Source organism: Tiliqua scincoides, chromosome 11 (assembly GCF_035046505.1).
Source record: "Tiliqua scincoides isolate rTilSci1 chromosome 11, rTilSci1.hap2, whole genome shotgun sequence".
Taxonomy (NCBI): Eukaryota; Metazoa; Chordata; class Lepidosauria; order Squamata; family Scincidae; genus Tiliqua; species Tiliqua scincoides.
In genome coordinates, this window is record NC_089831.1 from 14,623,570 (window position 1) to 14,766,808 (window position 143,239).

The 143,239-nt window shown below is 46.3% G+C and overlaps 4 protein-coding genes and 4 pseudogenes across 4 annotated transcripts in view; 4 read left to right on the forward strand and 4 right to left on the reverse strand.

Moving 5' to 3' along the window:
* Positions 1–8,099, forward strand: part of MSANTD2 (Myb/SANT DNA binding domain containing 2) — a 17,604-nt gene extending 9,505 nt beyond the window's left edge. The window contains exons 2-4 of the mRNA XM_066639532.1: positions 3,641–3,899; positions 4,145–4,205; positions 6,164–8,099. Coding sequence (XP_066495629.1) covers positions 3,641–3,899; positions 4,145–4,205; positions 6,164–7,016 — 1,173 coding nt within the window. The 3' untranslated portion in view covers positions 7,017–8,099. The remainder of the gene's footprint in view (positions 1–3,640; positions 3,900–4,144; positions 4,206–6,163) is intronic.
* A 9,421-nt stretch (positions 8,100–17,520) lies between these two features.
* Positions 17,521–82,245, forward strand: ESAM (endothelial cell adhesion molecule). Its single transcript, XM_066639737.1, has 7 exons — positions 17,521–17,639; positions 66,353–66,513; positions 76,655–76,868; positions 78,344–78,499; positions 79,419–79,541; positions 81,048–81,186; positions 81,404–82,245. Exons 1-7 carry the CDS (start codon positions 17,567–17,569, stop codon positions 81,864–81,866), a joined length of 1,329 nt encoding a protein of 442 aa, XP_066495834.1. The 5' UTR covers positions 17,521–17,566; the 3' UTR covers positions 81,867–82,245.
* LOC136662879 (5S ribosomal RNA) lies at positions 23,870–23,991 on the reverse strand (annotated as a pseudogene).
* Positions 77,563–77,676, forward strand: LOC136662913 (5S ribosomal RNA; annotated as a pseudogene).
* Positions 82,246–87,632: 5,387 nt separating the features above from the next.
* VSIG2 (V-set and immunoglobulin domain containing 2) lies at positions 87,633–101,934 on the forward strand. The gene is made up of 7 exons (XM_066639687.1): positions 87,633–87,663; positions 88,769–88,932; positions 89,223–89,430; positions 89,580–89,738; positions 92,509–92,637; positions 100,216–100,354; positions 101,790–101,934. Exons 1-7 carry the CDS (start codon positions 87,633–87,635, stop codon positions 101,932–101,934), a joined length of 975 nt encoding a protein of 324 aa, XP_066495784.1.
* LOC136662621 (5S ribosomal RNA) lies at positions 97,030–97,149 on the reverse strand (annotated as a pseudogene).
* A 4,421-nt stretch (positions 101,935–106,355) lies between the features above and the next one.
* NRGN (neurogranin) lies at positions 106,356–142,996 on the reverse strand. Its single transcript, XM_066639760.1, has 3 exons — positions 142,965–142,996; positions 128,738–128,952; positions 106,356–106,722 (listed from the first exon to the last, which is right to left on the reverse strand). The coding sequence occupies exons 1-2, from the start codon at positions 142,977–142,979 to the stop codon at positions 128,746–128,748; spliced, it is 222 nt and encodes a 73-aa protein (XP_066495857.1). The 5' UTR covers positions 142,980–142,996; the 3' UTR covers positions 106,356–106,722; positions 128,738–128,745.
* On the reverse strand, positions 128,034–128,156 carry LOC136662748 (5S ribosomal RNA; annotated as a pseudogene).
* Positions 142,997–143,239: the final 243 nt, after the last annotated feature.

Sequence of the window (143,239 nt, forward strand, 5' to 3'; positions counted from 1 at the left end):
GTGTATTAATGGCATATAATCTAGGCCGGAAGGTCTGCCTCTCTCTTTACCATAGGTATGTCCACTGGCAACATGGAGAGAGAGCTATGATGTACCCATCTCTAGTGGTTTCCCCGCCCTGGCACTCTGCAGGCAGCTTGCAGGCTTTTGTCTTTTTATAGAGTCTGTACTTGAGTTGAAATAGTTTTTGGAGACTCCATAGAATTGCTGCTAGTCAATATTGCAAAAAGCTGCAAGAAAAACCGCTTTCAAATGCTTAGCTGAACCCCCAGTGTTGAAGGATGCTGGGACTCCCAAAAGACCTCATCAGAACAGATTAAGATTTCCAGGCTAATTGTGCTACAGACATTGTTTGTTTAAGCTTGGCTGTTAATAAAAGCCTTTATCATCTCTAATGAACCTGCATTCAGGGTTGCTTTATTCTGTTCCTTTGCTAGATAATCAACTCTTTGCAACAGAGCAAAGCAGAAGTATTTGGGTTTGGGTAGATTTGCATCTGTTGTCGCCCCAGTGGAACCTGGTCTTGAAATAACTTTCTTTAGTGTAAGTGGGTTGTGTAGCTTGCTGGAGAACATCAAAAAGCATGCATAGGCATGAAACCTGTGCTTTGCTGAGGATTAGCAACATGTCAAATAGCACTGTTCTCCCCCCCCCCCCAAGTGCTAGGATGGTATTATCTGGTATAACAAGTTGGGGGGGGGGGTTTAGTGTGAGAAAATGAACCAAATAACACCTCTAGTTTTACTCAGAACATTCTGAAGTGTGTTTGATTCTTATCTTTGGGACGGTGTTGGACTTACCAATGAGGCTTCTATTTCATAGGGCTGTGTGTTAAGTAACGTTAATCATGACTAGGCACCATTGAAATCAGTGGGATTATAACTTAGTTATAACTAAAAATTTTCAGATATAACTCATAGGCAATTTGATGATTGGGGAACAGAGAAAGCTGATTTATTTCTTTGTCTTCTGAGCTTTTGCAAAATATTACCTTTCAGTAGCACGAAATAGAAAGCTGAAATTATTATGGTATATGGGGGGGGGGTAGATTTCAGGGGTTAAATGAAAAACTGCCTGTACCTTATAACCGAATTGTGCTGTCTACAAAATGGAGGTAAATTTGATACCTCTTTTAAAAACAGACTGAGAAACGGTAAAGCTAGAGACAACTGGTGTCTCCCAGACCACAGAGAATACCATCTGCTCTCCCCCTTCACCAACTTGAGAGCAAGAGGTTGTTACCAGTAGCTTTCGTAGGGGAGTTGTAGTGGAGTCTGGCCTGCCACCTTCTACCCCTGCCTCAGAATATCCTCCAATAAAATTGTTTGCTGACCAGGATCCTGGACAGACCTCCTTCTATCATGTATTTCAAGTGCTGTCCCTGGCATTGGTATTTGTATAGCCCTTCTGTCATGCGTTCCAATATGTGTTGCTTCAGCTATAATGGATTTAGGAAGAGGACATGTGATGTGCACTTCCCGAATTTTGGACTGGTGAAACAGTCTGTTTTCATCACCTGATGGTTCTTGTTTCTCCACTCTGTGTGTGTACATGCACTGTCTCTGCATCACGAAGCTGACCATTCTTGTTACCTTCATTCCAACTTTTGGGATCCTGACTATTAGCAAGGGCACTAATTGATTCTCCTTGAGCAGCTGTGTGGTGAAGATTTAAGCGGCACCAGGATCGCTGTAGGAGCTGGCACAAGGGAACATGGAGAGATTTGTTGTAAGAGTATAATCCAAACTGTTGAAGAGGCTGGGGGATAGCATAGGTCCTGTGACACTTGGGTAACTGGATTGCTTGTAGTTCTTACTATGTCTTCTAAAAAGAGAGGCTCATTTTGTGTCTTCCTCACCCTTAAATCTGCCAAGCACTTCCAAGGCTTTACCATGGAGCTATAGCTCAGTGGTGGAGCACCTGTTTTGCATGCAGAAGACCCCCATTTCAATCCCTGGCACGTCCTTGTGGGACTGGGAAAGACCCCAGTCTAAAACCCTAGAGAGCCACTGCCACTCAGCGTAGACAATGTTGAGCTCGCTTGATCAGTGATCCGACTGCCATAAGGCGACTCTGTGTAGTATTCATTTTTTGTAATGGAACAAGAGCAAATAGGGTGCTGCTCTGTGACACTGTAAACTTTTTTTTGGGTCAGTGAAGTCTATGACCTACTCTTAACGTCAAAGATTACATTAAGAGAGTTTGTTTTGTCATTGTTCTTCTCCCCGCCCGCCAGTACAGGTATTGCATGCAGTTGGAAAATTGGGAAGCAGAGGCTCAGAAGGATTTTACGCTTGCTGCTGTGTGATGCATGCTGCCTGCAGCCAAGTGAGCCACCAGAGTAAAGAATGAGAAGGTGAAATCCCAAGTGGAGTCAGTCATGACTAAAGGAGTTAAGATTGGGTCGCATTGGAACCAGTGGGATTTAGTCATGACTGACTCAGCTTAGGATACAACCCAAGGGCCCCAAATCTGATGGAGGCTTGGGGTTTAAGATGCTTCAGACTCTAGGCTGGACTGTTGGGTTTAATGTTGAATTATTAGACCTGACCATCTTAGTACTGTGTGTTTTGATATTTGAGCATGGGAATTCAGAGCATTATTGATTTCACTTCTTTTAAATTTTCAGCAGCTTCCCAAGAGACAGAGTGAGTTAGTAAGGATGCAAAATATGTAAGTAATATATTTTACTAGCTAAAGAGTTTAGGCAAACATACATTTTAAAAATTCTTAATATTTTCCTTATTGGAGTTAAGGGATGATCCCTACTATCTGCTTTTGGTGACTCCTGTTCCTTTCTTTCTCCTGCTCCTTCACCTTCTTCTCCAAACTATGGGAACAACAGTAGCTGTTCTTTCTCCTCTTTTTGTCAAGGTGTACGTTTTATGGGCCTGTTGGTATCTTGACTGGGACTTAGTTCTGTGTAATAGACCAGGTGTGGGGACTGTGAAGGGGAAAGGCTTTAGCAGTAGAGAAGACCAACTAACATTTAAGTCTTAAACCAGTGGTTCTCAAACTTCTTAGCACCGGGACCCACTTTTAGAATGACAGTCTGTTGGGACCCATCGAAGGTCATTAAGGGCACTTGTGCTGCTATTTTGCATAGCTCGGAATTCAAACATTCCCAGCTGGGAAGTCAAAGCAGAATGCAGATTTGGATCCTTCTCCAACCACACAGCCCTCCCCCCTTTCCAGCATCCCATCTTCCCACTTAATTCAGGGCAAAGCACCATGCCTGTCTCCCACCAGGAGCCTGTCCTGCCCAGCAGCTCTCTACCCTGTATTTTCAGCTCTGTATTTTCACTGGCGGCTGAGCTAGGTGCTATGGGACCCACCTGAAATTGGCTTGCGACCCACCTAGTGGGTCCTGACTCACAGTTTGAGAAACGTTGTCTTAAACTGTTGATCAAACCGATGCATTATTCTTTGGGTAAATATGCAAGTGAAAGCTCTATCTTGGTGAACTTTAAATAGCTGTGAAAGTTCAGTGTGGCTTTAAGGCTACGTGGAAGCACTCTGTTTTGATTAACATGTGTGGCATATGCTGTGCAGCCAATGTTAAGAGCCAGACAAAAAGAGCGTGTGGATTTAGAAGTCTCAGTAAGTCAGCATGGACTAACGCACTCCTTTTGTGTCTTAGACCCTTCGCAGGTGTTACAGTCGGGTGAAAGAGCATGGAGTTGGGAAAAGGAAAAGCAGTTACACATTTGAGCAGTTGGAACAGGTGTTTGGTCAAGGAGGATGGGACTCTCAACCCTGCCAACCTGTGCTTATCAACAGTAGCGGCTTGTACCAAGAGCTGGAGTCGGACGGCAGCACAATGGAGGAGTACTCACAGGATGAATGGGGGAACCACAGCCAGGACCTTCACTGCTACCAGGCAGGAGATCAGGAGTTGGGTAAGAAGTGTTGGCCTTCCTCATTCTCTGGCATGTTGCTTGGTTTTGAGTTGCTGTATACGAGAGGAAAATATCCTTCTCATCTTTAGCTATGTACCTCTTAAAAATGCTGAAGAAATCTAGCTTTTTGTATGTGCATTTTTGGTACTCCTGCAGTGTGTTGTATTTGACAACAGGTTGAATTATTGGAATATTCTCATGTCTTGTAGTCTTCTTAAACACTTACTCGTGACCTTACCTTTTAGATGAAATGCCAGCCACGAAGAAATCGTTGAAGATAAAGCAGGAATCGTCTGAAGAATCACAGTAAGCTGTGAGATACAGGAAGCTGGACTAGATGGGCCTATGGCCTGATCCAGTGGGGCTGTTCTTATGTTCTTATTCTTATGTCTTGCCTAATTTCTTTAGGTGTTTAATTGGCCATCCTCCTTTAGGAGGGTAGGCATTTGTATCTTTCCTCGAATAATTACAAAGTCCTTCATCTAATTCCTAATTGGAACATAGCTAGCTCTCATAAAATTAAAGCTTCAATCAACTATAGCATGTGCTGTTCATCAGCTATGTGTTGTAACCTGAAATTCATTCACTGGTTGGTGTGTAATGTTCTTATTTTACATTTGTAAAATCTTATATCTATATCCTATTTGTCCCTTTCCCCTTTACACTTCTTAGCTTCACAAGGCTGGAAAGTCAGGTCTGCCCTCACCATATTAGCAACCCAAGCTGTTCTAGTATCTTTCTTCGGAGGAATGGTTTTTAGGGTGAAGTTCAAAGAGAGGATTGCAAAAGCAGGACTTGGATCCAGTGCTTACTGGGCTCTCCCCACCACCCTTGTTCCTTTCTGATGCTTGCCAGGATGAAGCAGCAAGGATAGCTTCTTGGAAACTGCATTAGAAATGTTTCGGTTAGCAGTTGGGCCCAATGCCTAGATGGGGCTGGCCCCATTGTTAAGTGGGTTGGGGTGTGATAGTGGGGGGACCTGTAAAGTTTGATGTTGGACCATGTTATGCATTTTCAGACCCTCCCATACCACTTATACTAACTCAACTGATTATGGTTGTTGCATCCCAGGTGTGTTTTATGAGTGGTATGTCCAATCAACCTTAATAAGACCAGTGTTTAGCGTTCTAACAGTTTAGCGAACACCTATACATACGCCCATCTGGCTAAGCAAACTCAAATCTCTGTCTGGCACATCCAATGTCTAAATTAGCAGTATTCATCATTTCCAGAACCCGGACTCATTTCTAAACCCAGCCTTCATTGTGGGTTCTGCTTGTCCCCATCATGCAGTCTGGCCAGAACACTTGCTCTGACTGCCAGTGAAATGAGCCCAGAAGCAGTCATTTAAAATTTGTCCACATGCACATGGATGCTGTGCAAGGGCTTTTTTTTACCCCTGTACTTGGGCTCCTACCCAGAAGACCAGAGATAGGGGAAAGATTACCTTAGCAAATGGTGTCAGTGTTGCTGATGGGGCCATCTGAGGCCAGATCGAAACCACTCCACAATCATTGTCCCCCAGCTGAAGACCAGTGGTCTAAATGCCCTCTCTTTCATTGTTCTGTCATTACTAGAACCACCCAAGAGTTTAAAATGTTCTTGTTTTCATTCTGTTCTATGTTGGTGGGGGCGAGAGGTAAGATGTTGTTGTCTTGGTAATTGGAAAAGATACTACAACCAGTTTCCATAACAGCCACGAAACAGGCAGGATTCTTTGCACCCATCAGCAAGAGTGAATTTAATTGAGCAACATCTTGGTAGCTAGTTTCTGTTGGAATCAACTAATATTTGGAAATATAATGCACCTGCTTTTAAGCGACACCTTTCCAGGCTGAGTATTCACAAAAAGAAAATAATGGGGATAGGAACAAGAGAGATTTCAGAGCCTGAACATATCCAGTTTATTTTTTGTGGTAATCCTTGCCCAAGGAGTCTACTGTGCAGCCTCTTGTTGCAGAAAATGCTTTCAATGCTTAATAGAATCTGTGATATTTTGTGATATTTTGATGCAAGGATTTTGTGGCAATGGATTATCTGCTACATTCATGACTTTTGAGGTGCCGTTACTATTTTGTGTGCTGCGCAACGGACTCTGGCTGGGACGGTGTCCAGGATTAAGTTTGTGCGGATTAGTTCTCTCTGAGTTTACTAAAGTCCCATGGCACCATGATTAGTTTCTGTTCCTGCTGTCTGCCTTGTTCTTCCTTGGTGTCAGATTGTGAAAGTTGGTTGCTTATTGTGTGTGTGTTCTTTTTTTTAAGGAAACGCGACATGATGCAGAATATTGTACAGATCTTGGAATCCGTCCAGTTAAAATGGGAGCTGTTTCAGAGCTGGACAGACTTCTCTAGGCTCCACCTTTCAAACAAACTGGCTATTTTTGGCATTGGCTATAACACGCGGTGGAAGGAGGACATCCGTTATCACTACGCTGAGATCAGTTCCCAAGTCCCCCTTGGCAAGCGGCTCCGGGAGTACTTCAACTCTGAGAAGCCAGAGGGCCGGATTATCATGACTCGGGTACAGAAAATGAACTGGAAGAATGTGTACTACAAATTTTTGGAGATCACGATCAGTGAAGCCCGGTGCTTGGAGTTGCACATGGAGATAGACTGGATACCAATTGCCCACTCCAAGCCCACCGGTGGCAACATTGTCCAGTATTTATTGCCAGGAGGCATTCCTAAAAGTCCTGGGCTGTATGCCATTGGTTATGAAGATTGTCACAGGAAGCCACAGTCTCCTGACCATGAGGTCATCAGCCACGATCCTGACAACGAGACTCTGGTGGAAGCAGAGATGCCCTTATCGCAAGCCTCTCTCAAAGTGGAGATGGAGTCGTCCCGAATCAACTATTGTTACCTTGGCATTGCTGAGGTCAGAACTCTTCAGCAGTGTTTGTTCTTACATTTTCAGGCAAACACCAAAACCTTCAGCAAAGAGTGGGTTGGAATCAATGGGTTTTTATCTCAGAACTGCATTGTAGAGCCAGGGGTTTCTCCAAAGTCCATCTACATCAAATTTGTGGAAGTAGAGAGGGACTTCCTTTCTGCTGGCTCTTTGGTTGAGTGCCTGGAAAAAGCCATTGGGTACCCATTGAAATTCAACAACTGAATTTTTCATCCTTCATAAGGATTGGGGGGCTTTGTCTCCTCTGTAGTGTTTGGACATTTTCTGGAACCTTGCAGTATATGACTGGGCAAAGCAAACCTTTCTGAATGACATTTGAACTTGGAAGGAATTGAAACAACCACAAAGGCTTGCAAGTGACTTTACAAAAAAGCTTATCCCAAGTCAATAAAATATACAGCTCACTTGCTTGGGCCGGCCAGCGGGCTTTGTAAAGAGAAGACTCTGCCAGGGGCCCCCTTGTAAATACAGTGACTATTGGTACATTCCACGTTGGACAAACTTACACTTGTTTCATATGAAAAAGCTGTTTTCCACAATGTCTCATTTTTACACATCTGTCTCTCTAAGTGTTATTACAGTTATGTAATAAATAAGCAATACATAATGGCAAGTTTAAACTTGGAGTCACATGAGACTATTTTTCAGTGCCACCCTTAGCTGCTCTTGTACATAATTAAGCATTTCACTTTTTTTTTACTCATCCAGTGTTTTTACGATTTCCAACCAGTGTTGCCTACAAAAAAACTTACGTTCCTGTGATGTATCCCACTTTACTAGTAGTGTTGCCATATCCGTTTTTTGTTTTGTTTTGTGTTTTTTTTTTTTACATTAAAGTAATCCCTGGCCTTTTTAAAAGTTTAGTTAGCCTCTTTGTGTAGCAGTGGAAGTAACTCAACTGCTGGGAAGCATTTTGTCAAACCATGCTTTTTATCAATACAATCAAAGCTGTGAGGAGGGGTGGGGGTAGGATGGGGAGAGGGGACGTTACAGACCAGGGGAGTAAATATTTTTAATGCCTCATTAAAATGTTATTATATAAGCCCCATTATGCTGCCAACAAGTGCTGGCATTTTTTAAAATTTCTTTTTTTAAAACCTCATTGATCAGTGGAAGTTGTGACATACAATGAATGTGTCAGTCCAAATAAAAAGAAACATGTGGATTTTCAGAAATATGTTTCTTACTCAGTGGTATCTTTCTCGATGTAGAAATGATCTTCGCCATCGTCTCTCTAAAGAGACACTTCTGTTGTGTTGAAATGTGTATGCTGTCAACGAGGCTTGGAAAAGACATAGAGAGGGATTCTAGATCAGTGGTAGAGTGCATATTTTGCAGTCTGTCCCAGGTTAGGTGCTTGGCATCTTCAGGTAGGGTGAGGTAAGTGTCCCCATCTGAAACCATAGAGAACTGCTTCTAGGTTGAGCTTAAGTGGTCAGTCTCATTCTGTGGTACCTCCCTGTGTTTCTAACCCTGGAGGGTGGCTTTCAAGACAAAAATCAAACAATAAAATGTTTGTTGCCATAAAACATCCCAATAAAACAAATGCTTGGTGAAATGGCCTTTGCTAATTTCCTAGAAGACTGTAACTGAACAAGCTCATCAAACTTCCCTGGAGAATAAATTCCGTAAAGCAGAAGCCATTACCATAAAGGCTCTGCTTTTGTGCCTTAAACCGGCGGTTCCCAAATGTACCTGGGTCAAGACGTCCCCACAATCTCTTCTTCCAGGCTCCATCATCTTGGATCTCATGAAAACCAAGGTGGTGGTGCCAAAATCTTGCAAGATTTTATAAGGTTTGAAATGGCAGCGCCTAGGAGAACATGCAGGAGGGGCCACAGGGGACATCCCACGGCACCCCTGTGAGTGTGCTGCAGTGTCCTAAGGTGTCACAATGCACATTTTAGAAAAACTGCCATACGCTCTTAACTTCAAGGCAGTACTGGTGCATTGGGCGGAAGCAGTCTCTGAGATACTCTGGACTGACATCATTGGCTTGTTGTTGTTTTTTGTGAGTATTTGATTGCTCATGTCTGAAGAACCCATATTCATTCTTGATACCACAAGGTAGAGAATGTTTTTGTTTGTGCAATTCTGGTGTGACTTGATAGCCAAAAGAAGAATATGCAATCTAGCAGATTGTCAGAGGGGTTGAAAACACACATGCCGCATTTCAATATGTAAAATGAAATTGTAAAAGTTGCCTAGTTCAGAATTACCGTTTGTTCTTGAAACGGTCACTGGGAGACAATTAAGTGTTGAGGCTGACAGATGAACTCTGGGAAAGCTGCTACTTGTATGTCGATATTATGAAACGCTGCTAAAAACAGCTATGTGTGGGCAGTTCATCTAGAACGTTCTTATAGTAATTTTAAGAGACGGCAAAGTCTGAAAATGGACTGACATTTCTGGGGTAGCAGACAGTTGGAGGGTCTCATCTGGGCTGGGCATTTGCATTGTGCCCACATATAGGAAGTGGGATATGGCAGGGTTACGTTAGATCTCTGCTAAGAGAAAGATGAAGAGCTGTGCTTAATACGCCTTTGCTTTTAAGTGCCACGTGGAAAAAATCCATTGCATCATCTCTATCCCACTACCATTATTCCCAGCATGTGAGACTTCCATTGGGTTTAATCTGTTGCCTTGAGGTTGATTACTTGGTTGCAGATCTAGCTTTTTAGTTGAGAATTAAAATGGTATACAAGGCCAAACTTGACTAACGTAAAAACCACATGATATTAGATCTTTGAGAGCTGCGATATTTTTTAAAAAATTTAAATACTTAAATATATTTACTCACCGTGGACATTAAACCTGTTTTAATCCAGTGGATTGAGGAATCTACCTTGGGGATCTCTACAGAGTCTTCCCTACTTAACTAAATTTAGAGCAGTTGTGAAGACAAGACAAAGAATGTTCTTAGGGTAGAAGCTCTAAGTATTTTTGAAGTTCTGCCTTGCACCATCTTAAGATTTGGACAATAACAAAGGAAAATTATCTTTTTTTCCTTGCTACCTTCCCTTTATAATTTATATTTTATTGGACTCTTGCTACCACTCTGCTCTCCCTCCCCACTTTCTAAAAATTGCTAGAAATCAGACTTTTATTCTTTCTGTCTGCCATGAAAGATACCTACTCTACCCTGGCATCTTCTCTGTTCCTTTGCCAACCCTGTTTAAATTTCTGTCACAGTCGGGGGGGGGGGGGAAGGATTCTCTGCCAACCCCACTGCAGTTCCAGCCACAGCCACTAAGGGGTGAACTTCTCGGTTCTCTTTGCCTAAATCTGGGGTCGGCAACCTGCCATTCTGGAGCCGCAAGCGGCTCTTTGAGCCTTCGGCTGCGGCTCTGTGCAGGGCCAACCCGTCCTGGGGGAGGGGCTTGCCCCTCCCGCAACGCAGCCGCCGCTCACCAGCCCGAGCATACGGGCTACGGCTGCGCCCCATAGGAGAGGGCGCGAACGGCTGGCGGAGCAGCTCCTCTGCCGAGAGCGAGCCCCCGCCACCGCACGTTCCGAGCCACAGCCCGAGCACACGGGCTGCAGCTGCGCCCCATTGGAGAGGGCGCAAACGACTGGCGGAGCGAGCCCCCGCCACCGCACGTTCCCTCCTGCCAGAGCCGCAGCCCGAGCCTGTGTGCGTCTCCTCTGAAGTAAGTCCCATTGAACACCCTGATGATCCCCCCTTCCCACAAGCAGCCCTGACCCCAGGGAGCCAAGGCAAAAGCAAGCAATTGAGTACAGCTGCTCTCCCCTCCTCCCAAGCTCAGAGCACAATCCTGTGCGTGTCTCCTCAGAAGTAAGTCCCATTGTGCTTGCTCCCAGGAAAGTGTGCACAGGTTTACAGCCTTCAAACTCCCCACTCAGCACTCCCCCGTCACTCACTCACACTCTCACTGCTCCATTTCCTTCACTTGGAAACTTGAAAGGGGTTTGGAGACCCCTGCACCAGATGGTAGTCTGTATATGTTTGTATACTGTATGTGTAACATACTGTATATGTAGCACCAAAGCATATTTCATGGTTGTGAAGTAATCACTGTTAGTATGCCTTTTATTTTATGCAGTTTTGAACTCTTAGCTTGTTTGTTCAGGAGCACTTTTGTGAACAGTGTTAAGTAGTACTAAATGGTCTTGTTCAGAGGTAGTATTGTGTGGAAAGGCATTTACAGAAGTACAGAAGTAAATGACAGTAAAGAATGACAGTATCCTCCACAAGCAGTTCACCTGTGCACAATCTAAAACTGTTGTTCTCCAACTGTGGGTCTGGACCTGATTTTTAGTAGGACCTCTAAGAGGGGAGTGTATTATATAACTGGGACCTATAAGAGGGGAACGCAAACTATATATGCAGTGTTATCTTCATTTTAGATGTCAAAAGGGTTTTGTGGCTCCCAAGGTTTTCTTTTTTCCGGAAAACGGGTCCAAATGCCTCTTTGCCTGTCTCAGGTTGCCGACCCCTGGCCTAGATTAAAACAGGGGTGGCCAACATTTCAAATTTAGGGCTCCTGAACCTTTAACAATTGTGTAGAGGAGGGCAATTCGGCAGGTGCAGTTTGTCATATCACATATTAACAGTTTGTGTTGTGACATGGCAAGTGGGGCAAGACTCAAATTGTCAAGAAGTAGAGAAGTCATGGTCTTTATTTTGTGCAAGATGTTCAAATATTTGGGAATTTAGCAGAAGTTTAAGACTTGGATAGTTAAATCTCTTTCCTCCTGAAAGCATCGCTAGGCACTCTGAGCATAGGTCCTTGAAAGTCTGCATTCCATTTGCTGATAATGCTTATGGAAATTATGATGGAAATCATAGGTCCTTTTGGAATGGGCTGTGTTCTTGGAGAACCTTCGAAGTGTATGCTTGCCTTCAAATTTATTCCTGCAGCCACCAGCAGAGGGGGTTGTATGATAAGAAATGGAGAATTTCTTCCCCACTCTTAATGAATTTAGGCCAACTATTAAGTCTGTTGTACTTAACTTTATCTTATTATAGCAAATGTGCAATTTTAAAATATTGAGCAGGAAGTAGTTTTCTGCCTCAACTTGCTCCACTGACTCTCAACCATGGGAGAGGGGGATAATACAGGAACAGACCTGAGAGTAGATGTAGCTGGATTCCGTTATTACTGCTTACAATCCAAATACTATGTAGATATGACCTTTTGTTAGGCCAAATCTTTCTCTGTTCTGGAGTTCCCTGGAGAGAGAGGAGATGTACATACTCTGTAACTATGCAGGATGGAGATTTGTCGATTTTTAAAGACTGAGTGACAGGGATGCTTTTCCACTGCTGTTCCCTCAGTGGGATTGCACCAGGCAGATTTTGCCCTGGGCTTCATGTCTCATTTAGGAATACAGAGGGGGCAAATCTGGGGTACGGCAAGTTCCGAGTAATGAAATTCCTGACATGATCTTATTAGTTTCCCTATTTTTGTCTTGAGTCCTCTCTAGCCTGGAGGACTCTGACACTGATGATTCAAAACATTGGAAAATAGATAAACACACAGCTGGGCTGCATAAATCTAATCTGTTCATATTTAGAGATTTGGTTTAAATCCTGATTTGATTTAAGAACATGTTAAAATTGTTACTCTTCCACCCTAATCTGATTAAACACCCACCCAACATTTGTTCATGTTTGTTCATTTGGATGTTAATTTCCCCTGCTAGTAATTGTGTGTGTGTGTGTGAGAGAGAGAGAGGGGGGGGGGGGAATGGGATAAATCTATTGCTTTTCTTGGTACTAGCAAATTGCTAAATTGTTGGGTAATCTTCCCCAGGGTTCACATCAAGGGAAGTCTAGGATAAGAAAGTTTCCCTTCTTTCTTGCCTCAACTAATGTTATATTGTCAATTTTGGAATTTATTATTATTATTATTATTATTATTATTATTAACAGTATTTATATACCGCTTTTCAACTAAAAGTTCACAAAGTGGTTTACAGAGAAAAATCAAATGACTAAATGGCTCCCTGTCCCAAAAGGGCTCACAATCTAAAAAGATGCAAAAGAACACCAGCAGACAGCCACTAGAACAGACAGTGCTGGGGTGAGGTGGGCCAGTTACTCTCCCCCTGCTAAAAAAAGGAGCACCCACTTGAAAAAGTGCCTCTTACCCAATTAGCAGGGGTATATATATACTGATGAATACAACGTTGGCAACCTTCAGTCTCGAAAGACTATGGTATCGCGCTCTGAAAGGTGGTTCTGGTACAGCGCTAGTGTGGCTGAAAAGGCCGATTCGGGAGTGAATCCTTTCCACACTGGGAGCAAGTGCAGTCTGTCCCTGGTCTGTCTCCCTGGCTATGGGCCTTCCTTCTTTGCCTCTTAGCCTCAGACTGTTGGCAAAGTGTCTCTTCAAACTGGGAAAGGCCATGCTGCACAGCCTGCCTCCAAGCGGGCCGCACAGAGGCCAGGGTTTCCCACTTGTTGAGGTCCACTCCTAAGGCCTTCAGATCCCTCTTGCAGATGTCCTTGTAGCGCAGCTGTGGTCTACCTGTAGGGCGCTTTCCTTGCACGAGTTCTCCATAGAGGAGATCCTTTGGGATCCGGCCATCATCCACTCTCACGACATGACCGAGCCAACGCAGGCGTCTCTGTTTCAGTAGTGCATACATGCTAGGGATTCCAGCACTGATGAATAGATCAGGTATTATCTATGAAGCGTTTTCTGCAGCTCAGTTTGTTGTTGTGGGGGATGTGTGTGTGTTAAGAAAATACAATGATATGCTCCATATTTCCCCAGGTGTTGAAAAGTTCCAAAAGGCACAGGCAGACCAAACCTATCCCCCAGCGGCACCCAGCAGTACAGCAGCATTGAAATGACCGCTGCTGTATCCTGTGGGGCCGGGGTAATGTTCCCTTACCCTGTGTCCAGTTCCATAGTTGGCAATGGGTTTCTTTGAATCTGCATCCACTATTTAGTAGACACAGAACCAAGGAATCCTGTGTAGGACTTCTAGTGTGGGAAGGGGCATAGGAATTGGCAGCAGACTCTGCCATACCTGCCCCCCTCCCAGGTCTGATCCTCCCCTCCATATACAGTAGTTTTTGTCATTTAAAGTTTTAAATTCTTGCATTATCAGATATGGATCAGTGGTTGATCAGTGAATTGAATAATTTCATTTTGTATCCATTTGAAATAACAGCACATATTAAATCAGAAGCATCATGCTAAGATGAAGGATACAATTTATGAAAGTGGGCTGCCAAGTGACTTGTACACCAGTGGGAAAAAAGGTTGGGAACCTCTGTCCTAGAGGAAATGGTCGTGGTGTGGACCTGAATCCAGAACAGGACTGTAGTGATAGTGGGGAGAAAAGAGTTAAGAGTCTTCCCCCCCCCCCAAGTCATGACCCATATTCCCCTCTACCCAAGTTTGGTAAGCTGGCAAGTGCTCTGCTAACAGGCACTTTAAGTATGTGTGTGGGGGAGGGGGCAAAGAACAACCAGGTCTGTTCAAACCAACATAGCACCTTTTCCAGTGGTCTTTGGCCTTATCTGAATACCTGTTGCAGGGAATAGGTCTGCCTTCAGATTTGGGGCTTGCCAGAAACTGCTGGTTGTCCATTGTGGCCTCCACAGTGTTGCCCTAGCTAGGCCTTGGGCTTGATCCACCTGGGCTCCTTTAGGTATTGAGAACATTACATGTTGGCAACCTTCAGTCTCGAAAGACTATGGTATCACGCTCTGAAAGGTGGTTCTGGAACAGCGTCTAGTGTGGCTGAAAAGGCCAATTCGGGAGTGACAATCCCTTCCACACTGGGAGCAAGTGCAGTCTGTCCCTGGTCTGTCCCCCTGGCTATGGGCCTTCCTTCTTTGCCTCAGTCTGTTGGCCAAGTGTCTCTTCAAACTGGGAAAGGCCATGCTGCACAGCCTGCCTCCAAGCGGGCTGCTCAGAGGCCAGGGTTTCCCACCTGTTGAGGTCCACTAATATTATAATGCCGTTGTACAAATCTATGGTAAAGCCACACCTGGAGTATTGTGTCCAGTTCTGGTCGCCGCATCTCAAAAAAGACATAGTGGAAATTGAAAAGGTGCAAAAGAGAGCGACTAAGATGATTACGGGGCTGGGACACCTTCCTTATGAGGAAAGGCTACGGCGTTTGGGCCTCTTCAGCCTAGAAAAGAGACGCCTGAGGGGGGACATGATTGAGACATACAAAATTATGCAGGGGATGGACAGAGTGGATAGAGAGATGCTCTTTACACTCTCGCATAACACCAGAACCAGGGGACATCCACTAAAATTGAGTGTTGGGAGAGTTAGAACAGACAAAAGAAAATATTTCTTTACTCAGCGTGTGGTTGGTCTGTGGAACTCTTTGCCACAGGATGTGGTGATGGCGACTGGCCTGGACGCCTTTAAAAGGGGATTGGACAAGTTTCTGGAGGAAAAATCCATTATGGGGTACAAGCCATGATGTGTATGCGCAACCTCCTGATTTTAGAAATGGGCTATGTCAGAATGTCAGATGCAAGGGAGGGCACCAGGATGAGGTCTCTTATTATCTGGTGTGCTCCCTAGGGCATTTGGTGGGCCGCTGTGAGATACAGGAAGCTGGACTAGATGGGCCTATGGCCTGATCCAGTGGGGATGTTCTTATGTTCTTAAGTCTTTATGTGTTTTGTGTGTGTGATCATTCCTAAGCCTGGAGCAATGTTTCTGCCAGCTTCACTCCCTCTGTATTTTAGACTGAGGTGCCAGACTGAGAACACAGTTTGGGGGGGGGGGGAGAGCTGTGTGCCAGCAGAGGTGGCTTTCACTTTTTTCTGCTTACTATATAGTGTCAACACCTGGAATAACATGCAGGTCACACAGTAAAAGACCCAGTTGAAGAGTTAATGGGAAAAGGAGGGAATGTTGCATTGGTGCTAATTCTTGTTAGCCTTCATTGCTAGTCTTTTCTTCTTTTGCTTGGAAGAAGAGATCTTCCTCCCAAAGGCAGCCCATCCATGAGTCCGACTGGTAGCTGTGGCAGCCCGCCAGTGGCAGGGAGCTGATTGGGGGACGGGACACCACCTCTACCTGTTCTTCCCTTCCCCTGCAGTGCAAAAGTGAACTGAGCAGAGGAGGGTGACAGAGAAGGGTGGTGGGCTAGAGCGCACAGGAGGGCATGCCTCTTCAAGTGACACTAGCTGTGATGCAAGCACAAAGGTGACCAGGAGCCATAACCACAAGAGGATAAGGCACCCCAAAACGGAAGACATTCGAGAAAATGTAGGACTTGACAAAATTAAAAGCTAACCTGTTGGCAACCTTCAGTCTCGAAAGACTATGGTATCGCGCTCTGAATGGTGCTTCTGGAATAGTGTCTAGTGTGGCTGAAAAGGCCGATTCAGGAGTGACAATCCCTTCCACACTGGGAGCAAGTGCAGTCTGTCCCTGGTCTGTCTCCCTGGCTATGGGCCTTCCTTCTTTGCCTCTTAGCCTCAGACTGTTGGCCAAGTGTCTCTTCAAACTGGGAAAGGCCATGCTGCACAGCCTGCCTCCAAGCAGGCCGCTCAGAGGCCAGGGTTTCCCACTTGTTGAGGTCCACTCCTAAGGCCTTCAGATCCCTCTTGCAGATGTCCTTGTATCGCAGCTGTGGTCTACCTGTAGGGCGCTTTCCTTGCACGAGTTCTCCATAGAGGAGACTTGTATTGATTTAATATGGCTAATTTAAATGCTATATTAAATTTAAATGCTATATTAGATATAATTTATTGATTACAAGAAGGCTTTGTGCTGCCTGCTCACAGGGAAAAGGAGGACATTTAAGTTCTTCTCCAGGACATGAGGCTAAAAAGAGGACATGTCCTAGAAAAAGAGGACATCTGGTCACCCTGTACAAGCAAGCACCTGCTCTGCCCCTGCGCAGGGCACATGGAATAGGAAGGCACCTGTGGTTGCCTCTGGTTGCTGCAGGCTTCTCTGTTTCTTGGTGCTTCGGGGATAATGGGTATTCCTAGTTCCGCAGCTGTGCTTTGAAGCTGGAAAAAAGTGGCACGGATTTGTTTTTAAACCCATTTCTGCCCAGCCCACAGCTGTACACATTTGGTCCCTGTGGTGTAGGCCTGTAGTCTGGAAGTGGGTGGGTGACAGTATTTTCAGGGTGGACCACACCTTTGGGTTGTAAGTCAGGTATATATCGTGGTGTGCAAAATGAAAGGTTAAGTATGGAGAAACATCAAAGACCCATAAATGGAAGGGTGGGCAAACTGCTGACTGGGGGGGGGAGATGCCCCCCTTTAGCTACACCCCTGATGTTGCGTATATGCAACGTTGGGCAGAAATGGCTTCACACTGGAGCAAATGCTCCGGTTCTCAGTGGAAAGACCCTGTGTGCTTGAGGAGAACTGGTTCCAGGAGGCTTGGTGCTGGCCAGCCCCAGGAGCTCCTGTGGGGGGGGGGGGCTTTTGGAGCAACGAGGGTCCTGATCCTGCTTGACTTGAAAGTGAGCCTTGCAGAAAGACGGCTTGGGCTGCCATGCTCACCCCACTTACCTGGGAGTAAGCCCCCGCGACCATAATGGGCTTACTCCTGAGTAGACGTGCCTGGGATCGGGCTGTCGCTCCGGAGTCCGCCCGCTGCCCGCCGAAACCTGCGGAGCGTCTCCATGCGGAGTGCGCCCCGCCCCCCACCTGCGCGCCCCGCCCCCGCCAGCGGATAGGTCCCTGGCCCCGCAGGGGGGCGCGCCCCGGGCTCTCCCCCACCTGGCTGGCTCCTCCCCGCCCTCCGCCGGCCGGGCTCTGCACCTGCCGCGGCCGGACTGGGATGCGCGCAGCGCGTCGGGCGCCTCCGCGGGGACTCGGCGCGATGGAGGCGCTGGCGCTGGCCGCGCTGCTGGGTGAGTGGGGCGGGCAGCCTCTGGGAAGAGGGGGCTGCGGGCGGGGCAGATCCTGGGGGGGCCCCGATCCTTCGCCCCCCAACCTTCCTCTCCTTGAGACTTAAAGGAGATCACCCCCCCCCCCCGAAAGCTAGGGAGCCCAGTCCTCTGCGGGTCTACTCGGAAGTAAGTGCCATTAGAGTCAGTGGGGTTTACTCCCCAAGCAACTGTGGCTAGGATGGCCACCTCAGCGCAGGACTTACAGCCCAATCATATGCATATCTACTCGGAAGTAAGTGCCATTGGAGTCAATGGTGCTTACTCCCAAGCAAGTCTGGCTAGGGTGACAGGACTTGCAGCCCAGTCCTCCGCATGTCTGCTCAGAAGTAAGTCCCATTAGAGTCAACGGGGCTTACTCCCAAGCAAGTGTGGATAGGATGGCAGCCTTAGTGTGGGACTTGCCGCCCAATCCTCTGCATGTCTACTCAGAAGTAAGTCGCATTAGGGTCCGTGGGGCTTACTTACTCCCAGGTCAGTGTGGAGGGGGTTGCAACCCCGGCTAGCAGCACCTCCTTGACCCAAGCAAGAACTTCAGGCGAGCTCTGTGCAGGAGTTCTGGGGAGGCGAGCCACCCTTTGGGTTTAATGCGGATTAATTACCCCGTTTAACCTTCCTCTCAGCAGCTGCGCGCCCAGCAATCCGGGGTGTTGGACAGAAGGTTCAGTTCCCTGTTTTCTCCTCCCCCCCCCCCCCAGGCTGATAATAGATGATGTGGAGGAGTCTAATCCTTGTTAGTGCTGGTGGCCAGCGCTGCAAGAACCAGGGGGTGTCAGTTATTCCAGATTAAATTCCCTGCCCTGAGGCTTTAATCCTGGTTGTGTGTAAATGGAGAAGCGGCTGTGGGGAGGCTCTGAATCTTCCATGCGGGTCTTGCCTCCTGGACAAGGAGGTTGACTTGGACAGAAGTCTCCCTAACCAGTAGGCTGTGCTCCCCTCCTTGGTGTGCATAGGACAGGTTGCAGGCTTGCCCTGTGGAGATGGGGTCCAAAGTACCCCTGATCCCATAGGTCTTCCAGTGGGGTGGCCCAGCAATCACCGCCTGCTTTGTCAGAGGCAGAGAAGTGAAATTCTCACTGCCTTCATTGAGGACAGAGAAGTGAAGTCCTCGGTGGAGAAGTGGGATATCCCCAAACGTATAACCAACCTGACCACTTCCCTGCCTCTGATAAAGAGAGCTGCAGCCAGCTCCTGCCAAAATAAATGGCTTGGCCTCAAAGGTGCCACAGGTCTCTTTAGCGCTCCGGTTCCCAACCTGTGGTCCACCTGTGAACCACAGGTGATCTGTGAGACCCTGAGAAGTGGTCCATGAGGTGGGGGGGAAGAGATCACTTTTGATCACTTTCAGTGTCTTGCTGTGCAAGCAATCTCCCACGGACCACTAAAGAGGGCAGAGAATGGACTGCCCACAGCCACAACCATTGAAGTGTTAGCTGTGAAGGGCCAGACATTCTCTGTCCTCTCTGATAGTCTGTGGGGGATCACGTTGGAGATGGACTACCAGAGAGAGAAAAGACTAGACTCTCCACAGCCACATGTGGTCCAGGACAATTCCAAATTCGGCCTCAGAGCTCTGTGGGCCCCTAAAGCTTGGGAACCACTGCTTTAGTGTGACCGAGTTTATTGTAGCTCTCTGGGGTGTTGCAAGTTGATCAGTGGACAAAGTGAAATGTGTCATTTCTGGAAATGTCAAGAGCTCCCAGTTCTCCCAGTTGATTAGCTCTGTGGTGTGTAAAAACTATCGATGACCATGCTGGCCTGTTGCAAGAATATCTGCAGTCCAAACTAGGGCAAGGTATTTGATAGAACCAACCAAACAGTATTGATTACAGTAATTCTTTTTTTAGTCCTATAGGATTTTTCATCAGGCTTGATCTATTTCCAGTCCACGTTTGGTCTGCTTCTTTAAAAGCAGGCTTGAGATGGTCTGCTTGGCAGGGCTGTTGTGAAAGGAGAGGAAATTAAGAATTCAAACCCATGCATCCTTCGAAATAAGCTCTGTTGAATATAGCAGCACTTAACTTGTGAGCAAACCTAGGACAGGATCATGTTGTGACTTGTCAAGTGGTTTGATCCCTGCTGAACTGGGCAAAGAGGCACTTTTTCAGGTGGTGCTCCTCTTATGTTTAGCAAGGGGGAGCTTAACTGTCCCTTCTCACCCCAGCGCAGTGTCTTGTTGTAGGGGCTGTTTGGTGGTGTGTCTCCTACATCTTTTTTAGATTGTGAGCCCTTTTGGGACAAGGAACCATTTGGTTATTTGATTTCCTCTGTAAACAACTTAGTGAGGTTTTGTGGTTGTTTAAAAGCAGTATATAAATTCTTAATAAAAATATGTAGTAATGAAAGGTCACTCTGGTATGTGTAAAGGGCTGGTTTTGACTCTTGAGTGGAAGGTGCTTTAGAGACCTGGGCAAACTTGTCCACTCCCTTTCATTCTTTGCTGCCTGGTTACCGAAAGCCACTGCGGTTAATCTCTCCAGTTAAATTCTACTCCCCATGGTTTTCCTAATCCATCCCGAAGGAAGGGAACACTTTTAATCCCTCTGCTGCGTTAACCAGCATCTACTCATATGATTGGCATTTGTAGTCCAAGGCTGTTGAAACTTTCCCAAATCCTGTTGTTGAAAACTGTTAAATACTGTTTCAAAAACTGTTTCAAAAACTGTAGAAAACTGTTGTTTTGATTTTCTCTGTAAACTGCTTTGTGAACTTTTTGTTGAAAAGCGCTATATAAATACTGTTAATAATAATAATGTTAATAATTAAATAATGTGCACTCTTAAAGCTCCTCAAAACTATACCATCAAGTTTATGCCCAATGAAAACAATCTTGGATTGATATAGCAGTTTGTCACCAGATACCGAGGAGGGGGGAACCATGGCTTACTGACAGAGCACCCATTTTGCTTGTGGAAGGCCCCTGATTCCCTGGTATCTATTGGTAGGGCTGGGGGGAGGGCGGACCTTTGTCTGAAACCTACATTGATAGTCAGTGTCTACCAATGCTAAGCTAGAGAGATAGATGGCCAGACTTGATATACAACATATTTCAGTATAAAATATTAGTTTATACTCCTGTGGGATCCACAGGTCCCAGGCAAAATTGACAAGGGGTCCCTCAGATCCCACATAAAATTGACAAGGTCCCAGTTTGCGGTTCAAACACTGTATCTTCAGGAGTTAATGACTGGGCAATGAGTATTCTGTTCTGCTCTGAGATGGGGGCAGCTTGTGGTCTCTGTTGTGCGTATGCGTAATAAGCAGATCAGTGGAAACTGTACAAAACCTGTGATTACAAGCAACCTATTGACCTGCCCTGATTCTTTAGCACTTGATTATCCATTCGTCAGACCATCTATTAATTGGTTATGGATCCACCCTGAATGTGATACGGAGGGGACGTCTCGGGACATTGGTCTTCAGAAGGCCCTTCCTGTCTCATAGAAGAAATTTAAGACCCTCTTACAAGCTTATGAGTAATTGCTTCTGACAACCCCAGAAATGGTGACTGGCTTCTTTCTAAGGATCTGGTCCTGGACGCAGTTGTCCAATACCAAATTCAGACGTGGGCAGAAATGTTGAGATTTGGACCTTCCCGTCCGCCTTTGCTTAGAAAAGTTGTGCGTTCAAGTGTCTGTCTAATGGTAGCCAAGCCGTATGCGGGAAACTGTGTCTTTAATGTCCAATTGACAAGTTAAGGCTGCAGTCAGGATGTGCCACTGAATTTGCCGGAGCTGGCGTAAGATTGGGCTGCAAGAGTGTTTCAGTTGCATGGTGCTCTGAAACGGGTGGAAAATTGTTATATTTGGTGTTTGAATTTCCTAGGCAATTCTGTTGGAAAATGCAACAGCACATTGTAAAAGAGCGCATAATTGGAGCCTGTGTGCACCAATGGGTGAATGGTGTTGGGGCTTGGACTGGAAAGCAGGGCTGTGATCTTTCTACCCTATCCCAAGCGTATATCAGAATGTCTGCCCGGGACTCTGATTTTGAATAAAAGTCGGGAAAGGGCATGGACTTTGTCAGTGTTGATTTTTCTGTTGTTGTTACCCTGCGCCCTTTGTGGAAGCTCTTGCTTGTTTGTTGATCTTGGTCTTACTTAAACTGCAAACTCTTCATCGGGGGGAGAGCTGATAATCTGTCTGCGGAATACGTACTATGTAAATGTCAGAGGCCTTTAGCAAATATTGCCACAAATGGTGTATATCGAATCAGTGAGAGTACTAATCCATTGCAATGTATACCTCTGGTTAGTTCATGGCCACCAAAACTGGGAATTGGGGGGGGGGGGGAGAAGAAAAGTCGTAGTGGCTGAAAAAGAGAGCAGAGTGCATTTTATGCACATGCACACTTGAAACATGCCCAGGAAACAAAAGACTTTGTAGTTGGACTACATTACAAGGATGGTGGAAGTTTTACACAGTTGTCCATTGGATCTATAATTTCCCAGCACAAAATTATTTATTTATTTTTCTACTGCCCTTCCTCCAAGCAGCTCAGGGTGGTGTACATAGTTCCTTCCCTCCTTATGTCCTCACAAAAACCCTGTGAATGTCGGTGAGGCTGAGAGAGAATGACTAGCCTGAGGTCACCCAGGTAGCTTCATAGCTTGAGCCGGGATTCAAACCTGGATCTTCCAGGTCTTAACTCCCAAACCACTGCACCATCCTGGCTCCACATCACCCTGCCAAGTTAGTGGCTTTGCCAAGTTGTAGTATTTGGTAAGGACGAAAAAGGCAGTAGATGTGTCTTGCCGTGATGGTTTGAGCATTGGGTGTTTCATTGCAAAAATGAAACACAGCCTATGTGTTAAAAAAAAAAAATCTAGTGTGGACTACACTTTGAAGAGTCTGATCTCTGGAGTCCTCCAAGGCAGGTTTTTGCTCTCTTTTTTTTAACTCTTTGTTGTCCTTTCCACCATCTTGCCCAGCCTTTAGTGTTACGTGACGCAGGGCAGCTGCAGCAGTAGCAATGCAAGTCTGTGGCATTGTTTCTGTACAGGAAGCATCCCTTGCCTGATAGCTTTAAAAGGAGATGGAAATGATGACTCTAAAGCATACTGTTGGGAACAACGTGTTTTCCTTTCTTTTTCCATTTTTGCCTTCTTCCCAAGGGAACGGGGCTGGTGGGCCCTGGTTTTATTTTTGGCTCTGATTTCCAGGATCCCATTGGAACTTTCTGAGCTGGGCCCAGTGAGAAAAGCATGCAGGGGGAAAATACAGTCTGGATAAGACTGAAATACTCCAGCTGAAAGACTCCAGCTTTTTTCCCTAGTGAACAGCTCGACATGGCAGGCATCCTGACAAGGCATTCCTTTCTACCCTGAGGTTATGGAACTGAAGAGTGTCTTCTGCAAGCACTCAGTGCAGTTTCTGTTGCTTAGGAGACACTGTTGGGCTAGTGGTGTCAAAAAGGAGAGGCGTCCTGGCCTTTCGGTGGAGTCACTTTGGCAAACAGCAGGGACCGCGTTTGGTTTCTACCACAGCATCAATGCCCTGAAGCCGAGTCCCAGTGCTTGAGATGTTGCTCATCCATGTACATCTTCGGTCCACAAAAATTGAGTGTTGGGAGAGTTAGAGCAGACCAAAGAAAAAATTTATTTACCCAGCGCCTAATTAGCCTGTGGAACTACTTGCCACAGGATGTCGTGATGGCACCTGGCTGGGTGCTTTTAAAAGGGGTGTGGACAAGTTTGTGGAGGAAAACTCTATCACAGTTTGCAAGCCGTGATGGGTACGTGTAAGCAAATCGTTTTAGAAGCAGGCTACTTCTGAGCACTAGGTGCAAGGGAGTGGCAACAGGATGCAGGCCTCTTGTTGTCTTGTATGCTCCCAGAGGCACCTGGTGGGCTAATGTGAGATTCAGGAAGCTGGACTAGATGGGCCTTTGGCCTGATGTGGCAGGGAACTTCTTACGTTGTTATTTCTTGGGTACTGAATTCTGAATTGCCTTTCCGTAAATTGCCTTTACTGGCAGCAGGTGAGGGGTGGTGGCAACCTCACAAGGGATTCTGGGATAAACCCCATTGGCCGGGTGGGAGGTGGAACTGCTACACAAGTTACCCAAGGATTTGTGCAGCGTCTTCTCCTTCCACCCTCCCCACCAACCAATGAAAGCATCTTCCGGATTGCTCCGTAATAAGTGAACCTCTGGGGGTTGGTTGGCAACCTTCAGTCTCGAAAGACTATGGTATAAGCCTGCAGCACCCGGTATTCCCAGGCGGTCTCCCATCCAAGTACTAACCAGGCCTGACCCTGCTTAGCTTCCAAGATCAGACAAGATCGGGCATGTGCAGGGTAACAGTTTGTCCTCATTTATCTGGCTCAGTGGCATGGGAAGGTCAGGGAGTTGAGTTGGCTGGCTGGGGCTCTCAATCTGGCACCCCCTTAATGCTGCCCCAGCAGCTGGTATGCCATTCTGCATATTTACTGGTCAGCCGGTCCCCTTCTCATCAGTGAGACTCAGCTGCTCCACCTGAGCTGCATGCAAGAGCATCTTCTGGGTGACCTGCATGCTTCCGGATACACATGACTCCCCACTAAAATATGCAGCCCGTAATGAAGTATGTGGGTCTTACCTGCTGCCAGGGCTCCTGCGCTGTAAGAAGCCGGGGGTAGAAGTGGTTGGTGCCAGGTTCCTAATGCTTGATGATGACTACTACTTTTAGAATTCTGGGACACAATCCCAGAAAAACCAGCTTGTGCCAAATCTTGTGTTTTTCAGCCATTCGGAGATGGAACTGAGTTACTCCCAAATCTTTCTGTGTTGAATCCTCCCAGTGGATCCTTATCTGTTCCAACCCATCCATGAGGTGAAGGGCACCAGGAATTTTTGCATCCTCCTCCTACACTCCTGGATTTGAAAAAGGAGCAGGGGGTTGGAGAAGAGAGTAGAGCGGTGGGCTAGAGAGTCCCCTGGGAAACACTCTGGCCCAACAGCCTTTTGTCAATGTTTCTGGGTTCTTGGGTGCCTGTTGGTATGTTCCGGAGATAAGGTGATAGTGGCAGTTCCCTGCTTCAGATGCCATCGTAGTCACTGTTTCCTTAATACTAAACTTTCACTTATCAAATACTCCATGTGAGTTTGGGTTATCGCACACCTTTTCACCTGTGGTGAAATTAGCTGCGGCTGTCTGTGTTGATCAGCTCTCTCAACTCAAAGCTTACATTGCTGTCTATGGATTCAGTTCAGAAAGATGAATTGTGCCTCAATAGTTATCACCCTTCCTTCAGCCCAGTTGTCTTCAAAATCTGCTAAAATGCCCCACAAGATGTTCAAGCTGTCAGAGCATAATTTTATGGATTTTTCCTTTCAGCTTGCTGGCCTGCTGATTTGGTCAATCAATCTATCCTTTCAGGGGAAAAAAATTGTGTGTTTCCTGCACATACATATCCCCCCCCCCAATCTTCACAGCAATGGAGCAAGAGTATAAGTTCAGCTATCCGTTAAAGGGAACAGAAAAGATGGGGTGCTAGAAAGCAATTTCCCTAGCCTGAGTAAGAAAACTTTTCCAAATATTTTGTGTCTCACGTGTCACAAAATGAAACTGAGTGAACAAATGGAGTCGTCCGTCCCCCCCAATTTGGCAGCGTGAGAGTTAAAGACAGCCAACTCCAAAACATAGTAAAGAAGTCATATTTTTCATAAACGTTTTGCTCTCTTGAGTCTTAAAAGTTCCTCCTGCCCTGGGGTCGTGAGAAATGTGACAAGGGACTTTCTCAACCAGCTTTGTGCTTAAGGCCAACCCATATCTGTTAATTTTATAAATAGTCCCTGTTCACAAACAAACTTTTTTTTTCCCCCTTGCAACATTTGAGTTGGGAATGGGTGACTCGTTCCTGCTAAAACAGCCAATAACATAACGATCAGCCCCAGAAGAGGGGAAAAGTGGGCCGTTTTCTGTCTTCATTTTTGGGGGATTGTCCTCCCCTCTGTCAACTCTTCAAGTTTCACTATGGAAATCTGCAACTTGATGGCCCAGCAAAGGTCTCTCCAACTAATACGGAGGCTGGGAGGAGAGTGCTTGCCTCCTGGTTTAATTTCTGTCTCAGTTTCACATGGCGTAATCATCTTAATCTTATAGAACAAGGTCATCAAATGAAATCCGCCTTCATCCTTTAATTCCCAAATGTTTAATAGCTTATCGAGTTGACATCTGATTGGAGAACGGTGGTTGGGAATTAGGGGGTGTGCGATGGAAGGGCCAGAGTCCCATTTCAGAGACTTTTTCAGGTTTTTTTTGGTTGTCTCTTTTTAAAAAAAAAAAGAGATCTGAAAATGGTTTCGGCCACCCCATTGATGTACCAAAGTCGGGACCTACTGCCTGAGATGTCACTCGTCCATGCACATCTTCAGTCCACTAAGACTGAGTGTTGGGAGAGTTAGAACAGACCAAAGAAAATATTTCTTTGCCCAGTGTGTAGGTTAATCTGTGGAACTCCTTGCCACAGGATGATGGCACAGTGCAGGGCCTGGCTCAACCTGGGGCTTATACTGCTGGGAACAGCAACCAAAGCCAACCAGTTGAGGTAAAATGCAAGAAGAGAGGAGGGTTCTGCACCCTCTCATAAGTTCCTTTTTAAAGCCAGGGGCTGCGCTCTGCTTTTATGCAAACTGGACCAGTATTTGTGGCCTGGTAAATTCCCTCCGGGTTCACCTTCACATTGCTCCTGGGTTCGACTTGGCGTGGGGTGCACGGACAGATGCTTCTTGATGGTTCTGCAGCTGGCAAGGAGAAATGAGATCAAGCCCCCTGCGATCATCCAAGGAGTTTCTTTGCCTGTGGGGAGTCCCCAAGCAGCTGCCTCGGGGCTCTTCTTGATGAGCTGACGTTCTTTTGCTGTTGCTGCTGATGGTGCAGATTGGCAAAAAGGAAGGTTGCCTTTTCTGGAGAAGTGTCCTTGGCCTAGTTGAGAAAATACCATGGTTTAGTGTGGTGATCACAAGGTCTCCGGCGCACATTCTTCCCCTCCTCTTTGCGCATCAGAGGAGGAAGTGTCCTACTGCTCTTAGTGGTTTAGAACAAGCTAGGATGGGCCACGATACCCGAACCCAGCAAATCTAGGTATGTTCTAACCACAGGTTGCAAGCAAGCCAGAACAGGAATTCAGTCCTTCTAGCTGATCATAATTGTTTTGATAATTGATGAAGGGCAGCTTTGAGAATAGGAGAGTGGATCACCACCTTGCCTCCCTAAATGTCACTGAATCCTAGCCAGAGAAAGCCAATCCTCCCCAAGTACCACTGAAATTGACCGACCTTAAGTCAGTTGCAACCAGCTTCTTTCCCTTGATTTCAGTGGTGTTCTGTTAGGATTCATATTTTTAGCAGCTGTCCTGTTGCTGCTTGATTGCATATATATTTTTACTGTGATTACAGCATTTTATGGTAACTGCTTTGGAAAACAGTTCAAAGGTTCAAAAAATGGCTTTAAAAAACCCATCCATGAGATTTATTCAAATCATTGCAAAAATTAAACACAGCCAATGTGTTCAAAAATGGCTTTAAAAAACCCATACATTAGATTTATTCGAATCTTAATAAATTCAAATAATAATAATAATTAATTCAATGGTTTTTTAAAGCCATTTTTGAACCTCTGAACTCTTTTCCAAAGCAGTTACAATAAAATGCTGTAATCACAGTAAAATATATATATGCAATCAAGCAGCAACAGGACACCTGCTTAAAATATGTGGAAACTGTAATGTAGGAACCGGATTGCAAAGCCATCACTTACAGTTGTGTGACCCATGCTGAACAGGAAATGGAGGGATGATGTGTGTGTGTGTGTGTGTCCATGACTAGTTTACTATAAGAGGCAGCAGTCCCACTGCTGATTCATGCCCCACTGAATCATGTCAGGATCAGGATGGTGTGGTTTAGGAGTCGGACTTAGACCTGGAAGAGCCAAGTTCAAATCTCTGCTTAGTCATCACGCTTCCTGGCTGACCTTAGGTCAGTCACTGTGCCTCAGCCTCACCTGCCTCACAGGGTTGTTGTGAAGACAAAAGGAGAGGAAGAATTAAGTATGCCACCCTGAGCTCCTTGGAGGAAGGGGGTAGAAAAATGTGAAAAATAAATAAAATCATGACCTGAGCAGGAAGTGAACCCAAAGGTGCAATGGTACTTTTCAGCCTAGTAGCAATTTGTTCACCCTCGTCTTGAGAGCGGCTTCTTTGGCAGGGTGGAGGCTTGGTTGGCCCCTCTTGATGTGCCATACCTTATCCCTTGATGTGAAAGCCTGCTCGTGTCATCTCAGTGTGATAATTTGGCACGCTCCTTCCCCCCCCCCCACATTTCCTCTTCCTCTCAGTTGCCCCCCCCCCTCCTTTTCCAATCCAGGGAGCATGAGAAGAAGCAGTAGCGGAGGTAAAAGGGAGATTAGTGGTTCCCCCACCAGTCTGCTGCCTGTTTCAGTTGGCCTCGTGGATGGGTCAGCCTTGGATAGCAGGATGAGCCAGAAACTTTCTGCTACAGCATAAAGGTGTTTGGAACAGGGTGATAAAGAGTGTGTGTAATTTTGTCCTGCTGAACTGGATGGATTGGCCCATCTAGCTCAGCATTGTTGAAGCTGATGTAGAAAATGACTCTCTAGGATTTCACACAGAACTCTTTTCCGGCCCTGGACTCAACCCAGGGCCATCCCTCTGCATAGCAGGTGCTGAGCTAGGAATGCCTCTGTCAACCCTGAGAAGCCAGCTGAGATTGATCAATCCAGTTTGGCGTCATTTATGCTGACTGGCATCAACTTTCAGGGTTTCCGACAGGGACGTTTCTATGCAGAGATGCCAGGGATTGAATCGGAGACTTTCTGTGCTCCATCATTTAGCTACAGCTCTCCCCGAAGGCACAAGTCCCTGGGCATCAATCACGCAGGACTGGAAGAAGGAGAAACTGCAAGGGCAAGGAATGAAGAGTCTGTCCAAGGCGCCTTGTGAAGTGTTGCTGAGTTTAAGCCTGCTACTTCCCAGTCTATGCACTTCCTGTGTCGGGGCTGTGCCTTTTTAAAGCTGCTTCACATATTGACGTTCTTTAGGTGCGCAACTGAAAATGTCATGCGTGTACAGGACAAATGCACATCTCATGTGTGTACATTTCCCAAGGAGCCAGAGTTGACTGCCACCTCCTGTAACACACATGTTCAGCAGCAAACCCAGTTTTCCTGGCATGAAGCAGGGTGACTGGACATTCGGAGAGGCTTCACTTCCTGGTCGGCGGTTGAGACTGGCTGTCCGATTTCCCCAAGGTGACTTCCTTGGCCATGCCCCTTAGCTTAAAAACAAAGGACCAAGTACTATATACAGCCCTGATTTGAACCAGAAGGGAGAAGTCTCTCCAAAACTGGCTTTTGGGAGGATTCTTAAGTGGAGGGAAGCGTGATTGAACCTGAGTAGCTTAGCTGGCCCTGCCAAAGTAAAGTCCATTTGGGGGGGCTTAAGGGGCTGTTTCCAAAGTCTCTCTCTGCCTTTATCCTTCATGAGAAGGAAGCAGACAAAGTGTCTATCTGGGCTTTACTGAGGTCACTAGGGAAAAGCACAGTGAGATCAGGGTGGTCAGCTGAGGCTAATGCGAGGCTAATGTGTTCTTATTGTGTCGGCCCAGAAGCGACATCACATCAGGGGGCAGCTGTTGGCTCCCATTTCCAGGGAACAGCATGTCTAAATATGCTACCTGTAAAAAAAATAAATAAATACATGGGGCCTGGAAGTAGGTCCTGGACATGCTACGGGGTAGTATTTCTGCATCATGCTCCTTGCTTTTCCTTGAGGGGGTTAGATTGTGGTTATATGTGGGGGTTAATAAAACAGGGCCCATTGAGAGGGAGGTGCAGGGGTTAAATTTGTAAAGGGTCAGAAAGGTGGTCTGGGAGCCAAGAAAGAGGAGCTGGAAACTTCCTGGGATCTCAGAAAATGTTTTCATATATTGTGTGAAGGCTGGAATTCACTTTTTGTGTAAGTTTATATATAGTAGTTCGTAGAAGTTACGATCCAAGTTACGATCATATGAAATTATGATCCAATGGAGAAGGGAAAGGTGGAGAATGGAGATCCAATGGTGGTCATGGCCACTGTGTGGCCCCAGTGTGATCCTGAAAGTGCCCTCCCCCTTCTAAGGCCTCTGGAGGCCCTTAAAACGTCACTTCCAGAAGTGACGTTTTAAGGCTCTTAGAAGGCCTTCTGACTGTCAGGGAGGCTGCCTGGCCTCTCTGGCCCTCTGAATATCTCCAGATGGGGAAGTAGCAGGCGTAGGCAGCCTCTGAGGCAGCACAGATAGCAGGGTGGCACTACCCCATAGCTGTGCCACTTGGGAGCACTTGCACCCACTGACCCCCTAGGTGCACCACTGGAAGGGGCCCAAAAGAGACTTTGTACACCCTGATAAAATTCTTCTGAGGCCCTGTAAAAAAATATGTGTATCCATATTATTTAGAGCAGGGGTGTCCAAAGTTTTTGGCAGGAGGGCCACATCGTCTCTCAGACACTGTGTTGGGGGCCGGGGGAAAAAAGAATTAATTTACTTTTAAAATTTGAATGAATCTCCAAAAGTTTACATAAATGAATTTATTAAAGATGAACTTCTATGAATGAATGAAGGTCTTGCAATAGCTCAAGACCTATAAAAGCCTTGCACAAAGCAAGGCTGGCCTTTCCTTTGCTGCCGCTACTGCATCACGGACGTGAAACAACAAGCAGTGGAGGGAGCCCTCATCCTACAGCTCTATCGAGAGGTCAAACAGTCGTCCTCACGCTGAGAGCAGTTGCGTCGGGCCAGTGTGGGCTCCAACAAATCTCCGGAGGGCCAGAGTCTCATTGGAGACTGGGGGCTCCCTGAAGGCCGCACAGAGAGGCCTCAAGGGCCACAAGTGGCCCCAGGGCCGGGGTTTAGGCACCCCTGATTTAGAGATATTAAAATCCTTGTTTTAAAACCTCGGAGATCAGAAACACAACATGCAGCTCCGGAGAGGCACATGATATGCTCAGTGCTTCCCCTCCACCACCACCATCCCATCAATCTTGTATATCTGCTGCTTCAAATATTTGAGCCAAGCTGGGTGTCACTGGGTTGTACTCCTGGACCCAAAGAAAAGTTTGATTGTGTTTTAAATATTTTTTTTTTAATCTCATGCACAGGAAAAGTGAAAAATGGGCTGTGCATACTTTTCCTTGTGACAGATGGGGCACAGCTGATAAGATTCCACATATCTGCACCAGGTGCTTAAAGCCCACACATCTGGATAAGACTGTGCTAGTCTCTGGAACAACATAGCACTGGCTGTTTGCCATCAATCTCTCGCGGGACCTGCAAGCAGGGAGGGAGGAGTTACTCTTGTTGGTTGCACTTAGATTTTCATGTATTAAACCAGGGCTTCTCGTTGCTGGGTAAGCGCATAGCTTACTGTGCCAAGGTTTCACAGGTAAAAATAGAGGCATGCTTGCAACATCGGATTTTCGTGCCAAAGATTAGTGCCCAAGCTCTTCTCTCCATTAAACATGTGTCTGAAGCCTTGACGCAGTATGGTGTAATGGTGTAATTTATGGCAAGCTTTTAAGTTGAATGTGGGAGGGAAGCAGGCCATGATTTGCCATCATGTCAAAACCACTCCCTATGTGTGATACCTTTGGATTTTTTTTTCTTATTGTTGTTATTATGTATTTATATCTTTTAAAAAATACAGTTTTACAATATTATACACGCCTACAAAAGGGGATTGGACAAGTTTCTGGAGGAAAAATCCATAAGCCATGATGTGTATGCGCAACCTCCTGGTTTGAGAAATGGGTTATGTCAGAATGCCAGATGCAAAGGAGGGCACCAGGATGCAGGTCTCTTGTTATCTGGTGTGCTCCTTGGGGCATTTGGTGGGCCGCTGTGAGATACAGGAAGCTGGACTAGATGGGCCTATGGCCTGATCCAGTGGGGCTGTTCTTATGTTCTTAACTACAATTCCCAGAAAGCCTTGCAGGTCTCTTGTTATCTGGTGTGCTCCCTGGGGCATTTGGTGGGCTGCTGTGAGATACAGGAAGCTGGACTAGATGGGCCTATGGCCTGATCCAGTGGGGCTGTTCTTATGTTCTTAACTGCAATTCCCAGAAAGCCTTGCAGGTCTCTTGTTATCTGGTGTGCTCCCTGGGGCATTTGGTGGGCCGCTGTGAGATCCAGGAAGCTGGACTAGATGGGCCTATGGCCTGATCCAGTGGGGCTGTTCTTATGTTCTTAACTACAATTCCCAGGAAGCCTTGCAGGTCTCTTGTGATCTGGTGTGCTCCCTGGGGCATTTGGTGGGCTGCTGTGAGATACAGGAAGCTGGACTAGATGGGCCTATGCCCTGATCCAGTGGGGCTGTTCTTATGTTCTTAAAAAAACAACACCCTTTTTTGTTGCCAAGGGTGTTTGAACAAATTTAGTATATTTTTGGGGTGAGACCAAAAATGGCCTCACTTTTGCCTGATTGGCTTTAGTTTTGGGGTTACAGCATAGCCGCCTTATATTCTGATTCAAGCAGCTTCCTCATGAGGAAACCATGCCATCAGTTTCCTCGCAAGGAAGCTGCTTGAATTGGCACATAAGGTACTCCCAAAACTAGAGCCACTCAGGCAAAACCGAGGCCATTTTTGGATTCAGCACCCCAAATATACCCAAGGATGGGTTTAACTTTTAAGACAACAAAATGTGTGTTGGCCTGTGTAATTATTAATGTATTGCTTTTAACAATGTTTGCTTTTCAACAGAAAAGTTCCCAAAGTAGTTTAATGGTAAAATAAATGGGGGCAAAAAATTATTGCCTATCGCAAAGGGGCTTCCAATCTTGAAGAAAAGATGAGAAAACAGCCACTGGGGGGGAGTCTATGCAGGGATGAGGAGGGACATTTGCTTTCCTCCTGCTAAATATAAGAGATCTACCACTTAAAAGATGCCTTTCGGCCGACTTTGTATAGTTGATAATTTCTTAGTTTGTTGCGCTGTGTTAGTGTATAGTAAGGCAACAGAATACATGCATAGGGATGGAAACATTATTTTATTTCTTTGTCTGCTGTTTCATTGGCTCTTCTGGGTCAACCCTGCAGGCCACAATTTGAATACCTGATGTCCTGACATACCTGTCGTAAGCACAGAAGTCTGGTCTGTTAAGTGCGTTGCCTGGTCCTCTCCAAACCCTCGTCTTGTCAGACAGTTCCCCTTGGCCCAAATCTAAAGTTGGCTGTCTCTTGGCCACTGACACTGAACCATTCCTCCACCTTGCAGATCTCTGTGTTTTGAGTGTCAGCTGCTAGGAATGGCAATCGTATCTGGCAGGGCCAACTGCTGGTCAAAGAGTGCCTGGGGCCAGCTAGAGGGATGCCCTATATATGTCAGGCATTGGAACAAAACCCTTGTGTGGATGTGACCTTCATCGGCAAATGAAACCTGTTTAGCATTGGCTTTGAAACTTGGCAGGTGATGTGACTGGAGACCTAGAGAGTGTCGGAAAGTGGAATGTTAAAATTGTCCAAAGTATATGCATGTACGAGGCATGAGACCTGTTCCTTGTTGTTTTGCGTATAGGGGAAGTTGCCATATTTGGAGTCAGGCAATTGGTTCATCTAATTTAGTGGTCTCTAACATAGTGTGAGTTTAACAAGATCTCAGGGAAGGGAGTGTATAAGATCTTGTAACTATTAACAGTATTTATATAACACTTTAGAAAAAAAAAGTTCATAAAGCAATTTAACAGACGAAGGGTGCAATCCCTTGTGCCAGCCCAGGAGGGTCGCAAAAGTGCCATAAGGCACATTTGCGCCTCCTCTTGAGTCGGCTAGGCTGGCATGCGAAGGCACTCTGGCCTGCAGACTTAAGCCTCTGCACCGATGGAGGCACTGAACCTTGCGTCGACCAAGCTCAGCCTACGCAAGACTCTGGGGTGGGCAGAGAGGAGGTGGGAGGGAGGCATTCTGGGGCACGGGGAGGGCGGGCAGGCGGGGAGTGGAAGATGGATCCCAACCCCGTTATGCCAGATCCCAACCCTGTTCCCTGAGCTTCAAGCCGCTCCGCTCTCCTCGGACTTGTGCAACCTCAAGACAACCTCTGCAAGTCCGAGGAGACCCATAGGGGCTGCAATGGTTTACCCAGGGGTAAGGGGGAGAGTTTCCCTAGAAAAGAATCTGTGCTGGGGTGAAAAGGGAGCACCACTTGAAAAACTGTGGTGTTGGGGATTGATCTTGGAATCTTCAAATGCAACAATGTCTTCTTCCACAAAGCCAGTGATTTTCAACTAGTGTCCTGTGCATGGTCTGCAGGTGTGCCACAGAAATTTGGGGGAGGGTCATTTTATTAGCAGGGCCATTGGGGGATGCGAGCTCCCCTGCCGATGCGGCAAGCTTAGTGTGCCTTGTCAATTGTCAAAAAACTGCCTTGACCATTTTAGCGCCTTGTCAGTGTGCTGTGAGATGAAAAAGGTTGAAAATCGCTGCACTCAGCAGTGGTCTGTGACTCTCTCCCAGGACAAAAACAGATGTCACGTTAATTGTCTCTCTACTTAGTGAGGCCCAGCTTGAGCGAATAACCATGCAGTGTCTCTACTCTTCTGTATTCTCTGACATGCCTTCACTGCTTTACCTCCACCATCACAGCATTCCTGAGCATCTCCGTTTGCGTTTCAATAGCCTGCTTAGCTGATATTTGGTCCTCGACTGAAGAGGCTAGGAGCCTGAAGAGACTAAATGCAATGCAATTGGAAGGTCTTGCATCTGATGAAAGGAAAAACAATGGTTTCTGGAAAGAAACTAGCCTGGGAAACAAACACAGATTGAATGTCAGGTCTGTTTTGTCCTTGCAGTCTCCTTCCTTTGGGCTCCCATAGTGGTGCCTCGCAAGACGAATGCCTCGCACACCGAAAAACTCGCAAGACGAAAGCGTTTTTGTGATTTTTTCTGGTGACTTGCAAGATGAATTTTCTATGGCCGTGCTTCGCAAGACGAATTTTTAAAATAAAAAAGTTGAAGTTTTGTGCTTGAAATTTTTGAAATCCTCTTTACAGTATGTATGCCTTTAAAGAGCACTTAATAAACACTTTGTAAACCAAATTTGACTTTGTTCTGACTTTTTTTGCCCATAGGAACGCATTAATTAAATTTCAATGCATTCCTATGGGAAACGGCGCTTCGCAAGACGAAATTTTCACAATACGAAACGACTTGCGGAACAAATTAATTTCGTCTTGCGAGGCACCACTGTATACATACAAGCATTTGGTTTTGGGGCCATGCCCAAACAGCAAGTTACTGAGTAATGGTGGAGAAGGATGCTTCTATATTGCTGAGTCATAGTTACGCTCCCTGTTTCGAACCGTGGTCCTAAACCTGGACCAGCTTCTCCTCAGTGAGGATGCCCACTTTGCTTTCTACAGCATCCTATGCTTCTCTCCGCCACACCTGCTTTTCCACTTTGCTCCCCTCTTCTTTTTTTGAATCCAGAGAGCAGGGGAAGGAAGAGGGTGGTGAATGGGGCACCACCAGCTAGAGGAGGATGCCGGCATTTGAAATGCATCTCCAGACACTGAAAGTTCCTGGGCCAACCCAGATTCAACCAGCTCAGTATCCCTTTGCTGCTGTTGTCTGAACGTCATCATGTTTTCCACTCTCGAATGCAATGATTCAAGTTCCTCTTGCCTCCAGGTCTCTTTTGCATTGCTATGGTATGTTCCCCCCTTTCTTCCTTGCTTGGAATAGCTTTCCCCTCAGTCCTCCTGCAGTATACGCATTTGAATTAATCCCGGCAGAGAGCATCTTTTTTATTTTGTCTCTTTAATACTAATTCCCTTGTCTGTTCATTATATGTCTTCTGTTGCTGCCTTTGGGCAGGCACACCCTTAACTGGGGAATGGTTGAGGCTCCCAGAGTCCGGAGCCCCCTGACTGGCTCCTTCGGTGACCTTCAGCTGAGTCACAGCCCCCATTCAGATGAGCAGAAGGGCCTTAAGGCAACCTTGAATGAACCACAGAGCCGTCATATGGAAGCCCCAGAGAGGCTTTATATGTAATTCTACCATGCAGTTAAAACAGGCAGTGCTAGAAGGGGGGGCGGGGGGGGGCAAATGCCAGACCAATAATTCACCCCCCCCCTCTCTCTGTGTCTTGGAACCACTGGTGGAACATAAACTTGCAAATGAAAAGCAAACTGCCGCTTTTAGCATGCCATCTTGCAAGCTAACTCCATAAAAAGCAATAATGTCCTAGAAAAATATGTCTAGAATGAGAGCACAAATACAAAATAAATCATGGTTTCAGGGGAGGGGGCTCAAAGCTTGGCTTGGCTTGCTAGCTAGACGTTGTTTTTGTGTTCTCCACCAACCCCCCTTCTCCCCACCACCACCACCCAAGTCCTCTGGCATACAGAAGCAACTTGGAAGAGTGTAGAATTTTCTCTGCTCTCAGAGTGGGACTGGAGCAAAAATGGTAAGATCTTCTCCCCACTGCGCCCAAGAGACTCCTGCTGTTTATGAACTTATAGAAAGTTCCAGGTTTGATCCCCAGCAGCATCTCCAAGTAGGGCTAGTACAGATCCTGATCTGAAATGTGGGAAAGAAACCAGTCAAGGTGTACAGTACTGAGCTAGGTCAGTGTTTCTCAACCAGATGGTACTTGGTGGTGTCTGGTGGTACATGCAGGACCCCCAAACCCCTGTCACTTGGCAGCAAGACCCGCAATGCAACTTGACAAGCAGTGGTAGGAGACTTGGCTTGGTGATCAGAGAGTGCACATTTTGTGCACTCCAAAAAGTCCTCCTGTCTGCCCGGAGTCTCTTTCCAGTGTTTGTTGTGTTGCAGTTGGCCTCCCAATCTGGAAGTAACTGGTGATGACACAATCTACTCGCTACTTCCAGTAGGTGGACCATGCAAAGTGGTTCGGCAGGGGACAGACTTTGAGAAACACTAAGCTAGATGGACTGAGAGATGAACTCAGCACAAGGCAGTTGCCTTGGTCCCTAATAGTAACTGATTGTCGAGTGGAAGCTCTTTCCGCCTGAAAAATGTCATCTAAGCTCCGGGTGATGCTTCAGGTTCAGTGCGTGATGCACTGTGCCAGAAGTGTGAGACGTGCATCCTTTGATAAAGCAAGCCCTCTTTGCCCATGGAACATCTCTGCACTGACTGCATGGCAGATGCTGATCTTGTTGCTGTCCTTGTGCAGTACAGTACAAGGACCTCTGGGCATGTGCTATATCTTGGAGTGCGTTTTGGATGCACACTGGACTCCTTTCAGAGCCTGCTTTAACCATGAGTCAGTACAAAGCTGTTGCTTCCGGTTGTAGAAGCAGAATGGGAGGGGCGCCTTCTTGCCTCCGTTCTCATTTGTGCATCACATTTAAAAAGATGAGCTCTAGTCTAGCTCAGTGCAACAGAACCTAGGACACTGCCTCCTGCAGAGACCCTTGGTACAAGTACCCAGTGGCATCACTAGGGAGTGTGTGGGGGGGGGTGTCTGTGGACTGCACCAAGTGACATCCTCAAGGGGGATGACACCACTAGTGGCCAAAATGTGTATTTATGAATTATACCATCATGTTATATCATTGGAAAGGTAGTTTCATGCATACCACTGTTTTTTGTTGGTTACTGATTTGTTTAGTGACATGCACTGTTAATATATTAAAATAAATAGATAAAGTTAAAGCGGGTGATACGAACCCTGGTGATGCCACTGCCTTTAGGTTATGTTTATTATATTGTAATTCATTCTTTATGGTCTGGTACGGGAGGAGGTCCATCATGGGAGTGACTCAGGGCCCAATCCTATCCAATTTTCCAGTGCCGGTGCTGCTGTGCCAATGGGATATGCACTGCTTCCTGTGTTGGGGATGCAGTCACAGAGGCCTCCTCAAGGTATGGGAACATTTGTTCCCTTACCCTGGGGCTGCATTGCGGTTGCACCGGTGCTGGAAAGTTGGATAGGATTGGGCCCTCAGTGAGCTCTCACAAGAGGTGACAAAACCCGAGCGATGCCTCTGCACATAGCTCAGGACTGCCAACCCAGACTGCGAGCAGTTCTCCCAAATGTCAGACGGGGCTCTTTTCCATTTCTACCTGGAGTTGCCAGGGATTGAACCCGAGACTTCCTGCGCATGTAAACCATGTGCTTTCACTGAGCTATGGATGTTTCTATTGAACCTACAGAACTGCCTTCTGCAGAGTTAGACCCATCTAGCTCAGTACTGTGAACCCAGAATGGTAGCAACTCTCTAGGGTTTCAAGCACAGGTCTTTCATAGCCCTACCTGGAGAAGCTGGCAATGAAGACATAATTTGGGCTTTTTGATTCATGCGCGAGATGTCCAAGGCTGGCAGGATCACTTGGTTTATTTTACTTGGCAACCAAGGCTTTCTTGCATCCGTTCTCAGCTCTGTTGTGTTTTCTGCAATACCATATATAACTAACCAGCTGTTGTCCTTGCACCACTTTATATTTATTGCCCTGCTGGCTTGAACGCTTGCCGTATTTTTGCATCTGCACGCCTGTAGTAGATTAATTTTTAGAGCTGATTAAATCATTAGCCACTTAACGGTTTGAAATTTGCTAAATCTTTTTGCAAACACAGTCATGATGCTTGATGCTGTAATGGGCAATTGGGGAGATGGGTGATAATAAGAGGGGAAATGATCACACTGCTATAATTTTGTTTTGCCATTGTAGTAGTGATCCATGCAAAAAGGCCCAGTTTTGCTGGAGCTGTGGCTGATTCATCCATGAGGTGGTTGCTCCAGGCCACAGACTGGAGGGGGCCTGCACTTCCATCTGCACAATCCCCTGCTCTGCTTCTTGGATTGCTCTAGCACCCCACTCTCTTCTCTTCCACACTCTTCGGCTCCATTTGCCTCTTCCTTTTGATTGCCAGCAGTGGGAGATGGGAACGACAAAGGCAGTAGCTGCTAGGCTGTCCCGGATACTAGAGGCCTTTGGCCAATCTTGGCTGCACACTTGGGAAGGTTCCTATGGTAGAAGGCAGCCCTTGAGGTATCCTAGTCCTTAACAATTAGGGGTTTAAAGATCAAAAGTAGCACTAGAAATCAAGCAAGGAGTCGATGCCAATGAAACAACATCATAGTTCTGAGTTTCAAAACAGCTTTCCTTCTGTTTAAGCTCTGAGTCTGCTGGAGTTTCTGAGCACTCTTCCAAATGGAAGAGCACCTTCTCTGAAATGCAGATGGTGCCAGGTTTAATCCTTGGGCTTTCCAGTTAGGGTTGGGAAAGACCCCTGTCTGAAACCTTGGACAGCTGCTACAAGTGAGTGTAGATCAGTAATTTTCTACCTTTTTTGTTTTGTGGCACACTCACAAAGTGTTAATATTGTCAAGGCACACCATCAGTTTTTTGACCATTGACAAAGCACACACCATGCTATTGGTGGGGTGGCTCACATCCCCCAAAGGCCCTACTAATAAATGACCCTCCCTCAAACTCCCGTAGCACACCGGTAGACTATTCGCAGCACACCAGTGTGCCACGGCACAGGGGTTGAAAATGGCTGGTGTAGATCATACATAGCACAATGGTCTGACTCAGCAGTGTTCAGTGTGTGCAACCAGTGAGCTGGCTGGAACTAACTGGTACTTGCAATGAGTCGTCAGGCATAATTGGGTGACTTCTCTTGCCTTTCCTGTAGAGCCATTGCATGATTCCTGGGGGAAGAGATTGTATGACCAGGTAAACCTGTGTTGAACTTGACCCAGACCAAACAGCCATACTGGCAAGGCCAGCTCTACCCTGGGAACTGCCTCTCGTAGTTGCACATTCTGTCAAACCAGAGGCACCGGGTGCTCTCACCCACTTCCTCAAAGTGGTGATGCTGTTGTGGGTGTTCAGACACTGATCTTAAGAGGCACGCTGGATGGATGAGAGGTGAACAGCGAGAGCAAGGCACTGTGAGGAGTGTGCTGATTGAATTCCGTAAGAGAGTGAAATTAATCCCGCTGAACAGATCAAACCCATCATTTTGGGGAGGGGGGCAGGGGGAGGGATGAAAATCCCTGAATTAAGGTCATTGAATCCAGCCTGCAGAGGGACAAAATTGCAATTTTTCGTCCTTGTCCTGCACACTTCTCATCCCGCTCGTTGTGTAATTGGAGTATGGCAGCAATTGTTGATGGCTTAGTGGAGTTGTGTTCTTTTCCTCCTTGACTTGGCTGTGTCCTCACAGGCCTGTAATGGAACTGGAGGGCTTGAGGCATGTTAAGGAGACCAGCTATACTGTGTCCTTGACTTGAAGCCATTGGAAGTGTTTAACAGGGTGTCTGTTCAAAATGCTGTCTGGGAGATGCTTGCCTGTGTCTCCAATGTATACCATAAACAGGACTCACTGTCCTTCCCCTTAGATCCTTCTTGGCTTTGCAGGTTGAGCATCTCTAACCCAAAAATTAGAAATGCACCAAAATCTGAAATGTTTTTGAGCACCGACTTGGGCCATCTTGCACATGCACATGTGATAGATCAAGCTCTACAGCAAGAGTTGTTCCGTCCCCTCAGATAAGGTACAGGGGCCAGAGGGTGAATTCACACATTCAGTTGCAAGTTATTGAACCATGTCTGTGTATGTGTGACTTGCACTGTGCAATTGCCCATTTCAGGGACAGAAAGCTATCTGTTTGCTGCAGTTACTACGCTGAGCCCTTTGACTGGGCTGGACCAGTGGCGTCACTAGGAAGGGCGCGGGCTGCACCAAGTGATGTGCAGGGGGGGTGTCTGTGACACCACTACTGGCCAAAATTGCTAAAGGCTTGGTATTTTTGAATAATACCATCATGTTATCTGTCATTCAGTGTGTAATTTCATGCAGAATGCAATGAAATGGTGTGGAAATATCTCTGTCAAAAGTTCTAGCCAAAAAACAGAAGGTGTGGGGCGATAGTACATACCCTGCCCATTGCATGCAAGGAGGTCTGTCATGAGGGCTGATGCTCTGGCCTCCCGCACAGGGTGACACAAATTATAGTGACATCGTTGAACTGGACCATAAATTTTAAGGAAGTATAAAGCGTCACCAGGGCTGGCCTGCCCACATTTACCTTTGAATGCCAGGTGCAAGGGAGGACACCTGGATACAGGTCTCCTTGTGTGCTCCCTGAGGCATCTGGTGGGCCACTGTGAGATACAGGAGGTTGGATTAGTTTGGCTTTTGGCCTGATCCAGCCAGGCTTTTCTTATGCAGTCGTTTCTTAGGGTGGCCTGAGAGAACACAGCGGGTTGGCATAAGGCTGCTCCAGGCAGCGCTCCTGTTTGGCTCTTTGCCTAAGAGTTGACAAATCTTGACTTGAGAGGCAGTTGCTCATGGCTTGATTGAGAGTCAGCCAAACTGAGAGCAGCTGCTGGTGGTCTGTTTCTGCTCTGTCTTCAGGTGCCTTGGCCACCCTGTGGGAGCAGGTGCTAATGCAGCCATTTCCAACACTTGTCTTTTCACAGTGCCTGTGGCACACCTGCAGACCTTTCACTGCACATCAGTTGAAAATGGCTGTGCTAGTGGCTGGAGCATTGGTTGGTTCTTGGGCTTCTTTCAGTTCAAGAATCCACCTGTTCTTCAGCCCTCGCTACCTCCTATGTGTGGCCCCCAGGCTTTGCCAATCTGGAAATCCAGCCAGAAGAGGTGATACATCTCTCTTGGTAGAGAAGGTCTAGTGAGAGTACACATGATGACCCCCCCTTCTCTGCCTGGCAAGGAGTTGTGTTGGGCTGGGTCTTGTGAGTACACTTACAGCAACTGTTACCCTGCACATGCCTGAACTCGGAAGCTAAGCAGGGTCAGGCCTGGTTAGTACTTGGATGGGAGACCGCCTGGGAATACCGGGTGCTGTAGGCTTATACCATGATCTCGGAAGCTAAGCAGGGTCAGGCCTGGTTAGTACTTGGATGGGAGACCACCTGGGAATACCTGGTGCTGTAGGCTTATACCATAGTCTTTCGAGACTGAAGGTTGCCAAACATCTGTGCTACAGCTGGTCCATCACAGTTGATATTTGTTCTTTGTTTGTTGCTGCCTTAATTGATTCATGTGCACAAAAAAAGGCTGTATTTTACTGTGACAAAACCTGGAAGTGGGCACCACCTAACCAAGGCGTGGAAGCTGTCCCATCCATTTCCTGTGGCGTATCCTGGGCCAAATGGCTAGTACCAGCAAAGACTCCTAGGAAGTTCCTGTTCTGTCAGCTTGTGACTTCAGAGTGGGAACAAGTGTACTTAGGGTATGTGTGTGTGTGCTCATGAGAGAGAATACACACACAGCATGTTGTGTGGGCTTTGTGCAACATTGCCCAATGTGGACTTGTGCCAACTGCAAATCTAGTCGTGAAGCTAAGCACTCGTGCCAGGTCTAGCAGCAAGTCTGCCTCTGAATCCCAGTTGTGAGGAAGCAATTGTGGGAGAGGAGTCTGGTTTTCTCTCCTGCTTGTGGGCTTCCCAGAGGCAGCTGGTGGGCCACGGTGGGAAACATGATGCTGGACTGGGTGGGCCTTTGGCCTGATCCAGCAGGGCTCTTCTTATGTTCTTTTCTTAAAATAAATAGCCCTTAGATGGACTGGTAACTGACTCGGCGTAATGCAGCAATGTCACGTGTTCATCCGGTGTAAGTCTTCCTGGTGTGTGGATGTGGGAGGTTCCAATAAATGAAGTGCACTCTCTCTCTCTCTCTCCCTCCCCCCCCACCCCCCCGTTTCCAATTCTACAGCTTGGGAGAAGCTAGGACTGTGATTGTGCAATTTTAGTGATGTGGATTGCTCTAGGCACAATTGTTGCAAGATGCCATCTCAGCAGCAAGATCGTGCAAGGTGAAGTGATGCATTTGGACAAGGACCAGTGTGCAGTTGCCTTTGCCTGGATCAGAAGCACGGTCCACTCTCTTGGCTTCCCTGGTGGCACTCTTAAAAAGCTGGTCATGAAATACAACCGTGATTCCAAGGGTTTCCCTCCAAGCGCATCTAGATAACACCCCCCCTGCTTCCCCCCCCTCCCTTGAATCCCCTTAACAGGATTGGAAAATAAGTGGACAAACACCAATCACACCTCGGGGTGTAAATGGGATTAGGTGATTAACCCTAGGCCAGCGGGCAAGCCTTGGTCTAGCTCTGTTGAGCTCCAAAATTGGACTGAGGTGTGTTTCTCTCTTGTTCACCAACACCACCACTAAAATGTTGGTAAGACACCATGCCTGATCTCTGGCACTCTGGCTTAATGGCAGAGCACACGGTTTGCATGCAGAAGGCCCCGGGTTCAGTTCCTGGCATCTCCATTTACAGCTGAGAGAGACCACTGCCTGAATCCCTGAGGAGCTGCTGGCAGTACTGAGCAAGGTGAACCAATTGCTTGACTCAGTATGAGGCAACTTTCAGTGATCATATGCATTTTTGTTTGAAACTGCAGGTTTCCTTTTCAGCCTAAACTGGGGATACCAGGCATTGAATCCGGAAGTTTCTGAATGCAAAACTAGTAGTCTACCACTTTTGTGTAAAAGTTACTAACTCTTGACATCTGAAATTCTTCTACTTGGGCAAGACTAAAGCACAGAGTTCAAAGGTGATCCACGGGTGAAATCAGAAATGCAAATTACAGGTAATTGTGAAGTATAATATCTTGGGGTGGGAGGGAGGTGGTTTTTACAGGAGAGCTGCAATATCCTCTATACCTCTGCCTGGTGTAAGTTGACATGCCCTCTTGAGATCTCCTAACTGGTCCAATATGGAACTGGTCTGCTTGCTGTTTTTCTGCTTTTGGGTACCACACTGAGATTTCAATTAAAAGTGCCATTTTTATTCTTCAAGAGCTTGGCTTCCTTGTGTGCCTTTGCCCAAGAAAAGAGAATTGATTGTGTGTCTAGGACTGTTTTCCATTTATGCGCTTGCCCAGTCTAAGATGAGTGCTAAGTGAGTTGAAGCCACTTGCCTTGTATTTTATCTGGGTTGCATAAAGCCTAGTAAAACTTGATCTCTCCATCGCCCTGGCACCCTTCTTGCTGAAACTGCTCCTCTTTCAAAGGGCTGGACCCAACCACATCTTGCTGCCCGTTCACTGCTGCCCCAGTCATCGCCGCTTCACCAGGCCAGGAAGGCCAATGTGGTACAAGGATCAGTACCACCTGTGAAGAAGCACCAGGGATATTTGTGCCACAGATTGAAAAGCAAAGAAGGGGCCAGAGGTTTGGCCAGCAAATACTACCTATGTGAGTTTAAGAACTTCAGTCCTTGGTGCGTCCCAGGCAGTGCTTTTGCCAATCATGTTAGCTGGATTCTCGGAGGAAAAAAGATGCCGATTCAAGCTGCTTCCTCATGAGAAAGCCATGGCTTTGGCTGTACCCCCAAAACAAGAGGCCATTGAGCAAAACCAATGCCATTTTTGGATTCTGCGCCCTTCAAATATCCTAAATTTGTTCAGACATCCTTAGCAACTTTTTTTTTAAGTGTTTTTTTGTAGGCCTTTGTAATGAAAGCAAAGGCATTTAGTCTTCCGACTAAAATTATTCATTCCGAACCTGGTTTGAATGTCATAAGGGGACAGAACTGGCGGTGGGATGAAATTGATTTGCTGATTTCCTGTATGGTTTTAGCTTTGCCACTGCCAGAGATGCATCAGACACCATTAAAATCAGTCCACGAAGATAGTTTTTAAGGAAGGGAAGGGGAAGACAGGAGGAGAGACTTGAGACTTTAGTGCCACTAAGTGGGTCGTACTTTTGAATTAGCCTAGCAAATGCTGTCACTTAAATGAACCTTGTTCTGGGCACATTTTTTGTCATGGCTCGCATCGGCCCGGACTGCTGTTTAATCGCGTTGAATCAAATTGCACATGTAAACCATTAGATAATGTTCAGCTTAATCTTCTCTCTGGAGAACGAAGCATGAACTCCCAGTGGTTCAGTGCCGTCAGGCACGTAACCAGACAGTAGTAGCAAGGACAAGCCAGGATAGAAGATGGCTACTGTCTTCCCTGTTCAACCCACCTTGTTTGACAGAGAAAAGAGCTATTGTAGGGGGGGGGGGGAAAGACAGAGAAACTCTGTTGTTGTTTTTAGCAGGTGTGTGTGTGTGTGTGTGTGTGTGTGTGTGTGTGTGTGTGTGTGTGTGTGTTTCATCCACTCTGGTAGCAGGAGGTGTGATCTTACTGTTGAGTGGTTATTGATAAATGAAGAGTGGCTGGCAATTTTTCTGGGCACTGTGAGCTCTGAGTGAGTGTGAGAGAGAAACAAGCACGGCTGGCCCATCCGTGAGGTCAACTGAAATGGTTGCCTTGGGTAGCAGATGTGTGGAGGCCACCCACTTACCTTCACTGCTCTTCTTTCTCCATCCTGAGTTGGAAAAAGAAGGAGGGGCTGAGAGGAAGAGGAAATGTGGAGGGGAGGAGAGCTCTGAGCATTAGAGACTGGGCGGAGCAGAGCCTGGAACATCATTATAGGGGGCAGCATTTAGCATGCCACCTCAGGCATCAGGAGGTCTTGGGATGGCTCTGTGCACACTCATGATAGCTAGTAGATGGAACTGTCCTCCGTGGATCTGTCCCATCTCTGGCCAAAAGGTATCTGAACTAGTAGTGGCCATTGCCATATCTTATGGCAGCAAATTCCCTACATTATGCGCTGCAGGTCTACCCTGAATCTCCCATCAGTCCTTTTCACTGGATAAGCTCTGCTAGGTTTGAGTTCTGTCTTCTCCCTTGCAGCCCTTTTATGATGAAAAAAAGACAAACCGTGTGCAGAGCTGGGGCAAGATGCCAAGCCATTTGAAGGACTTGTCTTAATCACCTGCGCCTGACGCTATCAGGGGGATTACTGCATATTTTTTTGGTTCACTGGGTCCATTTGTTGGCCTTTGAAAATGAGGATCATTACTCCTGGAGCTTGTCAACTCTCCGTGTCTAAACTCATCACTGTGGAGGTTAGCTGGAGACCTCTACAGTCCAAGAAAGACTTTGAGAGAGCCCTCGGATGGCTGCACGAAACTGTGGGGTATTCACAGTGCTCTTTCAAGAACATGTGGTCTGTTGATGGCACGCATGTTAATTCCAGCAGTAAAGTACTTTCCTCGCTCCTGCTGTATTGATGTAGCAAGTTTGGGGGAGACTGTGAAGTAATGCTAATGGTTAGCCTGGCATATTCCTTTTCACTGGGGACCATAGCCACATGGCCCCTCCTCTCTCCCATCATTCATCTACTGGTGCCCCAGAGGTTGAATGAGCCAGAATCTGATCCAGATTAGGACCCACTTGAATATTAAACCCTGATGCTCCCTGCAGTGGTCCTGGTGTCAGACTAAGAGGCACTAATTGCCTTTTTTCCTGTATACATTTAAAATCTTTGAGATCTCTGCTCTGCATTCTTCTTGAAGGTGTGGTATCAGGAAGTGTCTGATTAAATGCTTACAAATCTGAAAAAGACTGCTGTGAATTGAGAGTGATGATTTTGCCCTTCAGTAAACTCTTTATTGAGTGACTTTTTCAACTCCTGGTATCTCTGATGCTCTATGAAAGCTTGCCAAGAACATGGGAGTGTTCCTTAAAACGGGCATTTCCTGTTTATGCAGATTTCCCTCCCATTAATAGTTGTCAACCGACAACTATTCTTAAAAAATAAAAATAAAACCCATATCCAGATCTGTCATTATACTGCTAGCAAGACTGCTTTATACCGGTAGCAAGACTGCTACCAGTTGTAATTTTTGCACAGGCCTCCTTTCAAACAAAAGACCCTGCAGTGACTTAAAGATGAAAGAGTTCATTCCATCATAAGCTTATGCTGCAATGTATGTGTTGGTCTATAGGAGTCTCTGTTGTGAGCAGTAGAGTCATTTAGAGCATTTAGTTATTTGATTTTTCTCTGTAAACCGCTTTGTGAACTTTTAGTTGAAAAGCGGTATATAAATACTGTTAATAATAATTAATAAATAGAGTCACTAGGGTCTGTGTCACCCAGTTCAGGAGACCAGCACATCACCCCCATGTTGGCCCACCTCCCATGCAGTGGGCAGGGCAATGATGATCACCATTATCTCGCTCCTACTGGTTTTTTGACTATAACTTTTGATAGAATACAGGTATTTCAGTATGGAACGTGCTGGAATCCCTAGCATGTATTCACTGCTGAAACAGAGATGCCTGCATTGGCTCGGTCATGTTGTGAGAATGGATGATGGCCGGATCCCAAAGGATCTCCTCTGTGGAGAACTCGTGCAAGGAAAGCGCTCTACAGGTAGACCACAGCTGCGTTACAAGGACATCTGCAAGAGGGATCTGAAGGCCTTAGGAGTGGACCTCAACAGGTGGGAAACCCTGGCCTCTGAGCGGCCCACTTGGAGGCAGGCTGTGCAGCATGGCCTTTCCCAGTTTGATGAGACACTTGGCCAGCAGTCTGAGGCAAAGAGGCAAAGAAGGAAGGCCCATAGCCAGGGAGACAGACCAGGGACAGACTGCACTTGCTCCCAGTGTGGAAGGGATTGTCACTCCCGAATTGGCCTTTTCAGCCACACTAGACTCTGTTCCAGAACCACCATTCAGAGCGCGATACCATAGTCTTTTGAGACTGAAGGTTGCCAACAACAATGTGCAATTGCATTCTGCATTAAATTACGCATCGAATGATATATAACAGTGGTTCTCACACATTTCGCACCAGGACCCATTTTTTAGAATGAGAATCTGACTTGTTCAGATTCTCAGAATCAGAATGTTCTTGTCAGGAATGTGATCCCAATCAATCAGGGATCTCATGACCAGTGTGAGGGTGTCACAGCACCACCTTGTCAGTCAAAGTTGGCTTGGTGATGACATTGCAAAGTCACACTGGAGTGAGAGCAATGCTTCTTATGCTCGTTGTGGACAGGCAGACCTTTTAGTCCCATTTCACAGTTCACCCAACCAGAAATATGCTTTATTTTTTAACTATCAGTATAGAGCAGGGGTCGCCAAACTCGCTTAACGTAACAGCCACGTATGATAAACTTCAGATGGTTTGAGAGCCACAGTATAGAAGGAGCATTTAAATTCTTCAATACATTTGCTCACCGTAAACTTATGTTTTAATACAGTGAACTCTCAGTTTATACCTGCTAAATAATTATAAAGCTTGAAAATTGGTTGTTTTACCTTTGATATGAATGGTGATGCAAGAAGGAGCTCAACCAACAGATTTCCACGAGGCGCACATTGTATGTCAAAGGGCCGCATGTGGCTCGCGAGCCGTAGTTTGGCCACACCTGGTGTAGAGCATGGAATAAACAGTTCAGAATGTATTTTATTTTTCCCCCCAGTGATGGTGTATTCTTTGAATAGGGCTGAGGTGGGGAGAGTGAGTGCCAGCCTAGTTGCTCAGCACCACCTGGGGACTTGACCATCCCTTTGCATTAACTTCTATCAGGAGACAACTGAGCAGGGCATTTTTAATAACTCCGGCTGATGGCCTATCATCCCACGATGAGTTGCAAATCAATAAATCATGTGTGAAGTGCTGCTATCTAGGCCAGCTCCTATCTCGGCTCATAGGACATTTCCAGGCTGGAGCCTGCCACATCCTCACTGCCTGTTCTCAAGAGCTGCTTTTGGCTGACGTTTGATGCGAAAGGGGAAAAAAAAAAAGAATTCCATCTCCTTGAGCCAATAGGAAGAAATGGAATGATAAGTCTGGCCGGAATCTGCTTTCCTTCCCCTCCGCCCCATCTCCTGAATAGCTCTTGCTGCCATCTATGGTGTTAGGGAGGGAAGCAGGGTTCCCACATTTTGCAAGATGTGCTACCAGCCTTCTAAAAAAAAAATGCACACATCAAATGAGCAGTGGAATCCATCATTCTCTCTTTTTTGCTGTGATTGCCCCATTGATGCTGCTAAACTGATTTTGTGTCACACTCCACATCAACACCAAGTTGATGTGCAAAGTTGAGTTCTATGTGCAAATGTGATGTCCAAGTTGAGTTCTAGTCCTCAAGCACGTGTCTATTCCAGGATTAGACTTGAGTGCAGAATTTTGCACCCTGAGAATTTTAGCTTGCTTGCAAACTGTCTCACACCTGCTGTGTTGTAGTTCTTTACAGTGTGGGCAATGCCTTTTCACCGCTAGCAAGGTGGTCGTCCCCAGACATGGACTACAGTTTATGGCCAGAGAATTTGCATCTGCTATGGGCAGGGCTAACTATGACAGTGGCACTTTTCATTGATTGTCTCCACTTCTCCCATGGAATCAGGGCTGGCCTAAAACCTTTTAGGACAGGGGTGTCAAACGTAAGTGGGCCAGATCTGACCTATAGAAGTCTTCATCCTGCATGCAGAAATTCTTCAGGATGTAGCTGCAGAGCTTTGGATGGCCAAAGTTTGGAGGCTTCCAGTGCGTTTCCCAAGATCTTGGGGAATCTTGGGAGACCAAAGATGGTAGCAGAGGAAGGAAGACTGGGTGGCACAAAAGGAATGGAACAGAGAGGCTGGGGGGGGGGGGAGAGGAAGAGCAGAGAGACATTTGGAAAACAAGGAAGTCACTTCCTGCTTAATGGCATCACTTCTGGGCCTTAGCAGGTGCCATGAATGCTATTGATGAAGGCCATCTATGTAAAATGGGTTTGACACCCCTGTCTTAGGACCTGTGGCAGTCTGCCAAATGCCTGGGCTGCAGTAGTCACTTGCCTCCACCTCTCCTCTCCTGTTCCCTCGATTTGAAAAAGAAAAGGGGAGATGGAGCAGAAGAGGAAGTGTGAAGAATGTACAGCTCTGCCTTATTGGGAACGCTGGGGAAAATCTTAAGTTTTCAAGAGTGCAAAGAGAGCCCTTCGTGTCATTTGCACGTTTTCAGCAGAGTGTATGGAAATTGGGAAGGGGGCTAGTGCATGCCATTCTGTTCTTCGCCACCCACACACCCACCCACCCACCCTTCCTTATCTGAACGTGTATGCGACTGTTGGTGTACAGGGCCATTTGAGCGAATGCATCCATACCGACATTGCTGAGCCCGGCTTGATCGAAGGCAACAAACATGTTTGCCATTCTGGGAACACTGTCGGGGCGATTTCCATGGAAACACACACGTGCAACCCACTGAAATAGTGTTCAAGCTGCGTCAATTTGCTGCCACGGAAATGTGGGAATTCTTGGTTTTTGCAAGAGCTGAGGTCGTTCTGGTAGGGATCTCCAGGCCCCCTTATGAAATGGTAGTGTAGTGTTGTATTGGTGTGAAGGTTCAGTCACTTCTTATGCCTCTTGCTGAGGCTGTAGAATGGAGATCTGGTGCTGTGTATGTTGTACACTACCTCCAAACTCAGAGGTCATGCGCTGGCTCTCATTCCATTTGCAGGGGAGCTATGGCAGAAGAGGGGCACGCCTTCATCTTTTGGGCAGGAGGTCTGGTCTAGAGGGTAGAGCCTCCGTCTGCCTGAAGATAACATCCACAAGGTCGCCAGTTCGAGGCCGCCGCCACTGTGCGACCTTGAAGCAGCTGACAAGCTGAAGCCGAGCAATTCCATCTGCTCTGAGCGTGGGAGGATAGACGCCAGAATGTGAAGCCAGATCGGAATGAAACACCTTGAATGTAGTCGTTCTTGAAAGAAAGAACCTTCTTTGAAATTGTAAAAATCCCTATTTAATAAGGGATTTAAATAAAAGCCTGCCTATGTAAACCGCCTTGAATAAAGTCTTGAATAAAGACCAAGAAAGTCGGTATATAAATACCTGTGATTATTATTATTATCTTTTGCTTGTCAGCATCTCAGGGAAATTGGATGTTGGATTAGATGGGCCTTTGGCCTGATCCAGTAGGGCCTTTATTATGTTACAACAGTGGTTCCCAAACTTAGCTGGGTCATGATACCGCACAGCCTCTTTTTCCTGGCTCATCCGGGCACCGCCATCCTGGATCTCCCAAGATCTTGTGAGATCCAAGATCTCACAAGGTTTGGGTACAAGCATCTTGAATCTTACGAGATTTTGCAAAATTCAAGATGGCAGCATCAGGGGGAACAGGTAGGAGGCGCAACTGGGGGGACATCCGGCTGCACCCCGTGAGTATGCCACGAAGATAAAGCTTTGTGCATCTGATGTTAAAGTGGAGCTGGTGAGGGAAGCAGGTGGCTCGGGCTGGGGGGCAAAGCCCTGCATGGGATGTTTCTGCAACCCACAAGATTTAGGAACTGGCATGTCCAGATGGGCCCTCCGATGGCTGTAGAGGTGGGTGAAAACTATTTCAAGTTTTTCTTGATTTTGGTGTTTTCCAAAGTTAGAAGTGCAGGAAGCGGTGTTATGTGTTTTGATTCCAAGGGTACATTTTTATAAATAACTATAAATTATATTTGCTTTGAAAGCGTACTAGGTAGGTGGTATAGTCTCATCAAATGCAGCCACATGCATGTAGAGGTGTTGGAGAACAGTTTTGTTTTTTTGTAGATTTCACAGATATCAGGGTTAAAAAATTTTTTTTTTACAAAAATAAGTGCATGCAGCATTCGGTGTTTTTGTGTCGCTATCACCAAAGAAGCCCTACTCATACGAGATCTTGCGCGATCCAAAATGGTGGCTCCTAGGATAGCGGAGAGGAAGAGGCCGTTGCGAAAGGAGGGAGCCATAACCACAGAAAGTTTGGGAACAGCTGCTCTAAAAAGTACATATTCGTATCCCCTTGCAGATGGGGAAGATTGAGGGTGAGAGGGAGCAGATCCTCTGAGGCTGTCTAGCGAGTACCTGGCAGAGCTGAGCTTTCAAAGTCCTGATTCAGAGCTCTGTCTCACAGCCGCCTGGCTACACCAGCAACACAGTCTCCCCCTTGCATGGTTCCTCTGTCGCAAACCTGGCTTTTGACGCTCCAGCTGAGTGAAACTGCCCTCATTCCAAGAGCTCACCAACCTGGCCCTGCCCGGTCTGTGCATCTGGAGGACTTCTGGAAAGATTAGCTTTTGCTAGAGCCTCTGCGCGGAGACAGCCGTAAGTAACCAGAGGTCTCCCTCTGGGCATCATAGCACATGGCCAGTGACTGTTCCCTGAAGGAGCCGCTTCGGAAGCTGACAGCTTTTACTGTCTCTCTCTGTACAGAGTGATCTGTCATTATAGCCCTCAAGTTGCTGGGGAGTTTCAATATTTAACTTGAAACTCAGCCAGTAGACTAGAAGCTGCTTTCTCTCAGTTCCTGGGGGAACAAATAAATAAATGGAGCTGGGAACAATACGGGGAAAAGGTTCTCTTCCCAGACTGCCGGCTTCAGAGCCTGACTGCAAGTTTTATTTACAAACCCAGCTTGCAGGATGGGCTTTTTCCAAGGAGCGTTTCTCTGTCTCTGCCCCTCTCAAGGTGACAGTGGGAGGATGCTAGATGTGGTGATGCTTTGGTGGGCTCTATTGGAGAACAATAGCCAAAGAGGATGCCTGTCTGAGAAAACATTTTAACTGGGATCCATGTGGGGTTTTTTTTGGCGGGGTGGGGTGAGGTTCCACTGCTGTGTTCAGTGACACCACAAAAATGGGAGCATGATGTTGAAGTGAGATGGGATGCATTTTATCTCCTATCGTCAGTGTATCCCTGTTGGTGACCTTCGTTCATCCACCCTCAGCATCTGAAGGTGTCCTGCTCTCTCAAATGCAGTGATGTCACTAAGGGGGGCAGTTGTGGTGGACTGCTGCAGGTGCCACCCCAGGGTGGGGGAGGGGTGACAGGTGCACTACCTGAGCCTCTGTAAAGAGGAGCTCCATGTCGCATTTGGTGGTGGACTGGCTCTCTTACCCTCCCTTTGGCTCCGAGCAGCCACAAACAGTTGCAGTGGGGGAGTGTCACCCACCCTGGGGCGGAGCACTCCAGCAACGTCAAAGATGGGACTAGACAAGGGGATGAGAGCTTAGCCCAGTGGTCAAGTAGCAGCTCTGTTTAAATATATGTATTGGTCTTATGTTGATCTTGGTTTTCCTTTAAGGTGGTTTCCTACCAGGCTGGGTGGTAAATGTCACCTACCCGCACAATGAGCTGCCATAGTGACCTCATCCATTAATAATGCAGTTAGCAGTTAGAATCTCAGTCTAGAGATCACATAGCCAGCTGCTGCTATTGTGTCTCCGTCCCGGTGCTGAATGTCGCCTGCTGGTATTGTCAGCTGACTGTCAAGGAAATTCTTCAGGGCCTGCTTTGCAGGGCCAAAGTGGCCGTGATGTGACAGATCTGTGGTTGGGAGATTTGTAATGGGATCTATGGGTGTGTTGGTTAAAAACATCTGCTTGGGGGAGAAAGGTTATCCCTCTCCCCACTCCATTTCCTGGACTTGCATCACTTCACTGAAGTCAGTGTTAGCTACAGAAAGACAGAAAAAACAGGTGCCCAAATTGTGCCTGTCCTTTGTCTCTCTTCCATTCTGTAATCAGTGTTTCTCAAACTGTGGGTCGGGACTTACTAGGTGGGTTGCAAGCCAATTTCAGGTGGCTCCACATTCATTTCAATATTTTTAATATATTAGACTTGAGGCTACCATGGTATGTAACTACATTTGGGAAAATGTTATAAAGCTGGACTTTTAACAAGCTACTCTTGTAACATTGATAGTAAATGGGGCTTACTTCTGGGTAAGTGTGGGTAGGATTGAAGCCTAGGATTGTTAAATTTTTTTCCTGCTCGATGATTTAACTTCCGGTCATGACATCACTTCCGGTGGATCCTGATAGATTCTCATTTTAAAAAGTGGGTCCTGGTGCTAAATGTGTGAGAACCACTGCTAAAAGAACTTGAGAGGGGTAGGATTTTAATGAAGCAGACAGCAGTAGGGAAGTGATTAATCCCTCCTCCCCTGTCTCCCTATCTGGCTTCTTTGAACTAAATTTTAATAAGATGTCAGAGTATTGAATGCAGTTTGGTTCACCTTGGGGACCACCAATAAAACTAGATCTTGCCTATTCCGCCTCAAATTGTAAGGGCAAAAATTGTATGGCATAAATGCTTCTCCATTCCAAGAGACCTGTAAGCAGAAAAATTTGGTTGGCAACCTTCAGTCTTGAAAGACTATGGTATAAGCCTACAGCACTTGGTATTCCCAGGCGGTCTCCCATCCAAGTACTAACCAGACCTGACCCTTCTTAGCTTCTGAGATCAGATGAGATCAGGCATGTGCAGGGTAAATGATGCTCTTCTTCAAGGTGGATCTTATCATGTCCCAGGGGGAATTGAGCTTCTGGAGACAAACTCCTGCCCATGGTCACCATCTCTCCATAGCCCCCACTTCCGGCAGCCCCATGCCCTAACTGCTCCTCTGTCTCTTGCTCCCAGCTTTGCTAATGGCTGTGCAAAGGAGGGTTAGCGAGACTAGATTAAAGAAGGCTACTTTAGATATGGACAACATCTTGCAGCAAGATCTTGGAAGCTTCAGTGCAGCCCACTTCATCAGTCGCATGAAATGTACAGATGAAGGAGCCTGTCATTCACAGAAGCTTCTGCTACAGTAACTTGATTGGCTTTTAGGTGCCACAAGACACTTGGTGGGTTTCCCTGTAACAGACTTAAATGCCTCTGAAAGCAACTTAGGATAGGTGGACCCCCCCATTTAGTTACATATGCAAGGAATTCATCTCCCCCCCCCCCTTGCCCAGCAAACAGGGCCGGTTTTAAGCTAATTGGACCATTTGCTCCCAACTGGGCCTTGCGCCTAAGGGACCCTACACTAGGGTAAAAAAATTAAAATTAAATTTTCACAGTCACTAAAAATTCCACAGTCACTAAAACAAGTGGTTTTGTAACTATTTACATTTCAAAGGTAATCTGCACTTTTTCCTTTGTTTACTTGTAGGCTTCCATGCATGCAATTTTATATTAAAATGTGCTTAGATCTGTTTGGTCCATTAACTCACATGTGTTTTTTTAAGCTCACATCTTGATTGATTTCCGTTCTACCATAGAGATATATAAAGTCTATAATAAATTTTATTTATGTCTCTTAAGATTATACGGTCCTTGACTGTGAACCTGTGGGGCCCTGCAAAAAAAGTGTTTCCACTTGGGCTCTGTCACTCCTAAGGCCAGACCTGTCAGCCAACATTCCCCTGCCTTCTTGTAGTGTCTGGACAACGAGCCCATTGGCCTTCTTGCTAGGCTGTCTTAAGTTCTTATGTTCTTATAATGGAGTTAGCTATTATTAGGCCACGGGTTGTTTCACCCTAGCGAGTGTCCAGCAAGGTTAGGGTAATCTAATTTCTTGCCGCCTCCAGCAGAAAGCAGGTGAATCTTGTTGTTGTCGCTGCCCACAGGGGAGCCTCACTTAATAGGAGCGTCAGGAAACTAGAATGGTGTTTAACATCTTAATTCTGGGTATGAAGCAAGAGTATTGTTCAAATTCCCCAGCAGGGATCTCAGGATCCAGTTCCTTCCGTAGAGCCTTGGTTATCGCCGAACAACAGGGCTTCCTGTCTTGAAATCGTTAAGACCCTATCAGGAACTTCCCCTTCACATCTGGTGGTTGGAAGAACAAATCCATACAATACAAGAACATTTAAAAATATATATCCCAGTCACTGTGAAAGGTTAATGCCTAATAGAAACATAACAAGTCTGGCGTCATAATACAAAGCCTGTTGTAAGATACTGGTTAGCACAATGCGATCTAATTTGTATTTAGTGCAGTGGATAATCAAGAATGATAATCTATGGAACGGGTTTTCTGCTGTGTTCTGGGTAGTTATAGAGTTTCTCAGAAGCCTGTTGGAGGTCCCTAATGGAAGATCAGCAACGTCCGAAACGCTTTGCCTAAAAGATAATTTTCCTATCTTCACTAGCATTCCCTTCCAACGTTCAGCCACAAGAGTGTCAGACATGTTCTGTGACTAGGTCACGCCCTGGATTCACAGAGGCCCTTGTGTGTGCACCCTCAAGTGTGCCCCAGAATCCTCTCCAGTGTGCAGAGGTTCCATGCTGGTGTCACATAGTGGCAATGAGACCAAGCTGCGAATTAGAACTTTCCTAGTTCAAATCTCAAATGCATTAGGTGGCCTCAGGCAAGCCGCTTCCTCTCAACCTCAGTCTTCCCCATCTGCAAAAATGGGCAGAATGTTCCTCACCTTGCAAAGTGCCTGATTTTCTCAACCGCTCATTTTGAATGGTTGTTCCCTTTCTGTGTTTAGGTGTTTGGCTCACCTTCACTTCCACTTCACTCCTTCAAGGCAGAGAGCCTGGCCAGGTGGGCCTTTGGCTCTAACTGACACCTGGCACCGCCCTTGCTAGATATTATTACCCCATATTGCAAATGGGGAAAACTGAGACTGAGTGGCTAGGGTGTCATCATCTCGTTTGGTCACGGAAGAGGCAAGGAAGTCCAGTTGCGCAGCTCTCAGCCACCAAGTCAAGATGACGTCTCATCATAAGGTATGTGCACTGATACATGGTAGTATCAGTCTATCCTGGGTCCCTTTAGGGCGGGATACAAATAAAGTTTATTATTTATTATTATTATTAGTGCATGAGAGCCAGGATGTCGTAATGGTTCAGGAGTTGGATTTAGACCTGGAAGAGCCAGGTTCCAAATCCTTCCTCAGCCATGAAACTTCCTTTGAGCCAGTCACTATCTCTCAGCCTCACCAAAACTCACAGGGTTGTTGTGAGGACAAAAGGAGGGGGAACTATGTACACTGCCCTGAGCTCCTTGGAGGGAAGGCAGTATAAAAATGTGAAAAATAAATACTGGGTGGAAAAAATTTTTTCACAAAGTTAAACAGTGCTAAAGATAGAAGAGGATGAGTTGCATCCCTAAGCAGGGCATGAATGTATGCCAGGTCTGATCAGAGCAAGCATGACTGACTGTGGTGCTGGTGATAAATTTAACGTAGCCACCAATAGGGTAAGAGAAAGAACCCACAATGTGGGGCAGTGACTTCCTGTATGGATAGAGCCATTCCCACATTCTTCATTAATACGTTTTTCTAATGAATTCCAAACCGACTGCCAGAGTTCCAGGGTTCAGGACAACGGGATGGTGAAACAGAATGTCTGATGCAAGGGAGAGCATCAAGATGCAGGTCACTTATTGTCTTGTGTGCTCTCCTAGGCATGTAGTGGGTCACTGTGAGATCCACTGTGGGCTAGATGGGCCTTTGGCATGATCCAGCAGGGCTCTTGTTATGAAATTTGGGAAACCTCCGCTCTTGATTGAAAGTTCCTGAAAAGGGGTCTGCATGGATTGATTCTGGCACTTTTTAAGGTACTTCCTTCATTGGATCCCATGGTGGTTCTTGACATATCTCTGCAGGGTTCAAGAGCAATGCCTTGGGACTTACTTTCCAATGATATTGCCATCCCTTGGACTCTTAGGTCAGAATTGTCTCTGAGGCTCTGGATGACATTATAGTCGGCGCTGATGAAATTATCTAGAAATTATCACAGAAAAAAGTAGGATAAATATGCGATAGTAGATGCTGCCCAATGGATGTGATATCAGACTGAACTCTTAAGGCACAAGTTTTAAGAGTCCAGTCTGATACCACCGCGTCTATTATCACATACTTAATCCATTCTTTTTTCTGCGATCTTGAAGCCGTTGCTCTCTTTAATCCTGCTGGTCCCCATTCTCTAATATACAGTCAAAAGTTATATTAAGTCACTGTCGCCTCAGTTATCTTGGCTCTGTGCTCATGATTTTGGTCCCCATCAGGTCTGTTTTCTTGCTTCTTGTGATGGATGGCCCTCTGTAACCGAGGAAGGGTAATCTGGTTGGCAACCTTCAGTCTTGAAAGATTATGATATAAGCATACAGCACCCGGTATTCCCAGGCGGTCTCCCATCCAAGTACTAACCAGGCCTGACCCTGCTTAGCTTCCAAGATCAGACAAGTTCAGGCATCTGCAGGGTATCCTGCAGACCTGAGAAGCACATTGAGTTTTGATTTGTGTTTACGAGTTAAGCCGTCGGTCTCGAGGGAAGCTAATGCATACTGTGGAAGACCAGGTTGCTTGGCTCCTTAGGGCATACAGATGGAACAAGCAGATAATAAGTGAGTAGGTGGAAATGCGTGTTAATGCACAAACTATAGCTCTGCTAGTGGGAGGGAGAGACACTGCCCTCAACGTTGATCTATGAAATAATGGAGTTGTCCCACTGTGGCTCTGACTGTCCTGCTTATTGGAAATCATTAGCAATGTGATCTTGGGCAGTGACAGGTAATCAATGCCTGCATTAAGAAATGGTTATATGGTGGATTTTGGCTTTTGTCAAGAGCCTGTCAATCACACCAACATATGAAGCTGCCAGGCTGAACGAAGCCTTTGGTTCAGTGTTGTTTACCAGGGATGGCAGCAGTTGGAAGCTACCTAAGATCCTTTTAACCAAATATGCTATTAATTGCATCAGAGGCATTCAGCATGCAGTTACTGTTCTTATTAAGACTTAAGAAAAGTCCAGTGAGGCCCTTTTAAAAAGATGGCACTTTTAATACCACTTTCAAAAGGTAGTTTATATGGCTCAAGAATTGGGAAAAATGGTTCCCTGTTTCTGGAGGGATTTCTAATCTTTAAAAAGAGACATGGTTGCAACACTCGCAAACTAGAAAAGATGCTAAACTGGGTTGAATGACAATTGCTTCCCCCCTCACTTATACAGCAGAGAGAACCACCACTTTGAAATTAACCCGGTTTGCAAGAGTCAATTGTATGCTGGACAGCTGATATCGAGGAGCGGCTGAGAGACTGAGTTGTGAACTGGGACTTCCCACTCTGAGTCTCGCTTCTGAGGCAGGTCATTCCTAGCCTCAGTCTTCTCCATCTGCAGTATGGGGGTAATACCTTGCAGGCTTGTGGCAAGGGCATGTGCATGAAGCACTTTGTGCGCACAAAGTGCTGCACAAATACTTATTCCCATGTGCTCTGCTGCTGAACGATGACCCTGGAACCCCAGCAATTTAAAACAAAGGCAACTTTTCTAAATGTGCAACAAGTCTCACTCCAAAGTCTGAGTGTTGTGTGTTTTTTTTATGTGCCATGTAAGTGCAGCAGACAGCCAGGCTTCTCATGCAGGCATGTGCTGTGGAGAAAGTGGAGGGTGCTGTAGGCTTATACCATAGTCTTTCGAGACTGAAGGTTGCCAACCAACCAACCACTTGCCAGCAGGCAGGAACCTTTTGCCTTTCCCGTTTCAGCAGTGCCCCACTGACCTCTCTTCAGTGGGTAATTCCCCCAACTGATCCTTCCCCTGCAGGACCACAAAATAATCTCTGCAGCTGAAACTTTAGCAACCAAACCAGCTCGCCCCGCTGGCCACGACGCTGCAGCCTCTCTGGGAATCAGAAGTCCGCAAGGCCGCGAGGCCGGAGTGCCACATCTCGACTTGCTAATACTTCTCGACATTTTGCGTACGGTTTATGTCATCAGCTTTGCCTGGAGAGGTGGTAGCGGTGCCTGCGCTTTGCGGTTGACATGAACATCACACTGACAGGTGGCCTAATCGCTTTGGGCAATCTCCAAGGAAACACGCGCTTTCTACTCACTGGAGTTGAAAATAATACTTAAAAATAGTGTGCTAGGGAGAGCCTTCTGATAGATTGCCGTGCCAAGATTGACAGCCGCAAAACCGAGTGGATTTGAATGAGATTGTGGGGAAGGGAAGAACACCTTCCTTGCATAAGGAACGTTTCAAAGCCATTCCCTGACATCTACAGATAAGGTGGGGGAAGGACCCGGGTCTGGACCCCTGGAAGGCTGCTGCCAGTCAGTGCTTGACAGTCAAGGTCCAAATGGGCTGACTTGGTATGGCAGCTGCATGTGTTAAAGGGATAGGGTTAGCTTGATAGAGCACATACGTTAACGTGCAGAATGTCTCAGGTAGGCCTCAGGAAGACCCTATTTGAATAACAATATGGTGGATCTTATTATGGTGAGAATGGATGATGACCGGATCCCAAAGGATCTCCTCTATGGAGAACTCGTGCAAGGAGAGCGCCCTACAGGTAGACCACAGCTGCGCTACAAGGACATCTGCAAGAGGGATCTGAAGGCCTTAGGAGTGGACCTCAACAAGTGGGAAACCCTGGCCTCTGAGTGGCCCGCTTGGAGGCAGGCTGTGCAGCATGGCCTTTCCCAGTTTGAAGAGACACTTGGCCAACAGTCTGAGGCTAAGAGGCAAAGAAGGAAGGCCCATCGCCAGGGAGACAGACCAGGGACAGACTGCACTTGCTCCTGGTGTGGACGGGATTGTCACTCCCGAATCGGCCTTTTCAGCCACACTAGACTCTGTTCCAGAACCACCTTTCTGATACCATAGTCTTTCGAAACTGAAGGTTGCCAGCAACAACGGACCTTAAAGTGGGTTCGGGACCTGTGGATTTGACTCAATGTGGTTCTCAACCCACATCAGGAGGGCCTCACTGTACCTCTTGGACACAACTGGAAGAGTCTTCTGGCAGCGTCCGGGAGGCCTTTTAAGACCTGGAGAGGACATGTACAGCCTTCCCAAGCCTCAGAAGTCCTCCTGGGTGTAACCAGAAGGTACTTCTGTTCACAGATGGGCCTTTGGCCTGATCCAGCAGGCCTCTTCTTATGTTCTTATGTCCTTGAGGCCCTTCCCACATTGTCCACGGATATTGGTATAACACAAATATCAGTCCAGGAATGGATCCCCTTCAGATACCAGGGGCCAACTGTATTAAGCTTGGTCACCCTGTGATCACTATGGCAGATTCCTATCTTCCTAACAAGAAGAGAAAGGTAAATTTATTTATTTGCTCTGCTCGGGGGCTGGAACCTGTCCTAGTTCTGCCACCACCAACCTAAGTAAGCTTGAGTGTGGGTGCAATAAATGGGTAGATGGTGCTCATTCCCTGTGGAATATGCAGGAGATCTTCTTAAAATTGGCACTTCTGCAGCATGGTGTGTGTGTGGGGGGGGGGGTCATTAAACCAGGCCAAAATGTGTTCTGACTAGGACAACTTTGTCACTAAGGGGAATGTACACAAGTGCTTGTAGAACTGGCTGTTGGGTTCACCTTGCCACCTGTTGCTGATGAAGTAACATAACTTTGCTACCATTATTATTATTATTATTATTATTATTATTATTATTATTAACAGTATTTATATACCGCTTTTCGACTAAAAGTTCACAAAGCGGTTTACAGAGAAAAATCAAATAACTAAATGGCTCCCTGTCCCAAAAGGGCTCACAATCTAAAAAGATGCAAATGAATAATAATAATAATAATAACAACAACAACAGGTATTTATATACCGCCTTTCTTGGTCTTTATTCAAGACTTTATTCAAGGCGGTTTACATATGCAGGCTTTTATTTAAATCCCTTATTAAATAGGGATTTTTACAATTTGAAAGAAGGTTCTTTCTTTCAAGAACCACTACATTCAGGTGTTTCGTTCCGATCTGGCTTCACATTCTGGCCTCCATCCTTCCACGCTCAGAGCAGATGGAATAGCTCGGCTTCGGCTTGTCAGCTGCTCCAAGGTCGCACGGTGCCGGTGGCCTCGAACTGGCAACCTTGTGGATGTTATCCTCAGGCAGACGGAGGGTCTACCCTCTAGACCAGACCTCCTGCCCAGCAGACAGCCACTAGAAAAGCAACATTATAAAGCTCCGTGTTTATAATAGGCACTGAGTGGCTAGTACCTGGGAGAAACCTCATAGTTACTTAACTGCTCTTGTCCCTGTGGCTCTTCCCTCTTGGGTGCTGCGAAGAGCCTGAGAAGGCCAGGCTTTGGGGAAAGGGCCATAACTCAATAGCGGAGCACATAACTGGTTCAATTCATGACAACTCCACTTATAAAGGATCAGGTGGTAGGCAATGAGAGAGAACAGAAACAGAGAGAACCATCTCTCTGCTGCCAGGTGACGGTGGCTATAGGTGGGCCAGTGGTCTGACTCAGTACAGGCAGCTTTGCTTGATCTGCTCCCTTTTGTACACTGTTGCTTGGACCATTGAAACGTTTTCAGGGTCTGGGCATTTGTGTCGGATGGTGGGAAAGGTCAGCACTGGTAATGCAGCCCTGAGGAGGCCATTTGCGTCTGCAGGGAGCTGATAGGAAGGAGCAAGACTCTTTGGAGCGACCCAGGAGTCTTATCAAGCGAGGCATGAGTGCGCCTTCCTGTTGTTGTCTCAGGCATTTCCAGGGGTTTGTTTTACCAAGGGGTGCAGTGGAAATGACCGGGCCTGATGTCAGAGAGCTGTTCCTGTGAAGGAGTGGGACGTCTTATGGCCATTGTCTTGCATCCTCCTCTGAAAAGCTTGATCTCAGAAGGCAGGAAATCTCTTTGCTCTAAAGGCAGATGGTACATCCTTAAAGGAGCCCAAAGTGGGGGGAGGGGGGGTTGCAAAAGCAAACATCTTGGCTCTTTTAATGCTTGGGCGTTGACCAGCCGTCTTAGTTATATAAGGAGTTGTTTTGTCCTGGGCCAGACGTGACTATCTGTAGAGTTGAGTGCTTTGAATGGCCCTGCATGTGTAAAGAGCTGTATCGCTGCGATTCGACTGTACGACTGCAATCCTCCCAGCGGTCAGGTTTGCGGAGACGGCAGCCGATTCCCTGCACGCCCAACCCATTGCACGCAGCTTTCTTCCAGGTTCTTGTATTCCTGCATGTCTAATGCAGGAATTAGACTCTAGGAGCTAACACTGAAGATAAGACAGGTCCCACATCCATTTAGATCTTAGAAGGGCAAACCTAGCCGCTGTGGCAGTAGATATCAAATGACCCACTAAGGCCATACTTGTGTCTTGCACTAGAACTGCTGCATCTCATGAGAAGTGCATTAAGCCATTGGAAGAACCTGTGTGCTCCAACCTCCCAGCCACGGAGGAGGTGGTACTTTGCGTTTCTGCATGATTCACTAACAGTGCCATTCTGTGCACATCTGCTCCAGAGTGAGTCCCATTGAGTTTAATGAGGCTTACCTGGGAGTGTGCATGCACTGGGTTGCCGTCGAAGAGTGAGATCCTAGTTTAAGAACATAAGGAAAACCCGGCTGGATCAGGTCAAAAGCCCATCTAGTCCAGCCTCCTGTATCTCTCAGTGGACCACCAAATGCCTCAGGATGCCCACAGGACAACAGGAGACCTGCATCCTGGTGCCCTCCCTTGAATCTGGCATTCTGAGGCTTGAGATGACACTGGGCATAGTGCACTAGTGGCCCCTCCCATGTTAGTGGGTGTGAAGCCCCTAGCTTGGGAGGTAGCAAGGAGAGTATTAGCAGCTCTGATCTCATCTAGCTTCCTGTTCTCCACCGAGGCTAACCAGATGATTCTGGGCAGTTGGGCATAAAAGCCATAGGGCCCAATCCTTTCCAACATTCCAGCCACAGTGCAGCCCCTAAGCGAGGGAACAAATGTTCCCTTACCTTGTGAAGGCCCCCATAACTACCTTCCCACCACAAGGATGCAGTGCAAACCCCACTGGTATGGCTACACCAGGGCTGGAAAGTTGGATTGGACTGGCCCATAGTCCTTTTGCTGTCCCTAGCAAGTGCTATTCAGGTAGCATAATACTAGAGGTTCAGTGCAAAAGAGGTGCAGAAGAGAGTGACTAAAATGATGATTGGGCTGGGGCACCAACCTTATGAAGAAAGGCTACAGCATTTGGGGCTATTTAGTCCAGAAAAGAGGCACCTGAGGGGGGACATGATTGAGTTGTATAAAATTATGCAAGAGATGAATAGAGCGGATAGAGGGATGTTCTTTGCCCTCTCACACAACACCAGAACCAGAGGACGTTCATTAAAATTGAGTGTCAGGAGAGACAAAAGAAAATATTTCTTGACCCAGCATGTGATTAGTCTGTGGAACTCATTGCTGCAAGATGTGGTGATGGTCTGGCTTAGGTGTCTAAGAGGGGATTGAACAGATTTCTAGAAGAAAAGTCCATCACAGCTTACAAGCCATGAAACTTCCTGAATTTCAAAATAGGCTACTCAGAATGCCAGAGAAAAGGGAGTGGTACCAGGATTTAGGTCGCTTGTTGTGTACTTCCTGAGGTAACTAGTGGGCCATCGGGAGATATACAGGAAGCTGGATTAGATGGGCCTTTGGCTTGTTCCAGTGGAACTCACGAGGTTCCATTTAGCCATCATCCCTAATGCTTACTAGATAGACCTCTCCTCCTTCATGACTGACTCAGCCCTGTTTAAAGCCATTGATGACATCAGCCATTCACCATGTTTGTTGCAGCTCTAACGTGGGTTGGATTTGAAAACTCCTCCCTCACTCAAACCTGCAGAGCCTACCTATTTCCCTTGATTAATGGTGGTACCAAGACAAAATACAAACCCCCAATCACTTGCAAAGAAATCTCAAGGGAGCTGGTGCATTAAAATTCATTAGACAACTGGTTTCTGGTCACTAGCTCCTCCATACAAGGCCTCACATCGAATAGACCGTATTTCTGATGCAAAGCAAGATTGCTGTCAGATTATTTATGGGATTTGGGCAAGAAGCAGGCAAGGGGCAGAGTCTGAAGGATATATGATAATTCTCGGGCCCTTGTGGGCAATTCTCTCTTCTCGCTGGTACATTCTGTGGTATCGTCATGTCAGGGAGATGCAGAGGGTTTTCCGAGCGTCCCGATTCCAGCTGATGTTTTGCCCTGCGGCATCTGCGTACCCATCAGAGCAGTCGGAATCACGCCCCTCACTTTCAGGAGCCGTTAGCTTCCCGTCTGAAATGCTGATTTGGAGGGTCTGCAATTAAATCATTAAGAGGAGCCCTGGTTATTTTCTTGCCTGGAAAGAGGCCAGCCGGGATACACTATCAGCCTGTCTTTCACAAAGGGCTGCCCTAACCTAGTGGTCATAGCTCTTTCAGGCACTGGGCAAAACAGGAAAGAGAAAGTTTTAAAAAGCTTTTTAGGCTCAGACATTGTGATTTGCACTAAGGGGCACCGTCGGTGAGGGGAGAGACTTTCTCGAACCTTTTGAGACCTGACTGAGCAGAGCAACCACCGGGTTTCTCGCTTTGCAAACCCTTCTCTTTGTACAGAGTCTGCCGCTGTAGGGTAGCTGACAATCAGAATGTCTTTGCTTTGGAAAGAGCTAAAGTAAAATGCTTTGGCACCAGGAATGTTTTGCACCCAAGTGTCCAGTTGCCCTCTTCTGGACTGTGCATGCACACAAGGAGGGGAATCTGTCTTCATGGTCCCCAAATAGGAAAAAAAAAAAAATGAATGAGGGAGCCTAGCTGCTTTTGTGATTTTGATTGTTTTTTCAAAGTGCATCTTGTCGCCTCATTCCGGGTGCTCGAAGACGACAACGGCGTATGAAATAATTGCACAGATCGAATGGTGTTTACCTGTCATTTCAAGGATTGCACAAGCCACCTGTTTTGCAAACGCAGGCCGTGCAAAAAGGTTTTCGCTCGAGCTGTTCCATCCTAGGCTTGTGAAATCTGCTTGAAAGAATTTGCTGGTAGCTTTCCAGAAATAGTGTTTTGTTTTGTTTTTTTCTTTGAAGAATCCAGATTATACGTTTGGGGGAGGCATAGCAGGCAAGAGGTTAAAAGGCCATTTTTTATTTGGAGGAGAAAAAAACACATTGGCAATTGATGGTGCATGGGTGATGATCACACATTCCATTTAAATAATGTTGCTATGGGCTTTAACAAGATCTTGTAGCACAGTTCTTCCATGGAAGAACTTGGAGTGTCAAAAATAATGGGAGGAGGTGTACATGTGACAGTGGGCAGTGGGTGACATAGTGGGTACATTTTTGGCTGACATATTGACTTGGGTCAGGCCAAGAACAGCTTGACAATGGGAAATGGTTACCTAGAGTCTAAACCATGGTTAGATGGTCATAAACAAAGTGTGGCATACTGTGGGTTCATACTCAAGAAAGTTCAAAAGAGGGCTTCTGTTTTCGCTTTTGACTTACCCATGGTTTCCTGTTACATCCAAACTCAAGGCACTGTGGTGTCTTCTAAAATTAGTCAACCCAAAATATTAGTCAACCCAAAATATCAATCCTCTGCTTGATCCTGGTTTGTTTCAATGCAGTAAAAGCTTGTGATAGCTTGTTTGTGATCCTCTCAATCAAATCACCCTGTCTTTTAAAGGATCACATTAAGGAAACATCTGAACCAGGTTTGTCTGGAAAAAGGTCCTTGCTCTACATCAGGGGTGCCCAAACCCCGGCCCGGGGGCCACTTGCGGCCTTCGAGGTCTCTCAATGCGGCCCTCAGGGAGTCCCCAGTCTCCAATGAGCCTCTGGCCCTCTGGAGATTTGTTGAAGCCTGCACTGGCCCGACGCAACTTCTCTCAGCATGAGGGCGACTGTTTGACCTCTCACTTGAGCTGTGGGATGAGGGCTCCCTACACTGCTTGCTGTTTCATGTCTGTGATGCAGCAGAAGCAGCAAAGGAAAGGCCAGCCTTGCTTTGTGCAAGGCCTTTTCTAGGCCTTGAGCTATTGCAAGACCTTCATTCATTCATATAAGTTCATCTTTAATATATTCATTTATGTAAACTTATGTAAATTTATTCAAATTTTAAATGTAAATTAATTCTTTTTTTCCCCTGGCCCCCAACACAGTGTTAGAGAGCTGATGTGGCCCTCGTGCCAAAAACTTTGGACACCCCTGCTCTACATACATGAGCACATTCTGCGTAAGATATTAAACAGAATGGCTCAATCCAGCACCTTGAGACCACTGGGGGTATGGAGATTGTGATGGTTTGGAGCCCTATCCATTGCATCACTTAGGGGAAGCTTATGGGTGTCCTCTGTGTGAGATACAGCTAAGTCTCTCCCCCCCCCCCCCCGTCTCTCTGCAGGCCTTTCTTCGGCAGTGTTGGAAGTTCACGTTCAACAAACATCAGTCGTTGCAATCCAAGGACAACAGGCTGTGCTTCCGGTCTGGTATACGGCTGACACCAGCAGCAAGCCTTACATCTTATGGATGCTTGAAAGACCAGGGACGTCTCGGCATTTTCAGGTAAAGGCACAGCCAGAGTTTTACTGAGGAGCAGAAATCCGTGCTAAGATCTCTTCTTCTGTGTGTTTCCTCCCCATTCTGATCATGGAAAATCTGCTATCGTCTTCAACCGGTGTTACCAGCCATGACCAGAGTGGATCAAGAGATGGAGGGCTTTTTGAACTCTCTCTCCCCTCTATCCACCCTGCACCTAAGTCCTCCTCCCGTTGCATGGTGCCTTGCTTCCCCAGTTGTGTTCAATATGTGTGCCCTACCTTCTGCTACTTCCTCTGCAGTTTTGGAAAGGCAGAGGGGAGCTGAAGAGGAAGTATGTCAAGAAGGCGTGATACTCCTGGGGAGTAGAGTGGAAGGCTAGAGCATCTCCTGGGAAAACACTCTAGGCCAGGGCTGGTTAAACCCCGGCCTAGGGGCCGGATCCCGGGTTTGGTAGAATCCTTCCGCACAGTGAGCAGACCTTTCCGTTCCACCTCAGCACCACATGAAGTCCCCCTCTTTTGGAGCACACAAAGTGCGTGTGTATTTAGGCCAAGTTGTATGCTTTGTGTACAGTGTCCTACCTTTCCCTTCGATGTTGTGATGGGGATGTTGCCTGCCCCTGTGACATGAGCATCTTTAGTAATTGTGATGTGATTTCTGACCGAAAGCGACGCAGTCCTTTCTTCTCTCTCGGCCGCTGGCTAATTAAGTGGTTCAAAACATGCGCCATTTTGTGAATTATTGATTTGCCCTTTGTGGAAGCTGCATGGTTAATGCTTAATGGTTAATGCTTAAAGCTTGCATGGTTTTTGTTTCACAGAGGTGGGCAAATGAGTGTGTGGTGCAGAATGACAAAAAGGGCAGGAAGAGAGCGCATAAGGGGTCCTGCAGAAATATCCACAGGAGCTCTCCAAAGACTAATTTGCAGGTCCAAAAGTTATTGTTCAGTGTCTGGGATTGCGGTTGCCTTCGCCTCTCTTTCCCAAGTGACTTGTCCGCTTAGAGATGGAATTGCATCTGTATTTTTTAAAGATTGCCTAGCTATAGGAAGCATGACTTTTCCCTGGAATGAGGAATAACGAACAACAAAAATCTTGCACCCTTGCAGTGGACGAAGCAAAAGTTGGCTTCCTTCTGGTCCCCAAATCTGGTGTGGCTCCATTCATGCCTTAGTGAAATATGACACTTCAGTCCTAAGGCACACTAGTTACTCTATACTCTTTACAACAACCCTGCAAGGCAGGTCAGGATAGTTGCAGATAAGGAAGGTGGCTGCAATTGAAAACAGTTGAACTATTTGCATGGGGAAGAAAAGGCAGAACATTTAGGTCATGCGAATGTGGGTTGTACCTATGGCAAGGTGGAACGTTTTTGCGGTGAAATGTGCTTGTCTTTGCCATCTGCTTGCTTTTGACTCTGTCTGGAAGTTTCTCTCCTACACATACAAAGGTAGCTTCTGTTAGGAATGCCAGTCAGCAGTGAGGGGTGTAAATCTAGCTTGGAGGTTGACAATAGAATCTCCTGTTGCCCAGAAGGCAGTCAGGAACCAGTGAAAGAGTCCTCTGTGGCAGAGATGGGCTTTGGAGGAAAGGATTTTTGAGCTGGCAGAGAGAGCTCCCTTCTCTCTCTTGGGGACTCCCTCTCTGCTTCCCGGCCCCGACCTGGTAACAAGAGATGCCGTTAAATCATTTTGTAGCTAGTTTTACACACCTTTGCAGTGGGCTGGTAATGGAAGATCCACATCGGGGAAGGCAAGGTTTCCGTCTTGTGCTGGTATGTGTGCTCTTCTTATACACTGTGTAGTTGCTTGTCTATGGCTGCAATCCTATCCACACTTACATAGGAGTAAGCCCTGTTGACTATAATGGGACTTACTTCTGAGTAGGCATGCATAAGATTGGGCTCTATTTTACAGAAAGTGAGAAAGCCGCTCCCTGCCCCAACAGGCTTACAGTTTGGATATTGACACAAGGAGGGAAGGGGGGATGGAAGCAGGGGAAGATGGAAGGGAAGATGGAAGGGAAGATGGAAGCAGGGGGATACTGGAGAAGCATGAGCTGCTGTTTCAGTTGCACAGACTGGAGTTGAATTACTGTAGGGAATTAAGCTAAGCCCAAGTTTTCATGGACAAGGTGGATTTTAAGAAAGGATATGAAGGAAGGAAGCATGAAGGATCCCATGGGTGTTCAGGAGGTAGATCAAGTATAATGAGCAGCTGGGAAGAAAGGACAGAGTTGTCACCCCAAATATACCCAGGAATAGATCTAACTTTAAAAACACCAGGACATTTTTGTTGCTGTTGGGCAGTGTAGTTATTTTATTGTTGGAATTTTTCATATCATAACAATACCCATCTCTATTTCTGTATTGTAGACTCAGTGAAATGGATTCATGATTGTTGGAGTTCAGTTTTTTCTTTTGTATATTGTAGGTTTAGAATTAAACTTACACACACACACACACACACACACACACACACACACACACAAACGGGTCCTCTTGCTGGCACACAGATAAGGCAGCCACAGACGCATCAGCATGGAAATTTCTGTCCCAAAAGAGGGAGGGGGTAGGATTTTTGTTCGCCCCAATGTGTCGCTCGCACGCAGGGCAGCAGTGCGGTCCAAACGGACTTCTGAGTACAGGTTGTCCTGCTGTGTTTGGCATCCCTGATGATGCTGCCCTCTTCACACGCTAGCATGCACAGCCTTTGAGCATCTTGGAGCACTTTGCAGCCTGTAAAGCACGCAGGCCCCAAAGAACCCTGGAAACAGCATTTGCAGCACTTTGCAGCTGGGTGAGCCGGCCCGGCATTGAGACAGTAACAGGTGTGAAGCTGCTTGAGGAGAGGACCTTGGGATTCCTGGGGCAGGGCCCTTGCTCAGGAGTTACCGCCTGCTTTGCATGGGACAATCCCAGGTTCAGCCCTTGGATATCTGCAAGTTACAGTGGGGGTAAAACCCATCTTGGAAACCTGAGAGCCACTGCCGGTCAGTGTTTGACAATATTGAGTTAGATGGGAGAATGTCCAGACTTGGTGTACAGCAGCGTTGCATGTTTGTATTTTACAAACAAATCTACATTATTTTCTGAGTTTGGTTGCATTTTGCTCCTTTCCATCCAATGTCCCCTGATCAGGAATGCCTCTGCTGAACTTCAGCAAGGCTGGAGAAAAGACCTCCGCAGACAGTGGCGTCACTGGGATTTTCATCGCCTGGTGGGGGAGGCCAGCCCGTCACCCCATGATGGACTTCCTCCCATGCAGTGGATGGGGCAGTGTCCCAGGCGATGGGTGTGGAGATGCACCGTTGCCCCGCCCTGCTCATTTTTTGGCTATAACTTTTGATAGGATAGAGATATTTCAACGCGGTTTATTTCATTGCATTGCCCTTGAAAATACACATTGAATGATATATAACATGCTGGAATTATTTGAAAAGAGCAAGATTTAAAAATTTTGGCTAGTAGTGGTGTCACCCCCCCATGTGCGCACCCCGCTAGCAATGCCACTTTCCCCAGACATCCCCCCATCAGATCCCCATTTTGACACACAGAAATTAAGCTGGTTAGTTTGCTTTTAAAAGCACAGGAGCCAAGATCTGCACACCTGTCCCTTCTCAACACCAACCTGGCCCCAATCTTTGCACATTGAGGCACAATGCTAACTGGTTCCAAGGCAATAACTTTGGAGTGGAGTTTGGAGTTCAAGTGAGGTCAGCTATCCCTGTGCTGCTTTTTCGAGGCACACCCTTTGCCTTCAAAAAAAGCTGGCCCCGTGTCCTGCCTGTGCAGATCCAGGCTGTTGGTTGCCGTTGCCGTGGCAACCAAGCATCATCCCTGTGATGTGCTAGACTTGTCACTGCATCATGCAGAGAAGGGGGGGAACCGTGAAGCAAAGCCGGCTTCTTAGTTTGTCACCTCCAAAAGGGACAGAAGGCGGAAGACTGAGATCCAGGCCAAAGGGATGAAGTCATCAACTGCAATATTTCCCTGGTCCTGGAAGAAACTTAGAGGTTCTTCAACTTTCCAGGCAGGCTCCTAAATTAGGCCCATGAAATAACTCTGCATTTAAAGTCAGTTCTCTTTATATGCAAATTTTCTGTCCATTAATTTGATTATTTGGGAGGGGCAGAATTGCCACCTACCTCAGTTCTATCCACAATTCTATTCTAGTTAATCTGTGAATATTGTGCCAGTGCACTGGGGGGGGGGGGGAAGACTCAGCACAGCTAAGATACTGCTGATTGCGGGGGGGGGGGGGATCACATCCATCCAACTATACGCCTCGTTTTTTAGAAAGTTGTCTGAATTGGGTCAATTTTCCACATCAAAAGGGCACTGGTATTGGCCCGTGGACAATCGTCGGACACATTTCTGTCCACTTCCAGACTTGCCCCACCATCTTGGGGACTCCAGCTGAACCTTCACAACCCTAATGATGCTAAGAGGCCTCTGGAAGGCTACCTGAGGGCTGCTCTGGGGCAAGCAAGAGACAGGTGGAGAAGGAGGAGGAAGGGTGAAGCAACCCCCTCCCCACTGCTGAACTCTGAGACCTCATTGTTGGGCCAGCAACCTTCAGTGAGTTGAGAGATAACCAGCACAGAGGAGGAAACATAAGATGTTGGAGTTGTTGATCACCCAGCTCCATAGACTTCTTGAAGGTAAGATTCAGGTTCATAAAGTTCATAGAGTGTGCGGTGAAGATAATTCCCTGGAACCTGGCCCCATTGTCTCCATAAGCTCAATGATTCAGTATCTGCTAATTCAGTACCCATGAGGTTTTCTAGGAACCAAGCCCTAGCGGATAATGGGAACTGACTATATTTGCTTAGCCTTCTTCATTTCTTTGGCTTCTGTAATCATGGGGGCTAATCGGTGAGGGTTTCTCCTCTTCTGTTCCTTGCTTTTCTAAGGCTTCTTTTAGTTCAATATTCCTAAAATACATTACATAAGAACATAAACATAAGAACAGCCCCACTGGATCAGGCCATAGGCCCATCTAGTCCAGCTTCCTGTATCTCACAGCGGCCCACCAAATGCCCCAGGGAGCACACCAGATAACAAGAGACCTCATCCTGGTGCTCTCCCCTACATCTGGCATTCTGACTTAACCCATTCCTAAAATCAGGAGGTTGCGCATACACATCATGGCTTGTACCCCATAATGGATTATTCCTCCAGAAACTCGTCCAATCCCCTTTTAAAGGCGTCTAGGCTAGATGCCAGCACCACATCCTGTGGCAGGGAGTTCCACAGACCGACCACGCGCTGAGTAAAGAAATATTTTCTTTTGTCTGTCCTAACCCGCCCAACACTCAATTTTAGTGGATGTCCCCTGGTTCTGGTATTATGTGAGAGTGTAAAGAGCATCTCCCTATCCACTCTGTCCATCCCCTGCATAATTTTGTATGTCTCAATCATGTCCCCCCTCAAGCGTCTCTTTTCTAGGCTGAAGAGGCCCAAACGCCGTAGCCTTTCCTCATAAGGAAGGTGCCCCAGCCCCGTAATCATCTTAGTCGCTCTCTTTTGCACCTTTTCCATTTCCACTATGTCTTTTTTGAGATGCGGCGACCAGAACTGGACACAATACTCCAGGTGTGGCCTTACCATAGATTTGTACAACGGCATTATAATACTAACCGTTTTGTTCTCAATACCCTTCCTAATGATCCCAAGCATAGAATTGGCCTTCTTCACTGCCGCCGCACATTGGGTCGACACTTTCATTGACCTGTCCACCACCACCCCAAGATCTCTCTCCTGATCTGTCACAGACAGCTCAGAACCCATCAGCCTATATCTAAAGTTTTGATTTTTTGCCCCAATGTGCATGACTTTACACTTACTGACATTGAAGCGCATCTGCCATTTTGCTGCCCATTCTGCCAGTCTGGAGAGATCCTTCTGGAGCTCCTCACAATCACTTCTGGTCTTTACCACTCGGAAAAGTTTGGTGTCATCTGCAAACTTAGCCACTTCACTGCTCAACCCTGTCTCCAGGTCATTTATGAAGAGGTTGAAAAGCACCGGTCCCAGGACAGATCCCTGGGGCACACCGCTTTTCACCTCTCTCCATTGTGAAAATTGCCCATTGACACCCACTCTCTGCTTCCTGGCCTCCAACCAGTTCTCAATCCAGGAGAGGACCTGTCCTCTAATTCCCTGACTGTGGAGTTTTTTCAGTAGCCTTTGGTGAGGGACCGTGTCAAACGCCTTCTGAAAGTCCAGATATATAATGTCCACGGGTTCTCCCGCATCCACATGCCTGTTGACCTTTTCAAAGAATTCTATAAGGTTTGTGAGGCAAGACTTACCCTTACAGAAGCCATGCTGACTCTCCCTCAGCAAGGCCTGTTCGTCTATGTGTTTTGAGATCCTATCTTTGATGAGGCATTCCACCATCTTACCCGGTATAGATGTTAGGCTGACCGGCCTATAGTTTCCCGGGTCCCCCCTCTTTCCCTTTTTAAAAATAGGCGTGACATTTGCTATCCTCCAATCTTCTGGTACCGTGGCCGTTTTGAGGGACAAGTTGCATACCTTAGTCAAGAGATCTGCAACTTCATTCTTCAATTCCTTAATAACCCTTGGGTGTATGCCATCAGGGCCCGGTGACTTATTGATCTTTAATTTATCAATGAAGTCTGAAACATCTTCTCTTTTAACCTCTATCTGACTTAACTCCTCGGTCAGGAGGGGCCGTTCGGGCAGCGGTATCTACCCGAGGTCTTCTGCCGTGAAGACAGATGCAAAGAACTCATTTAATTTCTCTGCCATCTCTAAGTCTCCTTTTATCTCTCCTTTCCCTCCCTCACCATCCAGAGGGCCAACCGCTTCTCTGGCGGGTTTCCTGCTTCTAACATATTTGAAAAAGCTTTTATTATTCCCCTTAATGTTGCTGGCCATGCGTTCCTCATAGTCTCGCTTGGCCTCCCCTATCACCTTCTTACATTTCTTTTGCCACAGTTTATGTTCCTTTTTATTCTCTTCATTAGGGCAAGACTTCCATTTACGGAAGGAAGCTTCCTTGCCCTTCACAGCCTCTCTAACTTGGCTGGTTAGCCATGCGGGCACCCTCCTGGATTTAGTGGAACCCTTCTTTCTTTGCGGTATACACCTCTGCTGGGCCTCTATTACTGTTGTTTTAAGCAGCCTCCATGCACTCTGGAGAGACTGGACTCTTTTTACCCTCCCTTTCAACCTCCTTCTAACCAGCCTCCTCATTTGAGGGAAGTCCGCCCATCGGAAGTCAAGGGTTTTTGTTAGAGATTTGCCTGGTATTCTTCCCCCAACGTGCACGTCAAAACGGATCGCAGCATGATCACTGTTCCCCAATGGCTCAGTAACGTTTACATCTCTAACCAGGTCCTGCGTACCGCACAATATTAAATCCAGAGTCACCTGTCCTCTGGTGGGCTCCGTGACTAGCTAATCTAAGCCACAGTCATTTAGCACGTCAAGAAATCCGGTTTCCTTATCGTGACCAGAACACAAATTGACCCAGTCAATATGAGGATAATTGAAGTCCCCCATGATTACAACCCTGTCCTTCCTTGTCACCTCCCTGATCTGTTTCCTCATTTCAAGGTCCCCATCAGATTTCTGGTCTGGAGGACGATAGCACGCCCCCAGTATTACATCGCTGCTCAAGCCTGGTAATTTAACCCACAGAGATTCTACGGTGGAGTCGGACCCACCTTCAATCTCTACTTTGCTGGATTCTATCCCTTCCTTAACATAAAGGGCCACCCCACCTCCAACACGCCCCTGCCTGTCCCTCCTGTAGAGTTTATAGCCCGGGATTGCGGTATCCCACTGATTCTCCACATTCCACCAGGTTTCCGTTATGCCCACTATGTCAATATTTTCCCTTGTCACCAGACATTCCAGTTCTCCCACCTTTGCTCGTAGACTTCGGGCATTCGCATAAAAGCATTTATACACGGAATGCCCCAGGATGGGCTGCTTATTCGCTCCTTTGTCCCCGCATCCTCTCATTGTGCCAAACTGTCTATCACATCCCATCTCCCTACCTTTCCCAATTTCTTCTCCTACCCTGCCTTTGTCTTGTTGTTCTCTAACCTCCCCATCCTCATCCCATAGGGATGAGGAGTCCCGAACCGGATGCCCCTCGGCTCCTGTCGGCCTTCCCCCAGGGATCAGTTTAAAAGCTGCTCTGCCACCTTTTTAATGTTATGCGCCAGCAGTCTGGTTCCATTCTGGTTCAAGTGGAGCCCGTCCCTCTTGTACAGGCCCCGCTTGTCCCAAAACGTTCCCCAGTGCCTAACGAATCTAAACCCCTCCTCCCTACACCACCGTCTCATCCACGCATTGTCATTGAAACTGACTATGATCAGGCCAAGGCATCTTCATTTGGAACAAAAGGAGCTGCTTTGTCAGTCATGTCCACAGCAGCTGCTCTCAGGGTTTTAGATATTTTTCTCCGCCCCCCCCCCCCAATCTAGAGATGTTAGAGCAGCCATTTTCAACCACCTTGCCGTGGCACACTGGTGTGCCGTGAATGGTCCCTAGGTGTGCCGTGGGAATTTGGGAGAGGGTCATTTATCAATAGGATCATTGGGGGAAGTGAGCCCCCATTGACAGCACAGTGAGCCTTGTCAATTATCAAAAAGCTGATGGTGTGCCTTGACCATTTTAGTGCCTTAGCAGTGTGCCGTGAGATTAAAAAAGTTGAAAATCACTGTGTTAGAGACTAAACCTGGGACTTTCTGAATGCAGAGCTCAGTGGCGTCACTAGGATTCGAGTCACCCGGTGTGGGAGGCCTGCACGTCACCCCATGTAGTGGGCGGGGCAATGCCCCAGTTGGGTGTGATGTACCATTGCCCCACCCCCACCGGTTTTTTGGTTGTACCTTTTGTTACAACCTTCTGTTACAGGAGCTTACTCTGTAGTCTGCCTGCAATAACAGCCCCCCAAAAAGAATCAGTGAGATTTCCAGTCCTCCCCAGTGCCCAGTTAAAGTTCTTCTATTTCAGGCATATCAAGATAGACCCACCTGGCTTTGCAAGTGCAAAGTAGAAAACTTTCCCTTACCAGTTCAAGCCTCTTTTTTGTCCTTTTTAGTGGGGGGGGGGGGGGCTGCTTCTGAACATTTGTTGCACTCCAGCTCCATCAGATTGGGAGCATTCTGGTGTCCTCATGTTCCCCTTTGCCTGGCCTGACCACCAGCCAAGGCGTGTCTGCCTACTCGCAAGTAAATGCGACATGAGGCTGCTTCACTTTCCATAGGGCTCCATAGACTTGCAGCTCGGAGGGGGGACCTCCTTCTCTGCATTTTTGGGGGCTGCATTCATTGGATCAGGACCATTCTGACCTCTTTGGAGGCCTCCGCAGCTGATACTCTACCACTGAGCCTATACCTCCCCCCAGAAGGGTTTTGTTTACTTGCATCTTTTTTGATCCGCTGTTTAATTACAGTGTACAGAAACATGCTTTGCAGACACTGTTGAAATGTCACTGATCTTTTAGAGTTGCAGTTTCTTATTAACTGTCAATCTAATTAAAAAATTGTGCTCAGGTTTGAGGTGTTTAAGGACAAAAGGCAGTTCAGTGGTTGACTAGTGTTTTATGAGTTTTTCCATGCAAAAAGTGTATCCAGAGGATGATCCACCTCCACTGTCATCCCTTGCCATGAGCTCAGGGCCTTGGACAAGCAAGGCACCCTCTCTTTTTTTGGCAGCAGGATTTTTGTGTTTAGTCATGTGACCATGAGTTTTTAGGGGAGCTGAGCCAAGCTGGAGGGGACAGAATGGGCAGTTTTTGCAAACGGTTTGTGCACCCTTCCAAAAGGCATCTTAATTTTGGATGACTTTCAGATGCACTTTTTTCATGTGTCTCAGAAGCTTCCTTTTCATCTCAGAGTGTGTGGCAATAAATTCAGTGTGACTGTAATCTTGCGGTTTAGTTTAAAAAGCGATGACGATTGATTGCAGGGCCGTCAGTATACACGGGGCATTGCAACAGATGGGGGTCAGGCACTCCTAGTCTGTGTGACTTGTGTGCCTTGCTCTTATTTATAAACAAGAACTCTTATTTTTTACAGCGTGTTTTCCAGTTTTGGTTGCTCTGCTTTCTCCTTTCCATGGGCAGTGATGATTTGTCAGGGGTCCTTAATCCATTGGTTGTGTCTTTCTTTTCTTTCAGATACTAAAGTACATGGATGGGCAGGTGGTAAAGGATGAGACGTCTCTCAAGACCCGAGTTGGCTTTGTGCACCCCATGCCTTCTTACAATATCTCCATTGCAATTAACAATAGTCAAGAGAGAGATTCTGGCAAATACATGTGCACAGTCAATCTTTTGGATGAAGCTTCTCAGGATGGCAGGAACATTGGAGTCATCAACCTGACGGTTCTAGGTAAACCTCTGTTTGCTGCCAGGGAACTGACCAGGGCTTAAACCAGCGATTTTCAACTGGTGTGCTGCAGCACATTGAGTGTGCCGTGAACGGTTGGCAGACAGTGGCATCACTAGGGTTTGTCACCTGGTGCAGGAGGCCTGCCAAGCCAAGCGTCACCGCTATGATGGACCTCCTCCCATATGTAGGGTAGGGCAATGCCCCCAGGTGGTGGGTGTGGTGATATATCATTGCCTTGCCCCTGCTGAGTTTTTTCTGCTATAACTTTTGGTAGAATCGAGGTATTTCAACACGGTTTGATTGATTGCATTCTGGGTGAACTTACGCATCAAATGATATATAACGTGATGGTATTATTCAAAAACACCAAGCTTTAAAAAATTTTGGCCCATAGTGGTGTCACCCCCCCATGCAAGTCACCTAGTGCACCCAGCACCCCCCCCCCAGCAATGCCACTGTCCACAAGTGTTCCATGGAAGTTTAGAAGAGGGTCATTTATTAGTATAGCCATTGAGGGAATGTGAGCCCCCTTCCATCGGCAGTGTGGCGTGCCTTGTCACTTGTAAGAAAACTGATGGTGCGCGCATGAGGATGCGCAGTTGTGCTGAAACAAACTGCAGTGAACGAAGCTTCAGAAACCACATGAGGCCGGCCAATGGCATGCCAAAGTCATTTGGCACTTGGTTGCCGATAAATTTTTGGCACCCGTGCACATGCCCGATCTCGTCTGATCTCGGAAGCTAAGCAGGGTCAGGCCTGGTTAGTACTTGGATGGGAGACCGCCTGGGAATACCAGGTGCTGTAGGCTTATACCATAGTCTTTCGAGACTGAAGGTTGCCAATCATCTCCCCCCCCCCCAGCCAAATGTAATAGTCATGGCATGGAATGAATAATAGAGAAGTGTAGATAGTGAACATTTTCTTTAATTGAACACTGTGTGTGTTTGTGTGAGTGTGTGTGTGTGTGTGTGTGTGTGTAAAATAGATATATGTACATTGTTAGTTTGTATATTTCTATTAGTATATTATATATAACTTTGTAAATTTGTATATATAATCATAATCATACCAATAAACTTAAAAAGTTTGAAAGAAATAAGTTTTCTTGAAAAAGAAGTTTAAATATCTTGGGGCAACCTCTCAGACACCCCCTCCCCCCGCAGCCTGGGGCCACCACACCCCCCCCCCCAGCTGCTCTCTTCATACGCCACTGACGCTTGCACACTGTGGAGCAAGTACATTAAAAATCAATCAAGATTCCAGGAGAACGGTACTGGGGGAGTCACAGCCTTGTGGCATTGTATCATCAGTACGTTTTAGGTTGGGTGGGTTTGGCTTGGCATTCAGAATGAAACAGCAATTTTCGTGATGGCCTGTAGGTGGTGCTGCTCCTGCTGCTATAACTGTTTGCATCTTCACACTGGGACTACAGGTTCCCCTTCCGATGTATCGCATCCCCCTTCTTTCTTTTGCAGTCCCTCCGTCCATGCCAAGGTGTCAATTTCATGGAAGTCCCCATGTTGGGGGAAATATCAGCTTGAGCTGCAAGTCCTCTTCTGGCAAACCTGGTCCGAGGTACCGCTGGAAACGCACCAGCCCCAGCTCTCAGTTCTTTTTTGAACCTGCACAAGGTACGAAATGCATAAGTGCCCATTGCCATGGCCAGGACAACTGACAACTTCTGGGATCTGAGCTGGGCGGTGGGGCCTGCAGTGTTAACAGATGAGCCTGAATCAAGCTTATGTGTGCAGAAAGCGTTTTCAGAACCTGCTGGTTGACAACAGGATTTGTTTGTTTTTAAAACAGATGACAGCCTTCTGTGATAATATCTGCAAAGGATTGTGTTGGTGTGTTAAAGGGAGAGCTCCCTGTCTAGTGCATGATTAGCACCTGAGTGTGTTAATTTTTTTAAATGAAATTACATATTATTTTCGGCCCCAATCCAGATCAGCAAAGTGAAAGGGCTTTAACTCTTTGCCCATGCGGCGTGGTGCTAATCTGGGTCACCCCCACTTTCTATAGCTGCTGTTTCCCCTTGGAGAAAATCTCCCACTGGAGCCAAAGAATTCACAGCAAAAGATGAAATTCTCCCTTGTGCTTTGGTCCCTGTCTGGGTTGGGGTTGGGTCCTCTCCCAGCTGCTGTCTACATTAAAAGTGCACCCCCCCCCCACAGGCCCCCAATGCATTGTATAGTTTGGCCTTCAGGGCTAGGAATTCTGATGGGCATTTGCATCAAATCATCCCATTGCTCCCAATACAGGAGTGCAATTGAATAATTGGAGACTGGTTGGAGGGTAGCCGTCCCAGAGCTGTGGCTTCATGCAGGGACGCAGCAGGCAGGCTCCTGCAGGAATAAGTGAGAGTGCCCCAAGAGTACATATTCTTCTATATTTTGTTGCCATTAGAAAGTGACATATGATCTTGTGCAGTAAGAGCTGAAAGAGGGGGCACAGTTGCAAGAGGCTTTGGGACAGACCTGGTGCCACGAATGAGAAGTTGAGAACCCTGGTGAATAAGAAGCTGTGGCTTGTTGGTTACCTGTGTTGCAGATCTGTTTGGGGGCACTCTGAAGCTGACGAACCTCACCATGGGCATGTCTGGAACGTACGTCTGCAACGCATCCAACGACGCTGGCCATGCCAACTGCACCATCACGCTGGAGGTGAATCCAAGTGAGTGCCACTTTGCAGTCCCAAGGCTTCCACTCCCCCTGGCTGCCATGAAGCAGCCCTTGGTGGACACACCGTTTGCTTCCCCCAGCTCCTCTTTTCCGTCAGGTTCACTGAATGACCCTCTGATCCTAGTGTGGTGCGAGAGGAAGAAAGCCATCTCTCAATCCCCTGTCTCTGCACCGTGCACCGCTATCACTATTGCTAACAAGGAACAGCGAAGCACTGAAGCTTCTTGATCTGGGTGGGCCAGTTATACAATAAGTTCTGACTTCCAAAAGTGGCAGCACTTGAGGGGGCAGGAGAGGAGAGGTTCATCCAGGAGGGAGCAGTGTCTGTCATGCTAGATTTCTGAACAGATGACTCTATAAGGTTATATATAATCCTGAAATTCCAATATGCCAAAGCATTATAAATAAAATCATTCATTCATTTCAACAACCTTTAATAGCATAGCAAAAAAGAAAAAAAACTACAACATACATACAACATACGCAATTAAATAAATAAATAAACTACACCAATACGAAACATCAATTAATTATAAATGACCACAAGGAGATTGCACCCGCAAGTACACCAATCAAGGCTGCTTAGAACTGTTAGCAATAAGGACCTTTGTGAGGAATTCAGCAACGAGAGATGTAATATCGTGCGAGAAGTCATGTAAGAGAAACGCTGCGAGAAGGTGGGGGGCCAGAATAACTAGAAATAATGGGGCCCAAAATGGAGCAGCGGAGTTTATTAAATGTTGGACAGACACAGAGAAAATGAGTAACAGAATCAGGCTCAATACCACACCAGTTACAGCGCCTTTGATCGAAGGGAACCCGAGAGTAGCGGATAAATAAATAAATAAATAAAATCAGCATGTTTTTTTTTTTTTAAAAGAAAATCTCTCTGGGTGCATCTCCTCTTTATTCCTTCTGCTAAAATGGCAGTGCAGTCAATTGTGCAATGGTCAGTCAGTTGGCTTGGGCCAGTCGCCACGGTCCAATCAATTGAACCAGTCAATTAGCTGCACCAAAGAAGCACTTCAACGTATTTGCACTTGGTCTGTGGAACTCCTTGCCACAGGATGTGGTGATGGTGTCTAGCCTGGACGCCTTTAAAAGGGGATTGGACAAGTTTCTGGAAGAAAAATCCATTATGGGGTACAAGCCATGATGTGTATGCGCAACCTCCTGATTTTAGAAATGGGTTTTGTCAGAATGTCAGATGCAAGGGAGGGCACCAGGATGAGGTCTCTTGTTATCTGGTGTGCTCCCTGGGGCATTTGGTGGGCCGCTGTGAGATACAGGAAGCTGGACTAGATGGGCATATGGCCTGATCCAGTGGGGCTGTTCTTATGTTCTTTCCAGGGGCACATTTCTGGCAGTCTTGCCAGAATGAGAGAGGGGCGTAGTTCAGTCTTGTGGGGGGGGGGGTTAAGATCTGGTGCCCTGTTTGCTCTGCTCCTGGGATCCTTTCTTTCCCACCTCTTCAACATTTTTCCTCTTCTCCCTGCAGCTTTCAATGCTGCGATGGTGGCCGGGGCAGTCTTGGGATCCCTCATTGGACTGGGCCTGATCATCTGGTTTGTCCTGCATATGTTTGTCTACAGAAGGAAGAAGAAAGATGGGCAGGAGGAAATGGCCAATGAGATTAAGTAAGAACCTGTGTTGGCTGTCAGTCTCTCAGGGAAACCCCAAAGCCCCAACCCAAGTGTTTGGGAAGCTAGATCACCCATAATGTTGTCTCAGTGACTGCAGTCTCCTGTTTTTGGAAACTGATATGCATGTGGAGGGCAATGTGGGAAAGAGAATCTAGAAATGTTCCTCTCTCCTCCTCTGACTCTGTTGCCGTTTCCCCCCCCCCTTTTACAGGGAAGATGCTGTGGCTCCAAAGACGCTTTCCTGGGTCAAAAGCCCTGGTTCAGACATTGTCTCCAAAAACGGCACATTGTCCTCCATGAACACGACCCGGGACCACAAACCGTATCCTCCCAAGCCCGCCTCGGACACGGCCTCCATCACCACCGCCACTGGCAGTACGGTGGGCTACAAGCCCCCGTTCAGCAATGCCCGGAGTGGAACTCTCACACCAACGCCCAGCCTCTCCAGCCAATCGCTGCCCCTCTATTTCCCTCCCACAGTCAATGGGATCCATTGCCATCATGCCAACATGCCAGTCCACAGGAACACTCTGCACAGGACAAATGGGCCTCAACCCCAGGCACCACGACCGGAGCCCACAGTCTCGCAAGGGCTAACCTCCTCCACCCTTTCACGAATGGGGGCAGTGCCGGTCATGGTGCCAGCCCAGAGCCAGGCGGGTTCCTTGGTGTGAGCATTCACCAGCTTCTCCTGCGGCCCTCCGTCCGGCAAACAGCTGCACCACTCCGCAGCAAAGCAGAGAGACTGGAAATGCTGACTCAGTGTTGCCTCCAGAACTCCAGTGCGCATTTGTGTGTATGTGTGTCTTACAAAGGAGCCATTTTCACAGCATTGCCATAAATGGGACTTACCAAGGACATCTGATGGGAGAGTGTTCCTGTAACCAGACAAGCTTCTGAAATCTTTCCAGTGTTATCTTTCTCCTCTCTTTCTCTCTGCACATGTCTCCTGTGCCCTCCGAGAGTCTACTTGAAAGCAGAGATGTGTTTAGTGGAACAAAATACCAGTGGGTCTTTGGGTGTCATTCATTCTCTTGTGTGACTTTAACCATATCCTTTTTTAACCATATCCTTATAGGAAAAAGCTGTCATGGGACAAGCACAGAGAAGACACACCATCTTCCTTCTCATTTTAAACAAGTTTCTAGTCCTTATGGCATGAGTATACGAGCAATGCCTAATGAGCTCTTCAGAGTCAGAGAGAGGCTCAGGACCAAGATACACTGAGCATTGCACTGGTCCTTAATTTCTTGGTGCTTCCCCCCCCCCCCAATAGTGTTTGCAGGGCAGGGGGATGATCCAGGGTGAAAACATGGCATGGGGTGAGGGAATTTAACCTGCTTCCCTCATTATAATTTCGATCCAGAACCTCCATATATACTTGTATGATGCAAACAGCTTTCCCAGATGCAAAAAATTGGATTTCCCTTGACACAGAATGGAGTTCACGCTGTCCTCGCTCAGCTGTCATCCGGCTTCTGTTCAGAAATGCCATATATATTGACAATTCTTTTCCTTTTTTCAGGCAGGGGAGAATGAGATGGAAGAGTATGGATTGGGTCTGGAGATCCATGAGTGGAAGGAAAAAAGCCTTTTGAGATCAGTCTTTGGTGTGCTTTTTGCGCAAGCCTAAGTGAACCATCTCAAAGGGCTTTCACGGAGGCGCATGCAAAACACACACGTGTGAGAGCTTTTCTATTAGACAGTTCTATTAGACATCAACTCGGTAACCATTTTCAGGCTTCTGGTTGTCCGACAAATTTGCACCAGCTCTTGCAGAGGTTAAGGACTGATCTGGATTTAGTTTTGCTTTACACTAGTGCTGTAGTGCAAAGCCTTCTCCAAGCAGTAAATACCTTCCACATCCAGAAGGGTGCCTTTCGATCCAACCAACACTGCAGCTTTGCCATGAGATTTGCAGTCCTCCACTGGGCTTCCCCTGTCACCAAAAATCCCACAGAACTGTGGTGTTGACTCTGGGAACAAAAACTGGGTTTTTCTAATGCATTGTGTCGCCTGCCCCCTAGTGATTCTTACTGGAATTGCACCCAGAAAACTCTCCAAGGTCCTGCATCTTAACAGGCCAGCCCTCTGCTTGTGCGACTAACCTATATGTAACATTATAGAGTAAACCTTTTATCGGAATATTCTAACAATGGACTCTTAAGGACGCCTTCAGCATTTTTAATACATATTGTGCAATTATAATGTTTATTCAATGGACAAGTTCAAGTCTTTTTCTCCTTTTTATAAATATATATATGGTAAATAATTTATACTTCTAGTTATTAACAAGTCTGTGAATCCAGAAGGGAGCCCTCTAACCATTTTCATGCTGGCTATTTTGGGGGTTTTTTTGTGTGTGTTTTTTTTAATGCAACAGTTCCCTTCTGTTGCGGGAGAAGGTAGGAAGGCACTGAAATATTTTTATGTACAGTTTCAAAAATGTATTATTTTCATAAATGATCATTAAAAGTATTTGGGTTTTTTATATTTAAAAAGGTTGAGTTGCCTGTCTTTTTTTTTTTAACAATCTTTCACCCATCAAGCTGAGGTTTAAGAGTTAACAAACATTAAAAATCTATTCAAAATGAAGAATGAAATCAAAATAAAAAGGTAAGCTACAAATGGGGGGGTGACGTCTACAAAGATTAAAAAAAACTCACCCAAAGGCTGTCCAAAATTGAAATCATAAGAACATAAGAACAGCCCCACTGGATCAGGCCATAGGCCCATCTAGTCCAGCTTCCTGTATCTCACAGCGGACCACCAAATGCCCCAAGGAGCACACCAGATAACAAGAGACCTGCAAGGCTTCCTGGGAATTGTAGTTAAGAACATAAGAACAGCCCCACTGGGTCAGGCCACAGGCCCATCTAGTCCAGCTTCCTATATCTCACAGCGGCCCACCAAATGCCCCAGGGAGCACACCAGATAACAAGAGACCTGCAAGGCTTCCTGGGAATTGTAGTTAAGAACATAAGAACAGCCCCACTGGATCAGGCCATAGGCCCATCTAGTCCAGCTTCCTGTATCTCACAGCGGCCCACCAGATGCCCCAGGGAGCACACCAGATAACAAGAGACCTGCAAGGCTTCCTGGGAATTGTAGTTAAGAACATAAGAACAGCCCCACTGGATCAGGCCAGAGGCCCGTCTAGTCCAGCTTCCTGTATCTCACAGCGGCCCACCAAATGCCCCAGGGAGCACACCTGATAACAAAAATCCATCAAAAGCTTTAATGCAACTCTTGTCATTCTGCATCTAAACAGAATCTGAGTTCTAGGTCAGTAGTTCTCAAACTTTTTAACATTGGGACCCACTTTTAAAAATGACACTCTGTGCCATTGCCCCGCCCATTGGTTATTTTGGCTATAAAACTAGAATATAGTTCCAAGTGGTTTGTTTCATTGCCTTCTGCATGAAATTATGCTTTGAACGATATATAACGTAATGGTATTATTAAAAAATACCAAGATTTAAAACATTTAGGCCAGTAGTCGTGTTATCTCCCCCACCCCCTGTGCACCCGGTGAAGCCTGCATCCCTCCAGCAATGCTACTGATTTGATCTCGTCTTGGGCGACATACAGTTAGTGTTTTTGTATTGAACATTGACAGCTGCCTTTGGAGTCAGACTTCACAGAGTCAGACTTCTGTGCCACCAAGATCAGTACTGTCTATACTGCAGCATCCTCTCCCCAAGGTATCAAGGGCCAAGTCTTTTTTTAGCCTTACATTTTTCAGCTAGGGTCTTTTTTCAGCTAGAGTCTCAGCTAGGGACCTTCTGCATGGAGCTCCCCTATCATTAGGCCCCAGCCCCTCATTTATGTTTGCTTTAGCACCCAGATCTACAGCCATCCGTCTTATGACAGTACCTTGCCCAGGTAGCCTGCAAGCAGTGGGAAACCTGCAGTAAAGCAGGCAAGAACCATTTCCCTGAAGTGGCCCTAGGCTTGTTCTCGGCTTATCTGGGGAATGCTATTTATTCTGGTGCGGACTGCATAGATGGTGCTTGATCCTTTTGACAGCTCTGTTAATCATTACTTTCCCCTGGCCAGTATTGGGTTTTCCTTGATGGATGGAGAAACTTTTAACTACCTCTTTTAAAAATCCTAGATATATCAGTGCAGGTTCACTGTGTGGGGACCACATCTATGTGAAAGAGTGAAAGACTCTATCGGAGATGTCACTAGGGTTTACGTCACCCAGTTCATTGCATCACCCCCAAGATGAACCTCCTCCCAAACCAGACCATACAGAATAAATAACAATATCCTATGCATAGCCTAAATGCAGTGGCATCACTAGGCTTGGTGTCACCCCCATTAACTATTTATTGATTTATTTTATATATCACAGTACAGGTCACCCAACAAATCAGTAACTCAACAAAAAACCAGTGGCCATCTTGATGACACTCGCACAACTGAGTAAGGGTTCTACTCTGATACATTGAAAGAGAGCTGACTCATACCAGCACCTTATTGGTTCTCTGCTGTGTCATAACAACACTTCATTGGCTCTTGAAACAGTTTCATTGGTCAGTTTTGAGCTATGAAAATCCTCTTTTTGTTACATAAGGCAGTTGTGTTTTCCTTTTCTGGTTATTTGGCTATAACTCTTGATAGAAAATGCATATTTCAACATAATTTGTTTCATTGCATTCTGAACAAAATTATGCACCAAATGATATATAACATGATGGAATTATTCAAAAATACCAAGATTTTCACAATTTTGACCAGTAATGGTGTCACACACCCCCCAAGTGTGTCACCTGGTGTGGTCCGCACCCCCTCATGATGCCACCGCTTCTATTTAGGATTATGTACATGTTGCCAATGGTGGTTCCAGTTCAAGAAATGCACATTAAAGAAATTTGCTCACATGCAAGTATTTTTTGCACACCACAATTTGCTATACAAATAGAAAACATGCACTGACCGGGATGCTAATTTGTTTTACAAATACTCTTCCCCTTAACGGTAGAGGAGCTCAAAATAGATAGCCTCTCATTTAGGGATGTAACCAAATTCTTCTCTTGCTTAAATTCACAATAATAATGCATGGTTCTGGGCCCTCCTACCCCCGCAGATTGGATCTTATAAGATATGCCTACGGATTGGGTGAGTTGTGCTAGAAGAAAATATACAGTATTTCAGTGCATATTTCCTATGAATTATTGCACCAATTATTTTGGTTGAAAATACAGATCCCCCCCCCCCCCCAAGAATTTTCATATACTTAAAATACTTTTTTCCATGCTAGATAAACAAATCTGGGGATAACCTGGATATAATTTGTATTTTCTTAATATTTGATACAGTTAAACAACTTGGAACCCATTACAGCTTTACCCAGCATGTAATTAGTCTGTGGAACTCCTTGCCACAGGATGTGGTGATCGTGTCTGGCCTCAATGCTTTAAAAAGGGAATTGGACAAATTTCTAGAAAAAGGTCAATCACGGGTTACAAGCCGTAATGGTTTTGTGCAACTTCCTGGTTTTGGAAATGGGCTACCTCAGAAGGCCAGGCACAAGGGAGTGACAAAGGGATGCAGGTATTGTCTTGTGTGCTTCCTGAGGCATCTGGTGGGCCACTGTGAGATATAGGGGGCTGGGCTAGATGGACCTGTTGGCCTGATCCAGCAGGGCTCTTATGTTCTGGCATTTCTTGTTCTGGGTGTGCACTGATTCCTTGCCCCCTTGGGCTACCTCATCACCACATTTTGGGGTGCTGATAAATGGGCCTTGGGCTACCGCAAGAAGCAGGGTTCAGGTGCATTTTTTGGTCCCCCTTCTTTCAGAACAGGCTCTGTGCTGCTACAGCATGATTCAGAACCTCACCTCAGCTGTTTGCTTTAGCTCAAGCTCGAGATAAAGAACAGCCTCGATCACTTTCAGTAGAGTTTCGGTTCTGAAGGTAAGACCACAGCCTCCTCCTGGAGAAAGGGCCCATAAAATGATTCCCCTGATGATCCCTTTGCTCTCCTGCCTGTTCGTGGCCTCTGTTTCTCTCATCGGTAAGTACATGCCCTTTGCAAAATACTATATATTGTCTTTTTATTTATTTATTTACTGTGGCATCATCCATGTACGTGGTGCTTTAAAAAGAACAGAAGAATAGGGCCCCTGTCCAATTCAGCTGCGAGCTGGCATTGGGCACAAGGGCAAGATGTCTGATTGCCCCCCCTTCCTAAACTAATTGGAGTAATTATAGAAGCACCCTGATTGTAGTTTGACGTTGTAGTGGAAACACAGCCCTAGACAGGCTGAGATTAAGGTACCCACATTTATTTTGTATTAAATTTATTTTGCACTGCATTGTTTTGTCATGGCCTTGGCCCCTTGGAAGCCTGAGCCCTGGGGATTTTGCCCCTCCCCGCCTCCCCTCTCATCAAGTCTGCCCCAGTTCACATTTATGATCTAGAAAACAGACATGAGAGAGAAGATGAAGGAGGAGTCTGGGGGTAAACAGGAGGAGAGGGAGCAAGTATTTTTAATTGCACCTATTTCAGCTGAAGTTGTAGTAGAGAATGGAGAACAAGCATTCAGAGTCATTTTATACGTTTTAAATGTCCCCTGTATATTATAGAAATAGTGACTTCGTGAAGTGTTTTGTATGCAATTCGGTGATCAGGATTGCTATGAGCTTGAGGACACAAGCTCTGGATCTGGTCTGTTCTCAGATGAAGATTATCTGGGAACCCCATCTCTGCTGCTTTGAGCATACCTGTGGAAGAAAGGGGGGAATCTAAGTGTAAGAAATAAAAAGCAAACTCTTTCTATGACAACCGCTGGTAACTCAGAGGGAATTTGGGAAGGAGAGCAGCAGTCAAGCACAAAGCTCACACAGAGGGTGCCAAATTGTTCCCCCATATCTTCTGCTGTGATAAGATCAAATGAGAACACACTGGACATGGGAAGAAATTCTTGACTGGTCAGAATGGTTTGGCTGTAGAAAAGATTGCCAAGGGAGATGGTGGATTCTCCTTTACTGGAGATTTTCAAGCAGATGCTTGGCAGGTACCTGCTGGAGATACTGTATGAGGGCTTCCTGTTACAGGCAGGGGTTGGACTAGTTGACCTTGAGGGCTTCTATGATCATGTATTTCAGTTGTCCTCAAAGTCTGGTCTCCCTTGTTTCTGCCACCAATTGCCTTGTGGTGAAGCTCCTGTTAGGGTTCTCAGTGCTTTCTGACCAACTTTACAGCAGAGAAGGGGGTACTTGGCCTGGCTGCCACAGTGCTATGTTGCATTGCTCCATTTGGTCCAACTCTGCTGGAAGTGGAGATGGGTCTGTGTGGTGGTGCACCACTGGGCAGGATGTGGGTGTGCAGTTGCTTGGCCCTTCAAAGGAGGCACCACCTTTCTACCTGTTGCCTAAGGTAACCATCTCAACTAACCTCTTGGAAGGGCCAGTTCCATGTAAGGGCAGGGTAAAGAGAGCAAATAAAGAAAAGGTGGAGTCTGCAGTGTCGATCTAGGAAGCTTCAGTGCCAGAGACAGGAAGGTGGCAGCAACCCAAGCCACAAGAGGCTGGAACTGACGAGCTCATTTTATCCTTCTCCACAGGCCATGGGCTGTGCGTAGAGGTGACGGTACCACAGAATCCAGTCATGCAGCAGAGAGGCTTAAGTGTGGAATTGCCATGTCACTATAAAACCAGTGTAGACAAGCATTTCGTACTGGAATGGAAGTTTGCACCAGGTTCAACATCACCTGAAAGTGGGAAGCAGGTAAGGGAAGTTTGGGGAAATGGCCTCCTCCTGAAGGGAGGCTGATGGAAAGTGTTTTCGGAGGTTCATTTCACTCTTGGTGGAAACCAAGGTGGGTTCTCAAAATGACAGCTGGTGGACAAAGATCTCACCAGCCACTCTTGAGGCCCTAAGAGGGTCTGGTTGAAGAAGATACTCTGAGTAAATGTTGTCCCAGTGCTAACATCTTGAGACTACCCCCCCTAGCATAACACAAATTCCAGGTGACTTTGTAAGGTAAGAAGAAAGCCAAATCTTTCTTCTCTTGGCAGATGCTATACTTCCTGGACAGTGTGCTGTACAAACCAGGCTCACAGGAGAAGAGGCTAAGTCTCCTTCAGGACCCTCCCACAAGGGGAGACGCATCCATCCGATTAGATGATCTGCATGCATCTGACGCCGGCACCTATATCTGCGAAGTGAACAACCCCCCGGACTTCTATGGAACTAGTATTGGGGTCATCCATCTGGTGGTTTTAAGTAAGTCTTCTTTTAGTGGAAGGAAGAGGTCTTGGCTAGCATGTTACACCCTGGACTACAACCTGTCCCCCTCAGATACAGAAGGATAGCATCCAGGTATTTTGGCCAAGGTGTGTTCCTGGTTCAGAATTTTCTTCTTTCCCTATCAGTGCCTCCATCTACTCCAGTGTGCAAAGGGACCACCTCTGTTCCGGTGGGGTCAGATGCCACCCTGACCTGTGAATCTTCTGAAGGTGTGCCAGCTCCAATATACTCCTGGACACAGCAGGATTCCAAGACTTCACTACCTCTGTCCAACATGGTACAAAGTAGGTGGACAATTCCTTCCTTCTTTCCTTCCTTCCTGTTGGAATCACAAAAGCAACAAAACAGCACTGCAAGCAAATACACTCTGGAATCCTGAAGATATCTGAAAAGCACAAAGTGGCAATATTTTATACATATAATCAGTGAGTGACAAAACAAAAATCACAAAAAATGTTTGTGTGTGTGGTTGGTTGGGGTTCTCCCCCTCACATGCATAAATTGCCTTTCCTGGCACAATACAATGCAAATTTGAAAATGCAATGAAATGAACCTTGAAAACAAAAATGAACCTTGGTGATAAAACCAACATATGAAGAGGACAAGATGTAAACGTCCTTCAAACCTTTCCAACCGTCTAGACCAGTGGTTCTCACACATTTAGCATGGGGACCCACTTTTTAGAATATGAATCTGTCAGGACCCACTGGAAGTGATGTCATGACTGAAAGTGACATCATCAAGTAGGAATGTTTTTAACAACCCTGGGCTGCAATCCTACCCACACTTACCCAGGAGTAAGTCCCATTGACTGTCATTGTTAAAAGAATATACATAGTAGCCTGTTAAAAGTACAGGCCTGTAACATTTCCCCAAATGCAGTTACACACTATGGTAGCATCAAGCCTAATATAAAATATTGAATAAATAAAATATTGAAATGAATGGGGACCCACTTGAAATTGGCTCGCAACCCACCTAGTGGGTCTCGAACCACAGTTTGAGAAACACTGGTCTAGACAAACGGGACTCAAAAACTGCCAAAAAGCCAGCAGAGAATGTGCTGGATACACTTCAGGGGGCAGGGCGTTCTGCAGGATGTGGGTTGCCACTGAGAAGCCCCTCAGAGGCCAACAGAACCTGTAGGAGTGTCTTGGAATTAAAATGCTTCGCTGCAATTTTTTGGAGCATTGTGACCGTTGCTGGTTCGTGGTTTCTGAAAGGTGCACGTTGTTTTTCCAGCACGCAGGGCATGGCATCCAGGATGCATGCATTCACTAATACATGTGCTATTTTTGAATTTGCAGGCAATGCTCTGTTTAATGAAATATACATGCTTAAGCTGCATCACAGTTATTTGCTCAAAATAAGGGCTGTGTTTGTACAGTTCTGCTTCTCACCAATAGAGGGCTGTGGCGGCCCATGGATGGTTTGATGCTAGCTAGCTAGTGGACCTTTTATTTGTGTGTGTGTGTTTTAATTTCCTATTGTAGGGGTTCCCAAAGGGTGTGGTGCAATGCCCCAAGCACCTTGGTGCATTCACAGGGACATCATGTTGCCTTCCCGGTTTGCTGGGCCAAAATCTCCTGTGATCATGTGAAATTTTCACTAGGTGAGCCAGGAAGAAGAGGCCCCATAATAACCCTGTGAGAGCGAATGGGACCTCCTACCCAGCTGAAAACCAGGCTGGAGTTGGTCTTGCCTTTTAGATCAGGAAGCTGCAAAAAGAATCCACATACGGACACACACACACAGTGTAATTATTTCATGTACAAGGCTTTTTTTCTTCCAAACTTCACATGAATGTATAGAGGCACCAGAGTGAGGCCAGTATATAATTCAACAGGTGGGGCTGGACACACATGGCCCACTTTAAAACCAATGGAAACCTGCCTAACAACTGTTTCGGCTAAAACACACACACACACACACACACACAGAGAGAGAGAGAGAGAGAGAGAGAGAGAGAGAGAGAGAGAGAGAGAGAGAGAGAGAGAGAGAGAGTTGTTTTGTGCTCACTATGTTGGAGAGAGTTGCCAATCAGACACATCTCAAGGTATAAGATTTCTGAGAGGATGAGCATTGGTGATGTTTCAAGACTGCCACCCCTTGCAAAGGAGGAAAAGATCAGGCAGATCCCTAGTCAAGGAGTGGAGGTGAGTATCAATCCTCAAATGGCCTGAAATTCACCTTTGCTACCTGAGAGAGAGAGAGAGAAAAGCTGGAGCAAGAGCTATTTGGGGCAAACTAAAACCATCCTACTGGACTGAAGCCTGCTTTTCCCTTGTTTAGCATCTCTATGTGCAACAGTATCCACAAATGGTAATGTGATAGGAAGACATTTTGGGAAAATGCTTCTCCCTCATCTTTCTGACCTCACCCCCCCCCCACCTCTCTCCCATAAAGGACCTTCCAAGTAGCTAACCACCATTAGCAGCAGAAGAAAATAACTCCAAAATGATAAACAGTGGCATTGAGAATACATCAAGATCAGAAAACAAATTCTTCTCAGAGAACAAATCAAATCAAATTTGATTGATTGATTCAGATTTATTACGGTTGCAGACCAGCCCAAAAATAAAAGCAACACAATTATAACATGAGGAACATGAATAAAATAACATTTTCAACAGTTCAGTTTAAGATCCAAAATTGGAAAGCCCTGTTACCCACTAACATTCTTCAATTTGGAAAAGTGCAATGGAAAAACATTCTTTTTCAGCGATGCCTTCCAGAAAAGAGAGAGGAAACCTACTTGCTTTCCTGTGGCAGGGAGTTCCACAGCCTGGTCACCACCACCACCAAGAGGATCCTATTCACATGCCCACCAGCCACACCTTGAATATAGTGATATCAATTCAAATGTGTTTGCAACCTTATTTCAGCTTGGAGAATCTCTTTGAAAGTCTACCTCCTCTTGCATTTTGTACCCTGGCCTAGTGTAGAAATGTAACAACCTTTTTTGCATTGATCTGTCTGTCCTAGAGAGGGGAGAAGATTTATTTCCCCAGACTCCCACTTTCATTTTTATGCTGTTATATTTTCCTCCTGCAGATGAAAAAACTGGGCAGCTGCTTCTGACGAATGTCTCCCTTGCATTCTCTGGGACATATCGCTGTGTGGCCTCCAATGAGTTTGGAGAAGGTAGCTGCCAGGTATCCCTCCTAGTAACAGGTAGGAACAGTTGTATAAACCAGAATACTTGATAACTCTTCTTGTTCGCCTTCTTCTTAAGTGAGAGGCCATTATGGTTTTGGATGTCTTGAACATGAATGAGTCTATGACCCTACCTTATGGTCTGACAAACTTGGTTGTCCGGTGTTGCTACACAGGGATATCACCAAGGCCGGCCCATCCATGATTAGACAAATGAAGCAGTCGCTTCAGGTCTTTAATCAGCTTTGGTTGTTTTGTACGTCTCAATCATGTCCCCCCTGAGGCGCCTGGCGCCTGTCCAGTTCTGGTCGCCGCATCTCAAAAAAGACATAGTGGAAATGGAAAAGGTGCAAAAGAGAGCGACTAAGATGATTACTGGGCTGGGGCACCTTCCTTATGAGGAAAGGCTAAGGCGTTTGGGCCTCTTCAGCCTAGAAAAGAAGCGCCTCAGGGGGGACATGATTGAGACATACAAAATTATGCAGGGGGTGGACAGAGTGGATAGAGAGATGCTCTTTACACTCTCACATAACACCAGAACCAGGGGACATCCACTAAAATTGAGTGTTGGGAGAGTTAGAACAGGCAAAAGAAAATATTTCTTTATTCAGCATGTGATTGGTCTGTGGAACTCCTTGCCACAGGATGTGGTGATGGCATCTGGCCTGGACGCCTTTAAAAGGGGATTGGACAAGTTTCTGGAGGAAAAATCCATTACGGGGTACAAGCCATGATATACATGTGCAACCTCCTGATTTTAGAAATGGGCTATGTCAGAATGCCAGATGCAAGGGAGGGCACCAGGATGAGGTCTCTTGTTATCTGGTGTGCTCCCTGGGGCATTTGGTGGGCTGCTGTGAGATACAGGAAGCTGGACTAGATGGGCCTATGGCCTGATCCAGTGGGGCTGTTCTTATGTTCTTATGTTATGCGCCTGAATTACTTGGAGTCTCTCTCCAGCTTTGGGGATGTGACTGTGGCTTCACTAGGGTTTGCATCACCCAGTGCTGGAGGCCAACAAGTCACCCCTATGATGGAACTCCTCCAATGCAGTGCGCAGGGCAATGTCCCTGGTGGTGGACATGGTGATGTGCTATTGCCCCACCCGCTGTTTTTTGGCTATAACTTTTGATAGAATAGAGATATTTTAATGAGGTTTGTTTAGAGGTTGAGGTTTGTTGATATATAACATTATAGTATTATTCAAAAATACTAATATTAAAAAAATTTTGACCAGTAGTGATGTCACACACACCCCCGTGCATGTCACCCAGTGTGGCCTGTACACCCCACGCCCCCCTAGCGATGCCACTGGGATGTGACACTCATCCGGATTTGTGGAACAGGCAGAGCAGACAGTCCATTTAGTTCTGATTATTAGAATAATAGCAACCAATATTCTCATGCAGTAGTATGCTGTATTTGCACAGTTTAATGTTGAATGTATCTAAGAGCCAGGTCGAAGTTTACATTGCAAAAAAAAGTCGCCATTAAATAATAGATTACAGAGACAAGCAAGTTACAGAGAGAAGAGGGTTTAGTGGTGAATGATGATTTGAAAAATCGTCAAATTTATATAGCGTAATCTTTCAGGGAACTGGGTCCAAGTGAATCTAGGGAAGCTTATGATACAATAAATATCTTAGTATTTAAGGTTTTTCAGGATTCTTTGCTGGCTTTGATCTCATAAATAACACAAATGCAATCATGATTCACCACAAAATCACAAAATCATCCACACCAGGAATCAGGTTGCTGGTGTTAACACATCAACTGAGAAACTGAGCTACACATCAGGAAGTTGTCTATAATGAACTCACTAGCTGGCTTGAGGCAAGCCACTTCCTCTTGGCCTCAGTCTTCCCCACCTGCAATATGGGGATAATAATACTCACCTGCCTCACAGGGTTGCCATAAAGCTTACATTACAAGATCATGGATATGAAGCATTTTGCACGCTCTACATCAGGGGTGCTCAATAGGTGGATCGCGATCTACCGGTAGATCGCGAGGCAAAATGAGTAGATCGCGGAGCCCTGTCTCTCCAAACTGTTAATATGTCAGTTTCATCTAGTGACTAGACGAAACTGACATATTTAGCTGACACTAAACTGACACTGAAACTGACACTTTAGCTGCTCTTCAGGCATGCAGCAACAAAACTGACGAAACTGACTAGACTCCAGCAGGGGCTCCATACATTAAAGGGGGTGTCTGTCAGATGCTTCCTTCCCCCCTGGTAGATCTCCGGGCCTTGCTGGGTTTCAAAGTAGCTCTCGAGCCAAAAAAGTGTGAGCACCCCTGCTCTACATGTTATTATTAAGACCTATTTGTAGATAAGAACTAAGAACAGTGAATATGCTATCACTGGGAAGAATGGGATTTTCCTTGGGCACAGGTGTTCTGCATTAACAGTGCTTGGTTGATCTTGCTTGGATCTCTGCAACAGATGTCAAAACCATGAGGGCTGTATGTTACGAATGAGAAACCATGTACATGTTCACAATACATGGTTCAAGAAGACCACCCTGAGAAAACTTTGCCCTCTATTTTAGGCCAATCTCCATGAGCCTAGGGTGCCATCTTGTGTTCAATAGGAATCTATGTTGTTGTTTTTTCCCCCTCTTGAAATATTGGATGTCAGTATCCACGGGTGTGAAGCTCACAGCTGAAACGCCACAAGGCAACCTGGACGTGACCAGAAGGCACTTCTGGTTTGTTCCGGCGTCTTCCACCCACATCCAGAGGTGTTCTGAGGCACTGGGAGGCCACCCAGAGCCTCAGAGTGCCTCCTGGATGAGACCAGAAGGCACCTCTGAGGCCCTCATTACCCACGGAATTCAGTATCTACAGGGGGTCCTGGATTCCCCATGGATACTGAGGGCCCGCTGTATTTAGCAAGCTTTGTTAATTCCTGATCAGGCATCACAGAATATAGTGGCAGTCAAGACTGCCTTTACAATGACGTCAAAATCCAGGAATTTTGTTTTTCTGATTAGGGGCTTGGATGTTTTCCTTTCATCCATTGCTTTGACTTCTCAGCCATTCCTGATGATGGTATCCTTTGTTTGCTACTTATCAGCTAAATCCCTGCGCTAAATCTCTCCTACAGCAGTTCTCAGTGTCGACACCCAATGAGTACAAGCAAATTCTGGGTGCAGAGCCAGTTCTCTCATCTCTGCCCTGGTCGAAACAGGTGTTTGGTCGCAATTCAATTGTTGCGGACAGACTGAAGTACGTCACACAAGTAATGCTGATCTGAAGATACTTTCTTCAGGGATACAATAAGTTGCTGGTGCAGTCACTGCCCCATTGCATTCCCAGTCTGTTGTCCAAAGTTGAACCAGTATGGCCTACCCATGACTGGTGGAGAGGGATCTCTCTCAACCCAAACTGGAGAGGCCAGGGATTGAATCTAGAACACTCTGTCCAAGGAGCGTGAGCTCCAACACTAAACAATAGCCGCTCTCTTAAGCCAGACTTGAGCCTGGAAAATCTTGTTTTAAAAACGAAACACTTGCTGGTTATTTACCAGCTGGACCATTGTAGGCTGCAAGAAGTGTCTGGCATTCGCTGCTGTCCAATCATTCTCTGTTGTCTGATAAGCTGTTAAAGAATCTCGCAGAATGTTCTGCGTTTCGACTCCCACCTTGACTACTCCTGTCTCATATTTTTCTGACTCGACTCCCCCTCAGGTCCTACCCTCTCCTTTAATTAGTTCTCATTTTGTGGGCAGTTCCTCTCCCCCCCCCCAACTTTCTGGCATTGCTTCTTGTCTTGTAATTAGAACACGAAATTGGATGGCATCTGCTCACGTCTGAAGGAAAAACAGGGGGGATGCGAAGGTGGCAGTACAAGAATAAGAGATTAATTAAGGCAAAAAAAGAATTCGGGGGGGAATGTATGTGCTGTATTCTTGTTAGGCTATAAGACTCTTGTTGGATAGGGCAGAATAATTGTACATTGGCAGAGACACTGTTATATAATGAAGCTAAGTGTGAATAAATAAATGAAGATGCCGTGAAGAGTCTAATAATGGCTTGGGTGGCATTTCTGAGGGTGTCCTCGCAACAAACCTGTAAGATAAACGAGTAATATTATTATCCTAATGTTGTTGATGGGGAGAAATGTGTCTGAGGAGGAAGTAGCTTGCAGGCAGCCCGCTGGTGCGATTTGAACCAGGGAAGTCCCGATTCATGACTCAGAGCGCAATTCAAACTTGTTGCTCCACCGGAGCAGCAGCTCTTGCATGGGACGAGGGTGTCACAAACGTGCCACAAAGCACATTTGTGGCTTCTGGAGAGCCAGTGGGGAGGCCTGCGCCACCCACTGATGTTGCATCCTGAGGAACAAGGAAAGAAATGAGCCTGGTGGTGGAAAAATGGCTGGCAATCTTCAGTCTCGAAAGACTATGGTATAAGCCTACAGCACCCGGTATTCCCAGGCGGTCTCCCATCCAAGTACTAACCAGGCCTGACCCTGCTTAGCTTCCAAGATCAGACAAGATCAGGCATGTGCAGGGTAATAGTTGCTGCTGGTGGTGGAAGGAGGGTGGAAAAGAGGCAGGGAAGGGGTGTTTCTGGGAGAGTGGAAGGGGGGGGAAGATCAGGCCTGGGAGGGGCAGGAGCAGCAGAGCAGGTCTCCGACATAGCCTAACCCCCCTCCCAGCCCTGCCGGATTTACACGGGACTGCTCAGAATTGCGCCTGCTGTTTAGCAGGCAGAGATCCGATTAGCCCCATATGGCAGGCATTACTTGGCGTAAGGGGAAAGATATCCCCTTACCCTGAGGAGACCTCCAGCCTGCTCCTGACAAGCACTGGATACAAGCACTGGATGTGGCCCTGCTGCACCCCCATTGGTGAGAATTGGGCTGCCCATCTCTTAGCCGCAGCTTTTGGGGAGAGGGGGTTCAACCAGGAAAATAATAGACTAGGCCTAATGAAGAAAGGACATCTAACCTTCCAAAATAAATGAGTGGTTTTCAGTTTCTCATGTCTATTTTTTATTTCTATCAAGTTTTTGGAGAAAAACACTTTGGGGAAACTGGAGAAAGTAGAAAATCTTCCATCGTGTTCAAAATACATATATAGAGAGAGAGTGGTTGGGGGGAACCATATGGTGTGTTGTGGTGTCTTGAAGCAATCTATATTGGTATAGTGTGGTGGGGAGTATACGAGGAGAAAGAATCAAGGCAAAGTGACAAAAGCAGAGAACAAGCAGAAATCAGAGTATGTGGAAAGCACATGCCCAATCTCATCTGATCTTGGAAGCTAAGCAGGTTCAGGCCTGGTTAGTACTTGGATGGGAGACCGCCTGGGAATACTGGGTGCTGTAGGCTTATACCATAGTCTTTTGAGACTGAAGGTTGCCAACCATTTTTCCAGGTGAGAGGAGATGATGATGATGATGATGATGATAATTGGGTCTCTTGTTCCATTGTTACACGCTCTCCTCTCCCCTAGAACTGAAAATGTTCCAGGTGCAGAACTATCTGGGTTCTGGTGACCTGTGGAGGAGGATCATTGGAGACTTATGGCTTATCTGTCATTGTGCTTCATTTGCAAATATGGGTTGGAGCATTTGGATGGAGCTGGGTAGCAGCACCCCCCAGAAGCAATAGCGGATTCTTTCCCCTGCTGAAAATTTTGCAGCCCAAAAGTGTCCGGACTCACACCCAGCTCATTTCTTTGGTTGCTCTTGCAGCTTCTCTATGTGTGAGTCTTCTGCTGAATCTGCTAGCTTGTGTTGCTACTGGGCCCAATCCTATCCAACACTCCAGTGCCGATAAAGGTGTAACAAAGGGGCATTGGATCCTGCGGTGAGGGGGCAGTATAGAGGACCTTCTCAAGGTAAGGGAATGCTTGTTCCCTTACCTCAGGGTTGCACTGCAGCTGCATCAGTGCTGTAAAATTGGATAGGATTGGGCCCTGTGTCTCACTTACCAACTTGGGCAGGGGGCAGTGGGTCACCTGACACTCTTACACCCTGGCCCTTCCCCTCAGGTCTAACTATGAGATGACTTTGCATGCAGGGGAAGTCCTGGGACCATTAGGGCATCATTAGGAACCATTCAGTAGCCCTCTTGATTCTTAGCTTGATGACACCAATGTCTGAGCCAGAACTTCTGACTGCTAACCTGTTCTGATGTGATCCACAGTAACGCAAGAATGTGTTTCTTTGCCTAAGCAGCCCTGCGCGTGCATTGAAAGCATCCCACAATTTTCAAAGGCTGTTCCAAGTTATAAAACAAACCAACCCTAAGCTACAGGGTTTAATAAACAGCAGGCTAAAGGGGATCAGTGGCAGTGGCGTAGCTAATGATCATGTAGCCCGGTGCCAAGCTCAAAATGTTGCCCCGGAAGTGATGTCACAACTGGAAGTGACATCACAACCAGCCTTTTTAAAGAGTGAAAATTGGTAGGAAGCCACCTCCTCCCCATAGCACCTCAACATCCACTTTCTCTGCTGCCTCCCCCCAGTTAGTGGCACAGCTAAGGCATCTATCTGCAACTATCTGTCAAAGAAGATTTTGTAGCCCCCCCCCCGCATGACAAAATCAAATTTAATTAAGTAAATAAATAAAAAGTTACTGGTTCCATGCTGAATCATAACAACATCTCACTGGCACTCAGAACAAACAGTCTCATAGCTCATTTTGGAGTTAAGCAAATCCACTTTTTGTTCCAGAAGTCAGTTGTGTTTTCATTTTCAGGTTAATTGGCCATAACATTTGATAGAAAACAGATATTCCAGTGTCGTTTGTTTCATTGCATTCCGCATTAAATTACCTTTCGAATGATATATAACTTGATGGTATTATTCATACATACCAAGATTTTCACAATTTTGGTCACTAGTGTCAAGCTCAGCTTGTTGCCCCCCTAAAGCTTGATGCCCGGTTCAACTGCTACCCCCTGCAGCCCCTTAGCTACGCCACTGGCATCACTGGGGTTTGCATCACCTGATATGGGAGGCCAGTTCATCACCCCCATGATGGACCTCCTCCCATGCAATGGGTGGCGCAACATCCTGGGCAGTGGACATGGTGATATACCATTGCCCCACCCTGCTGGTGTTTTGGCTATAACATTTGATAGAATAGAGATATTTCAACACGGTTTGTTTCATTGCATTCTGCATGAAATTACGCATTGATAGATATATAACATGACGGTATTATTCCAAAATTCCAATATTTAAACATTTTTGGCCAGTAGTGGTGTCTGCCACCCCCCCATGCGCATCACCTGTGTGGCCCTCACTCCCTGCACCTTCCTAGCCATGCTACTAGTTACAAAGAGTGGGCTGATGGGGATCCCACAACCTACCCCCTTTCCTCTCTATCATTTTACTTCCTTGTAAGCCCGGGGTTTGTCAAAATCACAAGTTTGCCATCTTGCCATTTTTTTGCTGGTCCTAAGAAATTGTTGCGAGACTTTGGATTGTGGCTTTTGCCCTCCTTGAAGTGAGTTTTCCAGCCGCAAATCATGTGGAAAAGCTGCAGGTACCAACAAACCATTCTGTGGTACTGTCACCTGGCTCTCAGTGCCCGATGTTGGCTAAGCTCCTGTGCGTTTTCTCCGAAAAACAGGTACTGCCCAAGCTGGAGTGATTGCAGGAGCTATTATTGGGGTCCTCTTAGCTCTTTTACTGCTGTCTGCAATCGTGATCTATTTCTTACGCTACCGAAAGGAAAAGAAGAAGAGAAAATCCATGTCCATATACAGCGGGAATGAAATCAGGTGAGAAAAATTTTGTCTACAAGTTGCCAAGGGCTAGACACAGTATGTCCAATGCTGCCCTCCTTACTAGCAGCCTCTGCTGCTCCCACTTGCCAATGTTCCAGCTCAGCCCTTCCATCTATGTTTCCTCTCCCTCTGTGCCCCCTTCTTCCTTCTCCAATCCAAGGAGTGCAAGGAGGAACAGTGGACCAATTCCCAACTATCTGCTACCTGAGGCGACTGCTTCATTTGGCCTCTTGACTGCAGCCCTGAGATTGCATTCCTTCTGATGCTTTCTACTTGTGCCAATTTTTCTAAAGCAGATTGTTTGCCTTCCAATTAATGAAAGGTTCATGTTAGTTCCAAGAGGCAAGCTGGGTGAAAAATCAAAAACCGAAACCAAGAAACCTGGCAATGCCAGACAGCTTATAATATACATTCTTTTGAACAAGTGTTTCCCAGTTCACTGATTTTAACAGCCGCTTTGCTGTTCTTCTGAGCCGGTCTGCCCCTTACAGTGACATCTTTTGGGAAAGAGAAACAAAATGAGGTAGAACAGAAGTGAAATGGGAAAATTTAAGCCTCAGGTGTATTGTCTGAGGAAATGATTTCACCAGCAATTCTTAGCCATAAAAAAAATGAGAATTGATTCTCAGTTGTGATAGCTAAAGCCTTGAAGTTCTGTTAGAAAACTTGTAAAAACTCCTACAGCTGGTTCCCAAACTCTTAAGCACCGGGAACTCATTTTTTTTAAGACAACACTTTATCAGGTCCTACCTAAGTTTACAAGACTTTTTTTAAAAGGTCTAGAAAGAAATATCGACTTATAAGTATTAAGTATTACTTAATAAGTAACAAGTATTATCAACTTATTTACAAGTAATATTTTTATTTCTTTATTTAGGGAGCTGAGCTCTTTGCAGGGCAATTAGCCGGTATCTTGCAAACTGCAGGAGCGGAGCTCTTTGCAGGGCAATTAGCACCTGCCTGAATATTGGCACTATGCAATCCATCAGTCAGAACTTTTATTGGCAAGTTACACACATACACAAACAGAGCAATCCACCAAAAACTGGTGGGTCAACCCATCAGTGGGTCATGGGAACCGCTGTCCTAAAGGCGTCCGGTGGTCATCCTATGATGACATCTTCTTCAAATGCTGTTATTTCAAAGAATGAGACATTTAGTCATAATCTAGGGGTTTACCAACTTGCAACTCACTCAGGCTTCTTCCAGTTCAGTATCTGCAGAAGAGGAGCCCACTTCCTCAGTTGCTAGTCTGAAATGTAGCTTTAATATTTTGACATAAAACGGAGTGTGTCATACATCCCAAGTCCTGATTATTGCAAGGCTTTTACCGTTCAGTGCTTTGAAGATTATTGCATACATTTGCTGAGTTAATTTATTCCCTCTGCTGCCACCTCCATTTCAACAATTTTGTTCTTGTCTTCTGAAGGGAGGATGCCACAGCCCCGGGAATCTCCGAGTCCGCTTTGCTGGGCAGAGACAGCAAGTCAGAAAGCCATCACTTTGAGAAGTTATCCTCCAGGCCTGAGTCTGCCAGTACCACCAAATCCCAACTCAACAATATTCTTGTCTGAGCATATTTTGGGACAGTTTTTTTGGTTTTTTTAACAGTGTTCTGTTTTGCTGCAGGGAGATTAGTTTCATCAGAAGACATCACAACATCCGTTCTAGGAAAATCTTTTCTCTCTTGTCCCCAATCTGCCTGCTATGTTGTCATCCGTTACATAAGTTCTCTGATGTTTTATTCCTTGTTTCTTAAGCCAACTGAATATGCAGTTGGTCTGTGTTCCCTGATTGGTTGGCACACTCCTTTGTCTTGTGTCATCAAGCCATGTCGCTTTTTCCTGCTCTCTTTCTCATTCTCTCCGCTCAGCAATAACAATTGCCAAAAAAAGATGCACCCTTCACTCAAGTTCTGATCTGAGCAGGCATTTTAAAAAAAATATTTCCCAGTGTGGTCTTCTAAGGGCCCAATCCTATCCAACTTTCCAGCACCGGTGCAACCTCAGTGCAGCCCCAAGATAATGGAACAAATATTCCTTTACCTTGAGGAGGCCATGACTGCCTCCCCACCACAGGAAGCAGTGTGCGCCCCATTGGCACAGCTGCAACGGGACTGGAAAATTGGATAGGATTGGGCCCTAAAACTCCTGTTCTTGGATATGAGCCTTTGCCTCCTAATTCTAGGTTTTGAAGGGTCAAAACAGATGTGATGTTAGTTACATCTCTACTAATCTCTACTAATTCACCCATTTAGGTGAATAATTGCCAGATTCTCTTACTATGTGCTTCTCTTTTTATATACTGTCCTTTGACTTGAACAATCATGCCTTCACTGCTTACCTCCACCGAGATCACTGCAGTCCTAAACACCTCCATATGCATTTTGATCATTTTTACAGTTAAATTGGTCAATCCATGCTTGGAGAACCAGCAGGGAACGCAATACTGAGTGAAATAAGACTGAAACATCTCTAACGTGAGATGTTTCAGTCTTATTTCACTTAGTATTGAGTTCCCTGCTGGTTCTCCAGGCATGGATTGACCAATTGAAAGAGTTGAAAGATAAAAAGTTTCCATGGTTAAAAAAGAAAAGAAAAAAAAAAAAACAGAAACAAGATTGGGAAGCAAACACACTTTTAATGTCACATCTGTTTTGACCCTAAAAGATGGGTTTGGGTTATTCAACAGTGAAGGAAATATACCCAACACATAGAATTTGCGAATAGTGCTGTGCATGTCTGGGTAACCTTCCAACTGGACTACCGCAATGTGCACATTGCAGTACATCCCTTAATGACTGTTCAGAAGCTGCTTTCCTGTTGAAGCAGACATTTTGTTAACTGGTATCTAATTTTGATTTGTTCCTCTGTGATACTGATTTTACCTGGCTTTACCTGCCATGTTATATTTTTAATCATGTGACTTGCTTTGGAAATCTCATCTCGAAAAGCAAGTTCAAAAGCTTCTAAATAAATGTTTTAGGACCCAGGGGATTAATGGGGCTGGTGCTTTGATGTTTTCGGCTATGGACTGGTGGATTGATTTGAATTGTCGATCTTATTTATGTATTTATTCTACGGTTTGGTGATTTTTACTATTGTGATTTTTATGAATTGCTGATGGCTGCTGAAAGCTTTGGAAAGGCCGGCATATCAACCTTTAAACAAATGTGCCCTGAAAGCTGAGATTTTGTGATGCTAAATTCTGCAGTAGTACTGGTTTTTTTCTGTTCCTGCAGAGTTGCAATTGCAGAATCTGCTCAGCTCTGCCTTTTTTGACTTTCCCGTTTGACGGAAGATGCCTGGCAAGGAGGCAGAAAGATCCGAGTTCTCCAGCTTTTTAATATCAACATTCCTTTATTCACATTCCATCTCAGTAAAAGAAATTGCATGCATGCAAAAAAAAAAAAAAAAAGATACTAAGAACAACAACAAAACTAGCTCCTGCCACCTGTGGTGGGTTGTAGAGAGAAGTGTGCTGAAGGGGGGAGGAAAGGAGTGTGGGGTTTCATAAGCCCGAGGGAGGAATAGGGTATGATTAAAATGTAGCTGAGTAATCAGGGAAGGTTCCTGCATGCTCAGGGCCAGCTTTACTATACCAAATGTTGCCTCTCTTAACTGCTCCCTGAATCCTGCTTAACTCCTTCCCTTCCTGCTCCCTGAATCTGAAAAGAGGGGAATGGAGCTGAACAGGAAGTGTGGTGGAGAGGAGAAGAGCATGTTGGGCTAGAGTGTTGAACTAGAGACACTCTCCTCTCCTGCCACACTTCCTCCTATGCTCCATGAATCCCGTCTTCCTTTCAAACCAAGGGACTGGAAGGGAGGCAGGTAATGGGTGCCTTCCACCAATTTGGCAGCCTTAGGCAACCTCATAAAGTGACTGGCCCTGTGCCTGGCTTGTGCCACAACTTTTTCTCAACATGAGTCAACTTCTTGGAGTTTGCTCCCCTGTCTCCGGTGGCTAACTGTCCTCTCTTACCCACTTAGCAGCTGTGAAAGGTATATACAGCTATTGATGCTTCTGTTTCATTGAGTGTTAGCCCCATCACCTTTTTTCTTCTCCTGCCTACCACAGAGCAACTACATGTGAGATCCCAGTCCTTAACAGGTGAGATGGAAGGGTGGGGAGTGAGTGATAAGAAACCGTTGCTACATCTACTTTCTCAGCTGCTGGCCTGTTAAAGCACCTGGACCAGTCTTTAGGCAGATGGCAGCCCCTATAAAGGGCAGAGTTTTCACTGTCATTAAGCCACTTCTGCCCAACATTGCATATATGCAACAGGGACCAAATGTGTACACCTGTGGACAGGGCAAAAATGGGTTAACAAGGTACAATTTGGGGCAGTAGGTCAAGGGAGATGAAGCCACCAATTGCACACAAAGCTAGTTAGCAAGGCTAACAGGCAAAGTGAATGGACAGGACCACATGTTCCTCAAACTTACTGGGTCATCCAATGAAGAGCAGTTTGCACAGGAAAATGATGTTGGGGTTTTGACTGTCAAATGGCATTCCATGCAAAAGAAAAAATTGGAATGCTGGTCACAGGGAGCAGGTGGTGGAACTTAAGAAATGGAGAGCTCACCATGATCCACTGGCCTAAAGAACCTGGGAATCCAAGACTGTCCTACAGCTACTGTTAAGAAAGTTCATCTTAAAAAAGAGCTCACTGCACAATGAAAACCATAGAGGACACCAATAGGATTAATATCACAACTGAATTACTGATGAATGGGAACAATCAAGGAAACCAGAGTAAGAAATCTAGCAGAAAGTCTTCAAAGGAATCGCTGAAGCTGTCACACGCAAAGGAATTGATCAGCATGCCACATGCAAGGAAGGGTTTTATGGAACATCAAGCTGAACAGAAGGAAAATTGGGGGGGGGGGAGTCTTTCTTCTCTGGCTGAAGATAGAAAATGGGATTTTTCCAGCATGTTGAAAGGTGGTATATGAGCCTAAATATATTTGTTTCTCAAACTCTGCAGGATTTTGTAGTATTGTCAAACACTAGCATGATCTGAAGTAAAGATGGGCATAATGTTTTGGTTTTGTTTTTTTAAGTGTGCTGGTTTGACTGTACTTTCACAGCCCTGCAAACTCATAATACATTTTTTCTGCCTGGGACTGAACTCTGGGGGGGAAAAAATGCTTCTGCAAGTTTGCAGAGTGTCGGGGAGGGGGCAGAAACAGCTATTGGCTAGTGCCTGTAACACCACCAACATACTTGCATTCCCCAACCACAGAACAGTGTTACAAGAGTGTTTAAAAATGATCTTGCGTTGTATTTTAGGAAAAGAAGGGAAGGAATGCATGTAAGTTGTGAAAGCTGGGTTCTCACCACATATGAAAAATCAACTTGGAATGTGTGCCTTTTCACCACTTTGACCAGACTACAGTGGGATAAAATAAATCTGTCACTAAAATATATAAACTAAGGCCTATCGGCTGTCTGTCTCTAGTTCTTAATGGCCATTGCTGGACTAGACAGCAAGGTTGTGCAAAATGTAGCCCCTGCTGTCCATCTTGCTTATAACTGGGAAATGCTTATAACTCTGTAGGAAATGCCAGAGGAGACCCTAAAGGGCTGGTGAGTGGGAAGTGGGAAGTATTATAGAAATGGGCATGAGAAGTTAAAAGGTGGGCTACGAGTTCTGCGAACAAATACATTATATACTGAAAAAGGGCCAGCCCAAGACTTCCCAGGACCTGAGGCAGAATATCAAATGCTGCCACTCTTATGTTGTGGAATGTAAACCATTGCTCCTTCTCCAGCTGCTCTTTGGATCTGAAAAGGAAGAACAGAGCAGAAGAGGAAGTGTGAGAAGATGAGAGTGGCAGCCTAGAGCATCTTGCTACTCTAGCCCACTAGTCTTCTCTTCCCACTTCCTCTCCATTTCCTTTTTTTTTTTTTTTTAAATCCAGGGAGTGACAGGAGGAGAAGCAGGGAAGGAGGATACGTTGATGAAGATGGGTGCCCTCTAACAATCTGGTGCCTAAGGTGACTGCCCCAGTTGACATAATGTATGGAGCCACCCTGGTGTCAGATGTACGAATATATAAAAACCTGGGCAGTAAGGAACAGCTATGCACAGAGAAGGGACAGAGGTTGAGTGTCAGTGAGGAATTCGGGGTCTGTGCTACAAGAGGGGTAGGGTGGAAACATCGTAATTCTAAAAAGGGTGCATGTTGACGATGATGATGATTCTGAAATCAAAGGCAGTCCAAGAGGGAAGAAAGGATAGCATTGCATCTCTGCTCAGTGATCAGCTCCGATGGGATGGCGATTGTTCTTCTGGAAATTGAAGGGTGCTGTTCAGAGGACCAATCAGAAATGCGGGTGGACGCATCCATTTCTTCTCCCTGGAGGAAGGAAGAGACAAACTGAGTCTGGTGTTTCCAAGCTTGAGTCAACAGGCTCTCTCTTGTGATCTACCCTGCTTGTTCAGGACACGGTAACCGTCAAGACAGACTTGACACACAGCCCTGCGCTTCTGGTTCCCAGTTGAAAGCCACCACTTGCCACAGTAAGAGCACAGGATAGACAGAGCCAGGGATGAAGGAGCTACTATGGTCTTTGGCCTTATTTAGCTGGCATGAGCTTCGCTCTGTGACCAGCTTACAGAGATGAGCATCACTCACAGAGAATTGTTGCTTTCTTTATCCCTGGCTGACCTGACCCCTGAATCTTCAGTAGTATCAGCAGTGGTACTGCCCAGAGGGCAGACTGGGAGGTGCCACTGGGGGAGCCCATTGCAGGTTTATCATATTTTTATCCTACCTTTCTTCCCCTAAGGCAGGGGTCTACAAACTTTTTGGCCAGAGGGCTGCATCAAAGATCTGGCGTGGTGTTGAGGACGGGGAAAAAAAAATTAAATATAAAATTTATATCAATAAATTAGAGATGGAACTTAGATGAGTGAATAAATGAATGAATGGGCTCATTCATTCAACCTCCCTGGCCCTCAGAACACCCTCCAGAGACAACCAGAGCATAGCTCTGGTCATGTACAGTTGAGTGGGCCAGAGGCTTTCAGAGGACAAGAGGCTGGCTACAGGCTGGAGAGAGGCTTGTTGCGGGCCACATCTGGCCCCCGGGCCGGGGTTTGGAGACCCCTGCCGTAAGGGGATCCTAGTTCCTTCCAGCCTGATGGGTTTTGTAGATACAACAGATGGAGGAGGATATGATGGCAGCGGCAGAGAGTATGCTGGTGTGCATGCAAAAAAAAAAAAAGTGAGAGGCACCCCTTTGGCTTGGGTCTGCTTGAGAAATTGGGGGGAGGGGGCAAAGACAGGTAGCATAGACTAAGCCCTTAGTCAATTAGTAGAGCGTAGTTGAAAATCAGTGGTGCCCAGAAGCCTCCCCAAGATAATCTGAGATTAACCTTTGAGGCCCAGCCACCTGCAAGGGGGGGGGGAACAGAACATTGGAGAAACATTATCTTTTGGGGCAAGCTGCCACCCTCCATGTCTGCTTCCATGCATCCCATTAATATCTGAAGCAGGGATTTGTGTTTGTGTAGGAAGAACCCTGGAGGACCTGCAGAAGCTTCCAATACACACACACACACGTACACACCATAATGAAATGCACATGCCCATGAAGTGTGGGTCATCCACACTTCCTGTCTTCACACACATCATTTCTGGCCAACATGGCAGTTGTGCTTCCAGCCAGTCTCCACGAGAACCTGCATGAATAGGGAGCAAAACACACTTCTCCCTACTCCTCCTTGCCCAAGCTCTTTCAGGGTGGGTGTCGCAAAAAACTCACATAGATATTAAAAAGAAAAAAAATCAGTTGCAGCTGTCACTGTAATGGCTTCTCCTTACTGTTCCAAATCTGTGTTTTATAGGGAAAGCGGCAGGATCCTTGCAATATTCATGGCACAGTCATTTATTGCTAAGAGGAAAAGACCACTGCCTGAGATAATCTCCCCTAATTAGAGTAAATGGTAATACTGAGAAGGGGAAGAAAGGATTACAGAAAGAGAAACTGACTCTTTGAGTTTATCCCAATGATCAGTTCAAAGGAAGTCCTAGATCCCTTATAGTGTTTGCTGAACCCTCTGCAAGGGTTAGAGGGGATCAATTTTCTCTAATGCAACACATCTTGCCAATGTTTTCTCATTTGTTGCATACAGTCTCAGTATTTTCCCTGAAGGAAAAAAAAAACACTATTTGATGGGAATTTACTTATTTAAAGAATTTATATAATAATAACAACAACAACAACAACAACAACTTTATTTTTACCCCGCCTTTCTCCCGGAAGGGACTCAAGGCAGCTTACAACATGTTAAAACAGATTAAAAACATAATTTAAAAACAGATAAAAGCATATTAACACATATCATAAAAACAGTAGTCAGATAACAAGTAGTAAAAAGGTAAAAAGAGCATGGAGCAGCAAGTCATAGAAGAATCAGGCCTGTAAAAAATTAAAAGATGTTGAAAAAATGTTAAAAAGGCCGAGAACTCAGAAGGCTTGTTTAAACAGAAGGGTCTTCAGGCCTCGCCGAAAGGTCTCAAGAGAGGGAGCCATTCTTAAGTCAAGGGGAAGGGAGTTCCATAGCGTTGGTGCCACTACTGAGAAGGTCCTATTTCTAGCTGCTGCGCCACATACCTCCCTAGGCAGTGGCACTTGTAAAAAGGCCTTCTCTGATGACCTAAAAGGACGAGCCGGATTGTACGGGAGTAGGCGATCTCTAAGATATCCTGGCACAGAGCAGTATAGGGCTTTAAAGGTCAAAACCAGCACCTTGAATTGGGCCTGGAAACGAATGGGCAGCCAATGTAGCTGCTGGAGAAGCGGGCTGACAGAGTCAAACCACCTACTTCCAGTAACCACACGGGCCGCCGCATTCTGCACTAATTGCAGTTTCCGAACCATCTTCAAGGGCAGCCCCACGCAGAGCGCGTTACAATAATCTAACCTTGATGTCACCGTGGCATGGATCACTGTGGCCAGGTCTGCACAATCCAAGTACGGCCGCAGCTGGCACACCAGCCAAAGCTGAGTGAAGGCCCCCCTAGCCACAGCCGCCACCTGGGAATCCAGGAGCAGCTGCGAGTCTAGGTGGACCCCCAAGCTGCGGACCTGCTCCTTCAGGGGGAGTGCAACCCCATTCAGCGCAAGCCGATAGTCCAGCACCTGCATTGAGGATTTCCAAACCATGAGAGCCTCTGTCTTATCTGGATTTAATTTCAGCTTCTTGTATCTCACCTTTCTACCACACTCAAGGGCAGTTAAGGCGACTTACAAAATAAAACATCAACACAATGGTAAATAAAACAATATGAAAACATTAATATAAAAACAATACAATGCAGCACCAATGGATCACAATTAAAATTGTGTTTCATAAAAAAGCGTCAGGCCCCTGATGTCAGCCTTCCAAAGCTTCCCTAAATAGAAAAACCCCACAGAAAGGCCCCCAAAGAGGGAGCCATTCTTAATTCTGGGGGAGGGTATTCCACAGCTGGGGCACCACCACCAAGAAGGCCCTATTTCTTGCCACCATCCCCCTCACCTCCGCTGGTGACGGTGGTTAAAAGGGCCCCTCTGATGACCTGTGAGGATGGGTAGGATTATATGGAAGGAGGCAGCCCTTCAAATACCCTGGACCCAAGCCGTAAAGGGCTTTGAAAGGAAATTGTGTGTTGCCCCTGCTCAGTCGTGCCACTTTGTCTCTAGGAACATGCTATTCTTTCTGAGGTTGCTGGGGTTATGGCAAATGGGAAAGAGACTGCATTTTTGTGGGCATCGTGAGCATCTATTGGATGGTTCCTACAATGCCACAGGCAATCGGGCACGTGCCCAGGCCATGTGCGTACCAGGTAGCAATACCAGCATTCAGCCTTCAGGGAAGGAACTCGCATGTGAACAGAAGCATTTGAAGCTCAAGAAAGTGAGGAGAGAAAAAAACCCTTGTCGATTTTTACATGCATGTTGTCCTTCTCTCATCTCAGACACCTCTGGCACTGATTTCACATCAAAGGCTCAGTAGATGTGAGTCACTGGCAAGATGCCTCACCGATCTTGAAGATCCCAAACTAGCTGAGAAGTGCTCCCAAAGAACATAAGAAGAGTCCATCTGGAGGAGGTCAACAGTGCATCCACTGAATTCAGTTGGATGTACTCCCAGGTAAGTGCATATAAGATTGTAGCCTGAGTAACAAATGTGTCCATACATCTTCATCTGTTTGCATTGCTGCAAACAGCAGACCAATTTGTATCAGGAAAACAGCATAGGGGAGGGTAGTCTCTCTCTCTGTCTCTGTCTCTCTGTCTCTCTCTCTCTCTCTCTCTCACACACACACACACACACACACACACACACACACACACACACACACAAGATTGGACAAGTTTCTGGAGGAAAAATCCATTATGGGGTACAAGCCATGATGTGTATGCGCAACCTCCTGATTTTAGAAATGGGTTAAGTCAGAATACCAGATGTAGGGGAGGGCACCAGGATGAGGTCTTTTGTTATCTGGTGTGCTCCCTGGGGCATTTGGTGGGCCGCTGTGAGATACAGGAAGCTGGACTGGATGGGCCTATGGCCTGATCCAGTGGGGCTGTTCTTATGTTCTTATGTACACACACACACACACCCCCCTGCACATTTGCCCACAGTTGCTATTTGTGCTGTTAGGAAAAACATGTAAATACTACTTTTTCCTAATAGGTTAAAGAGTAGCCTTGGGGACATGATATTCATCCAGAAAAGAATGCGTGTTGAGGGAGAAGGCTAAGTACCCCCATGACATGATCCTAGTATGAATTCATCCCTCCCACTCCATCCTGTAGCCGCTGTGTACAAAAATATAGACAGGATATGTAATTGCATGTCTCCAAATCTCTATAAATTCAGCTAATCTGGCTCAAAAGATCTGTCTCACCCCAGTATCCTGTTTCCAACCATGTCTGACCACAGATGCCTCCATGAAGCCAGCAAGCAGGAAGTGAAAGCCAAAACCTTCCCTAGAGGCTTGCACCCCAGCAAGTGGTATTCTGAGTCATCCAGCATCTGATCAGAAAGCTTCTATGAAGCTATCTGGGTTAATTGCTGTTGGTAAACTTATCTTCAGAGATAGAAGAAGATATCTCATCTTCTTTTAAAACACTTCTAGGCCAGAGGCATCTTGTGGCAGTGGATTCCATGTATCAATTATGCATTGTGTGGCAAATGATGTCCTTGCATCTACTCTGAACTGTCTGCCACACAGTTGGTAATGACCCCAAGCCCTGGTGCTATGAGATTGGAAGGCACCTCTTGGTTGTCTTAAAAAAAAAATCATTTTTATTTGATCTGATCACACATTCAGGAAAGTGTAACCAAAGCCCAACACCACAAGCACTTGAATCCATACCTTAGCCCAAACTGTGTGCTGTCTGGCAACCCAATCTTATCCACATTTTCCTGGGAGTAAGCCCCATTGACGCCAATGGAGCTTACTTCTGAGTAGACATGCATAGAATTGGGAATGCTTGTTCCCTGCTCTCCCACGCACTACAATCTTGGATCACGTCAGAATGGTGTAATCCAAGATGGCCTAGAAAAGAGACACCTAGAAAAGAGGCGCCTGAGAGGGGTCATGATTGAGACATACAAAATTATGCATGGGAAGGATAAAGTGGATAGAGAGATGCTCTTGACACTCTCACATAACACCAGAACCAGGGGACATCCACTCAAATTGAGTGTTGGGAGAGTTAGGACAGACAAAAGAAAATATTTCTTTACTCAGCATGTGGTTGGTCTGTGGAACTCCTCGCCACAGGATTTGGTGACAGCATCTGGCCTGGATGCCTTTAAAAGGGGATTGGACAAGTTTCTGGAGGAAAAATCCATTACAGGGTACAAGCCATGATGTGTATGTGCAACCTCCTGATTTTAGAAATGGACTATGTCAGAATGCCAGATGCAAGGGAGGGCACCAGGATGAGGTCTCTTGTTATCTGGTGTGCTCCCTGGGGCATTTGGTGGGCCGCTGTGAGATACAGGAAGCTGGACTAGATGGGCCTATGGCCTGATCCAGTGGGGCTGTTCTTATGTTCTTATGGCAGCACCCATCTTCCTGGCTCTCCCAGGTACTGCCGTCTTGGATCACGTGAGATCTCATGCAATCCAGCATGGCGGTGCCTGGGAGAGCTGGAAAGAAGCAGCCACTGCAAAAGAAGACTGCTGTGACCAAGGCAAGTTTAGGAATCACTGCCCTTGCCCTAAAATTCCACCTTGTGGTTCACGCACAATAATGCAAATCAATAGTCACCCCAGGTTCTAAAAAGCAAATCAAAGCAATTCTTTGGTCCAACAGGATAAAAATCAGACTGCACCATTTCAGATTTCTTGGGCTTCCTCCAATTTAATATATCCTTGTCTAAAAATGTAATTAATGGCTGCCAATGTTTCTCAAAGCAATTCCTTTTTGCTTTTTTTTAATCTAACCTTAAGAGAGAATCTGTTCTGCAGATGTATTGATAATCACTCTATTCCTGACTTCTTGCCTCCATTCACCCTGTCCTCTTCTAGCCATCCTTTTAGAGCCCTTCATAATCAAATGGGGCAGCTGTCTCCCTGGTTGATTTCCTGTTTCTGATGTATTTAAAAGCACTTTCCTTGTTGGCCTTTGATATTTTTAGAAATATGCTTCTCAAATTCTCTTTTGCTTGATTGACTGTCACCCCCTTGAACTTATTATTACTGCACAGTTCCCAAGAGTTTCGTTGGCAGCGTGTCAAGATTTATCATTATTGCTTAGCATTTGCATAATGGGTTTTTAAGATTTTTTTAAAAATGTGTCTATTAAAGCTTATTAAATTATGATCTGGGATAGTAGCAGAGAAATTGATGGCCCAGTCCTATTCAACTTTCCAGCATTGATGCAGTCGTGCCAACAGGGCATGCATTGCATCCTGCAGTGGGAGGGGGGCAGTCACAGAGGCCTCTCCAAGGCTAAGGAAATGTTTGTTCTTTTATCTTGGGGCTGCATTGCGGCTGCATCAGTGCTGGAAATTTGGATAGGATTGGACTCACAGTTGCAAATCAGGACTCCCCCCACCCAACAAATCTCGCTTGCCTTAGGCCAGCCATTCCCTCTCAGTCTATCCCTATCTGGGATAAGAATACATAGTTGCCTTACAGGTTTTCTTGTTTCAAAGGCAAGATGAAGGTTGAAGAGAAAATAGAATTAAAATACACATGCACCCACACCCATCTAAAGCAACAGATGAAAGGGAGGGCACCAGAATGAAGTCTCTTGTTATCTGGTGTGCTCCCTGGGGCATTTGGTGGGCCGCTGTGAGATACAGGAAGCTGGACTAGATGGGCCGATGGCCTGATCCAGTGGGGCTGTTCTTATGTTCTTAACAATTCTAAAAATGAATGAATGCAGGAGAAGCAACATTTTTTTAGCACTTTTGCAATCTTACCAACCAAATGATGACTATAGACTAGAGAACAAAGAAAAACGAATGAAGATTATCATAACTGTAGCAAATAAAAAATGAATGTCTTTTGTACCTAAGAGATACACATTATTCAAAGTACTTCAATGCTATGATCTGACTGTTGCCATTATCAAAATACCGCAAGATTTAAGCAAGTGCTATGTAGAAGATGGGTGCAGGGAAGAGGGTGGATTGGTAATATATTTCGAATATGTGCTACACGTTTTATCTGTGTACAGTATATCATTTTACCTGTTGTATCGATTCTCATGAATAGGCCTCAACACTTGACTCTTCCCATGTGTGTGTGTGTGTGTGTGTGTGTGTGTAGGGAGGAAAACCAGCACCCACAGCTCCATCACTTCTCCAAGAGCCCCTCACTGTAAGCTTCTAGTAGAAAAGACTCACAATACACTAGGATTTTCAACCAGTGTGCCATGGCACACTGGTGTGCCACGAATGGTCTGCAGGTGTACCGTGGGAATTTGGGGCAATTTCATTGACTATTAGGGCCATTGGTGATGTTGCCCCCACCCCACCAGCAGCATGGTGTGCCTTGTCAATTGTCAAAAAACTGATGGTATGTCTTGACAATTGTAGCGCCTTGTCAGTGTGCCATGAGATGAACAAGTTTGAAAAATCACTGCAATGGGAGGTCATTTACAGTGAAATCCTATGCATGTCACTCAGAAGTAGATTCCACCTGGATTTACTCCCAGGTAACTGTGTGCATGACTACAGCTTTCGTGATGTTGCCGTGAAGGGCTGTAAGCCATGGTCTGCTGTTTAACCATGGTCTGCCCTGTTCTTGGATAAGGGGAGGAGCTTAGGCACTTGAGCTGAGGCACCTGGTCTGTGAACAGTTGAGTTGGAAGCCTTGTCAAAGCCATGTCCTCCTCCTCTTGGACCTGGTCCTGGGAGCTGTCTTAGGTCCTGAACAGCCAGCCCAGCCTTCCTACCTTGAGCCAAGTAATTGTCAAGTCATGCTCACGGGTGAAATGCTATTGGAGTGTATTTTTTGTATTTACGCTCCCCATATTACAACTGAGGCCAAGAAGGGAGTCACCTAGTGAGTCTGTGGCAAAGGCAACATTCGAAACTGTTCCCAATTTGCAGCTCAATCCTGTCGGCGCTGTTACATCAACCCTTTAGCCTTGATGGGATTGTCCCACAAAACGTGGATTCCAAAGCAAGCTCTTGGTTTTGCACCTACACCTAATGGCTTTTTGGGATTAAGTCCTTTTGAATTCAGTGGGGCTGAGTTATGAGAAAATTCACCCAGTGGATCAGACCGCACGGCGTACTCTTAGCTGGCTCGGCTGAGAAGGGATTCATGGTGATGTGTTGAGTTGCTGGGAATGTTATCTTCTGTTATTTTAACCCCCCCCCCCATTATGCTACAGATCTGGACTGGCTGTACTAAGTTCCTGGACAGGGAGGGAGGAAAGGAAGCTGGTGTGCTCTGTGTGTTGTTTGGAGTGAACGGTGGGGTTAGCAAAGAGGCAGGAAAGAGGTGGGACATGCAGGAAGCTTGGGCAGCCTTTCAGAACTCGCCGTCTCCATTCAGAGGAGGAAGTGTAGGAGAGAATGGCTCTGGCTGACTCGAAAACAGAGACTGCAGAGGGTGTGTGGGTGTCGAGGGACACTGGTTCCTGCTTTCGTGCTGCCAGATGGCTTCTGATAACTGCTCTCCTCTCTTGCGTGGCAATGGGGCTCTTGTTTTTCACATCGCTCGCTACCACATATTTCCCTGAGCAGCTTGACACTCCGAGAGCTCTCTCAGCATCCTCAGGGGAAGGGTGAATCATCTCCATGGATTCCTGATGGGTGCTACGCGGCTTGATGACACCTGCATGCCTGGCCCTCAGATCTTCCTTAAAAATGATATACTAGATCAGCGGTGCCCAAACCGCAGCCCAGGGGCCACTTGTGGCCCTCAGGGGCTCCCAATCTGGCCCTCAGGGAGTCCCCAGTCTCCAATGAGCCTCTGGCCCTCCGGAGACTTGCTGGAGCATGTGCTAGCCCAACGCAACTGCTCTCAGCATGACGACTGTTTGACCCCTCACCAGAGTTGTGGGATGAAGGTTCCCTCCACTACTTGCTGTTTCACATCTGTGATGCTGCAGTGGCAGCAAAGGAAAGGCTGGCCTTGCTTTGTGCAAGGCCTTATATAGCCCTTGAGCTACTGCAAGATCTTCATTCATTCATATAAGTTCCATCTCTGATAAATTCATTTATGTAAATTTATTCAAAATTGAAATGTAAATTAATACTTTTTTCCCCCCCGGCCCCCGACACAGTGTCAGAGAGATGATGTGGCCCTCAGGCCAAAATGCTTGGACACCCCTGTACTAGATGGTCGGAGTGATTGCCAGTTCTTTTCTCTGCTATTGTGATCTTTACATCATTAGTACATGCATGACGACCATCTATTCCAGCATCCTGCATCCTATTGCAGCCAATCAAATGCCTTCAGGATGCCTTCCAGTAATAATCTTTCTTGCTGCTTTTCTTCAGCAACTGCTATCCACACCCCTGACCTTGTCAGTTCCATAATTTAGCTATTCTGGCTGATCCCTTTGGACAGACTTTCCTTCATGAAAGTGTCTCAGCACCTTTCAAAGTCAACTGAGATAGTGAACTCCCCACCACATCTTGGGACAGTGAATTCCCTCAATCAGTGGTTCCCAAACTTTTTAGCACTGGGACCCACTTTTTCACACTCAGGACCCACCTAGGTTTGCCAGACTTTTAAAAAGGAGATCTAAAAAGAAACCATTTTTAAAAATTTATTTATAAGTAATAATAACCAGAAAAAAGGTCCTCAAACATTTATCTCCCTATATTTACACATGCTTCCAAACTGCAGGAGCTCTGTTCCTTGTAGTGCAGTTAGCAAGTACAGTATCTGATTTTAGAATAGCCTCATAGCTTGAGGCAATTAGTTATTTGATCTTTCCATCATGCTTTGGTGACCCATCAAAAATCAAGTTGTGACCTACCAGTGGGTCCTGACCCACAGTCTGGGAATCACTGCCCTAAATTAATGATGTATAATACTGTTGATGATTAATGATAATTAATGATGTATAATACTGTTAATAATAATGTACTGTCTGAAGGCTTGTTGTGCGTCCAGAACCCACGGCCTTTTCATTGGGTGATGGTGAGTTTGAGAATTCTGAGGGAGGGGGAAAAGGGTATTTTCTCTCCACTAGATATAATTTTATTGTAGCAGCTGCTGAGGTGCAATAGACTGAGGACTAGTCTAGTAGTGACCACTGGTCACAATGAGGGCAGGAGGTCTGGTCTAGAGGGTAGAGCCTCCATTAGCCGAAGATAACATCAGAAGGTCGCCAGTTCGAGGACACCTGCAGCTCCCTGAACGGCTGAGAATGGCGAGACCTTGAAGCAGCTGACAAGCCCAGCTGAGTGATTCCACCTGCTCTCTGTGTGAGCAAGAAGCGTCTTGGCTGCCCTCAGTGTGAGAGATGGAGCTGCTTGCCAGCCTGCCTGGGAGAACTGGAGGCCAGAAGTGAGACCAAACCAGGAAGATCCATTCTGAAATGTGGTTGGTTCTTGAAAGAGAGAATCTTTATGATTGTAACAGTCCCCTTGAGGGATTTAAAAACGCCTGCCTATGTAAACCGCCTTGAATAAAGTCAGAGGAGTAATCCAATGACCAGAAAGGCAGTATATAAATACCTAGTTATGATGATGATGATGATTGATGATTACCATATGCTGCCTCCAGTTCAGAAGTGATGGGTCTCTCCCATACCCATTCCGGACTCCAATCAGGGCTGGCCTTAGGGCAATTTGGTCAAATTAGGCTCTGCACTTGGAGGGGCCCTGCACTGGGCAAGTGAAGCACCTATAGCCTCAGCCAGCACCTCCCCTTCATTTTCTCTCCGCTGACACTGCAAGTGTGGTTCACCATTGCCTGGCATCTTCCTGAATACCAGTGGTGTGCAAATAGACAGGTATGAGGTACAGACACAACATTAAGGCATACTGGGTAAAAAAAAATCTCACCCACATTTATCAACTGAGGCTCAAACAGTGTGGGAGTGGAGGAAAACACTGCCTGATTCATTTGCTGATATCACTTCTGGGAGACTTAAAGCTTCAGGTCTTTTCGGCATTAGCTTAACTCGCCAATTCCACACGCATGCAATTTGCATGTGTAAAAATGTGTTTTGCAATGGGGAAGGAAAGCTCCAGCTCTCCTCAGGATGTCTGACTGCAACAGTCATCTTCACTACCCCTATTTGTTTCATGGCCACATAATTGGCTGCAGGGTTCCTAAAATCCCATAATAGCCTGCAAGACAGTTCACTAACGCTGCCTTGGAAAAATCATATTTAGAACAGGACATTGCAGAGAACATTGCCGCCACCCCACCCATAGCAACACCCTAAAATGGGGCTGGTTTTTGATAGCACTAAACTAGCATCGCTTTTTTTTTTTTTTAGGTTGATATTTTAATCTCATTGTACTTGATCCTGTTTCCGTTTGTTTGTCTGTGCCCAGAATCTGTTGTTTAATGCATAGAACAGTTGTGTATACAATTGAAAACACAATCTGTCTTATGCAAGAGTTTTCTTCATTGTAGATCTATCAAAAATCCCTTCGAAGATGCATGATGTGCCTGGTGCACAGTTGAGCATCGATACATGCACCAAACTCAGTGTGGCATGTCTCCCACCTACCCAGTGCCAGTACCAGGTTGCAAAACAGCTTACTGGTGGCAGCTACCCCTCCCATCCTCTCCACCAGCAAATGGGAGGGGTCTGCAACAGCTGACAGGTCCTCGGCAGTTCAGCCCACCTACGTATACCTTCTGATAGGCATAGGCATTTGTCTAATGCCCAACCAGGCTGACCCCTGACATGACTCATTTTATCCTCAAAACAACTCTTGTGAAATTTGCTAGGCTGAGACACAAGATTTATTTATTTATCTTTGCACATTTTTATACAGCCTTTTATTCATACACATTTTACTTATACACATTTTACTCAGCCTTTCCCTGAGTAACTCTGGGTGCCACCTTCTTTTATCTCCCCTTCTTTTACCCACCCCTTCTTTTATCCTTGCAACAATCCTATGGAATAGGTTATGCTGAGAGGATAGTGACCAGCCCAAAGTCATCTAGGAAGTTTTGTAGCTGACCAGGGATTTGAACCTGGATCTTCCAGGTCCAACTACACCATACACCATAGGTTAGGGCTGAGAGATAGTGGCAGGCTTACTAGGCTTACTAGTCACCCAACAGGCTCCATTGTGACTGAGCAGGGATTCAAACCCAAGTGTCCATAGTCTCAATCAGACATGCTAACCACCTCCCTGGCACTCAGAGTTAATATTCAGACCCAGCAGGCTTGTGGGACCTGAATGTTTTCCCTCTGCCTGAATCAGCTCGCTACCTGTGGCGCATGGGTTGCCCTGCTCAACTCCATTCAATATGAGCTTAGTAGAGGCATACCAAACAGCTAGAGGCGCCTGAAAGTCTGATGACTGTGACTGGACCCCCTAGTGTGTGACTGTTGGATAGCAGTGTCACGAGGCACTGGTGCACAGGAGAACACACCACTCCTTGTCCCATATCTGGCTTTGATTTACTCCATTGTATGCACCTTTTTCCCTGCCAGGAGATGGTTTTAAAAATAGCATGTGCTGATGTGAGGCGTTCAGCCTGGTGTTGCTAAGGAAGAAATTAAATTCAAAATCAGGTTCTTAGTCTCCTTTGGGGAGCTACTATTGGTTTCCATGATAACTACCAGTGTGTAGGATTTGCCTGCCACCTAAAACTAGGACATACAGCTGTGACTCTTCGTCGCTTTGCATATGGGAAGTTTGCAAAAAGCCTCCATGACTCCTCTTATATTACCTTCCAGCTGATTAAGCGGAGGCTGCCAGATTTTTTTTTTTTGGGGGGGGGGGGGGAGAGAACACGAAGGTTAAATGATTGATTCAGGTTTCTAGTGCAATCCATCCACTGGGATCACGCCAATTAAAACTGAAAACTCATTTAAAATTGGGGAAAGTCAAACACAGGCCATTTTTCTTACTAGCAGTTTAGACCAGGTTTGCTACCAATGGCGTCGCTAGGAGGGTGTGGGAGATGTGACTCCGCACCAGGTGATGCACATGGGGGAGAGGTGACTCCACCACTGGCCAAAATTGATAAAATCTTGGTATTTTTGAATAATACAATCAAGTGATATATCAATCAATGTGTAATTTCGTGCAGAATGCAATGAAACAAACCACGTTGAAATATCTCTATCCTATCAAAAGTTATAGCTAAATATCTAGTGGGGCAGGACTGTGGTACAGCACTATGCCCACCGCCAATGGTGTTGCCCTGCCCACTGCATGGGAAGAGGTTTATCATGGGGGTGACACTGGAAGCTTTGGATAAGGAGGAACCCTATCTCCATGGCCTTCTGCAGCCCCACCCCATTACCTGTGTATCAAGGTATTATCAAGAGATCTTGCTTGAACCAAATGCTATAAGCCAGCGGTTCCCAAACTCCTGCAAGGGAGTTGGGACCTCTCTAAGTTAGGAAGGGTGAGATGTATTTTGATGGCACCGCAGTGATCATGGTGGCAAGGGGACCCAGGACTATTTCAACATACCTGGAGGGGGGTTATAAGCTCTCTCGAATGGTCCTGGAAGCTCACAGCCCCTTCTGCGAGCCTCCCTGCTACTGTACTGAGGTCCGATTGCTGATCTGCCAGATCTGCGAGCCTCCAGGATCTTCAGAGGTTTGAAATGACCCTGGGTCCCCACGCCATCACAATCACTGCGTCATCATCAGGGCACCCATTCTTGGGTATCTCCCCTTAAAGAGGAATGGCCCATTTCCAGTTCCCCTGGTGGCTCATCAGTTTGGGAACCACTATAAGCAAAAAGTTTATAGCCAGATGTGCAGGCAAGCTGCCTACAGCCTGGAAGGGAGATTAAGAGCCAATGTTCACTTCCTGTTGCTCTTTTATCTGCTTTCTAGGAAACACAGAAGTTCTCAAATCTGCATCGGCAAAACAACTGGTGTAGACTTGAGAATTCCCATTTTAGGGCCTGCGCCTTTACTCAGGGGATGGCGATAATGAGGAGGACTCTGGTGGCCTCCACATCACTGCACCCGGTGACCCCAGCACCCTCAGGACTGGGCTGTAAGAAGGTGTCTAAGAAGAGTCTTTTCCAATTGCGCAAAGTCAAAATTTCCCATTTGTGAATGGGATTTCCGTGGGTTTCAGTAGCAGAGAGATGCCACCTAGGATTCTCATCATCCTATGGTGTTAAAAATATCACCCAGGGCTGCTGTTTTACATTCCTTGTACACAGGATACAGCTGTACAAAACGTGGCCATGTGGCCTCCAGCGTTTCAAACAAAGAACTATCTTAGCCCTAACTGGAAATGCCAAGGTTTGAACCTGGGATTTTCTGCTTTCAAGACAAGTTCTCTGCCCCAGAGCTCAGGCCTCTCCCCCAGCTCCAGAAAAAAATAGGTTGCAAGCACAGTCTGTTTTTCTTTTATCTTTATCCCCTAGCTTTTAGAGAGCTGGTGGCAAAAAGTTAAATTATACCGTAATTGCTTGGAAGAATAGATTGTTGATTTCTGAGATGCCTGAACCATTGGATGTTGGATAAAATAGCATGACAATAATGAGCTTGCTAATTTCATTTATACACCTCGGCATGAATTAATCAAATCTGCATAATTTCCTCATTTTGGAGGCTTTGTTTTGGTATGAAAACATGGCTTTTCTTATTGGAAGGCAGTAGAAATTGTTGTGATGGGGTAGGAGTGGAACAGGCAGAGATGGGATTGATGATGCAAGATTGGGACAAAACTCCACCCTGTTCTCTCTCTACACTGCGCAGTGCTTGCATCTGAGAAAAGAAAAATGATGCAAGTGCTATGTTGATTGCCAGGATCAGATAATGCCATTGGAATGTGTTTTGACGCACCAGCATGCTTGAGGGACTGCAGTTTTAAAAGGCGCCTTCGTGTGGCAACGTGTAGCTGGTTAATTGATTCTCCATGATGCCCCAGCAGAGCTTACTCAGGGCAGTGGGTGGAAGAAAAGTGGCCTCTGGCTGTGTTAACAATCACTGAAAACAAGAATGCATACTCCCTTGAAGCCCCCCTGCTTCCCACAATCTCCAGGGCAGAGAGACACGAGAACTGGCCCAGTGTCGCCCCAAATAGCCATAAAGCTGGCTCAGGTGTTTGCGTCTCTAGATGGGAGATCTGAGGCAGTCAGCGGGTGGTTGAAGATTTTTCAGGACGGATGCTTGGCCGGGAAAGGCTTGGCAAGGAGGGTCCTACCTCCTTTCCCCCAATCACAACACCTGAAGTAGTAAAAGAAACTACGTTTAATTAATTTCTCTGACCCTGCTATGAAAAGATCATAGGAAGGAACAGGCCTCCTTAATGAGCAGATAGTGTAGCTCAAGCAACAAGTAACTCCAGCACAGGGGGGTGCTGAACTTGCAAAGATTTTTGGATTTATTTTTAAGGCAGTAGTCCTGGTTGACCCTTTAGAGTCTGAAGTGGTTGAGTGGTTAGGGCAGCCATTTTCAACAACTGTGCCGTGGCACACTGGTGTGCCGTGAGTGGTCCACAGGTGTGCCACAGGAATATAGGGGAAGGTCATTTATTAATAGGGTCAATGGGAGATGTGAGCCCCCACTGGTAGCATGATGTGCCTTGACAATTGTCAAAAACCTGGTGGTGTGCCTTGACCATTTTAGTGCCTTGTCAGTGCGCCATGAGATGAAAAAGGTTGAAAATCATCGGGTTAGAGTATCAGACTTGAAGCGTGGAGACTTAAATATATACTTAGTCAAGAAACTGAGCAGAGGAACTGCAGCTTCTGATGTTCTTCCTAGACTCACCAGGTCACCCTAAGCCAGTCACTATATGTCAAACTAACCTACATTTGTGGACTGAGATTGAAATCCAAAAGCAAGGAACCTTGTACACTGCCCTGAGCTCCCTAAGGGAAAGGTAGTTTAGAAATGGAACTGACGCTTGGCTTGATTTGATAATGAGCTTTCTAGAGGCAAACTATCCAGGGTCATCAACAAGCATGGAGCACTCCCGTCGTTCATTGCCCAACAAAGAGTGAAAATGGTATCACCTTCCTGAAGGCCAGAGAAGCCAGCCATGGAGGCTGTGCAGAGAGACCGAGTACAGCTCAATGCTGATCTGATCCAATAAGGGCAGAACTTCTAATAGCAAAGCAAAGCCGTCCCCAAATCTGGAGCCTACACTGAAACTGGGAGAGGAGAATTAGGACCCCCTACAGTCTGTGTTTGATGCTCAGTATATCTGAGCAGTGGCGTCACTAGCATTCGCGTCACCCGGTGCAGGAGGCCTGCGCGTCACCCCATGCAGTGGGCGGGCAACGCTCCAGGCGGTGGGTGTGGTGATGTACCATCGCCCCACTCCCACTGGTTTTCTCGCTGTACCTTTTGTTAGAAGACAGATATTTCAATGTGGTTTGTTTCATTGCGTTCTGTATGAAATTATGCATTGATTGATGTATAACATGATGGTCTTATTCCTCCAAACTCTGATTTTAGTGATTTTGAAAACTTGTAGAGTCTCTCTCTCTCTCTCTCTCTCTCTCACACACACACACACACACACACACACACACACACATGTCAACTTACTAACACCTTATTGCAGCAGTTCTCAAACTTTTAGCACTGAGACCCACTTTTTAGAATGACAATCTGTCCAGGACCCATTGGAAGTGATGTCATGGCCAGAAGTGATATCATCAAGCAAATTAAAATAAATAATTATAAATAATTAAATTTAAATAAAAGAAATAATTAAATAAAGGGGAGCCAGTCCTGTTCCACAAAGTGAATCTACTCTGAAGTAAGTCCTATTGTGGTCAATGAGGCTTACACTCAGGAAAGTGTGGGTAGGATTGCAGCCTGTGAGCCCAATCCTATGCATGTCTACTCAGAAGTAAGTCCCATAGTGGTCAATGGGGCTTACTCTGTAGTCTGCCTGCAATAACAATGCCCCAAAAAGAATCAGTGAGATTTCCAGTCCTCCTCAGTGCCCAGTTTAAAGTTCTTCTGCTTCAGGCATATCCAGATAAAGACCCTGCTGGCTTTGCAAGTGCAAAATAGAAAACTTCCCCCTTACCATTCGAGCCTATTTTTTTGTCCTTTTTTGGGGGGGGGGGGGGGGGAAGGCTGCCTTCTGGAAAATATGTTGCGCTTCAGTTCCATCAGATCAGGACCATTCTGGTGTCCTCACATTCCCCTTTGCCTAGCCTGACTCCATGCCAAGGCACGTCTCCCTACTCCGAGTAAACGCAACCACGTGGCTGAGTTTGCTTTCCATAGAGCTCAATATACTGCAGGAGGGAGGGAGGGACTTCCTTCTCAGGTGTTTTGGGGGCTGCATTCATTGGATCAGGACCATTCTGACGTCCTTGAAATCTGCTCTGCCTGTCCTTTCAGACGGACTAAGGCAAGTTCGCCGACTCGTGAGTAAATGCTGCCACGTGGCTTCATTTCTGGCTCAGACTCGCAGCAGGGAGGGGGAGCTTCTCAGGTTTTTGGGGGGGCTGCATTCATTGGATCGGGACCATTCTGATGTCGTTGGATTCCTCTCAGCCTGCCCTTTCCGAAAGACTATGGCAAGTACACCTACTCGCGAGTAAATTCACGACACGACTCACTTTCACTTTCCATAGGGCTCCATGCATTTTTTCCTTCTGGTTTTTGACCATAACTTTTGAAAGAAAGGAGCGATTTCAATTCCGGTTTTTGCATTGCACTCCACTGGGAATTCTGCATCCAACGGTGTATGGCATGATAAGTTAGCGCGTCCTCCCCCAGGGCGTGTCACCCCCTCTGGCACGTCACCCGGTGCGGCCTGCACCCCCCTAGCGACGCCAGTGTGCCTGTGTCCCGTTTGTAATCTAAACACTTTGTCTTTGGGGGGGTATTTCCTCAAAAGCAGGGTCTGCTAAATAGAGGAAAGTATGTGACAGATCAACTCAGTTGAAGGCAGAGAGCTGGGAAGGGACAATTAACTAGGAATTTGATTCCCCTGAAATCTATCCACCAAGCCCTGCACCAGCATCTGTTGTCAGGGAATTGAGTGGGAAGGGATGTCAAGAATCATCCTGTCTGAGTGTATTAGAAAGATTCCCTAGAGACAGCCTTAAAAAAAAAAAACCCTCCAAGTCGGTACCTGGAATAAATTATGCAAACTGAGCTATTCTGTTCTTTTATGATTCTGCTACTGTTAGACATGGGGAGGGGCAAGGAGCGATGTCAAAGACTGAAACCCCCAGCTCTTAGTCACTGCAAGTTCTGTTCTACACAGGTTCTGGCTTCACCAGGCATCACTCCTTTATAGGTCGGCCCTCCTTATCCATGGGTTCAGACCGGCAGATTTGACCCAACACAGGTCAGGAGGGCCTCACTGTACCTCTGGATGTGACCAGAAGAATTTTCCAGTTGTGTTGGGAGGGAGGGAGGCCTTCACAGGTACACATGATCTCCCCACACTTCAGAAGTCCTGCTGGAACCTTCTGAGACATACTTCCAGGTTAGTGAAAAACTGGAATTGTATCTCAGAAGGCTCCAGCAGACCTTCTGAGGTGTGGGGAGGCCACGCACAGTCTCTCTGTGCCTCAGAACACCTCCAGACATGACTGGAAGGCACTTCTGTTTGCATCCAGAGGTCTTCTAATAGCCCCGACCCAATTATCCACAGATTTCAGTATCCTCGAGAGGCCTGAAAATGGATCCCCACAGATACCAAAGGACATACTGTATCTTGAAGTTTCTAGTTCTTAAGGACTAGAGACTTATTTGTTTGTTTAAAAGTGAAGTTCTCAGAATGGTGAAGAGTGTTCCTAGCATCACATCCCATGCTTGGGTGACATGACTGAAGATGTGAGAAATGACTCTGAAGAAGAACAAGATGAAGATGACAGCAAGCTAAGTGAAAACCAGGAAAAGCCAGACTCAATTCCTTCTTTGGCAATGAAGCTTCCTAGATGACCTTCAGCCAGGCACCATCGCTTGGCTTAATGTACTACACCTGGTTCATTGGGTAAAATAGGCACAGACAGAGGTAGGAACTAGGGAACCCCTTAAAGGAAGGATGGAAATACCCTGTAACATACCAGGCATTTTTTCCCCCCTAAAAATGTTCCTGACAGCACAATCCTATGCATGACTACTCAGAAGTAAGTCTCCTTGAACTCAGTTGGGTTTACTCTCTAGAAAGTGTGCATAGGTTTGCATATCTCCCAAACTGAGAAAGTGTGAATAGAAATTGGTAGCTTTTGTAGTTGTTGTCCTAAGTAAAAGGTTGTCAAAGCTCTTTCACCAGCTCTTGTGTGAATAGATCAGTGTCACTTCACCGGATTTAGCAATATCAAACTCTGCTCACGAGGCAACCCGCTAGCAAAAGGTGTTGGAACAGCCATTGATGCTCACAGGACATCTTTAATAATAATAATAATAATAATAATAATAATAATAATAATAATAATAATAAAACAACTTTATGTGTATCCCGCCCTTCTCCCTAAAAGGGACCCATAAGTCTTTCACAAGTGAGGGACTCCTCTTGGTGGATCTGGAATTCTCATGGTCTCCGTTGCTTATATCCAGCTGCCAAAATTGGACAATGGTGGCACTTCAGGACTCCAGAACTATTTGCCAAACCAACATGCCATATGCACAAGGATCGGAAACTCGGGGAAAACCCAGTCCACTGAGCAGCTGTACAAAACAACAATGCAATTGCATCTCTGGTGTTGCAACCCTGCCAATTGCATCAGTGATCCATTCTCTCAACAGTGCACATGTTGCATGTATACGCCAAAAGCGAAACAAGGAGCATTGTGGGGACGCAAGGAGTGCCATGCAGTGCATTGCCACAGGCAAGGATTTGTTGCAGTCTGTAATGCAGCAAAGGGAGAATTGTGTTTGATGGCCTCAATTTTAGACCCACAAAGGGTGAGCTGTGCTGGAGAGTCGTTCTGACCCACTTTTAAACATCTATTTCTGCTTCGATCTCAACTTGAATCGCACACACACACCCCGTTTCTCATCCCTCCTCCTTAAGAGTAGGCAGGAGAGCCACCCAGGCACTGCCTCAGTGAGAGAAAATTCTCCAGGCAGCCGAAGAAGAAGACAAGCTGATGATAACTTGCTAAAACTAGCACAAGAGCTGATTTGGAGGCTGGGACTGGGAGGGCCGGGTTAGGGTTGGCACAACATATGCAGGGTTCTTCTAAGTTTTTCTGTGCAGGACAAATAGGAGTCTGGGGCCTGGGCTGGATCCAAAAAAATTGGGCAATCCTCCTCCTCCGACAACATGACCCCAATTCAAATCACACATCCAGGTCACACAGCTCCATATACGATTTTGAAAAGCCGTAGGAATTTGGTCCAGTATATGGCTGCTGGATGGGAGTTAGCTACTCAGATCCTATCTATCCCTCTATTTTTGAAGATCCCAATTATGTACCGAAGGAACTGTAGCCAGAACGGGACCACTTGCAAGGAAGATGGAGTTTTTAGGCTACTCCGTGATTCCACGTTTGCAGAGGTTCAACCAAAGAGGGCAAAAAAAAAAAAAAAATGCTACAAATGTTTGGCTTCCTGGAGAGTCAAAGGATTAAAAGCAGAGAGTTCAGATTCCTGGACAGGCAACACTGTATATCGGAACACACACTTCCTGCCCTGAAAAGTGAGAAGAGGGCAAAAAAGCACTTTTCTCCTCTTGAATACTGTACACTTGAATAGCAATGTAGGAGAAAGGAAGGAAGGATTTCTGGGGAACAGAGAAAAGAGAGAGGTAAGACTGATTGTCAGTGGGGAGGGCTCCTAGTCCCTGAAATCATGGTTGGCAACCTTCAGTCTTGAAAGACTATGGTATAAGCCTACAGCACCCGGTATTCCCAGGCGGTCTCCCATCCAAGTACTAACCAGGCCTGACCCTACTTAGCTTCCGAGATCATGGTATAAGCCTACAGCGCCCGGTATTCCCAGGTAGTCTCCCATCCAAGTACTAACCAGGCCTGGCCCTGCTTAGCTTCCGAGATCATGGTATAAGCCTACAGCACCTGGTATTCCCAGGCGGTCTCCCATCCAAGTACTAACCAGGCCTGACCCTGCTTAGCTTCCGAGATCATGGTATAAGCCTACAGCGCCCGGTATTCCCAGGCGGTCTCCCATCCAAGTACTAACCAGGCCTGACCCTGCTTAGCTTCCAAGATCAGACGAGATCGGGCATGTGCAGGGTAACAGTTGTGTCCACAGAAACCCTGGATCTTCACAGTTGCTCTCCCAAGTGCCACCACCTTCAATTGTGTGATCGAAGATGGCAGCACTTGGGACAGCTGGGAAGAAGAGGCCGCCGGGGACATCCAACAGCGCCCCTGTGAGTTCACCGGGGCACCTTCAGATACCGCAGTGTACGGGTTTGGGCACCACTGGAATACAGGATAGGTGCTTCTAAGACTGGACTAACAGCCCAATCCTATGCATGTCTACTCAGAAGTAAGTCCCATTATAGTCAGTGAGGCTTACTCCCAGGTAAGTGTGCATAGGATTGCAGCCTAAAACATTAGAAGATTCCAGAAGTCTCTAGTCCTCAAGCTCGTAATTGGTAAAATGGTTAGTCTTGAAGAAACTGTGAACCCATTGGCTATTTTAGCATGAAGGAAACTGAATGCACGCAAAGTGATTTATTTATTGAGTAAAATGCGCACATCCCACCTTTCCAACTCGTAACAAGTTGCACAAAGTGACTAACACCAGCGTCAAGCAATTTGTATTGTAAGCCAAAAACAGCCCCGACACCTCCTACCGAAAACAGGCTGGCAGATGGATTAACTCTTACCTAGAGGCTTAATCCCCATTGCGTAGGTCCCCTGCGCGAGTGCTGCTTGTGCACGCAGGGTCCTTGCCCTTGCGCTCTCGCTCACTCCCTTTGATCTTCTTCCTAGTCATGTGTCCACGGAAACTGGCCTGGATCTTCGCAGCAGCGGCATTCGCATCCGGATCGTCCAGTGGAATGTCCAGGATATCTTCATCCAGCTTGGTGCAAGCCCCTTCCTGAGACAGAGGGAAGAAGGCAACGATAACACAGGTACATTCAATGATACTTCCTTGCATGCAGGTCCCACAGGCAAAACTGTTGGAGTGTTTCCCCTGAAGATACATCATGCAATAGCATCACTAGGGGGTTAGGGTCAATCGGGTGACGCACACTGTGGGTGTGACACCACTATCGGCCAAAATTTTAAAATCTGGGCATTTTCAAATGATGTTGCATATCATTCAGTGTGTAATTTCATGCAGAGTGCAAGGAAACAAACCACGCTGAAATATCTCTATTCTATCCAAAGTTATAGCCAGAAAACCAGTGGGGGTGGGACAATGGTGCGTCACCACGCGCACTGCCCAGGGCATTGCCCCACCCACTGCAGGTCCATCACGGGGTTCATGCACTGGCCTCCCACACTGGGTGATGATACACTACAAGAGCAGAGTGAGTTGAGTTTGGGCAGAGGTGATGAGCATTATCTTTGATTGTACATTACCTGTCTTCTCCCAGCGTCTACCCACTAATGATCTATACTGAATTGGTGCAGAATACTGACTGGGGATCATTGAGATGCAGCTGCAAACTTGTACAGTCAGTTCTTGTTATCTGCTCAGTTCCTGAAAACCCCAGCAGATAGTGAATATGTGGATGGGATCAATGGGACCAATGGGATCAATGGGGTCTGTCGTACACTTGGTCTCACACTCCCAGGATTTTGGGGTGCTCAGAGTTGTTGGTTCTGAACCCTAGAGCCCTCAAAGATCCCTGTTCGGTAGTACTGCCACCACCCAGTAAGAGCCATCGCCTCAGTCCAGGGACACCGAGATCCTCTAGGCTTAACTATATCCCTTGTAGGCACTGAGCACTTTCTTTACTTAAAGTCTCAGTCCTCAAGTTACTAGTCCACAATGAGGATTTTCGTAGCTTGCTGGACGGCTAGGCAGGATTCTGAACCCTCTCAGCTCTTCCCTCCCCCCTGGAGATCTACAGCTGCATTCCATCCTTGATGGGCATCTTTCTGGCTACCTAGGTGCTACATAATCACCTTCCATTGAGTTGTAAATTCTTAGCAGCTAGGCCTGCAAACCACTTCTGTGTTACTGTTTTAGCTTGGTTCAGGCTTTACATGTTACTAGGCCTAAACTGTACATATTCATGACAGGGTCAAAAGGAGGGGTAGCTCTACAGCCTTCTGAAGGTCTCCAGCAGCCCATGACTGGCGCAAGATAAGTGTAGTCCTGCCGCCCACGGATAAGCAAATTTGCAGGTAGCAAATGCGCAGGAAAGAGGAACTGACTGTACATGCTTACCAGAGTGTAAGCACCATTAAAACTCCCTGGGGCTTACTTCTGAACAGGCATGCATAGGCTTGGAATAGTGGGCTATCCACTTTCTTGCACACAGATCAGACTTAACAACCTTGTACACATTATGATTTTCCACACACAAATTCCATTGTTGCGCACCATTCCTGCACACCAGATGTGTCCAGGTGTCAAAAGAAGTGAGGCAAGATGCTGACTGAACAAAAATATATGCATAAAATGCACACAGCTGTCTATTACATCCATACTGAAGTTACCATCTGGACTGACATTTTTGCTTCGGATTGCAATACTGAATTGGTCTGGTTGGCAACCTTCAGTCTCGAAAGACTGGTATAAGCCTACAGCACCTGGTATTCCCAGGTGGTCTCCCATCCAAATACTAACCAGGCCTGACCCTGCTTAGCTTCCAAAATCAGACAACATCAGGCATGTGCAGGGTAAATAAATCCCACTGTGTTGCATGCGGCTTACTCTCAGGTGGGTGTGCAAAGAATAGTGCTGTAAGAAACCATAACCAGACAGGAACTTTTTTGTTTGTTTGTCTCTTTTGCCCTGAAGTTTGCAAAACACAAGCAAACAAAAAAAAGTTGTGCTTATGCTATCTTAATTACAGCTTGGTTGACTCCAGCCCACTGTATCGCCACACTGCAAATAGCTACAGGTTTGTTCGAAATGACTAGCTTTTGTTGTCGTTCTGTCAGACAAGTGCTAAGATGCTTTTCTCCCCTTCAAAACAAAAGAAGCAGCCAAGACTGAGAGAGAGATTTAAAAACACACACACACATACACACACAAAGGCGGTGGAGTAGCTGGAAGGGGGGCGGAGCACTCGACCTGGCAGGGAGCGGCCAGGTGAGCGGCCCCTCCCTTCGGAGCCATTCCTGGCAGGGGGGCAAACAGAGCCATATGGTGCAAAGAGGAAGCAGTTTGGAGGGCTTATGCAAAGCTACAGTTAAGTATAGGGTTCACTGCTATCCATGGTTTCGGGTACCCATGCTAGCAGCAGGAACACATCCCCTCTGGGCAAGGGGAATGACTGTACAGTATTGCTTGGGAGGGCTACTACTTTCTAAGCAACCTCTGCTCCTGTGCTTTTAACCACAGTTCCGTCTACCAACATAAGTGGATGACAGTGCTTGGCTCCTGTCTGTGAAAATGTTCAGGTTCTGATCTCTGTATAACATGCTGCCCTAATGCGCAAGAGTAAGGGTCCAATCCTATCCAATTTTCCAGTGCTGGTGCAGCTGTGTCAATGGGGCAGGACCTGCATTCTCCAGTAGAGCAGCAGTCACTGAGGCCTCCTCAAGGTATGGGAACATTTGTCCCCTTACCTTGGGGTGCATTGCAACTGCACTGGTGCTAGAAAATTGGATAGGATTGGGCTCTAAGTCAGATCATTTTATTTTTTTTCTGGTCAGTTACCACCCAAATTAGATCCATTTTATGGAACTGCTATGCTTTGTCTTCTGGAATTTCTGCTTATATACCAGTTTTACTGGTTCTGAATTTTTAAACATTGTGCTTTATTGCATGCAGTCATGTTTTGTTAATTTGAACATGATGTGTAGAATTTGGAAAAAGCAGTAGTAATGAATCTGAGTGGTGCATCTAAGGATCCCATTGGTGTCAAGGTTCTAAATGCAACCCTGGAGTGCTCACCCAGTGCAAGCTTTTGAAAAGGATATATTTGCCAAGCAATGAGACCTTCCCCTAACCCCAGTCTCTGCCTGTCCTAATGCTTTCAGAGCATGCAGAGCACTTCAAGTGCAGTGTCTTGACTCTTAAAGACTGTGTCTAGTGAGTATTATCCCCATTTTGCAGAAGGGAAAAACTGAGGCTGAGAAAGAAGGGCTTGCTTAAGCCACCTACTGGGTACATGACAGGGGTGAGAGCTGAATTGGGAAGGCCTTGATGTGCTCAGTCCCTTGGCCAATATGCTGCACATCCTTTCCATGAAGCATAATTAGATCTCTTATGCCCACTGCCAGCTTTCTCATGATGCAACCCTGGCATAGAAGGGTTAAATTTGGTCACACTTTTAAAGATCTGCATTCTGTCGCCACTCCCTTGCACTGGCCTTCTGAGGTAGTCTACTTCTAAAACCAGGAGGTTGCACCTACTCATCACGGGCTGTGATGGACTTTTCCTCCATAAATCCGTCCAATACCCTCTTAAAGGTATCTAGATCACATACCATCACCGCATTCTGTGGCAAGGGGTTCCATAAAATAATTGCACACTGGGTCAAGAAATATTTCATTATCTCTCCCTGCCTCCGTTATGCAGAGGGAGCATTAATGCTGCCCCCACTGGACTGCGAGAGGAGGCCACCTGAGAACCACCCTAAAAATACAGTCCCAAGGTGTGTGTGTGTGTGTGTGTGTGCTTTGATGATCTAGAACAAGGCTCTTACCCCAAGTTGCTAGTCACGCTGTCCCTCATCTGAGAGGCGCTTCTGCCAAGAATACTAAAACACTAGACTGCAAAAATTGGTTACCTGCCAGTAATGACTTGCTAACAGAGATCCACAGGAGCATCCATTAGGACTATGCAGCCGCTGTTGCTTGAATGCATTCATTCCATGCGCCTCAACAGGCTCTTCTGAAACATTTTTCTTCTCCCTTGCTCCCCCACCCCACCCCAGCACGGCTGTTCCTTGAGCTCTCCGGGATAAAATTAGACGATGCCTTTTTAAAAAGTGTCCTGCTGGTTACAATCTGTCCCAAAGATTTCATTTTATCTTTACACTGATTTTTTTTTACCGTGCGTGCGTGTGTGCATGCATGTGTGTGTGTGTGTGCTGGTATGCATAAAAAAATCTGCACACTGGGTGTTGCCTAGCTGCCTTTCCAAACATATCCAGCTCTTGAAGGTGAGGTTTCCACACACCTCACATACAATAACACGGCTGTAATCTTGAAAGGGCTGTTCTGTCTGTAATTGACTCTACCATTATTGTTGAATTGAGTATTAATAATAATTACTATTATTCTGGCTTGGGCAGATCATTTCCTAGAAACCCCTGCTAAATGGATAAAGAGGCGCCTTTAAAGTGGCGGTTCTCTTATTTCGCAGGCTTATCGCATCTTTTTTCCAGGGGTTGCTTGAAGAAGAGTTCTTCAGAACTCAAAAAATGAGCAGCTTTAAAATGTTGGGTTGTGCTGGCTGCTACCTATGACAGCTAGTACCAGAATGTAGCCTTGACTATTTCCTTACAGTCCAATATGACTGCCAGCAAGTTTTACAAATATTACCATGAGGGTTTTTGTTTGTTTTTTGTCAAGGACATCCATTGCCCCCCTCCCGCCATTCAACCCCTTGGAGGCTTGATTTTTCTAGAAGCTATTATGAGATACTTTAAATCGAAAAGTGCTCGCCCAGCATTGTGTTGCAAGCTTTCCATGTGTGTTCCGTACATAACAATACACTGCTGGGAATGGTTATATAACCCCATCTACATTTGGCAGGTAACAATCATTGCTATTTACAGTCCCTCCTTCTGAGGATTTGTTGGATTTTTACATTTGGTGGATGCTAATCCAATGTTGACAGATCACCTGGGGGGTGGGTTGATGGGGGTTACCGCAGTGGCATAGCTAGAAGAGGTGCAGGGGTAGCAATTGCACCAGGTTGCAGGCTGCCTGGGGGGCAACAGTCTGACTGACCGCCTGCACAATTGTGGGCACACCTCTTGCAAAAAATGCCAGAAAAAAACAGCACTCTGCAAGAGGGACAGCAGGCCATCTCAGTCTCTGGCCATTTGCTCCCCTTGCTCCGGGGGCTTGGGGACAACTGGGAGGCTTGGAGGGCAAGCAGGAGGGGCTGGAGGTGGGGGAAGCAGTGGAGCAAGGGAAGCAAGCAGCCAGACTCCAATAGCCGCTTGCGCCTCTTGGGGGTGAGCATAAGGGGGGCTGAAGGAAGGCAGCAGATTTTTTATTTTTCAATTAAAAAAAACAACACCATGTTTGTGATGTCACTTCTGGGTGTGATGTGGGGGGAGGATCATCTTTAACTTTGCCCCAGGCTCCAGGGTGGCTAGCTATACCACTGGGTGACCACCATTAACCAGATGGGGTGACCACATTCTATCCCAGAAAATGATGGAGAGTCCATCCATTCAGTGTGACAAAACAGGTAGGGCAGAAACCGCTTATGAATCGGCAGGAGGTGTGAGAAAGGCAAAAGAAGTTGTTTCTTTGTGGTATTGTATGCAATTGACATATGGGATTCCCTCTGAAATTTTTTCTTTCAGTAAATTTTGTGCAGGGAAAGTGCACCATGAAGATGGGAACTCCAGCAGGGGTTATGAGCTAAAGCCCTCTTATCTCCTGCCATAGTTTTGCAGTGTTTTGCATCCCCCCCCAAGCTATTTTTTAAAAAAGGAAGGAAATATGAACCACACTTTTGCATTCTTGATAATGGCTGATTTGGCCCGGAGGAATGGTAGAAAAGATTTCATGACAAAGTTGAGGCGGTGTGGGGTGAAGGAGGGAGAGAGGAGACATGACATGGGAGAGAGAGTTCCAAGCAGAAGGCAAAGCAAGGCCGTAGGAGGGTGGCAGAGTCAGAGAAGCAAAGGTCACAAGCAGAAATATAGGAGGACAGGAGGGCAGATAGGATGGGACAGGTGATGTTACAGAGCTAGAATAGTGGTGTCCTCACTGATACTAGAACATGCTGTTGCAGTGCAGGGGATGTATACACTGTGCAGAAAGGTCAAACTTCTATATGCATTTGTGAGTCAAAAGTCAGCAGGACTTTCAGCCCCCCACCCCCCCAAAATGCAAGTTCCTGAGGACATTTCTACCCAGGTCCATCCAGTTGCTTCTCTTTCATCAGAGAATCCTGAGGCCACTTTCCCAGCTCAAAGAGTATCTCACTTAACAGGGCTGTAGTCACAGTGCTGTATGCCAACTCAAGTTGCCAGTTCTTTTTCTGGGTGGGCTCCAGTGCCTTTAATATGCGTAGTGCAACAAGGAATTCAGGAAGTGAAGCTCAGGACATGATGAAGCCCCTCCTTCCAATTCACCCTAGCACCTAAGGCAAAAATATGTCACTCCTATGATTTCTTTCTCCCATAACATGACTCCCCTGCCCTCCCCACCTAACTGGACCTGACTGTAGCCTTCCTGCTCGTAGTACTGCAGCTTCTGCTCCACTTCTTCCCATTTTTAAAAGGAAGAGCTTGAGGAGTAGAACAGGAAGTATGTCGAGGAGAGAGTAGAGTGCTGGCCTAGAATGTCATCCAGGAGACTGTGTAGGACAGCCCACTCTACTGTCCCTCGCAAACATCCTCTTTTGCTCCTCAAGCTCTGTCACCTTAAAATGGGGAGTTAGAGGAGAAGGAAGAAAGACAGCAGCTGTGCAAGAGGTATGTAATGCTGGCCAGGTCATTGGAGGCAGTGGATAGGCATGTCAGAGCACACAGAAGTTGCCCCCCAGTCTGCTACCTCCCCAAGTCTACAGCCTGAGGTTTCCACTGCACTTAGCTTCATTACTAGGCTGGCTCTGAATTCACCTGCACACCAAGATTCCCCTGCTGAATAAGTGACTCTCCTGCAGGCACAACTATTTAAGACAACTTGAGAGGAGTTTTGCCAGGAGTGGGAGTAGAGTCAGCACTGCCCATGTGAAGAAATCATGTCTCCTATAGTGTTTGGGGTCTTAGGGCGCAATCCTGACCCCTTAAGTGTACTTTCCAGCACTGGCATAGCGGTGCCAATGGGACGTGTGCTGCATCTTGCAGTTGGGTGTCACTCACGGAGGACTTCTCAAAGTAAGGGAATGTTTGTTCCCTTACCTCAGAGCTGCACTGCCCTTACGTCAATGCTGGGAAGCACTGACATAAGGGGTTAGGATTGCACCCTTAGTTAATTAGTTAACTCTAGTGACCTATTGGGATTACCACTGGCTCAGAGTCGTAGGTATTGTCATAAATATTGGTATCATCCATGCCAAGTAGCAAACAGGTTTCATGCACACCAAATCATGCACCCCGTTTTCCAATGTGTGGTAATTATGTGCACAGGCGCTGGGTGTTGAGATGCCTTGGCATATGTGGCAACAAAGCAGAGCACATTTTGCATCTGCGCAGGACTCATTCTGTACAGCCTTGAAATATGCTGAGTGTCTGAAGTCCAGTGAAGTAAACAACGGGAGGTTTGTATCTCAAGAATGTTTTGTGGTTAGCTAGAGTCAGTCAGAACCAGCTAAGAGCTGTTAGTGTAACTTGTATTGCACGGTATTGCGACACATGTTTAAGAATGAATAAAGCTTGCAGGAGGCAGGGCGAGGAAGTCAGATCTGTTCCAGCTTCAAGCCTCCCTGCATCAACCCTCTGAATGTCTGCCGGCTCTCATTCATTTGCTTTGTTCCTGGCTGCTCCTGTTCATAGTCTAAACTTTCTCAGTGCCTCTGCACTCCCACCAAGCACCAAGGCTTAGAGGCCTTGGTTGCTTCCCATAGCAGTGTTGCGCTGCTACACCAATGGCTATTCCTGTTTTCTGGAACCTGATCCTAGAAATCTCCTACCTCCCTTTTTTTTCCCTTTGGGAATTCTTTGCTGAGTTTTTGTTAATGAGGGTTTCTAGAATTGTTCTGGAGACCCCAGGGGTCCCTAGAAGCCAAATAACCGATCTGTCAGTGAATTATTCACATGGTCTTCTCTTGGTTATCCTTGCTTCTGCTTCCCTCTGTGGTTTCTCCACATATTGAATTTTAGTTTGCAAGCCCCTTGGGGCAGAGGTTGCCATCTTGTCCCAATAGCTGCAAATGTTTAAATCCCTTCTCAGCGCACGCCACAGACCTGAGCCAAACTGGCCCCTGACTGCTGTGTTTGAAGGTAAAAGAACCACTTTTAGTCCACTTCCTAGAGCAGCCCCATTCTTAACCACAGGTTTGATGCCACATCTGGTTCGGCCTTAAGGAGACGTGCCAAGGATGTCATGGAAACAATGTGGATTTTGAGGAGTTGTGTAGATCTTCCAACTGTGCAGAATATTTTGTGCAGTGGATAAATTTGGGGCCTAGTCCCTGAAATGATCTGCCACAATCAATCAATGTGTCTTTTAGATGCCACAAGATACATCCATCCCTTCAAGGAGCTGTAATGTTGATTGGACACAAATGACCCAGCTCTGTATTTAATAACTAAGGGCCCAATCCTATCCAATTTTCCAGTGCCAGTGCTGCTGTGCCAATGGGGTATGCACTGCTTCCTGTGTTGGGGGTGCAGTCACAGAGGCTTCCTCAAGGTAAGGGAATGTTTGTTCCATTATCTTGGGGCTGCATTGTGATTGCACCATGCTGGTATGTTGGATAGGATTGAGCCCTAACAGCCCAATCCTATCCACACTTTCCTGGGAGTAAGCCCCATTGACTCTAATGGGACTTACTTCTGAGTAGACATGCATAGGATTGGGCTCTAAGGCTACAATCCTATCCACACTTTCCTTGGAGTAAGCCCCATTGATTACAATGGGACACATCTGAATAGGATTGGGCTCTAAATTACATTATTAAGCCACCCGCAACCAGCTCTCCTGGTCCCTCACAGAACTCCATCCTTTGCCCTTGTTGCACCTTATGCTTAGAATGCCTGAGAGATGCTTCCTCACTTGCTTTACACCCCTTCTTAACAACTACCTTTTCCAGGAAAGCCCTGGAACCATGCATTACAGTGTAGGTTGTCTCAAAAAGAAGCCCCACTGTGTTCAGTGGCACTTACTCCCAGCTAAACATGCCCAGAATTGCATTGTCAGTCTTGAATTCCGCACTGTGGCTATCACAATTACTTGCACTCCCCCCATTAACCCTACCCAGGGCCGACCTTAGGAGCTGGGGGGGGGACCAAATGGAAAAGTTTTCTGCGGGTCTCCGGGTTCACAGCCATGGTCTGTCGAATCTTAGAGATGGAAATAAAATATATTCTAGACTTTTTATCTCTATGGTAGAATGGAAAGTCATCAAAGTGCACACCTAAAAGTGAATGTGAGTTCATGGACCAAATGGATCTAAGCACATTTTGATATAAAATTGCATACATGCAAGCCTACAAGTAAACAATCAAAATGTGCAGATTACCTGTGCAAAGTAAATAGTTACCCCCCAAAAAATTGTTCATGAGACTGAAATGATTTAGTAAAAGCATTTATTTGTTTGTTTATTTAAGGGGAAAAAAATCAAAAAGTAGATTACCCTAACATGAGGGGCCCACGTACGGCCCAACTGGAAGCAATTGGTCCAATTGGTTTAAAACTGGTCCTGACCCTACCTCCACCCCCTTTCTCCTTCCTTGTGTCATCTACATTGTAAGCTCCTCAGGGCAGGAACTTGTCTGCTCTCTCTATATAACGTCCACCTTGACATATGAACTTGGTGCCCACAACGAAATTAACAACAAGCCTCTTGATGTCCTACTTCTTTTTTTCCCCCTCATGGCTGGGGGGTGGGGGGGGGGAGAGAATGGCTGAACTGTCACTTGCCAGAACAAAAGATAGCAAGTAGTAACCCTATGCTTGGCTCATGTTTCTCATCCGTGTGGATCAAATTTGCACCACTGCTTTCCTTATTGGGTTACCAACTGTCTCAAGGAGATGTCAGAGAGCAGCTTTTAGCCAGGGGATCATATTTAGCTCTCCCTACCAGGCAGAACTTCACCGGCTGATTTTTGAAGGTCAAACCTTCCTTAAAGTCATGACAGCAAAGCAGGCTGAGGGAGAGTGTGTGTGTTTTTTTTCCAGCCAGTTGATAACCTCACCCTATCGTGGCACATCTGTTCTCTGCTGGTGGTGCAAGGAGGAAAGCATGGAAGTGGTGGGATTTGTCTTGCACATGCCCGATCTCGTCTGATCTCGGAAGCTAAGCAGGGTCAGGCCTGGTTAGTACTTGGATGGGAGACCGCCTGGGAATACTGGGTGCTGTAGGCTTATACCATAGTCTTTCGAGACTGAAGGTTGCCAACCAAGAAAGGGAGGCAGGAAGAACTGCTGTGCAAAATGACCCTAAGAAGAGCCTCACTGGATCAGGCCAAAGGCCTATCAGGTCCAGCTTCCTGTATCTCACAGTGGCCTGCAAGATGCCTCAGGGAGCACACAAAGCAACAAGAGACATGCATCCTGGTGCCACTCCCTGGCACCTGTTATTTTGAGGTAGCCTACTTCTAAAACAAGGAGGTTGCACATGCCCATCACGGCTTGTAACGTATGATGGACTTTCCTTCTAGAAATCTGTCTAGTCCCTTTTTAAAAGCATCTAGGCCAGATGCCATCACCGCATCCTGTGGCAAGACGTTCCACAGGCTAATCACACGCTGGGTAAAGAAATATTTTCTTTTGCCTGTTCTAACTCTTCCAAAACTCAATTTTAGTGAACATCCCCTGGTTCTGGTGTTGTGTGAGAATGAAAAGACCATCCCTCTATCTACTCTATCCTTTATAAAGTTGACCTTTATAAAACACCCTACCATGAAGCAAGTGAAGTAGGGTGGCTTTAGGGGGAAGACAGTGGGCCGGTTCTCAGGGGCAGCATAGGGAAGGACTGTAGCTTCATGGTGGAGGACTGATCTTGTCTGATCTTGGAAGCTAAGCAGGTTCAGGCCTGGTTAGTACTTGGATGGGAGACCGCCTGGGAATACTGGGTGCTGTAGGCTTATACCATAGTCTTTCGAGACTGAAGGTTGCCAACCATCTTACATGCTCTCTGTATACAGAAGATGTCAGGTTCAGTTCTCAACACTAGGGTTGGGAACGATCCCTGCTGGGAATCTTGGAGAGTCCATGTGTAGTGAAGACTCAGTTAGGTGAACTAACTCAGGGAAAAGCAGCTGCCTGTGTCTCAATGTCACGGAGCAAGTGGTACTTAGGAGTGCTCCATGAGATCTGTTCCTTACCCACCCACCCACCCACTTTCCTTGAAAGAAGCCCCTGAGCAGTTTCCTAAAGAAAGCAGCTGAGCTCCCAAGAGGCAATTTGCCTGCACTGAGCCCACATCCCCAGCCCACACGCTTTCCAGCCCTGTCTCTGAATCCATCGCAGATTCCCAGGCCCTAAATATTTCCACGGCAGCGCAAAATTCTGATGGTTTGGCCTGGTTTGGATCCCACTTAGTGTCATGAAATAGGACTCTGTCATCTCCTAACTTGAAGTGGTTGCAAACAAAGCCACTTTCTAAGAGATTTGCTCACATCGATGCAAACATCTCCTGGTTCTGCAGATAGGGTCGTGTAGGGAAGCTCCATCCCAAGCACCCCATAAGTATGTTCAAATCCAGGTCCATGGACACAGGAAGACTTCTTGATCAGGCTGCTGGGGTGAGTTCACATTTCCTCTAAACAGGGATCCTCTGGTTTTTTCCATCAGTGAGGACTTCCACTCACAGTACACTACAGCCTAGGAGTTATCATAAATGCATGAACCTGAGTATTTTTTAGCCAGGGTTCCTGTATTTTTTACAGCTGCGTGACAGGCAGATGTCTAACAGATGAAGCTCCCCCTGACCATGCAGATAAAATGCTGTAAAAAGCTTCACCGGATGAATTTCTGCTTGTCACACAGTTGAACAAGTTGCAGGAGCTTTATCAGCCAGGGGGACGGGACGGGACCCAACAACCTGTCATCACTGTGCCCTGAATGTATAAATATCTCAGCATTGGAGTGATGCACAGCCCCCAGTGACGTCACTAGGATTTACATCACCAGGTGTGGGAGGCCAGTGCATCAGCCCTATGATGGACCTCTTCCCATGCAGTGGGAGGGGGAACACCCTGGGCGGTGGACGTGTCACCATTGCCCCGTCCCACTGGATTTTTGTCTATACTCTATAGTGTTTGATAGAATAGAGATATATCAACGCAGTTTGTTTCATTGCATTCTGCATGAAGTTATGCATCGATTGATATATAACATGAGAGTATTATTTGAAAATACCAACATTAAAAAATTTTTTAACCAGTAGTGGTGTTTCCCCCTCCCCGGTGCGCATCACCCGGTGTGGTCCGCACCCGCACCCGCAGACAGTCCCATATCCTTCAAGAGTTCACAGATATAATTGGGGGACATGCTGGTAACATATTCCTTGCCCACTTGCATACGAAATGCTCTTCTCCACTGGCAATGGGCTGTTTTTTTCATTTATTATGCAACAGCTAGTCCTCCAGCGATTTAAAGGCTGAGGGTATTTTGTTCTCTTGGTTACAGATATACTAGGGAAAACAAACTTGTCAAAATGTAATTGTGCTATCGCGTGTCATCAGCCGTTCAAAATATACCTCGGACACTGCAGCATGCCAAATGACAAGGTCCGCATGGCGTGGGTGCTTTAGAGTTCATGTGCGTGCATTTACCAAGCACATGTGCACCAGGAACAACATTAGAGTGTAGGGTTATAGTGTATGCATGCATGGTGAAAGTTCCAGATTTAATTCTTGGCATCTCCAGACCTGCTGGGACAAGATGATGGGGAGCAGCTGCCAGTCTGTGTTGACAATGTTGTTTAGATGGTGCAATGGTCTGACTCAGCATAAGATAGCTTCCTATGTTCCCTACGTTCCCCACCCACTCATAGCCCTAGAAATTATGGCAAGCGACTATTTTAAAATTTCAGTAATTAGATTATCCTTGAAGAGCGGGAAATTGCCACGGACAGTTCTCTGGCATAGCTTGTAGTCTTCTGTCCCTGAACACCACTTCCCGACAGAATGTGTGAATGTGCTGGGAGGTAGCAAAACTGAAAGACAGGACTGTGCGCTAAGTATCTGTAAGTCTTCCAAAGCCCCAAACAGAGTCATCTCCTTGGCCCATCTTCCTAAGCGCATCACAGCAGCTTTCTAGGTTTTCAGATGAAGGTCTTTTCTCAGCCTTCCCTGGACAGGCCAGGGATCGCAACTGGGCCCTTACGCCTGTAAGAATTACAGCCGTTTCCCAAAGGGGGCTGAAGGCTTCTACAAGGATAGAAGCACCACCACAAAGTATACACCCCACCTAAACAGATCCAGGCTTTCAAAGCTTTTGCCATTCCAAAGCACAAATCTCATCAGGAGTTGCGGGCATCCAAAGTTCAGTGTTTGGGCCGTTCCCCTTAAAGGGGGGAGCAAGACTTGAGCCTCGCTTTTCAATTGCAGTGGCTGCCAGTTCTTCCCTCTCAACCCGCTGCAAAAGCCATTTTTTCCCCGCCTCTCTCTTTCTCCCCCATGCAGGGCCAGAAACAAGCAAACAGCGATTCCCACACACAAAGCAGGAGTTCTGCTGCTCCTATTATTGTTTCATGTGCGACTATTGTTTATGGCGACTCCAGACCAGTGTGGCATGCAGAGAAAGGCAACTTCAAAATCTCCAAAAGAAACAGCTGCTTAACAATATAAAACACAATCTGAAAAGCGAAAGAGACTTGAGAGTGCTTGTAGAATTCAGCACATTTTTCAGTTCATCATATAAATGCACAGTTCAGAGAGGTGGTACAGCCTCGTTGGGGTTCATCACCTCCTGGCCCAATGAGACTTAGACCCTGGGAAGAGCAAAGGGGATCTATCCCCCTTGTATCAAGGGAATGGATTCAGATCTGTGCAATCCACTAAAATCACCCCAATGCTATCACAGCAATGAAAGTAACTATCACAAAATAGCACACTGCACCTTGACTTTCATCATGTCCCCATTTTTTTGTGCATTAAAAAAAATGTACAGGTATGTACGTACATTACAGCAGTCCATCCTGGATGCCAATGTGATAGGGAGTTTTCCGGTCAATGGGAGCTGGAGACCCTGGAAAGGCACAGGGAGTTGCTTCTCCTGTTCCACTTTATGGGAACTTGCTTTTTCCGCGGCCGTCTCCGGATCAGTTCTTTCTGCAGGTGCTGAAGTTGAGCAGAGCTTATTGCCTACGTAACCCAGGTCCTCTCGACTGGGGAGCCTATCAGACCTACTCAAGCAGCTCCAGTTCTTGTGCTTTTTAATTCTCTCTCTCTCTCTCT

Coding starts and splice junctions, on each gene's coding strand:
- VSIG2 (XM_066639687.1), top strand. CDS start 87,633: ATGAGAGAGAAGATGAAGGAGGAGTCTGGGG. Junction 89,431..89,579: donor CATCCATCTGGTGGTTTTAA/GTAAGTCTTCTT, acceptor TTTCCCTATCAG/TGCCTCCATCTACTCCAGTG. Junction 92,638..100,215: donor CCTAGTAACAGGTAGGAACA/GTTGTATAAACC, acceptor GTACTGCCCAAG/CTGGAGTGATTGCAGGAGCT.
- ESAM (XM_066639737.1), top strand. CDS start 17,567: ATGCGCGCAGCGCGTCGGGCGCCTCCGCGGGGACTCGGCGCGATGGAG. Junction 76,869..78,343: donor CATCAACCTGACGGTTCTAG/GTAAACCTCTGT, acceptor TTTCTTTTGCAG/TCCCTCCGTCCATGCCAAGG. Junction 81,187..81,403: donor GAAATGGCCAATGAGATTAA/GTAAGAACCTGT, acceptor CCCCTTTTACAG/GGAAGATGCTGTGGCTCCAA.